The following is a 126,005-nucleotide window of genomic DNA, read 5'->3' as shown; positions in this document are numbered from 1 at the left end:
CCCACTGAAAGACTACAGAGAAGAAAATTTCATTGTGTGTAATATGCTTTAGTGTGAAAAATGCAGAATAAATGGATTTAGCTCCTTTTAAGAGGAATTGCAAGGCCAAATGAGTCCCTGGCCTAACTCTCTCTGGCTTTAGCAGAACAGCAGCAGAGCTGAAGGTGGCCCACAGTTCTTTTATGTCAGGAGTTCCCATGAAGACTCTTAGTACCTTATTAAGCAGCAGTTGGAGTCTGTTGAGTCACACTATTTTGGTTACTCTTCTGTTTTCATTGGTAAAAGATGGCTTTGTGCTGAAATCTTAACAAATACAGCTCTATTAGCTTCACACCAATTTAATATCAGATTGTTAAACGTTAATGTACTGCACCAAATAGCTTTAAATAGAATTAGATATGTTTACAGCTTTGGTTAAATGCACCTTGTTCTTCCACATTAAATTTTATTGCTAGAATCCTCCATCAGCAAACAGGAGTAAATCATATTAGTGTCGCAGGCTGTGTGGGGGTTGAATCTGCAGCCCAAGGAAAAGGTATTTTATTACTCTTTATTACAACTTTCTAATTGGAGGTGTGGTCAGCATGTCATTATCTCTGCAGTTGCAAGCAAATTATTTGTTTTAGTATAACTGCAACGTAATTGTGGGGTTCTCTTCATTAAAAGTTCAATAAACTTGTGCCCTTAGCCAAGGTTTGGCCAGGTGCTGCTGGTAAAGAAAGACTCAGACCAGAAAATATTGCATTTAATGTTTAATTTGTAGGTTAATTCTGCTTTTAGAGGGCTTCTCCAACACACCTTGGCTGAGTGATGTCTGGCTTCCAAGATCCTTTTTGGCTTCAGTCTAACCTGACAGGGTAAAAGATAAAATTCCAAAATTTTACTGCATAATAAGTGGTCATCTGCATTTTCTGCGCTGATGTGAAATGCACTCATTCCACGTGCTTTGTTTCACCAGCAGGTTTGATTCCATTTTGCTGCCTTGGCTGGGCTGATCAAAGACTGCATGTCAGTGGAGGGCTCTTGCCTAGCAATAGGCATTCCAGGAATCCTCCCTGTCTTGGCACTTGTTGTGTCTCTCTTGTTCCTTACCAGCATTGCTGGGCTGTTCCCAAACCCCACAAAGGGCTTTTCTGTCTTCCAGCACTATGGTCAGGAATGTTCTGGCAGCCCTGTGGGAGCCTCCTGCTGAGACCTGCTCAGGTTTTCATTTCAGTATGTAACAGGGACAGTAACTGCAGCTGTATTTCCCTGCTGTGAGGATCTAAGACCTGATCTGTGAGGATCTGCCCCTGCATCTTACACCAGGTAGTAGGAGGTCATGTCCACAGAGGCCCTAGGCAATCTCACCTGGGTCATGGCCCTGGCTAGGGAAAAACTTAGGGGAAAGGGACTGGTTTGGTCAAACACAAGCTTTCCCTCGTGGACTTAATTTGAGTTAAGCCTGTTAAAATCCTATCTATTTGTCTGTAGCAGCATTTTGCCATAAGGAAGTGAATGAGAGCACAAGAGTGATTTAAGGCTTTGTACATAGAGCTGTGACAAGACAGGATCACCTCTGGGGCTGACATCACCTTGGGCACAATTAACAGCAGTACATAACTACCCACAGCACCCCATCTTTCCTTGAGAAATTGCCATTGATACTTTTGGGTTATGCTGAGGAATGAAGAGGCCTGCAGGAACTTCTCTGACTGCTGAGACAAGCTCTCCTGAGACTGGGGACGATGGAGGAGGACAGCACAGAACAAAGACATCACATGAAATATACAGGACAGAAACCCACATAAGATGGGCAACAGCTGCCACTTTCAAACAGTAACTGGATGCATGTTCTCCTCTTTCCATAAAAGCAAGTAAGAAGTCACTGAATACTGCTCAGTGGTGCTGCACCATTTCCTCCACCTCTGATTCTGCCTGCTGTGCTTAGGAACTAGAATGAAAACTGCTCAGTGCTGCCTGTGAAGGGATTTTTCAGGCAATCATTAAGCAGCTTTAGACATCTCATTCCCCTGAACTAGTCCTGTGGGGCTGAAGCCAGAGAGTTAGGCCAGGGATTAATTTGGCCTTGCATGTCTTCTTAAAAGGAGCTAAATCCATTTATTCTGCACTTCTCACACTAAAGCATAATATACTTGGTGAAATTTTCTTCCCTGTAGTCTTGCAGTGGCTTGCTTTGATACTTATAGATGTGTAATTAATTACAAGATGATGTTCTTCTTTCTCCAATGATGTGACCTGACCTTATTGTATCAAAGTGGACATAGCAGAAGAAAAGTCAAGAATCATGGGCCAAGTGCTCAGGTCAGAGGAAGGTCAATAATTTTGCTATTCAGCTGCTATTTTCTACATGGCACCTCTTCATCTTAAATGGTCCTGCTTTGCAACTATACTCTGCTCTCATAGGAAAATATGCCCTTCAAATCCCTCAGACAAACATAGCTATGCTCACTTCTACCTCTATTTCCTCTTTGCTTGCTCTCAAAGAACAACCAAAGGATAGAAGAGGAACAAACACAGAAGCCAAAATTAGTAAATCACCATGCACAAGATTACAGCAAATGGCAAAGGCCTCTCCAATGCATCACTATAAAAAATAACACTAATTGGGATGCTTTGCAATTTCCTGTACAACCCATAATTAGGTTAGATAAGAAACTAGCAGTGTCTAAGTGCTATAAATGTCTAAATTAAGTTATTTTGAAAGTGCTTGGCACTTTGACATTTTAGAGTTCAGAGTAATTGGGGTATTGAAATAAAATTGCTTCTGTTATTTAAAAGGTCATTATCTTCTTCGGGTAGATATATAAGGACTATTTTCTACTCTACTGAGCTGGTCTATTTGGTTCAATTAGACCTGCTTCAGTAGATTTCTAGTGGGCCTCCTCCCACTTATCACAGCCCCAGCACTGGCACAGGGAAGGGCCTGTAAATATACAGCCCAGATATGGAGTATATATTCAGCTCATAATCAGGCCCTGAAGAGCCCCGAGCATCCCCCATGCACACCACAGGCTGCTACACAGCAAGGTGGCAAATGAGTCCTGACACAACCAAAGCCAACAAATGCTGGCTGAAGCCAGCCTGCCAGGCAGACAAAGGCTTTAGAACAAGTCAGGATTTCACCTTCCCAACCAAATAATCTCAGTCTGGCAGCAGCTCTGGTTATTTCCATAACTACTGGAATTCCTGGTTTTCAGCATCCACGGTCCCACTGTCACACAAAGATATGCCTTTTGCTTGCTTACAAGATCTGGTACTCTGCAACTGGGTCAGTCAAAGGTGGGAATTTAAATGACTGCACCTTGACTGCGTTGGATTTTAGTCTGTCCAGCAGCATCAGTAAAATAAGGAGTAAAAGACACTGACATTGGCTGAGGAGACTCAGCTTACCTCCACTTCTCCTGGAGATGCCACAGCCAGGAGATGGTAGGGAATGGACTGAGCACTGGAGGGGCCAAAGAGTGCTCTCACCCTGTGGCTTACTGCCCTCAGGAGAGCAGAGCATCCCATCAAAACTGGAGTAGATATGGAAACAGGAGAATTTGTTGTCTCTCTTGGCCAGAGAACATACGTGCAAGGGAGAAACAAAGTCCTGAGAGCCTCATGTCCAAACTGAAAAAAGAGACAATTTCTGACCTAAACAAGGAAAGTTCCCATGTTGCTGTTACCCCCATGACTGCTCTACACTAAAGTCTCCACATGCATAGAGTTGCAACACCTGAATATGAAACACATCAAGTGATTGTTGGACAGAGGCACCACTGTCCTCATCAGAAAGGCTACATTTGTGCAGTACTCATTACAGCAAATATCATGGTCACTAATATTCCAAGGTGCTGCTGAAGGCTGCCTGGTTCTGGGTACACATTTCCATAAGACACTTAATCCTAGCGAAGGGAATAAGGGTGAGCCCTTCCAGATGAGCCCTTTAAAAAATTTAACAGGGAAAATTTTCATGAGCCTCCTGATGCCTGGGAAGAGCTCTGATGACAAACTGTCTGTCAGAAAGAAAGTATAGAGAGGGTTGGCATACCTCCACAGGAATTACACCAGCCTGTACCCTCTCACACCCCCCCATCAGCCTGGCTGACTTCAATGACAATAATAAGAAGCATGCACACATTTCAACAGTGACACCCATAATGCAACAGCTGATCCCTGAGTTGGGAAGAGTAGCACATAGTGATAACTCAGGGAAAACTTCCCTGTGGGAATTAAGAATTGCCTTGCATATATTTCTCAAAAAAAGTAAATTCTCTTTTTTGAGGATGCAAAGGCCTTGCAGTGCAAATATTGCTTCATGAGTGTTAACTAGCCTGGAGAATGCTGGAGATCACACTCTACTTAATGCTCAGTGTAATACTTATAAGAGTTCTGTTGATGAAAAAGGAAGCAAGATAGCCTGTGGAATAACCAAATATGTGTAATTAAGGATTTTTTCTCATTTATGGTACTCAATTAGATTAAACTAGTTTTTAAAGTCACAAAGGTTTGGTTGTTCCACATTTCTCTTCTTCATTTCCCTGTAGGGCAGAGTTAAAACTTATTTCTGCATTTCTTATCCTAATGGCATTGGATTTCTTCTAATGATAATTCTCACCCTGAGCTATTTACCTCATGCAAAAGTGGATTCTGAGATAATATAACAGTCTGTTGATGTTCCACTTACATTAACAATGGAGTTGTGCTAAAAGTATTTGCTGTGGAATTGCTAGACTTCATTTTTCAAGCATATGCTAGATCTCCTACCACTACATCCCAAGCATGTGTCACATCAGGATATTCACAGTTCACAGAACTACTGCCCCTGCCCTAGCACCAAGCCTTTTCTATGTATCAGTTAAAGCCACCTCCACATCCAGAGCTGATGGAATTTCCTGGACATTTTCATGGACATTCACAATTTACTAAATACGGAGAAGACCAAAACAAATATTAAAACAAGTGGCTGCAAGGGGGTTGGTTTCAGGTGATCCTTCAACCACTAATTACAAATTTTAAGCAAAAACTTCCTGTCCCAGAGACTTACCTGTAGACAAATGTCACACACATAGGCTGTATCAGGCCAAGAAAATTTGATGACTGCAGCGTGCTGACATTTGTGCCCTAACTCTGGAATCTGATTCATGCTTTTGATGCTGACAGTATGTGTTTCTTCCCATGATTTACATCACTGGGGAAAAATTCTCTGGAGCTAGAGAAGAACCCAAAATTTTTTCAACCAAGCATTGTTGTACAGCAACTCATTCCTAATGAGAACTTTTACCAGGATGAAATTGCAACCCACTTCTATTCATCTGCCTTTTATATTCTCCCAAATTACAGCTCCTTGAAGATGGGGAGAAGCTTGACTTGGGAAAACATTTAACATGCTGACTTCTAGTCACACATGTACACTCTAGATCTGTTCTCTGTGATTCAAACAGATGTTGCTGAAGCAACTGGTGAATATTTAAGAGAACTGATGATAGGCACAAGGAGCTGAACCTGTAAAATCCATGCACAGCCAGCCTACAGCTGGCCTCTTATACCAAACAAAGCCAGGTTGATATTTAGAGTATTGGAGGCATTTGTGCAGCTGCCCAGGCTGCACAGTGAGTGCCACTGCCAGCTCTAGAACAGGGAGCATCTGCTCTTGGCAAACACAGGCTGCATGGAAAGGCTGAAGGAGGAGGCAATTTCAGAGCTATTCAAGATGCTTACCAGGTAAATGAAAACACAGGTAGTGACCTTTTTTCACAGATCCTAATCACCTTTACCATGGTAAAGCTATATTTGCAGTTGACATGAATCAAGTCTTGCTGTCCATGTATCCAAATTTCAGCTTATTTCTAAGGAATGTGCAGAAGGAAGAAGAAAGTAGTATAATTTTGCTGAAAATTGACCTTTACCCAGTCCTCAGGAGAAATACAGATAGGCACAGTTCACCCTTGCTCCATATTTTGATTTGAATATTGGTGTATCTTGGCTTGTGTTCAGTGTGTTTCCCTGAGCACAAAAAGACTAGTATTTGCCTCATCCAGTCATGCACGTGGTGGTCAGAAAGGAAGACCAGACAGGTTATCTGTGTAGACATCATGCAGACTTCCTTCTGTGCCTACATCATGGGTTTACATCTAATTGCTGCATGTTCCACAGGCAATTACCTCACTCACTGTGGAGATCAGGCCAGCCCAGGGCGGGCTGTGGTGGGGACATGTCTCAGCACTCTGTAGGGAAGGAGTCTGTTTGCTACAGGAGAATTTGCTCATTCAGCAACATAATTCAAAGGAAGAGTCATTAGCTAAGTAGTGTCCCCATAGGAAGAAGAAATTGATCATGTAATTAAAAGAAGACTGGTAGAAACCTGTTTTCTACTCCAGATTCTTCCTGATGGTGCTAGCAAGTCTCTAGCACCAAGATTTTGGCATGCAGCAGCTCCTCATCTGCAGCACACATGGGGCTTCATTCCTGCTGTGCTATCCAGTCCAGTGCACTGGAAATCGGGGAACTGTCTGCTCAAGGATGTGTTTGGTGCTATGAAAAAATGCCCAAAATGTCCTTGGTGTTCTTCCTGGCACATCTCTGACCCAGTCTGCATGCTCAGGACTCTGCTCTGCCTGTGTGGCTGCTCAGCCCTTCTGCATGTGAGGTAAGGTATTCAATCTCTCCACCAGGTCAAGGAGGAGCAGAAGGGAGAGGGAATTATCAATTTAGCTCCTTTCAATTATGCTAAAATGTTAAAGAGGCTGAATTTTCACTGTTTTTCCATCCCCACTAGGGACACAAATGGCGCTTGAATTTATTACACTCCAGTCTCAGCCTTCATTTACTACAAATACTTACTTTTACCAAAAGGGAGATTGTGCAGGTGAATCCTGAAGTATGTCTAACATACTGAACTTCCAGAGAGTATAAAGACAAGGTTAGAAAGAATACAGAAAAGAAGGAAAACCAATGAATATTTTGACCAGCCATGTCAGATCTTTCTCCTCACCGAGTCCATACATTTTGCCTGCCTTACTATATAGGAAAAGTCAGAGAGAGGAAACCTTGCACCAAAACACATGTTCACAGTGGGGCTGGATAAAGACACCAGCATCAGGCTGGGAATTCCCAACTACACTTTGCAAACAAAATAGCTTTTCAAAAGGCATACATACATTTTAATGCAAATTCAGGGGGAAGGGAAGAGTAAGAATAGGGATAATAATATACTTACATGTCAGTGAAGAACAAAAATATTGGGACATACTCATTTACCTGTTTGAAGCCTGAGTTTTTTTTATCTCATTATATTAAAAATGCAATATGTTATCATTAAGCTACACTGCTCTTTGGCATAATCAAGGCAGTTTTATTTGCTAAATCATATTTGTGAAATACAATGTATTATGTCAAATTCAGTATCTAAAATAACATTTTAAATACAAAAGTTTTCCCAAGACAAATACTACAAAAATCTCATTGTCTATGTGCATATCTGTCAGTTTCTCTCACAACTTTGGGTCCAGTGTCTAATTTAAATTATGCTTGACTGCAGGGTCAGTCCAACAACTCCCTTAAGATTCAGTCCCCAGCCAGAGGCTTCCAGTTTCTCTGCTTCTCCCATGCTCTGAAGGATAAATTTTCTCTGCAACCAAAGGGTTGAAAAACCAAGAAATCTTGACAGTTTCTTCCTACCCCTCCACAGACCAGCAGTAGAGCCTTCCCCAGTCATCACCAACTAGGAGCTTGGAGGAATTTCTTGAGAAAGAGAGAAAAAGACAAAGAAAACCATGTTTAAGAAGAAGACACAAACAGGATCAAGGTTTTTTCTGTATGTGCAGCAATAGGAGGATGCAATATTCAGGGGTGTACATTATCTTTAAAGTTAAAATTGAAAACCCATGTTAGAGAATATCTGGAGTTTAGTACTTCAAAGATTAAGCTTAGACTTGGATCCAAAATTTCCTAGAGTTCAGTGGGTGAGTTGGGGGCAACTTAACCAGAACAGAAGCTTTTACCCTTCTCTGAGATCTATGGATGTTAAATAATCTGCTGTCCAGATTCAGAATTCAGACTTGTTAGCAGCATGTTCTGGCTTCAGCCAATGAAATCTCTGCTGCATGCAGTGCCACCAACACTAATGAAAGTAACCCTCACCCTGAACGTTCTCCCTTTCAGTGCACATCAACATCACACTCACTGCTCTAAAGCTGAGCATGCAGAATGCAGGAACATTTTATCAACCGTCAAAATTGCAACACTTTCAGAGAAAGAGCTGGTAAGATTTTTTTCAGTACATCATAACATCCTGGAGTAGGAGATAACAACAAATATTACAGCCAGATGACTGCAGGAGGGGCTTGAGTAAACTAAAATACTGCTGGCTGTACAAACTGAGGGAGTTGAACAACAAAGTTGTTTTTTGGCCAGAAACTTCCTGTCCACATTTTAAGGAGGTAGTATCTCCAGCAACTCCTAAGATAGGAGTTATTTCCATGTTGCAGAGATGGTGTAGCAGCTACTAAGTTCTACAACTACTCTGGCCAAAACCTGCCATTGCTCCTGGCTTGTCTCCTACCTATCTAATGACTCCCCCAACATCATTCCCTAATGCACCTAGCCAGGCTAGCTTCTTGAGGAGCTGCTTTTGGCTACAAGAGGTCTGACTGAGCTCTCAAAAGCCCCAAGCTGAGCACACATCAGAATCCCAGCCCCAGGGCCCCTCTGCTGGGCAGTGTCCCCACCTGGACACGGCCAGCGCCGTCACCGCCGGGCTCGTCCTGCTCGCCTTGCCAGTCAGGGCAGCGCTGGGGTTCAGCTCCCGACAGAGAACAAGATGTTTTCCACACTTGTTACCTGTTGTGTGGTTTGAAAATAAATATTTAGAAAGCGTCTAGGGGGCAGCACGGATGAGATTGTTATTATTTACGGTCAGCAAGTTGTTAAGTTGAGAACAAATATATTTAATCTTGGCCTGTGCTGTTGCAAAATAGGCCCATCCCAATTTAATTTGTGGCTATGATAGTTACATGTGCTGACGTGCGGCGGTATCAATTGTGTGCTAAATTGGATTTGTGTATTATTGCTTTCTAAATTGCATGCCTAGTTCAGCAAAATTGTTCATCAGTTTTCACTGGCTCTGTGCTTAATAAGATGCCCCACAATACTTTGCTGCCAGGATATAATACAGCCTATAATTGCCTAGTAAAAAGAAATTACATAAAGCCCTGGTATTATCAACTTATCTAAATCTGCTCATAACAGAACCAATAATTAAAAGCTGTGGACATTTCACATACACACACTTACATACACACACCTAACAACATAATCACAGTTACTCTGGTCTTTCTAATGACTGTGTTTTGTATTAATTTTATTTTCTTTAATGCTCAGGATGAAATGTGGGAATATTTGGTCATTTAAAATAATCCCGTAGTCATCTGAATAGGTTAAGGGAGTATGACCCTGCTTTGATTACACCTTTCAACTCTTTAATAAAGAATGTTGTTCCTGTAGCCATCTGAAAACACACAGCCTTATGCTCATGTGCAAACAGGTGTTGTATTTACGCATCACTGGGTTCCTGGGGTGGGCACAAATCTTTTATATATATAAAAACACAAAAAACAATAATGTTCTGCTGTGCTCCCATAGATGGCTTTTAAGTCCTCATTTAGAAAACTGCTTAAGATATACATTTTAAAAATAGCTAAAATTTCAATGTGTTTAAAAACATGCATGTGCAATTATGCCTGGAAAGACCTGCCATGGGAAGTTATAGACAAGAACTTCAGAAATTCTTAAATGAGACTTTTCTATAGGTAAAGAAAATCCACAAAATGACTACAGAATACCACAGGGATTTTTGAAAGAAAGTTAAGTGTTTTGCTTTCACTTATTGACAAAACAATCTTCGATTAGAGAAGAGAACAAAAGCAAATATGAAGTTTCCACTGCCAGACTGTCTCACATCTGGCATCTCAGGTGTTCTTACAACTTTCCTAGAAGCATCTTGTTCTGGCTATTCTGAGGCATGACAAAAGGTTTGATAAGCATCTGGTTAGGCCATTAAACATACAGAAGCATATTAAAAATATTTTCACATAGCAATCTAAGCAATGCTGATGCCAAGTTCCATGAACAGCACTTCTGAAGATCTCTGTGGTAATGCCCAATTACTGTATAATATCTTTTTTTTTTTTTTTTGCAGATGTTACATCTATAGCTCTATATTTATGCAAATTGCATGCCTAAAATTGAAGTAATAGAAAATGTCTGTAATGAGGACCACAGCAAATAAGTGGAGTAAATTACACATAATAACACCACAATTCCTTTCTCATAGAAAAAGTGCTAGGAAGAGAAGAAAGCTGTGCTATTTAGGATGTGTCTTTAAAGCTTTCTGACAGGTTTCAGCTCCTGTATTTGTTAGAACAGAGAAGTGAGCTTGAGTTCCTTTTAGTTCCAGTCAGCACCATAGTCCCACCATCTCATTAACCTCAGCTCTGTGAGAACTCCATGGTATCAGCTTCAGCTGCACACAGCCTTGAATAAACAGCTCCAAGCACTCCAAGCCTGCTGCTGGCCTCCTACCAGTTTGAAGGACTTCTGACTTCTTTTAAGGTGGCAAAGACAGCAAACCTCTCTGTTCCATCCCAGAGCAGGATCTGGCACTGCCCACTCTGCTGTGATGCCAGGTTACTTTAGTACAGGCCATCAGCAGAGGTGCCAAGGCAGTGGAGTTTCTGGAGCCAGGACTATTTCCAGCCATTGGTGTATAGGTTCATGCAGAAAGGTGATCTTCTGAGACAGAACCCATGGGAGAGCCTGTGGAAAAGCCTTCAGCTTCATCCAGGTGTGCTGACTCAGTTGTGCTCTCTGTCTCCAAGTTGGGGCAGTTGCCGCCCACCACTGTTGCTGGTCACAGAAAGACTACAGCAGTTGCCCACACCATCTCCCCTTCACACCATGGTGCTCACATCCCCTCTTCCTCCTCCAACCAAGCAAGGCCTGCAGCACTGTGTCCCCCCAGTGCAGCTCCAGCCCACGCTGTGGTCATACCTGTGCCACCTGGCTCTTCCATCAGGCCGCTCGGCGCTCTCAGCCCAGCACCTTGCCCTGGGGTAGTGCTGTACTTCATCTTCCACAGCTGTGCCAGTGAGGGGGTAAACATGGAAAAAGCATGGATTGTAACAATTAGAGAGAGATTCAGCTCCTGCTTCCCAGCAAGGGAATTGGACTTCTAACACCAGGATTTCACAGCTGTCTCCCTGTCTGTCACTGTGCTGCAGGGTGTCATGCTGGAGGAACGTATGCAGGGAGCTGGTGGGGTTGCAAGGCTGACATACTATTGAAAATCCCAGTAACCCAGGAAGTACACCAACCATACTGGAGGCAGAATCAGCTGTGAATTCCTACTCATGAAAAAGAAGGTGTTAATATATTGAGATGTGAACTCTCAGAAACCATTTTCAAACATTTCTGAGGAGTGATAGAATTTTTTCTTTCAGAATCACCCCAGAACATTATCAAAATTCTCCCTGTATGGCAAGAAGTCCTCTTGTCAGGAGGATAAAAGTTGATAGGAAGACAATATTTTACTCTGACTTTCATTTTCTGCCCTCTGCTGCACTGTTAAGAACGTGGCAGGGGCTTTTAGTAGCTCTGTCCCTTCATTTAGAATAAAAATCTCAGCCTCTGGTCTACAATGAATCAGGATTCCTTTTCCTCTCTCCCATCCACCTACCCTCACCACTCCATCTGTGCTTCCTGTGATGATGATGCTGCGTGTGTCCCAGTCCATCACTTCAGCAAAGCAGCAGCAAGCGATGTGGCAGCTGGGGCTGCCGGCAGTGCTGGTGCTTGCCAGGAGCTGGCCATTGACTGTCCACAGGTACAGGTAAGATCCAGCACAAGAGACAATGTCACCCTGGAACAGAGCAAGAGGCAGTCTCTCAAAGTCCCACACTCATCCTGCTCATAACTTTTAAATGCTGGTTAGAAATTGCTGGTTAGAATTGCTCTGATGTAAATTCTGACCATAGTTTTTTCTACTGGGCAGAAGATATAAACCAGACAAAGTAAAAATGACTTTTTTTTTTTTTCATAAAAAATTCTGACACTTCCACATCACAGAAACATGAAACAACTGTCTCAGATTTAGCAAGATAATGCAGAAAAAGGGTTTTTTTCCCACACTTTTAAATGAAAACATTTAATGAAATGTTCCCTTTCTGTTTACCATAAAATCCAGGCTTTTAGTAATGAAAGCAGACTCACAGTCTGGCCCAGCTACCATCAGGGACAGGGGCTGTGCACAAGCAGTGCCTAGCACATGTTCTGGGCCAGAACTAGTGCTCTTATAAGTTTTACAAATAAGCATTCCCTGAAACGAGGACGTGGCGTTCACCTGCTTAGCTAGGAAGCCTTTGGTGATTTCACAATCCTCCTCTGCCCCTCACAGGGAGCTCACTGTCATCGCATTTCTACACTGTGTTCTGCATTTGACCAATGACCAGCTCTGCACCCAGTGACCTGCACTTGTGATGCAGAAAACATCCTTTGCACCTCTCCCCTCCATTCCATGCAGGTGCAGCCTCAGCAGAGACTATTTATAAGGAGCAAATACACAGGTTAGTCTTTAGGGAAACACAAAGAATCCAGAGCCAATGCTGCAACTGTAAATGATCTAATCAAAAGTGCATTTTGATCAAGTTATTAACATGACTTTTCTACTCTTGATCCATAGTAAAATCAGCTAAATAGAACCTCAACAGCAAAGTCATGTGATTCTGAGAAAGGACAGACATTTAAGTGTAGACACATTCAAGGACACATTTAAGTGTGCCCTTAAATTAGCAGCATGCATCTGGTTTAAGTCAACTAACACTTTACTTCACTCCTGCCTCATTTGGGGCCAGGGCACTTCACACTGCTGGGCAGAATTCTGGAGATAAAAAATGATAGATAGCATGTTCAAAACAGAGCTGCCAATAATTCAAGAGATTAAATTTCAGCTACCTTATCTGCATGAGAGTACATGATGTCCAGGCATTTGGCAATAATCTACAGTGTTTTTCAGGTCTGGATCAGGGATTTAAAACTAACTGAAATAATTACAGCCAGCTTTTACAATCCTCCTTAGTGTATGAACGTTTCGGGACAGTTCTTATTTTGAGTCTACACTACACAAATACCATGGGGTTTGGATCTATAGATGGAACTTCTAGATGTTCAAGCAACTCCCACAATCATATAATGAAGAGCTATATAGGGTTCTTGTTTCACTGTTTTTCGTTTTTGTTTTTTTTTTTCCAAACTTTGCTTTGAACCATTCTGAATTTTTCTGGAAAAAACCCAGGCTACCCATCATGTAATTTTGTGTCAATCAAAACACTGTAGCACAATGGAAGCACTTTGTTTCTATTTTCATGTAGCTTTATATAAATAGAGAAGAATTAAACAAAAATTACATTTGAGAATTAAGTGTTCTGTTTTGCTAACGTCAAAAAGAATTTTTTAATCCACAAGATAGGGACCTTTTTTTTCCCTTGAAGCTTCAGTCATACTTTTCTAAAGTTTTTCCTCTATTAAATGAACCTTTTGATATACTATTATCCAAAGAGCTTAACCCTTTGCCCTCCAATAGAGTGGAGATCATTCATTTGGATCAGTGAGCAGACTGTTCCTGGCACAGACAGTTTGGGACAGTTCCAGGAGAGCAGGTACCTGAAAAGGCTGCTGGACTGGCTGGTGCAGAATGCAGAGAACTCTGTCCCCCTGGGATCTCGAGCAGCTCTGTGCCAGCCCTCTCCTTCATTTCTGAGTGCTTGGCACTGCTTCAGCTCACTTCACAAGGGACCAGCAAGATATTCTGAACTGGCCTGCTGAGGCCACTGGCCACTTTACACTAACCAGGACTGCTAGGGCTGGGAGATGAGCTGGCACTGAACAGACACCCTAATTCCCAGCCTCAAATTGCTGGCCATCAGACTGCATGGTTAATAAAGCTCTGATAGGAGATGACTGTTTGGCACAGACCAAGTAGAGAATATCTGCCTGGTTTCTTACTGCTGTGAACTCAATTTTGGTTTTGTACAATACCCAGGACTGGATTCAACCTTGAATTGCTTGAGCAGCTGAAACTTTGTTCTACTATATTAACAGAGAGAAAAAAAAACCCCACCAAATGCGAAAGTAGCATTTTTGGGGGGTAAAAGGTTGGGACAATAAAAATCCCATCCAGTGTGTTTACAATAAGATCCAATACAGAATATTTTCCTGTTGACATGCATGAAATTGTGGCCAGGTCGAGACCTCAACAGATTTACACCCACTGCTATCAGGAGCTCTTCCTGCATCTGGGAGTGGAAAGGAAAGGAAAAAGCCAACAACATATCACTGCAAAGGTGTAAGGCAGTTGTCACCTGAGCTGGCAGACTGCAGTCTAATGTGTCTCAGCTGCATGAATGTCAGGAAAAATTAATGAAATAACAGGGGCAACAAGGTTGTGGGTGAGACAAATCCAGGAGGTACTAAGGTAATACTTCATGCTCCATAAACTAAAAGTTGTTTAATCCTGCTATCTGTCTATCCACAGAGGCTTCTTAGCTACTTAGCTACTCAGTCTGAGATGTTGCTTTTAGTGCTCCCCTCTCATCATTAAGAACACTATTAGCAATCTCAGTAGAAAGAAAAAAAAATCAATGTATCCGACTCTCAGGATGTTTTTATGTTGGGAAAAGCACCCATTACATTATCATGAAATGTTCATGGATGCATCAGAAGAAAGATGATAAATGAAGATCTTACTGTTGAATTGTTGATGGCAACAGAACGGAGGCTTTCCTGGTGGGCAGGAAGCTGGTTTATGAACGTCAGCTGGTTCAGGTCCCAGATGATGCACGTTCTGTCATCGGATCCACTCACAAAGATGCTGTAGGTTAGAGATGCAGCCAGGCAGGTCACTGCCTGAGTGTGTCCATACAAAGCCTGGTGGGGAAAACCAACCAATAAACCACAGCAGACGGTGGGTGGTTTACTAGGGAACCACGGTCCTACCTCGATTGCTTAGTAAAGAACAAGCAACGTAGTCATTCTTTGGAGGACTGAAGAGGGAATGAGGGGGAAATTCCAAAGGATATTACAGAGAATCATCCTTGTCCTCAACTCATAGTTGAAGAAAGCTGAGGGTCTAAGAGATTATATGACTTGCCCAAACTACACAGGGATTCAGTCCCCTTGGCCTACTCCTCGTACTCTAAGACAGTTCTTTGTGCCCAGAAAGAAAAAAAAAGTAATTTTTCACTTCAGTCCATGCAGTTGTAACTAACATTTATGCTTGGAAATTTTTCAATATTTAAACAACTTTTTGAAATACAATTTGTTAAGATGCAATTCAGTAACCTTCTGAGTCTTATGTTTCTGTGTATCTGAACAAGTGTTAATACATTTCTAATATTGGTTGAGGAGAAACAGCATTTATGGAGAATTCTTGCTTTAAAGCCATGTAGGAATGCCTTTCTCTTTCATCATTACACAATATTCTTTTGTTGATTTCATCTTATAGGTTCAGAGACATAAGGAGTGCCCAGTTAAACTTAGCTTTATTCAAACAGTTTCTTTAAAACAGAAACATGCTGTAGCCATGATATTTTCTGAAAAATCCTTTCCTTAGGATTTTTCCCTCCTGAGAAGCTGAGGCCTCAGGAACAAAATGTAAACAATTCTTACCTGCTGCTGTGGAATGCCACAGGTGGATCTGTTCTTGGTCTCATGTGGTTGTTTCTAATTAATGGCCAATCACAGTCCACATGTCCAGACTGTCTCGGTCAGAGACAAACCTTTGTTATCATTCTTTTTCTATTCTTAGCTTAGCCTTCTGATGAAATCCTTTCTTCTATTCTTTTAACATAGTTTTAATATAATATATATCATAAAATAATAAATCAAGCCTTCTGAAACATGGAGTCAGATCCTAGTCTCTTCCCTCATCCTGGGACCCCTGTGAACACTGCCACAAGATGTTTTAGGCAATTTAACAGCACAGATAGAAGGCATGGGTTGAAGTATGCTGCTAAAAATTGCGTTATGCAGCGTTCTCAAGTGACAGCAGTGTAGACTTCTGCTACATAGTGTCACCATGATATTTTATGAAAAATTCCTTTGCCAGGATTTCTTCTTCTGGGAAGATGGGAAGCTTCAGCTTCTCCCTGTTTTGCTGCTTTGGAATGTGGTTTGGAGAATTGTTTACCCAGCATGTGAATTGTTTTAATTTAATGACCAATCCCAGTCCAGCTACATCAGGACTCTGGTCAGTCACAGGTTTTTTATTATCATTCTTTTCTAGCCTTTGGTCTGTATCCTTTCCATATAGTTTGGTATAGTTTTAGTGTATAATTTCTTTTAATATACTACAATAAAATAAAATAATAAATCAGCCTTCTGAGAACTTGTAGTCAGATTCTCATCTCTCACTTCATTCTGGGACCCACAACACCACAACAACATAACCACAGGAAACGACTGTAAAACCTGTAGGACAGCAGAGAAAAAGTCCTTCACAACTTTCTTAAAAAGCCTTTCAGGGCTCGTGTTTTAGCTGCCTTACTGTGAAAAATCAGACCCACCAGTTTTATTTTTTGGTTTTCAAAGGAAATGCCTATTGCTTGCTGGCTTTCTTTTTATGACATTATTAGCACATTTCTAGATTCTATCTCAGTTCAGCACGAGGCAGGGGAGCCACATGTACCAGATGGCTTTTCTGGACACACCTTGCCCTCTTTCCCAGCACATGAGTGTGAGACTGAACTCTTGCTGGCTAACATGTGCTGCCACTTGCCAAGGTCATCAGGACAACAGCAATCAAACATCAATCCACCAGTGAAGAAGCTGAGCTGCAGCAGCTCTGTATTACTGAAGGTCTCCTGCAACTGTGAGGGATGACTTTCAGCTTGAGACTTACTCCATTCACAAGAACTGTCAACTATACATACTAGCACAAAATTAGCTCTCTAACTGTGGTTTTCAGAAGTCAGAAACACTCTCACCTAAGCACGGAAAAGAAGGCTCAGTGATAGCTTTGGGCTGGCTGTGGAACATGCTTTTACAAAGGACTGGGCATAATCAAATGCCTGCACTTGAGAACTGTGCAAGACTGCTGCAAAAAGGGCTGGGACAAGGCAGGTTGAAGGGCTCAAAATTTCCTCTCCTTTCTCCAAAGGATAAAAGAAAACATATCCAGTGTGAAAGCATCCAAACTGCCAAATCAAGCCAAGCTAAGCCCCTGCACAAGTTTCACTAAAACATTTTTTCTTTTTTATTATAACCCATCAAGATTCTACTTGGCAGTGAAACACTTTAAACACAAGCTGAGTGTGGAAGAGATGGAGAGACCTGCACACAATTACAGCATCAGCTTCAACCCAGCAGTCTCAATGCACATCCATGAAAAAAAGTCTCATGCCTTTGACTCCCCACATCTTTTCATTATCACTCTGCAAAGACTGACAGATTTTTCCTTAATGGGAAATATCCTGCAGCATATTCACATAAAGATCTCGAGGCCTATCTCCAAGGTATTTTAACAAATATCAAAAGACAAAAAAGAAAGCCAGCTTCACTGCAAGGATGTTTAGCCAAAGAAAACTTAAACCAAATTTGACCATTGAACTTAACTGGCTGACAAGGACACAGACATGCTCCACACCTTCCTGAGAGGTCTGTGAGGCAGAGAGGACACCTTGCTCCAGTGTTTTGCTTGGCCCAGAAGTTCTGGAGACTGGATTGCACAGATCCCTCTGCTAGTAAATTGCATGGATCAATACTGAGGCAATTATGCTCAATCTTTAGTGTTCCACAGAACTGTGGAAGCAGATCCCACTAGAGAGGCAAAAGCTACATTTTTCTGCAGAAATATAGTTTCTGTACTTTACTACATTCCAAACCAGAATGTGTCAGTCCCATGAGACAGCTGGTAAGTGAATAGCATCCACTTTATAGCACATAAGCTGTTCTTAAGCAAAGCTCACTCTCTCAGGAAATTTTTTGTTCAGCAGAAAAAGCAGCCACCATGAAACAGTGAATTACAGGAAAGCAGAGAGTAATTCACTGGAAGACATTTAGAACCATAGTTCAAGTTTACATCCAGTCCAGACAGTTATAAAAAGAAAAAAAAAAGTCTGCTGGCAAAGTAAAGGAAAAAATACAAAATTTGTAATTGCATGATCTCATCCCACCTTGTGGATTTTGGGTAATACCAAATTAATCACAGCAGAACACATCAGCAAAGCTGATTTGAGATTGTTAAAGATATTATAGTGCAGATGAAAGACAGCCTCTTTGGCTGCCTGAAACTCAGACTGACCCCCTAACTGGTATTGTTTATTTGCTGCTGAAAATTATTGCTTATCATTTTCTCTGCTGCTATTTCTTCCATTTCTATATTAATGTCCTCCTTTGAAACAATAACCAGCTGGATTAAAAGGTCATTAGATCTTGTCTCATATTTCTGTCTTCTACAGCATTTAACATCATAAACCTCAAAAGAGAGGCTGCTCTAAAACAGTTTCCCCTGCTAATTTCGACTCAAATTCCAACGGGAATTTCTGATAAATAAAGATCGAAATACTTCTCTGGCATTACAGCAGACAATGAAGTTTTCACTTCATTTAATGATAAATAAAATATGTTTTGGCTTAAGGTAGGAACGGCACTGAAATATCTGAATCCCCCTCCAGAACAAACAAACAGAAGAAGCTTCAAACACTTGGAGACCTTGGTGATCAATTAACCCTTTGTCTGCCTAAAAGTAGCAGACTTTTTAATCAAGAGTATCTTCATTTCTTTAGGGAAGAAGGGCCCCATGCTGTCTTCCAGATATGATAGTGGCATACTCTAGTTCTACTTGTAAAGCTGAGAACTCACCATAGCTGAACCACACAAATCTTGCATGAGAATTCAATTTTGTAAATGAAATAGCATGTATACAGGTGGTTGGTGACTATAGATGAGTAAAAATCAACAACCACTTCAAGGCTTTGGATAATGACAACAAAAACTATAGCTTTCCTATTGGATGCATCCCTCCCTCACAGAGTGACAGATAAACCTTTGATGTTCTGAATTCAGGCTGAGAAAAAAGAATCAAGAACTTTGCCTGGCTGGGGCTTCATGTCCACTAGCTAAGTTTGCAGGATATTTTAGAGATCCTGTCCATTGTTGTAGCAGCCCAGAACAAATTATGAACATCTCCAGGTGATACTTGTTTTTGAATATAACCCAAGGGCTGCACTTCAAGAGAGGAAAATATGCCTTATCTTCATTATTTCTTTTATCATTATAAACTTTGAAAATGCTACTAAAGGGAAAAAATCCACCAAGTGGCACTCATAGCTATGAGCTGTTGGTATAAGGCTTATTATCAGCTCCTGCCCTGATACAGGCTGTCACCTGCTTATTACTGCTTTTTTCCTGCCTTCTTATTCAACAAAGGTGCTTCTTCTGACAATCATCTGAAAGATAAAAACCTTATCTTCTGGGTTTCCTCAAGTTTCCATAGCAGAAAAGCCCCAGTACTTACCTGTCTCAGGTTTAGACATTTCACTTTGTCCTTGACCAGGGAGAATTCCCAGACACACACAACTGAGCTTGTTCCAGATGTGATGATGGTGGTTGCTGAAGGACACACTGCACAGAGGCACTTTCCCCAGTCTGCCATGCACTCAAATGTAGTCACATTCTGTACAAGAAAGCATCTTTAAGTCAAATTATCATTGGGTGATACTATGTATTTATTATTACCAAATGGCAGATTCAATTTTCAAAACTGACCCTCCATATTTTAAACATAAGAAAGAAAAGCTCATCATAACCAGTCTGTATGTGGGCACAGCTGTGAACCTGTGGACCTGCACAGGCTGTGGCTACATGCAGCTGTGCCATCTTCCAGGGACCAAAGAGGAATGCTGAACAAAGCTCAGTATCTCATGTCTTAGGAGATCTGGGTCCCAATTCCTTTTGGGCCACACTTCCTACACAACTTCAGGAAAGCTCATTCTGCCAACCATATTGTAACCAAAGGCAAACATTCCATGTAGATTGAAAAGAAGTCTCAGGCTGTGATGGCCACTGCCAACAGAGTTATTGCCAGGTCCTCAAACCCCCCCTTATTTGGATTGAAAAGCCAAAAGACAAAGCACTAAATTCCACTCTGTGCTCTGTTAGCAGCACCCAAATCAGTCTAAAGCAGTGTCAGGTCTGTTACACACTGCTACAATCATCCTCCTGCACATTCTGCATCAGCTCTCCCCCACACAACTGGGACAACAGTCTGGTGCCAATGATTCTGGTGGAGCTGGATGGCACAGCTACAAATCCCCCACCACAGACAGAACAAACCTTTACCTACTTAAAGCAAGGACTAAAGTTCTTTATAAGCCCATGTCCACCAGCACTGCTGACCCAGAGAAAATTCAAGCTGGACTCCTAACTATTACTCACAATGACTGTATAATCACATTCACTGTGCTCAGCATCACCCTGAGTTTTGAAGTGACAAACTGAATAATTGATGCCTGCAGCAACACTATGAACTGCTAAGCACTGATTTTATTAGACAGGGAGCAGAAATTAAAATATATCTCATGGCTTTTTCATTTCCATTGACTTTGGGTATGTCTGTAAAAACATAATGAATGCCACTTGCATAAATATCCAAGTCAGTATCTTGCTGAATTACATGTTATGCTATTCTGGTAACTAAGCTAATTCAGAATTCTTTGCATAGCATCATCCCAAATACATCCAAAAATCAGTGTATTTATGGCAGAGGAAGAAACTAGATCTGTCAAGTGCCCTAACAAGCAGTGGGATGATATAGACCATTTATTTTTAACAGCAAAGAATTAAGAGTATTAACTTCATTATTTTGAATGAATGCACTGGGCTATGCTAGAGCCCAAGGGGAATTGACAGATGGTTCTGCCTTAATTCCAGCAGAAATTTCTGCACAATGAAATTTCTAATCAGTGACCAGGAGACATTGTGTTGTCCTTATGACCTATGGACAACACAATCGCTAGATGGAAAACTTGAGATAATTTAGAGGCAAATGCCATGTTTTTGAGCAGTTTAAAATCATTTTACACTATCTTGGATATCCAGCTTGACATTCTTCAAGAAGGTTGACTGTGAGAAAGTTCTGTACAGCATCCTCTGAAATCAGCTCCCCAACAGCCTCTGAAATGGGTGCCCAAACCAGTCAAAGATGACAACATCTAACCAATTTCTTGAATTTTTAGAGTTTTTCTTATTTACCTTCTCAGATCCATAGGTGCCAAAGCAGCAGGTGAAGTCCTCAAATCCCCAGCAGAATGTTTTACTCCAAAGAGGAGGAATCAAAATTTTATTTCTTTCAACAGCCAGAATGCCTTTCTCTGTATGGACAATGTGCCCAATAGCTCCCTTGGGATAGTCTGGAAGACAGAGAAAATATTTAATTCTGTTAGGTTTAGAGCACTCATCTTTTCTCCTTGCATAGCTTGTGTGTTGAGGCTGGCAAGTCTCACATCTGGGCTCAGTGCTTTGCCCAGGCCCACAGACAGAAATCCACTCTGAAAGTGAAATTCCACACACAATAGTGGAAATACTGCTCTCCAGTGGACAGCATAAATGCATGTGGAGAGGGTGACTTGGAAGAAAAAATGTTCCAAACCCCACAAGAGAAGTTGCAAGAAATTTTCAGTGCTCACTCCTAATACAAGGATGGAAAAATCACAGTTGGCAGAAGGGATCTTGATTGAACCAGCTCGTGCAAAGCTGTGAGACTACTTTTGTGATCTTGAAAATCCAGATTCATCCTATCCAAAAGTTGTGTACTTGTTAGCTCAGAAAATGGAACACAGCCCTCGCTGCACCTTTTATGGTAACTGGTGAGAGCTTCAGATTTTGCAGACTGCTCACAAAAGGAGGAAGAATTCCACTTGAGTGAAGGAACAGCCCAGTCTCTCTTCCTGCTGAACCTTTCCCTTGAGCATTCCTAGATGGATGTGGTTTCGTGAAGAGCTAGAACAAAGGAATGTCATTGAAAAATGAATCTCTATTTGCAAGACCATGCAGGAGAAACAACTGTTTAAATCCTTAATCACAGACTCCAGGACCACCATACATAAACCTCTTCATTAAAATAAAACCTTACACCTACTACATTTTCATCAGACTACATCCCTCCATCCCTCAGAGAGACAGAAAGTTAATCCCAACAATTCTAGACAAGAAAGAAAACACAGGTGAGACTTTGAGCTGGGTTTTTGTTGACTGGACCCATTCCCAGACTAATGATTACTTGTGTGGCTGTACTGAAAGAGCAGAACCCAGAGCTGATGTTGCAGCTGTATGGGATACAACAGGAACAGCATGGTTGGAAAGTGGGGGTGCCTACTGATGTAGCTCACAGTCTGGAAAAGCCTACAGCTCATCTTTCAGCGGATTTACATCAGATGGTGTTTCTGATTTAAGTTCCTATTACTGGTTTGCAGTAAAAATACTGTAAGATAAAGACAGACTTTGTTCTCTACTCTCATGATAAAGTGGTACCTGCTTTGGTATCTGTCCAAAGTTGCTGATAAACCCCAGGATAGTGCCCTTAATCAGAGGATCTTTAATGTTGTTGAGGTCCGTCTTGTCTCCATAGAAGTAAGGGTGATAGGTGTTAACTGCCTCCACTGCAGCTGAGCCATGCTGCTTGTGGCCAAAAATGAGGTCTATCCAGCGATGAAGGTGGGCACTGACATAGTCACTTTCCAGTGCCTGGAACCAAAACAAAATGACTGAGTTCACCAGACTGTATCCATTACAAATGCATTACTGCTCTCCAATCCTTGCTGGAGACAAATTTTCTGCTAGTCAGTCATCACACTTTCAGTTTCTCCAGTACCACCATTCTCAGTACATCCTCTTAAAACACTGAGACTAAACTGGACCCCCAAAAGAAACAGAAGGACAGGGTGCCACATGTTTGACTTAACAGATACCAGGAGCAATATCCTCAGAGACAGCAAAGGTAGGTTCCACAAAGCAAAATGAAAACATTCCACAGATCTTGGCACCCACTGTGATTGGATTAATAGGACCAGAATGAACAATTACTACTGGAGAAGACTGGAAGAGGTGCTGCAAGGTAATATATACACCTAAATGTGAGCTCCATAGAAAGCTCAATGCAATCACAGAGGAAAACATGAACTTGGAAGAACCAGACAGCAAGTTCATAAGCAGGGGACATGAGTTCAAGATGAACCTGTGCCCACCACCAGGTTAGCCAATCTTACCCATGAGGCTTCACTAAATACTACTGGTCGTGCCAGCACCTGCCTCACCAAACTTTTGTGTTTTCCCAAACAACCTTGCCCAATGATTCAAGCAGCAGTGTCAAGCATTATTAAAAGCACTTTTCTATCTCTGAATCATTTGACTGAGTAATCCCTGATGTTCAGTGAAAGGTCTTCCAAGCAGACCAGCCCACCCAAAGCACAGCAGAAATAAACAAACTAATGGGATCCAGAACAATGGCTCATTTCACAGAGCAGGCAGTTGCCCAGTGCAGCTGGTGTAAATGACCATGCCCACAGCTATAATGATCACAGGGCAGCTCACAGAGCAAGCACAGTGTACAATCTGTCCCTGAACAGACTCAGAACTCATTAATAAAAGCAGTTAGTCCATGAATTACAAACTGTAAATTTTGACTGGCACTCCTGCCAAAGCAAAACAGAGCAACTAACAGAGCTGTAACTGTGCAGCCTCTCAGAATTTCACTGAGCACTACGGCAAGCCCAGCCAGGGAGAGAGAACTTGTGGTTTAGGGAGGAAGTAACTAAATTTATTCAGTGGACCTAAATTAATATTAGCAGATTCCTAACATATTAAGCATGAAACAGGAAGATTTTCAGAGTTTTATGTCAAGAGCAATTATTTGCTGTTATATTGCTGAAAGCAATAGTCAAACCTCAGAACAGTGTCAGCCTCCATGTTTTATGCACCAAACTCATTGTGAAGCCTCCTAAAAATGGCCACAATGCCAGTAATTAGTACCTCCAGCCTTGTGGATATCATCAGAGAAGACAGAAACCCTCATGTTTCAGAATTCAAGATCTCTGACTCTTCACTTCAGGGTTAGACAAAGTCTTCCAGACAGGTTAATTAAGATTTCTTGCACTCCCCTGTGTAGTACCTAGTATCAGCTGTGGTTGAAGAGACAATATTGCACTGACTGTACAGGAAATCTGATCAGGTCTGGCAAATTATTAAGAACATAAGTCTATAAACATGATTTTTCATTTGCTAAGTTGTTCCTATTTGAGATTCAAATTAATTTATCAGCTGTGCCAATGTTATTAAGTAGTACAGCCTAGTGGAAGCAGTTCTGTAAACAAATGGTAGAGAGCACCCAGTATCCACATTAAATGCACTCTGGGGGTTTTACTTCCAGCTAAATCCAGATTGTTCCTGCAGGCTGAATGCTACCAGCATCTGGAGCACACAACTGGAGTGCAGCTCTTCTTTCATTTCATCCAAAACAAATCTAGTTCACACAATCTGAGTTCATTCTACAGTGACACCAAACCCATGCTATGCAGTCATGACTGTAGTTTGATTTCCAAACTGCACCATTACTCTAAAGCACAAGGCAAAAGCAATTTCTCCATTGTATCCAAGTGACCTTGGAGTGTTCACCACTACACAAGCAGTAAGGAGCTCAGTAGTTTACACTTCAAACAACACAACAGAAGAGACAGGATGTCTCCCTATGTTTTTCTTTAAAAACATCAGTGTGAAATTGCAGCATCTTTCAGTCATACATGGCTTTTTTTCTGCAGTATAGCTGGTAGGGAAGGACAGTGTTGCCCTTCCCTTATTTGGAGAACTGGAGAAGAGAGATTGAGCACCTTGGAAGGACCACAAAACAGAGCAGCAACAGGAACCAGACAGCCCCAAAACCTCCATGCCTTCCATGGAGCCACTGAGGAATATGAGGGAGCTGTTGTATATTTGACCTCAATGGCCAAAGCCAAATTGCAATAGTAAGGAGATAGGGCATTCATTCACTGGACTCAATTCCTCCTTTTAGCAAGGACTGCACTTCCAGCAGCACGTCTGCAGTGCACACAAAACTTAGATGAGGATCTCCTTCCTCCTGGCAACTGTGGTTATGGGCACTGACAAAAGCTCAGATCTCTCTTCCCTTCTATCATCTTTCAGTGTGAACCAAGCTCTGAGCCCCTAAGTCACTCTCTACACAGCTTCAGAGATGTCTGAGTAATACCTATTGCTGTGTATGAACAGGAAATGAACCATTCTGAACGTGGCTTTTAATCTCCATTGCAGTTCTTTGGCAAAAAAACTCTGGTAGATAACTGCATTTTCAAAATGATTGAAGACAAAATTTTAGTAGGTTATCCATAACAAGAGTTATCAATTTCAAAATAGATAAAGCAGCAAAAGAGAAATTTAACTTCCTTTAAATATTTTTTAGCATTATTCTTCTGATACAGATTTAAAGTGAAGTGTTCTGGTCATAAATTCAAAACAGAAACTAAACAGAGCCTCTTAACCTCTTAAATGAAAAGATGAAATATTTCACTGTATAATCAACAGTCACATTATATAAGCAACAGCCATAAAAGAAAAAAAGAAAAAAATCAACAAAAAACAGAGGCAGGATTACTGCATGCAAAAATGTAGGCAAGTGCAGGCTCAGATCATATCCATGTCCACTCACTGGAGTAACCTGAGCATGTGTGAATGAAACCAGAGTTGAGCTGGCTCTCTCTCATACTCAGTCATTCACAAGCCAAAGAGATTGTGGCACCAGGAACCTTCCAGTACCTAAGGGGAGGCCTACAAGAAAGCCAGAGAGGAACTTTTTACAAGGGAATGTAGTGACAGGAAAAAGGAGAATGGCTTTAAACAGAGAGGGTAGATTTACATTAGATGTTAGGAAGGGATTGCCCACTGTGAGGGTGCTTAGAATTTAGAACAGGTTGCCCAGAGAAAGTTGGGGATGCCCCATTCCTGAAAATATTCAAGGTCAGGTTGGATGGGGCTTTGAGCAACCTCGTCTAGTGAAAGGAGTCCTTGCCAATGGCAGAGGGGTTGGAACTAGGGGATCTTTAAGATCCCCTCCAACCCAAACCATTTTATGATTCTCTGAAATTAATGGTAACTTAGTGGGAGCATTGTGGTTCCTGTTAATATTTCAGAGAATAATAAAGAAAAGTATTTACAAAATAAGAGTATGACCCTCATTTGTTGAAAAGAAGTAGTAGTCAGGGTAGTAAGGAGGTCAGAGGATTTAAGCCAGCATTTGGAGAGGTCCACGGAGGAAAGGCTTTTTTGGAGATACCAAAATAGAAAAGATGGTTGTATCCACAGGTTTGGATATAATAACATACAAAGTGATTATTGAGAGAAAAAGTTGAAATCCCAAGGGCAGGACCTGCAGAGCAGAGGTGAGAAGAACCCATGAGGCAAAAACTGAAGCACTGTGACAAACCAGAACAATGTAATGCCTTGAAAGTCATGGGCTGTTTGTTTAGCCCCACCAATGGTAACACAAATTCATCACAGCTGTACACAGCCCAGTCTGTGTGCACTCACACATGCAGCTCACCCTAAGAAATCTGATGGGGTAATGCAGGAGCACTAGAGAGACTTACACCAAGATATTATGCTGCAAAGTCTGAGTTCAATGCCACAATCTTCATACAGAATTGCACTTGCATTCACTTTTATGTAGCAGATGACATCACATGGAAGACTTTCTAACTATTAATAGATAGCACTAATTGCAGTAAGTCTCAGGACCTTGGAGCTATTTGCTTTCAAATTGCCAAGGCTGACTCCATTAAGGGCAGAGAATTTCATTAGGTTTCCCCCATCCCAACCCCCAAAAATAAAAAAGAACCTTTAGTTCTGGCGTGACTCAGAGATGGAAATAAATAATTTAAATAAACGCACAGATTGTTAGCAACAACACGGAACTGTATGCATTTAAATTCCTGTGCATTACATTATGTTCTCTCACACTTGTGGGCTGAGATATGTTCATGCCACAAACCTACACGTAATCCCCATCTGGCCTGGAAAGTTTGCCTTGATTGAAGGTGAATTGTTAGGCAGAGAAACAGTCATGCAAAGTTCAGAACCAACACAAACATCAGAAAGGCAGATGCATTTGGATCCAACATTTTCATTTTGACTCTGGCCTTCAAAGCTTTATTTTCAGTGGGATCCAGACAGCATTTTATCACATATCTTTATATTCACTGACCTGTCTGTGCAGAAAAATGAATTTATGGGGGTCCCCATCTGCCCAAGGAGGAAGCTGCACATCTCCCAGCACTGTTCCATCCTGCATGCAGCCTGCAGGAATTACAAAGGGAGAATCCAAAACAAAAATCAGACATGTTGAAAATAGGAACAACTTTACTAAAACACTAAAGTCAAAGGAAATTGTGGTGATTTTCCCACATGCAGTTTCAGGTTCATCAAATTTAGTGCCATAGAATACTGAAGAACCAGTGTTCTGGGATTTCTGATGCAGTGATAAAGCAGTGAGAAGATATTCTAGCAATTGTCACTAACACAGTAAAAATATGCATGTCCTCAGCACAAGCCATTTTAGTACAGAATGCAAAGGCAGACAAGACAAATGTGTTTGCACAACTTTCTTTTTATACATAATCCTGCAGGCCTGACTGCCAAATATTCTGACCAAAGCAGCCACTGAGAGGGATTTTGTTCTCAAGTCCTTTGCAACCTGATCCCTTTCAGAAGGTGAGCATATGTTCTTAATTCAGAGCACAGTGTTGTGCAACTGGATGAATTCAAATCTAAATTGAGGTTCAGCTCTGGGACCACAGGTTTCCATACAATTTAGCAGTGAACAGACTCAGGTTCTTGGCTTGGCCTATTTTAAAATCTTGCTGCATATTTGCTCTCTACTGGCAAGATTCTGGTGCCCTTTGGGTCCCTGCACTCAATTCAGTCTCTGTATCTTGATTTCAGCCAGGCTTTGTTTCTTGGCCTCCTCTCAGGAAGAAGATACCCTAATTGTTTCTTGTCTTACAACAAACTTTTAACAGATTTTTTCCCCTTATTCTTATATATAAATATAGAACTATAAAGATTACTACCTTTTAGCATGCCTCATTTCACTGATACCTTAAATCCAATTTTAGCTAGACTTGAATGGGTTAACTTGCCTTTGCTGTCACAAATTCAGGATGATTCTTCAGGTATTTTTCCTCTGCCTTAATTGTTAACCAATTAAAGAATTTTTTTTTCTATTAAAGAAAGCAGCTTTGCATTGCAAATGGTGTGAACATCCTGTAAAATGAAGTGAGTCAGAACTGCCATGCCTATTTCTGACTAGTGTTTTTTCTAGATTCTCTCTGAACCTTCATCAGGGATGCAGGAAGGTCTAGTGACAGTGTACATTCAAAGGGGGTTGTGATGCTGCTTGAGGACAGGGAAAATGTATGAAGTTCATGTGAGTTGTGCAGAACCTCTGAAGATGAGAATGAGGACATTTGGAAACTAATCACCTTGTGATCTCATGCAGAGTGAAAAAACAAAAACAAAACCACCTTTCACCAACACCATTTAGCAATTGACACATCTCCAAAAGAAGAATACATTTTCAGTAGTTACACAAATATGATAACATGGCCAAACTTTCAAAAGCAGTCAACTAGACTGGTTATATAAAACTCAACTTTTGTGTGACAAAACATGCAATTCTTTTGCCCAGAAATTAATAGGAACTACTTGCTGTTTTTCCTGGGCTGGAAACTTGGTTCTTCTGATATAATTTAGTTTCTGAAGCTTGCATTCTTGTAGTGTTATTTGAATAAAAATTGATCTCATGGTTAGAAAGACTCATCCACATAGTCCAGAGACCAACTCTCAACATATCATCTGGATCTCTCCTTTTGGTAGGATGCTGGAGGAACACTAATGTCCCTTCTAGAACTTACCAAATTCAAAGTGATTTGCATTGGTTAGGAACTCAGGCAAGTAAAAGAACTCAGGGGTGAGCTCCCTGACGTCACTCATGTTGTCCCTTGATGCTGATTCCCACGTGCTCTTGACACTGTGAAACATCCGGTCTGCAACATCAAAACTCCCACCCTGTGAAATGGAGACAGACCAGAGGACTTCAGTGTGAGTATTCTGCTACATTAAAGCATCTTAGCCAGTTTTGCAATGCCCCTTTTCACATGAGTGATAAGGGGATGTCTCAAGATCTGTCCCAGCTCCATACACTGTCATCTTGCCAGGAGCTCTCTTAGTCCTGATTTGTAGATATGTGTGTTGAGAGGCCATAAAGCCTGGAGTCTCAGCACAGCCTGCAACAGCAGAGGCAAGCAGGAGCCAAGATGGACAGCTTGAGAATATCCCCATGCCCATTTTTAATGCTTCTGAAAGCAATTAATTTATTTCATCCCAGAGTGGTTTGCAAGCAATAGACCACTTCGCTTGTGACCCAAACAGTTGTGAACAATCTCATGTGCAATTCTCCTGTGAAAAAACCCTTGGAGAAGAAGAGGTGACCACTGAAGTAACATTAATTAGATCCAGGAAAACAGGAAAGGCCCAGTGTGGAGAGACTGGTCATTCAGTATGGGAAGGAAGGACAGCATAAAGAGGGGAGAAAAAAAGAATTTCTGGGCCCTGAGCTGAACTGGTAAGCAATGAAAGAGATCACATCTTGAGAATATTCAAATAAGTCTGGATTAATGAGAGTCAAACACTAGACAAAAGTGGCCTTAGTATCCCAGGACATCATTCTGAAATAAGGCCTCTGGTGAAATGAAAATAAAAGTCACTTACTGAATGAAGAACTTATGCCTTCTAATGAAACCATTTTTCCTACTGAATTTCCTAATGGGATTTCAGATACTGTATGCATTTGTGAAAATTGAGGTTTACCTTTACGTATGGAACCCTACATGAAGTATGGAAGAATTTAATGTAACATAAAATTTCTACAATAATGGAAATAACCAAATAAAAATCAGTTTTTGGAGATCACCTGAATGAGTTTGTCAGAAACACCAAGATATTTTAGAGGAAAGCTGACTTTTTAACTGTACCAAACTGACAGAACTGAATTATTTCTCAGGTGCTGTTCAGGTGCTGACAGCAGAGCTCCCAGGCTAATACAGATATTTCTCATTGGGGTTAATTAATTTGGATCACATGTCATGGGACATAACTCTACAGCCCGTTGCCAGGCTCAAGAGGGATTGTCAGAGATAGAATGAATACTTTTAACTAGGTCTGCAGTGCAGTGAACGTGTGTGAATGATTGCTCACCCTCAACCATTCAATCCTCAAAGCTGCTTCCCTAGGCAAAAAGAATAAACCACTGGGATTGTACAATGAAGACACTAAAACAGAGATGAGGTGCAAGAGCCCATCTGTTTAAGATAGGAGATACAGTCAGGTTCTGTCTATGGCTGCCCTCTTGGGAAAACAAAACCTTCAGTTAGTTCATTCCCTGCCTGTAGACCATTGCATGTGCCAGATGAGGAGGATGCTGTTCTTCTGCACAGTAACAATCAGCTGAAGCTTTGCAATCTCTTTTATAGGCAAACAACATTTAAGTGTCCTTGCTGAGGATGGGATCCCACTCCCACAGATAGATGAACCCCAGCAGCAGTCCCCACATGGGTTTCTGGTGCCGAGAACCACTGCCCTTCTGGCTCCCCCTGAGTATTTGCACACTTAGGCTGCAGCTCCTTTAGATCTGCCCTGCTCAGTCTGGCAACTGCAAGTCAAGAAGTAATTTTTGCCAAATATTTTTTTGGGAGAAAATACTTTCATGGATAAGTTATCAGAAGACAATAGTCAATAAACCCCAAGTGCTGAAGCTCCATTCCTTGCTTGTCTTTTGAGATAGACTCACACCAAATCTTAACATATATTCCAGATGGAAAGATCTCACCCCTCATTCCCCTAAGGTGAATTCTGACCAGGCTTCTGGTCCAGCCTCATCTCTAAATGACAGCACAGTTCTGCTTTAGCTCCTTGTCCTTCTTCCTTATACCAGTGACAATTGTGAAGCCTTCCCACACCCATTCAAGGGACAGAGTGAAAAAGTGGCTAATCACATGAGCAAGCCTATCTGGAGTTAATCTGACGCACAAGGTCATCTTGCTCTTGATCATTATTAGGCAGGGACCCTTGGAGTCAAATTCAAATTGAAATTAAAACAGAGTAGAAGGAGGACTATAAATAAATCAACAGCTAACAAGTATCTCATTGAAGCATATTAAAGGGCTTTGTATATTTAATCTGCACACAGTGTGCTGTGTCTGGTGGTGATTGATGCTTTTTCATCTTTTTTTGCAGCTTTTATGAGAGCTGGTGGTAATCTCCTGAGAAACAATATGATTTGTAATAAAAAGATTACCTGTATTAAATAAAAATAATATATACATAGGAAATGCTGTTAGTGCGACAAATCTGGTTAAAGATATTACCACCACGAAAAAATATGATTTTTTCCCTGGCTGTCTAATTCATTTTAGGGAAAAGTAATATCTTTAAAACTTAAGCCTGTATTATTTATAAAGGAAGCAATAACTGATTTTCCCATTTCCTATATTAATAAATTTATTTGCATATATTTATATCAGAATTAATGAGTTTTCTCTCTCTATGAATGCAAAAACTGCACTGAAAGGGAAAAAGAGAATCAAGAATTACTTTATGCTTTTAGATTGCAAGACAACGAACTCTTATGACTTTTCTACAGCTAGACACAGTAAGTCTGTTTTCTTTCCTTTCAGTAGAGGCCTTACTGTCATCAAAAATACTGGAAAAATATGCTTTTTAAAGCTACAGTCCAGCAGGATATATGCAAAACAAGCTGGCAAAATGGTCTCTAGGGAGAAGCCAGGACTTCACGAATTTGTAACACTAAGCTTCCATCACCTTGGTGGTGATCGAGACCCAAAGAACCTCAGTGTTTCTAAGAGTTGCTTACAAAGGTGCAAAGACTTACAAGATGCCCAGAGATGCTAAGAAGTTGTTCCCTGCTGGTAGTGACTGCTTGAGGGTCAGTAACACCATGGAAGAGTAAAGACCCTGCTCTCTAGAAGTACTTTTGAGAGGGAAATGTCAGGAAAAGTCAACCTGACAGCTGAAATGCAAGAGTGGGATAAGAATAAAAAGGAATAAAAGAGCTGAGTTGATCAAAAGCAAATCTCAATATTGAGGGTAGGTCCTAGAATGCCTTTCCAATAAAGGGACTAAACATGGAAACCTTATTGATCTTTTGTGGTGCTGAGACCAATTCTTGAATAGAATCCCAGGAGGTACCAACCAATAACTGTTTGATAAACCAGTTTTTCCTTCATTCCAGTACAATATGCACAGCTCATACAAACTTTAATCCAGAGTCAGATTTCAATACACTTAAAAAAAAGTGAAATAAGGTTTCTCCTGTACAGGCCAACTACTGAAGGCAATGCTTCCTCACTTCAATGCTTCTGTGGTCAGCTGCAAATCAACTGTTTGACTTGAGAGACAAAATGTTATGCCAACATCAATTTTTCACAGAGAGTGCACCCAAGCTGTTGCATGTCCTTGTCATGTATTCAGACTGTCCATTTGCAGATAGAAATGTAGCTTTTTCACATCTTGAGATGCTGAAAAGCTTTCAGAGCTCCCAAAGGCAGCAGCAGCCTTCCAAGAGCTTAAGTGTGGGAGTTCTCTTTTTGCAACCAGACGTTGATTTGATCATACAGTTCTCTGATCTGCTGTTTGCCTGAAAGCATCTCACAGTTAGCAATTCCTAAGCTACCACAGGACCAGTCACCTGGGGGACATGACAACACTGAGCTCAGCTGAACACACACCAACATAAAAGCAAAAGAATAAGAACAGAAAGAGTTCAACAGTTTCTTTCAGCGGGTCCACACCCAGAACATTTTTTTGCGTGTTTGAGATCTCAGTAGCCTTTGAAGGTAATTATGCTCACAAAACTGCTGGTTACCTGCTGCTCACACAAACACAGCCACAAAGCACTCACTCAGACTGTGAACTCATTATGCATGAAAAGTGTGCCAGGGAGATCCAACAGCCTTTGTTGTTTACAACAAGAAATTACTGCTCCACAGTCATTCATGACTGCAGCTAACATATGGCTCACAGAGTGTGATGGCAACCATTGCCTCAGGTGGTTCCCTAACCCATCAGCTACTGCTGGTAACAGCCAATATCATAGGGCTTATTACTTAATTAACACAGCACTTTATTTGTATTACTTCACTGGAAAAAAACCCAAACCACAACAGCAAAGCACGTGGAAAGCTGCAGGAGACATGGCCATCCTGCACTATGCATACAGCACTCTCCAAGTGTGAAATACTCTGGCCAAGCTATCTTCCTGTATTTCTCCGCAAGGCTAGGTAGATTTCAGCAAGATACTCTTTAAAAAATACACCTTGGAGGACTGGTCCTCCTGATAGACTGCATTACAGCACAACACATTACAGAAAAGAGGGTAACAACTCTCTGCTACAGCCCAAGTGTTTTGCTTGAGCATTACCAACTGCTTGCTGAATAGGGCAATGGGGAAATTTGGTGCCCTATATGCTGGGCAGATGGGAAAGGTACACAACATTCAATTTCCATAAATTCAATTCCGTGGTGAAAGCCAGCTTGACACTGTATAAACAGTAACAAGTTCAGAACAAGATTACACAAAATATTCTGTCTGGAGCATTGGATGTAATCTCATCCCACTTCAGGAAGTTGATCCCACGATCCCTATCATTTCACAGCTACCAGAACTTCTATGTCCTCACCTGGCTCAGGATTGCTCTTTATGCCACCACAGCAAGCTCCTAGTATTTGCCAGTAGCTGCATGGCTGTACTTGGGCTTAGAAGGTGTCATCTTGTAGAATATCATACCCAGTCTCATCTGCCCCAAAGCCAGAAGCTTATGGTCAGACAGGCAATAAAATATTATCTATTTGTTCACATGCCTCAGCTGTCACAAAGCTAAATAATCCTTCTCCCTCATATCAACCATGGCATCCTTAAGCTCTTTTCACTGAATTCAACTTTCCTGGCATACATGTGGCCCCAAGTAAGCCCTGAGTCCACATATAGAGTACATCAAATGTCAGAAGAACTAATCCCCCTTCATTACATAGCCACAGTAACTCACTACATGCCTCATAACAAGGAGTAGGAGGGAAGTTATCTTGCCCCCTTACCTGCAGAGAACAGAAGGTCTGGGTGAACGGCTCCATTCGGACCAGGTAAGATGCCACTATAATTGCTGATGAGTAGTGAGTACAGTAATGGCACTGAGCTGACAAGTCACCTGGAAATTGCACACAAATCAGATTTCAGTAAAAAACCCCCACCATTTCAAGCCCATAGTATCCAGTTACCACAACTAAACAGGGAACAGGGATTTTAAGCAGATGTGTTCAAAGACCTGTGAGCTCCAGCACCCCTTGCACTGAATACATGCATTGTATGTGCAGTTAGTACTGAACTATGTTCTTTTTTTGCCTCCCACATTTCATTTGTTGAAGAATAAGGCCTTTAACTTTCAAGATCATCCCTTTCTCTAGTAATGCCAAAAAAGTTCTCAATCTTCAGAGGTCAACAGCCTCAACATTCTGTTTCCTTTTCTTAAGGTAGCTGTTAATCTGCATGCAGAAGCCTTCTACATGTAGCTTAGCTAACAAATAAGACCAATGTGTGCAGCTTTGCTAACAGCACAGCTTTTCCAGGGAACATTGCTTTCTGCTGTAGCTTTTTTTCCTGTCCAAGGGAAGAGAACTGAATGCAGCAGTACAAGGCACATAGGGAAGTACTTGCATTTCTTCCAAAGAGACATTTCTCTCTGAATTGTCAGTCAGTTTGTGTACAGCAGTGAGAGAGGCTCTCCCTTGGAATGGTGTTTCCCTTAGCCACAGATCTGCAAAGTTTTTGAGTGTTCTGAGGGGACTCAAGCCTCTGTTGTCTATTAGCCTCCTAAAACACTCACCCTCACTTTTTTCCACTTCATTGAAGCGCTGGATGAACTTTTTTTTCCTCTCCACAGTCTGTGCTCCCATGGGCTTTGACAGGTCTCGAAATGTATGAGGATCAGTGAGGTTTAGAGTCTGAAAAGAAACCAAGCAGAGATGCAGACTTTAAGATCTTAGACATCATTAACTATCCCAGCGGCACTGGGAGTGGCAAGGCTGTATTGGAAGTTTCACTCATACAAGAAGGTTACAGGTTTACCCTCCTCTGGAACTTCACAAACAAAGGACCTGGCAGGTTGCAAATTGCCTTCAAGGCTTTTCTGTCCAAAACTCCTCTGTGTTCACAGAAACCTGTCCATGCCTATCTGCTGAGCTGATGCAGCATGTCCTTAACTAGGTCTGTATTAAAGAGATGTTCATCCACAGAACATGATCCTCAGTCTGCTGACTTGAAAATATAGTTAATCTTACGGAATCAGTACAGTTCAAATTAATTACTTCAAATTTTAAACCCTTGGTCTAGACCTCTCTGTTTCAATGGCATCATTCACCAATCCTTAGTGCAGTTTCTACCATAGAAAGTATGGAATTCTGCAGCCAGCACTGACCTCAGAGTGGTAGTCAGCAAGGACCCATGGAAACACAGGATACTGCATGTAATCATTGTAGCTGCGGCCAGCCAGAGTGTTCAGGTACATCAGGTAATCAAAGTTGCTGATCTCCCTCTTCTGTAGGGAAAGGAAACAAGCATTAAAATCTCCAGACTCTGCCCCTTAAAAACCAGGCAAAGGCACCCTGAGAGGCCTGTGGCTCCCCAGTCCACCAGGACAAGAACTATGTAAATAGTGAAATCAATCATCCTTTGCCAATCAGATCAACACAATCCCTCTCATACCTCAATCCATTCCACAGAACCTGTCTTCATTCCGCCTCTTCTTTAGACAGGCCATTTGCATTTGTCTATAATCACACAGAGCTTTTATGCTGTATTTGCATAAGGGAGCACTTTTTCTTGGTTTAAAAGTGAGCCAAATGTATGCAGACTGGATATTGGAAAACCCTGGCCAACTGCCTATACAGAGAAGGCTGCACAAAGTGCTACATATAAGCAAGAATGTATGGATTTCTTCATTTGCCTTGAGTCACCAAGATCACGGCTACAGAAAAGCAAACATGTCTCCCAGCTCAGCAAAACATCTGTGCATTGATTTAGCTGTGTAGATGATCTGTGAACAGGCATTCAACTAGGTGGCTCTCTTTGGTCTCAATTTAAAAATGTGCATAAAATCACACTTAATCTGCCAGACAGTAGTACCATATGTTTCATAGCAGGAGTAGCAAAAACTCTGCAATAACCAGATGTAAATACTCTGCTCCTCCTGCCAACAACCTCACCTCCAGCAGTGAGAGAACAGCTTAGGCCTTGAGGTACATGTGTACACACACACATATCTGTGTGCAGACATATCTGTGTGGTGAAATTCTTTGCTTAATTACATGCAGACAAGATTTAGCTTACCTGCCACTTTTGGAGCATTGTCTTTTCCCCTCCTGAGTGCTTCCTGTATGGAACAAACATTTAATTGAAACAGCCTACTTCAGGACAATAAGAGAAATTCAGTGCATTATCATCTGTGCTCCCTGTGCCCCCTGCTCCCATCACATAGAAATGAGAGAACACCAACACTAGAAGGTTGAAGTTTCATTGCTGACCAAATAATTTCAAAAGCAGAGTGTCGTTGATTAGGTTAGTGCTGTTCTGAGTTAAGCCATACTGCTCAGTCTGTATTCCCAGTCTCATGCCATTGTAGAACTATAGCGTGCTAATGGCAGGTATCATTAAGCCTGTCTGATTCTATTTTGAAGCCTAATTCTCAAAAGCTCATGCTTTTCTGAAGCATTCAGAAAACACTGACCTAATTGAGAACTCAGTTTCCATATTAAAGACTTTTGTTGCACAATCCATTTTGAAACCAACATAGTTCTTAAAGAGTGGATCGCCTTTTTAAAGTAATAAACATGTCTTTTCCACATTTTTGCTCCTCAAAATACAACTTGATATTAAAACTTAAAAAAACCACCACAGATCAACAAAAAGCAGGGAATTCACTTGAAAATAAGAGTCAAAGGTTCTGAGGAAACAAGTTTCATTTCAACTGCATGAACCAGAATGTATGTCAGTATCCGAAGACCATGGACTTACTCTTGTCAACATCTAGAGACCAAACTGAGACAAGTAACAACTGGATTATCCAGTTTAGCCCCAGCTGGGGTAAAGGAGCCCAACTCAGTCACTTAGGCACTGTCCCTGCACAGGGATGAAGGAATTGCAGGAGGAAAAGTGACAAAACTTGTGGGTTAAGAAAGTTTAACAGATAAAGCATAGGACTTGCACGCAAGCAAAACAAAGCAAGGAATTCACTCACTACTTCCCGTTGGCAGGCCAGTATTGAGCCATCTCCATGGCTCCATCACATGTAACCATGACTTATGAAAACAAACATCATCACTAGGAACGTCCCTGCCCCTTACTCCCCCAGGCTTGTGTGCTGAGTGTGACACAGTTTGCTGGGGAACATGCCTTTGGCCACTGGGGATCAGCTGCCCGGGCTGTGTTCTCTCCCAACGTTTCATGCACCCCAAGCCTCCCCATGGTCATGGTGGAACAGTCGGAGAGATAGAAAAGGCCTTGACCCTGTGTAAGCACTGCTCAGCACTAAGACATCCCTGAATTATCAACACTGCTTCCAGCACAAATCCATAGGTGATTTTCTTCAACAATGCAGAAAATTTACTCTATACCAGCCAAAACCAGTACACAGATTGAAGAGACTTTTCATCTGCCAAAATAAACAGGCTGACTGATGTGATAGTGGTGGTAAGAGAGGCTCTTCCCTTCAAGACTAAAACAAATCTTCAAGTGCCAGCTCAGAGTCAGGACATTTCTTTTCATGAAGTGTAAGGAAATCAGTTCAGCCTAGATTATACAACTATTGCAGGAATAACTAACTGCTAGTAGTTTTTTTACTCCTGTGCTCTGTATTGGACCACACTAGAACTCCACAAAGCAAGGCTTAAAGTAGCTTCAAAGATCTAAATAAAACACCAGAATGGTCTATGATCATTACCATTTTATTGAATTGGCAGTAGTAATTTCTTGTCAACCACCTCTCATGCTTATGAATAATTTTACTGCTTATTCAATCATGGACCATTTAATGGTGTACATAAAGGAAAACCACTTTGGTTTACACATTATTTTATTCTTTGCTTAGAGAAAAGTGTGTGTCCGAGAGAAAGATTTTGAATGCATAAACATGAAAGCCAGGATGAATTCTAGCACATGGTCTACAATTCCTAAGCTTTGCTTAAGTCTCCTGCTAAGCATATGAAACCTAATAATGATAGGCTATGTTTCTGGAAACCAGTACACACAAAGGTGTAGAGTTCTTGTCCAGTACAGATAAATATGACCTTCACTCTTTGTCCAAAAAAAGACTAGCATAAACAATTTACACAGTGTAAATCAGAAGAAATTCTATTGAGTAGTTGTGTTGCACCCCCAGTCTGAGCAACCCACGGCTCCAGAATGTGGGAACTGAAAAGTACAAAAGCAGTATCATGAACACTTACCCTTTAAAATAAAGTCTTCTCACACTCTGTGTACATTTCACAGAGCGCTGCCCCAGCAGCCTTTGTAAGGCCTCCAAGACACATTTGGAACTCAGAGAGGGTATCTTAAAGGGATGTAACAGGATCAGGATTCCGGGCATTATTTGAAGTGTGGTTGGATTAGGCTGTGTGTTACAGAGTGATCAAGTTAGGTTCTTCCCTTTCCACAGGGGCATACTTGCTCACTAAAACCATCCAGGCTTATTTTGGATTTCTGATTGACTTAGAGAGCAGGGGAGGGCATTATAAAATGCTTCACACAGGACTAAACTGGGCCGGTCTTGTGTGGATGTTATACAAGGATACATATGTTGACCCACTAGTGAAACACTTGCTGTACTCATCACAAGCCTTAAACAGCTAATAAGACCATACAAGGGTCAAAATAATCTCTCTGCTGACTTTGAGAGCCACTCCATAACTCAAAGAGGTTGACAAGTTCACCATGTCATGAAAATAAGTCAGGCTAAATGTAGTCTCTCCCCTGTAAAATCCATCCTTCTGTGTCTCAGAGGATGCTCCCTGTAATTCCCCATAGATCTGAAATTCTCCATTCTCCTCTGTTGACTCAGGGTCTCGAAAGAAGAATTGCGTTACAGGCAGTTAAAGCCTATTCCAACCTTCTCCTTGATAGTCAATTAGCATTTTTCCAGCCAGCTCATCTCACAGCCCAGCAAAAGCTCAGAGTAGATGAAGGTCGGCTACCCAACTGCAGTAAGTGAATTTAAAAATAAATAAATAATCAAAGGCTGGTTGGTAAAAGAAACTGAAGTGCTTTATAAATATAAATAACTACAGTTCTAGAGGGAGTGAAATTATATAAACTCAAGAGAAGCACCCACAGATCTATCTATATCTTAATTTATAAGGTATTTGTAGGACACCAGCCATGGCAGAATGTAAACACAATGTGTACTAATGATGATCCACCTTGGGTTACTCTATATGTGATTTATTAATCCCTCTTCCATTAACATCAGACTATGATCTCACCCTTGTGATAGTGAGTGTGCCATTTGCTAGAGACAGGTGGACCTCAACCCATTTGGAGACTTATTGCAGATGAGATAATCTCAAAGGTTAAGATTTTGTCCTTACTAAAATTAATGTGAAAATTCCCATAAATTTAATAGATTCTTAGATCTCTACCTTAATTTTCTTTTTTTTTTTTCTTCCATCCCCCAGACTACGGTCTGAAAAACTGTGCCAAAGCTCTCCTAAACCAACTTTTCTTTAAAAATCTTGGCAATTACCAAAGATACTGTAAGGAAAATCTCCTTTTTGGTAAGCCACAATTTAGGTTTAAGTCATACTATTAACAGAGGAAAGAAGACTTTAAAAGAAATACCAGCTTTCCCTTATGAAATAATCTGTCTCAATCTTAGAAGAGTGCTAGGTTAGATTACTTGACTCTAAAGGTACAGCATCTTCCTTGTTTAACTGTATCAGTCCACCTTCTGGTTATGCTTAATCTGTGATAAAGAACTGAGATTAATTCAAAATAAAAAATAAACACCATATTCAAGTAGGGCTCCTTGAAGCAGGGTGTCTTGAAAGGGCTGGAGGGGGGAAGAAAGGAATCTCCCTCATTTATGGAACAATGCTTGCACCATGTGCATCCACAGTGCTTAAACCAAAGGGATAACATTTCCACTGTGGAGATGCTGCACTCAGGCATATTTCAGGTCATGAAGAAACATATCAAGTAAACCCAAAGCTTGAGCTTGATAACCTCAGTCATAGGGACAAATTTCAATAAATTCACATGCTCCAGATGGAAGCCATTACACCAAGTGCACTTTTGAAGGGTCACTGATAGATATGGCAGATAGATGTGACAGACCGATACAGATGAACAGATAAATTGCAGCTCAAGTACTCTCTGCTGCACCAGTGAATGAGCCTTCCCTCCTGTGTCCACATCTTTCCCACCCGGCACGTGGTAAGGATGATACCACAAACATCATGAGTTTTCACACACAGACAAGTATCTCTTACTCTGCTACAGCCAAGTAAAATTAAATAGTCAAGTGACTAAAATGGACAGTTAAGGCAATGTCAGAAGCTGACTAACACCATCTAATGAGCTCCAGATGCTTTTTCTTTTGGCATAATTTTAAATACAACATTTCCAGGCACTGCATGCCATTCAGTTCTTTTCCATCCAGCTCGATCTTGCATTCTGGAACCAACCATTATGCTAATGATCTCCAAGGGTGTAGCACTCCTGTTGCTTGGTAACACAAGTTTCATAAGCTGCAGAAGTTACACTGAATAGCAGGACCCTGGGGCGGGGGGAGCCCTTTAGCCACTCCTCACCGGTATGCTCACACAACCGTGAAGAGCTGCCATTTTCCATCAGGGAAGTCCCATTCGGAATCCACAGCACTGTGCAAAGGAAACTGTCCTGTGTTTCATGCTCATGGCTAAATTTACAGACTGAAAGACTAATTCATTCTTCAAAGAAGAGCAGACAGAGGACAACTACGCAGTATGAGCCCACACTACTGAGAACAACTGAGCAGCTTTTCACATCTGCACCTCACCCTCTGGGCTTTTGGAGCTACTTAGCCGGTAAGATCATATGCAGGGGGCAGCCTGGCAGAACTGCTAAGATGAAACAATGTTTTTTTTGCTTATTCTTGGTGGGCCTTGGTTTGGCAACTGACTTTGCACTGTGTGATAGTACGGCAGCCCTGAAGTCATCTGGAAAATAAGAATATTAAAAAAGGAATCTTTTCTCAGACTATTTACTGATGGTGGAATTTAGTCTAAACCTGCCTGTTTAAGACAGTCAATGAATCAATCTCTTCCACAACAGATCCCATCCAACAATGAGAAATGGTAACAGGCTTGTGAGCAGGGAAGTGGAACACTTTGGCTTCATGCGAAATCATTTACTGCACGAATGCAGGTTTTAAGCTCTGCACACAGGTGTTTCACTATAGATGGCAGTGTCCCCTGTTCCATGGGTGAATTAGCACATGCCACCTCACAGCCTTCCTGCCACGGAGAGGTGCAGGGAATGTGGAGCTCTGCTGGGCTTGCCAAGCCTGCTCTGCAGCATGCAGAATTCCAGGTGGAAATTTCTCACAGAATAGATCAAGATGGGCTCAAGATGGCTCTGGGCAGCTTTGGGTGCAGTGAACTAGGAAGCACCAACTTTGGAAGAAAATAACAGCAGAACCACAGAGAAGGAGGCCCTTGAAGCACCAAGTAGTTCTGCTCCTACATGGGCTGGAAAAGGAAAAGGAGATGTTCAGGGTCCAAATATGCAGTCTTTTAGGATCAGATCTTCTTCTTCTTAGGGCAGGTTTAAGATACAATGGGTCATGACTGACCCCTGTGCAAGTGCTGAAGTGAAGAAAAGGAATAATCCCCAATCCTTCCTTGCCTCAGAGAGACACTGACAGTCTTAGTACTGATGCTCAGGTCTGTTCTGTTCCTGCAGGTTCCAGTAAAACTGAGCACCACGGACAGCATGTTGTCCTTGACACACATTTTCTATTAATTTCTGTATCAGATCAACCTTTAAACTCTGAGCCTGTAAAACACTCCTAAAGCTCTGGGCATTCAAAAGCCCATCCAGGCCAAAGATTCTCACAAGTGTGGATAGAAAGGGAAAGGGTTTTCTAGTCAAGATCCATTTTAGTGAGACCTTATCACAGAAAATACAGCACCCTCCACCAGAGGAAAAGGCTTGCCAACAACTCAGAGGGTGAACCCGGCAGTGGGATGCAGGTTTAGAGAAAACAGGTGGAAAGTCTTATCACCATTTATTAGGTGGTAGGGCAGCACATGTACCTCTCCCTCTGCCATTCCAGGAGATGCACTGTGAGTGCAAGATTGAACAGGCATAATTAACATTTAAGCAAGGAGGACTCCTGTGATTCCTGAATTTTTAATATCAGTGGCTACAGGACTAGGGCCCTCTTACATAGAACCAAAGATAATGAGACATGGCTAAGTAAGCTCCATTATCTCCAGCTGCAGCCCTGTAAAACACTCATAATTAGTTTACAAGCATGCAGAGGCAGGAGAGTTATTCATCCTCTTCAAGTGCTCAAGCACACTAAAATATTTCTGCAGTCTACTAGTACTAATCCCTAATTTTGGAATTGCAAATCGTATTTTTCTAAGTTTGAAATATGGCTCCAACTTTTAACCAGAACTAAATAGCACTTAGAGTGAGCACTCCTCAGGGACTTGATCAGTGCATCTGAGAGGTTCACAGATGGATGTAAAAAGAATCTGGCTAAAGTAGGCTGTGGGAAGAAACTCTTTGGAGTCTGCCCTTTATGCAGTGCATCATACAAAGAGATCTGTCTTGAGAAAAATCACACTGATCTGTTTGTTTGGACTTCTTTAAGGCCCGGGTTCAGAGTTTGTAACAGCTTAGAAAGGGTTATTGACAGAGAAATACTCAAACGCAGCAGACTGAACTGCAGCGTTCGTTCTGCCGGGGCTGCAGCGCTCAGCCTTGTACGCCAGGCTCCCTCTAGTGCTGCCGGGCACGCACAGCGCAGGGGGACCCCGGCACCGCCACCCGGGTACCAGAGCCGGGACACAACTGCATGATTCTTTGCCTAGATGGTATTTTGTAAAATAGGAAAAGAAAATATTTTGGCTCAGTGTCCCCCCTCTTGGATTTTAAATGAAAAGTAATAGAAAAAATTTTTAGGAACAGAATACAGTGTTTTCTGAGATTTAAACATGTTTTTAAAAAGTATTTTAAAAGAAATTATAATTTTGAAATTAGGAAAAAAATTTACATGCTTTTTCTTGAGGCCCACATTCATTTTATAAAAACATACTTGTTTGAGAAGCTTCATTTATCAAAAAACACTCAATGTCTTGGTCAACTCATCCAACACAAAATTCAAACAAAGAAAAAGTCAGACCCAAAGGTCACCTGGTTCATGTCAGTTACAGGAAGCAGAAAGTCTCTTTCCATTCTGCCAGCACATAAGAAAGCTCCCCTACAGATCTTGTCCTGAAGCATGGTAGTCACCCCACCTCTGTGCCCAGGAAAGGACTCGCCTGCTGGTACAGGGGTCCTGTATCAGCAGTAGGGCCCTGGCATTCCCCATACTGCTCAACTTTATCTTCACAGAATTGCCAACAAGAATATTGTGATTAGAAAACCCTGCTGCTTTGATCCCCAGAACTTTCTACACACTCCTGGGGAAATTATTTACTCTAACATCAACAAAGGTGAAAAGAGTACTTATTGACACCATAGAGTACTTTGCTTTAGTTACCAGCCAACATATAGATAGACCAGCATTGACATTGCCCCCTGGTAGTATGGTTCTGTAAGTACTCAGGAGAGACAGAAACATGGGAGTGACACACTGAAACATTTAACTGTAAATATTTTCATATAAAATAACAAAAAACCTATTTTGGAGCTCACCCTCAGGGCAAGACTGAATCCACTGTGCTGCTTCCAATATTTTCTGAAGCATCTGCCTCATTTCAGAGCTCTTGGGAGAGTGGGTGGTAGCTGGGTTAATGCTTTTACATTATTTGGGCTATGGCATGTAATTGAAAAGAAGCTGAAATGCCTTAGTTATAGCTTGATCTTCTCCTTCATGTATTCACACATGATTAATGAGTAGCCAAAAAAGCCTGAAGGGTTTGTAGTGCAGTGTCTCTAATAGGGACATGGATTGTCGACAAATCTATATTTTGTCCTAAACAATCATTCATCAAAGCTGCAATTTGACTCTTCAAAATTAAATGCCAGAGCACCCAGACCCGAGATTACTCAGCTGTAACCTGTGCTCCTCTCTAAACTCACTGGGAGGGACATTGTCATCCAATTCCAGGGAATCACCCTATTTCCTTTGCCACTAGCCATAATTAGCAGCTGTATTTGATGACCTTTGATTAGAAAGAGTTCACCAAACCTGAGAGTAAGGGGACTATACTCTTCCAGGCCTCATTCCAGGAAGCATGTAACACATGCTGAGCATCAGTAGGAGTCAAAAGTCTGACTCCTACACCTCCTATATGCATTTTTCTGTGGGCAAGGCACCTTTGCAGTGGGAGACCCTCTATCCCACAGCATCAACAAAACAACAAGGTCAGAGTAACCAGAGGAGGAGACACTTAGCAAGGCCTGCTTTACCATGGCATTAAGCAGCACTGACATCAATCCTTGTTGCAGTTTGCCCTGTAGGTGATGTATGAATTGCCAGCTGTTCTGGTAAGTCTGGGAGCCCACCATGTTCCTAAGTTCTGGTCAAAACAAAATTCTTAATAATTTCCTTTAGACTTTTAATCTTTCAATAACATCCAGAGGCAAAATCTCAAGTCCATTACACAAGAAATTTAACCAACCTGTTAGCAAATGCCAGGCCTGTTGATCTGGTGGAATGAGACAATTTTGGATAGCTTCTTTTAATGCAGTCTCTAAGGACTGTGTTGAGACCCACATTATATTTTTCTCCAGTCCTCAACTGGCTGATGGATAATAACATATTTCATTCAGTTTCATTATATCCTAAGCTCAAACCAGTTTTTAGGAATGAAAGACAGCAAATGGGTCCCACTTGTAATTCCATCCTGTAATGTAACATAGTTGTCACATTGCAATGAAATAATATTATAAATTATTAGAATTTCACCTACTGAAAATACTTGGAAGAACAATTTTCAGAGTTGCAGATTTTCAGTTGAAAAGTTCTGACCTCAGAGAAAACCAACTTCAGGAAAGTCTAGCAGTAATATTAACATATAACTGTGTGATTAACAGCCATGGCTTTCAAAGGCTTTATTGGAGTTCTCACATTTTATCCACAGGGCCTGGTGTGTCTGTTTGTCAGCAGAGAGATGCCCAAGGGAAAAGGACCACAAGGGAAAAGGATCACCTTGAAAGTGGCCAAAAATTCAATGCGGGTACTTTTTAATGGAAGGCGCCGTATTGAGTTAAGCAAAATGGGCATTGCCGTCTTCCCCAAGTGCCTTCTGGAGCTGGCTGATGTGGAGGAAATTGACTTGAGCAGAAACATGTTAAAAAAGATTCCAAACACCATTGAGAAGTTCCAGAATCTGATGTGGCTGGACCTGCACAGTAACCAGATTGATGAGCTGCCTGCAGCTATAGGCACACTTCGCAACCTTACTTACCTGAATTTATGCAACAACAAGCTGACCACAAAAGGCCTACCAGAAGAGCTGACCCTTCTCAGGAACCTGCGTACCCTCAACCTTGGCTTAAACTGTCTTGAGAGTATTCCCACCACTCTTGGGTCCCTGAAGGAACTTATTGAGCTAGGTCTCTTTGACAACTCCTTGACCATCATCCCGAAGAGTGTGAAAAAGCTCCCCAAGATTGAGAGAATGAATGTAAAAAGAAACCCTTTACCAGAGTTTGCGAAGGAAGAAGAGCCAATTGACACCATTAAACGCATAGAATCGCTTTACTTAGTAGAAAAGAAAGACCTGTGCAATTCCTGCCTGCTGACCTGTCAGGGTGAGAGGGACGAGCTGCACAAGTTAGAGAACATGACGCCTGGCCCCTCAGAGAAGCCAGATTTCACTTCACTCACTACACCCAATTCTACTGCAATAGATAACCAAGAAGAATGGAGAGTAAAAGATGACAATCCTGAAAATATACCAAGGCAATCTACAGACCATGCTCCATGAAGTCCAGCCCAAGCAAATAAAAAGCTGACTTCCCTCCTCCTCCATTTTCCTGTAGTTCTGCTCTTTAAAGATCAGCTTGGTTTTAAAAGCAGATATCTGTGGTCTCTAGAATGAAAACCAGAACAACTAAACCAGATGCATATTTGGAAAAGGCTATTTACATCTGGGCCTGTCCCTACATCTTGTTCTCCGTGTTTGGGCTTTTTGGGGTCCTTTGTGTGTGCAGTGTCCAGTGAAGGGATCTTTTAAACAATAGGTTTTTCTAGTAAATCCATTCCCACCATTAAGACCCAAATACTATTTCTGCTCATTTTCATAGGGTGAGACACAGTTGAACTTAGTCTCAGTAAATACCATCTGGAGGAAAAGGAAAAGACCTGAGAAATTTCTGCTGCTGGTGGCTGCCACCAAGCTCTCAGAGTCTCAAATAGGCACTGTCAGTGTAGGAACTGCGAGCCTGTTCCAATTCAGCAGAGGCAGCAAACACAAGTGTTATGCCCAGGAGTAACTAAGCAGTACAAATCAACGCTTAGAGATAGACAGCCAGTGATCCTGGTTGCCATCAAGGGGCCAGATTCTGCAAGTTCTTTGGGATTTTGAGTGCTATAGCTAGGTGCAGCAAGCTCCAACTTGTACAACACAATCAGCATGACTGCCTGCACTCATAGCACTTTGCCCGCTGCTGAGTCTCTCTCCAAGGAGATGTAGAAGGGGTAGGAAAAATATTTATCTTTTTAAGGATCCCAGGCTTATCACTTAAGCAGTGACTAAAGTGATTAAGAGTCACTGTCTTCCATGATCCAAGAGTCAGATTCTGCATTGACAAAATCAAGTCTGGTACCCCCACAGCACTTCTAGCTTTCTGTTGACACGTACATCTGGACATGCACCCCTGAGCACACACATTCACTTGCTGAAATCACATCTGTAGGGCAGAGTGCTGACATCCTGCAAACAGCAAAACAGTCAGCTTTTTGACACTCATCTTCAGACTGTGATGAAGTATGCTAGAATGGTTTTTGAAGTCCTAGTAACACCTTTGAATCTTTAAAAGGATGGATACAAATAAGTATGTTTCTATATGCTTTTTAAAGGTTCAACTTAATCACATAATTGCACTTAATATAATTATCCAATGTTTCCTATGTTTTACCTTATATTTAGGGATTCTTCTGTTATCCCCTTCGACTTCAGAGCAGGTTGGAAAGAACAGAATCTATAGGAGATATGAAAGGTCACATTACAGTTATGGAAATGGTTATTAGAACACTTTTCATATCTGTATAAATGCTTTGTCCTCACAACTCTTCAGGAAGCCACAGCATAGCCCTGAGACTCTAATCTAGGACAAAGCTATAAGACAACAGGCAAAAGCATACATCTAATATTAAGGAATTGCTATGGGCTGGATAAAAGGGGTTGCTTTCCCCAATAGGACTTTGAACTTCCATACACGGTTATGGATTTTTTGGTTTAAGATGCTTTTAAAGTCAGAGAATAAGAACTCATTCAGACATTAATTTAGCAGAAATGGCAGAAAGAGGCACCAACCCTCATCTCAGCCATTAATGTTTACATTTGCTGTGGTTTATGATATCAGACAAACTATTCCCTTGAAATACACAGTTTGGTGATCTTCAGCTGAGGATCTAAACCTTATCTTGAACTTTGAAAGATTCCCCCAAGAGATTCTTGTCAGAACTCAAGGACAGCAAAGATAAGGGCTGGCTCTGGGGCAGATCCTGGTGATTCTAAGTGGCCTCACTATGCAGCCTGTTTGGAAAGGAAGAACAGATAAATCTGCACCAACTTTTTAATGCAATACTGCATTAGGGGTTGTTCAGAGATGTCAGGAGCAGAAGAATTCCTATGATTCTTTAGAAATTAACAGTACCAATGCTCAGTTTGGACTGCAGAATTTAGTACAGGAAGCACTAGTACTGAAGTGGATTTTCCTGTGTAGAGGCCAGTGAATGCAACCCTGATCTGATGGCCAGAACTGCAGTAGACAATAACATACAAGAAAACAAAGTGCAAATGATCACTTCATAGCCTCACATTGAAGTTCCATTAAACAAGACAAGCACATAAGAAGAATTTTTTTAAAACATGCCATTATTAAAAGTTAACTCTAGAAAGATAAAGTTGGAAAGACAAACATATTATTACAAATATATTCCAAAGAATCTAGTGATACTGTGAGGGTTGAAGAAACCTTCTTTCCCCAGTACCGTGAGGTGAGGTAGAGGTGCCTCGCATCTCAGTGAGAGGAAAGAAAACAGCTACAGTCAGAATTTCCTGGGATGAAGGGACACACAACACCACTGGGAGCTAGAAAAGTCCTACATATTAGATCCCTTGATAAGTCAATAGGTAGATAATGCTCCAAACAGTCCACAGGTCAGCAAAAGGAAAATTTCACAGCTGAAGTGTAACCCATTAAAATGCAAGGAAAAACTGGAAAACTGCAGCAACACGACACAGGCACCTGACACCAGGATAAATAAGAGTGGTATACCAAGCATCACCTGGAGCATTCCCACATGATTGTCATTACCTTTTAAATATCTTATTTCGGTCACTGTCATGGAAGACAAGAAATCTGGAGTAGCCATTTTTGAAGAATATTTCCAAGGCAATTTCCTGGAAAGGTAAATAATTTAGTGTGAGGAGCTGCAGAGCAAAGCCTAGTGCTGCAGAGTCCATCATGGCCTGTCCAATTCTTCAGAGCTTTAAAAAAAAAAGACCTTGACTTTTTTGACAAATGTGCAGAACTAAAACAAAATATGTCTAATATTCTAAATTTCTTCCACTGTAGGGATGGTCCTAGAAGGTGACTAGCAGTTCAAACACTTCTTTGAAGCAAAACCAAACTCCAGATATTAGTTCCATCACTCACTTTTTCCTTTTACTTCTTAAACATTTTCATTGTGAAATCTCAGTGTGATTAATAAGACAATAGCAGCATTAAGTTCCAGCTAGGTGATAAAGATAACATGGAGGGGATTCTAAATAGGAGTTTATTTTAGAAAGCAACTGCTTGTTAAATTATGACAGAGCTGCCAAATAGTTTCTCCTGACTAGAAGCACCAAAGGAGAAAGAGGAGTTTATGATATTTTGCGCCAAAACTTTGAGGAACTGAAGTTGAAAGAAAACTTCACTCCCTTTTCCCCATCCACAAAATGTCTCTACACTTTGTTTTGCTGGGCATTTGAAAATAATCCTTTTATTTACTTAGTGAGAGGTCCTTTTTCCCCCAAAGTCATTCAAGTAAAACTATAAATAACATGTAGTGTCTGGGAACCCAGACATGAGCTTCAATCCAAATGTGGCAGGTGCAACACAAACCTAGAGAAACACTCTGATGGCAGGTGGCCCATCCATGATTCACAAAATAAAATATAAAGCAGAAAAGTAATATGAGAGCAGCTATGACAATAAACAGCTTGCAGCATTTGCTCTGGAGCTCAGCTTTCCAAACCAGGTCTGCTCAAGTGTTGCCATTACAGAATTGGGCCAGTGCTTTGCTCTGGGCTGGACTATGTGCATGGACAAGAGGAGACCAGCTGAGGCACAGTCACTGCCTAAACAGCAGATCTACCTGTCCTGCAGGAAAGCACTAGGAATCAGCTTTCCTCTTTTCCTGCAATGTTTTTTCAAATAAGTTTTTGGCATAGAGTCCCAGCACAAGCCTGATACAGATACCTGACTTTTCATTTCATTAACTGAACAAAACAACCCTGGAACAAAAAGACCATGGAACAACAATAAAAAACCCTAACCCACAAAACCCCTCAAACCAACAAGCTCAGCCTTTGCCCCAGTCCCATTCAAAGACTGTTTCTACTCAACTCCACTTTTTGCTTTGAGTCACACCTAAAATTTCCATTTTGTATGGTTAAAAAAATCCTTGCATACAGAAATGTGAATATATGAGTAGTTGGAAGTCTTCTGCTGGCAACTTTGATACTATCCGCAAACAGAAGGGGTGACAGTTCTGCTCAGGTTGATCAGCAGTGATCTTAGTAAGCTTCACACTTGAGTTACCACTCCTGTACGTGCTTGGTGAGTGACCTAACCACTGCAATATACACTGTATCCTGAAGCAAGTGTCACCTACCAAAATTGCCTACTTTGCATACATAATTAAATATAAAATAAAACAGGGCTGACTTATGGATGAGTATCATACTACGTTACATAAGATAATTATCAACCTCATTTTCTCCAGCTTCTGAATTTTCTAAAGGATTCAGCAATTACCTGCTGAATCTCAGCCTTCCAAAAATGGATTCAAAATAACAAGTAACTAGTTATAGCTGCTTCAGAACTTCATATTTTGGTCAAATCTGTGAATTATTCCTTGGACAGTACTAAAACCCTCTCAAGAAAGTACAGGCTCTGATGTTGCAAGAAGCTCTAGTTACAACTCTTCTGTGATTCTCCTCACAGGTTTACCTAAACAAGACAAAAACCAAAAGGGTACCGAGGCCCCTGGTGATGAGCAGCTCTTGGGTGTTACAGCTGCAGGAACAGAATCCTCTTCTTTGGCTTATGTTCTCCTACTGAACCACAAACACAACTTGAAAGTTACTCCAAGAGGCCCAGGATCAGGGTGTTAGTAACCCATAGTACACTGATGCCATGACTACTGAAGTGTTTGGAATCTGATTACTGGAAGTCAGCCGCTTACTGGTAGCTTCCATAAAAATAAAGAGCATTAACTTCAAGTACAATTTTCAAACACTTTGTGTGAACAACACTGCTATCCCAACAATTAATAAGCCAACCACTCCACTCAGGTTGTTCAAACACTGTGGTATGTATAGAAAGGAGTTTGTATTAGCAAAGGCTAATGAAGCAGCGATGTGACAAAAAGCATTTTGATACTCAAGCAAAAAAGAATCAGCAGTCTTAGTGGAAACTGAGCAGGTGGTTATCAGTCACTTGTCATTACTGCTGTTGCAGCTTTCCCTCAAATGACTGAGGGTGTTAATTCCTACCTGCAGGAGAAAGCGCATCAGATGGATCTCTTTGATATCATGGTACGAATAACGGGAACACGTCTGGTCTCCCATTGCATGATCTTTATGACATAGGTTGAAAATAAATGGATCACTGATTCTGGAGGAGAAAAACAAACAAAAAAATTTGAAAAAAAAAAAAATTGGAGAACCCTCTTGAACCTTTAAGTCCTCCCCTAAAGAAAAAATAACAATACCAAGAGATATCAAGATCAACTGGGACATACATGAACTGAAAACAAAGCTAAATAAAGCTCAACACTAACGACAGATTTTGTATTGGTTACCCAAATAAAGAGCCTGTGGAGGCTAAGGGTAGGTTTGGAGTTATTTTAGTATATACAAGTAAGCAGACAGCAATGTTTTGTACACATTGGATTCTGAGAATCAGCAAGGGAAGAAACTTGTTGGGAGAACCTGAAAGCCCAAGTCAAGGGTAAACATCATATGGACACACAGCTATTGTAAACAGCAATTACTTGGAATTAATATTTAAGCAAATAATTAATTATTATTTTGGTAGTGTATATGTATTAGAATTGCAAGCAACAGCCTAGCCCACAGAAAATCCCTTAGAAAAACAACCCAAGCTTTTATTAGATCCAGTCCAATCGATCCTTGAGTCACCTGATCAGATTGACTGATATTAGACTTGGTAAGATTTGGATGCAGAGCAGACAGGCAGTAAAATGCTGAGCTACTCACTGTCCCACTGGGCTTTGCACATGAGCTCACAGTATGCACAAAGAGCTTGGTCTAACAGACTCATTTGCAATATTGATCACTTTCAATAAATCATGAGTCAAGAGATTATAGCAATGTGCCAAATATTAATTACAATTCTGTCTTGGAGAAACAAACAAAAAAACTTATGAGACAATGAAGCTAAAGGCTCCTGTCCTAACTGTTCCATATGAATAAAAGATGTGAATTACTCAGAAAGAAACTTTAACATTATAACATAACTGAAAACCAGCAATGTAGGTGTGAGACTGGCCACCATCTGTTGAAGATGAGTGTTCTCACGGCACCTCCAAAGCCTGTGAACAGGCACCTCTGTCAGTTATGTTAAACAGTTTTTGTAACAAATGGAAGAATGGAAAACTTCTTGTTGCGCAATTATTCTGCTTGAAATCTCCAAAATATCTGTGCAAATTCAAGGTATCCATGTGCCAGTACTGAAGCTGATCAAGCAGATCTCTGGAAGGGAGGAAAGAGTGACTCACCTGGACAAGCAGTGATGAGTACAATAGACTTCCTCCTGAAGGGATAACACAAAGCACTCACAGATGTAAAAGTGCTCTTGGCCAAAGAGCAGCACCCCTTCCAGTGCTGTGTGACCCTGCACAACTGCCACGGAGCACTTGAACGTCACCTAGAAGGAAGGCAAGCATAATAAGGCCAGGAGCTGCTAACACAGGAGACAGAGGCAGCAGGGAGCCAGAGCCAGTGATGCAGAAGAGCACAAGTTTGTACCAAAAACCTGCCATGTTGATTCTTGGGTTCACAGCGACAAAGTCATGAAATCACCATATGACTGATGGAAGTCCAATCAGAATATAGGAATCTATCAATCTAATTGTCTTTAGGATTTAGATAAGCATTCTGGAATATTTTTTTAATTTCCCCTGATATGCTAAGACTCAGTCCCTTGTTTTTACTCCCAAGTCTACTAATTTGGCCCTTACAAGAGAGGAATTTCTAAAACACAATTTAAAAACATGGGGAATTTTTACAAAGTATTTTGTTTATTATATATACACCAGTTGATAGAAAGTGTTCTTGGGAATTGACCAGTTTTGATAAAGAAAAGAAAGCCTTTTTTTCTGGAACATTTTCTATGGCTGAGAGATGGTGCAGAAAATAAACAAATCAATTAAGAGATCAGAAAATTGTGTGGCCTGCAGAAAATTTAAAAGTTCTCATTTTAAATCAAGCAGTAGTTCATTGCAAAGAACTTCCCTTACATTTAGAAGCATGGAGTTCCTTATTTTTGTCTGCTCATAAAATATTCTATATACACTCTGCTCCAAAAGCAAAGTCCACTGGTTAGTACAGTCAACTGGGATGATCAAGGTCAACTCAGTGTTGTGCCCAGTTTCAACCAGAACTTTTAACCAGTACCTCCTCTGTTCCTAGGAAGGGGGCAGTAGCTAGTCATCCGTTAGCCCAGCCTCAAAAATATTGCTCCCAAAATTTTAAAACACTAATACTACCTTACCTACTAAGAAAACAGCTCACTGCTGAGCTCCTCCTCTAAATTAGCACAATCCTGAATTGCACAGGATCCAGAAATGAGTGTAGAATTTTGCAAGCTGAGTCCATCTCAAGCTGCAAGGACCAGCGGGCTACATACAAATGGATTAGAGAGGTATTTACTTTCCTGTTTCAGAACTGAACTTTCCTGGTTCAGAAATGTAATGCAGTGTTCCTAAGAGAACAGACTGATAAGTATGAGAAGTATCACAAAATTTGTTTTTCTCTTAAGCTCTCAATGATCTTATCTCTACTAAACTTCATAAGAACTAGGGAGGTATTATTTCATGGGGCATGAAAAATTGACCCAGAAACAGAATTAGTTTTACTAGATCATGTAAAATCTACATGATAATAGGTAGAGTAAGTATGGTTCTACTTCACTCTTTGCTTTTGTTCCTAAATTCACAATTTCTGGAGTCAAATCTACAACCTTCCTTGCTGTCCCAAGCTACAAATGATCTAGCTAAAGTCAGCTGAAGCAGACTGTTTCACAAGCTTTTAGTCTTTGATGTTAGGATAACATAAATATCAAATTCATAAGTAAATAAAATAAAATCTTGTTTCCACACTTACATACTTTACTGAAAAGCCATTATTTTAGCAACAAATGGGGCGCTTAATTTTGAAATCACTTAGTGGGCACAGGAGGTTGTTTCCCTCATTCTGTGTTTAAGGGGAAAAATCAGCCTTGGGAGGTTTCTGTGGGTAATTTTTCATGAAAATCTCTTCAGTCTCTCTCCCCTCTAAAGGATTTCTAAGAGGAAGGTAGCATTTTTCCATCACCTCTCCCACAGGAATGCCTGTCTCTGCAGGGATATGCCAACCACAGAACTCTGGACTGGAGTGCCTGCCATTAGGTGGTTAGAGACATGTATGCTTGCACTGAGAATACTGGGGAATTCTGCTCACATTAGCAAACCACATGGTTTCCTGAAGTAATTAAATAGGAAAAAGATTGCTTCTTCCCAAAAGGAAGGTAACTGAATATTCAAACATCAGGCAGTTGCATAAAGCAGCTCCACAGGCACAAAGTTGAAATCCAGACTTGCAAGAAATGCACCTCACCAAACCCAGAGGTCATGGGTGTGGGTATAGAGGCACATGAAGGAGGATCATGAAGGAGGCCTAGGATCACTAATATGGTCTGGCAAAAAAACCCCACTGTGCTGTTCTGCCTAAGGCAGGACCAGGGCATGTTAGTAGACCTTGTTGAGGGGGAAGACCATGTAACCTCTCCTCCACAAACCTTAAACTCTAAGCCTAAGTATTGTGTACTACCCAACCAGAAACAGTCAACAGTAACAATACCTTTCTTCAATTCTATATTATTTCTTCAAACTTACATTATTAAATAAATATGCATTATTTGAAATACAAGTGCCTTTGAGCAGAGTAAATTTTTTTCATTTGGGGAATGTGACTTATATTATTGCTGATGAATAACGAAGATCCGACTGAGCTGTACCACACAATCTCCACCAGGACAGAGCTGTACCTGCAAGTCTTGTACCTTCAGTCTCACATTGAAACACCAAGCAGCTTGATATTATCATAAATTAAACAAAAACTTTCATTTTCTGTCAAAACAGATCAAAACCCAGTTCACAAGCTACTAGAATCATTAATCAATGAAGCAAACATGACATAAAATAATTGAATAATTACCTTCTAAGGTATTGCCCAAAGCCCTGCATCTCTTGATTGCTCTGTTCATTCAGATGTACAAGAGAACACATTCACTCAAACTCAGACACACTGACACACACTCTCAATGACTTTTCTAGCAGTCCATGAAATAAAATGGCTCCAGTTGCCTGCTTAGAGTGCAAACAGCTCAGGAGGCAGCCAGTGACAAGGCAGGACCTCTGTGCTCTAAGTGAGCACAGGACAGCTAATGTCACCCCCCGCTGCTTTTGTTAATACTTCTGTCAGCTCGGCGAGGCAGTGACGGCTGCTGGAAAAAAACATGCCTGGCATTTCTGATGGCTTCCTGCAGAGTTACATGGAGAAGAGACAGACAGCCTGAAGGCTCAAAATGAGATCAGTGCATGGAAATCATGCCTCACATTTTCATGCCTGTCTCCTTCTGCTGGGGAGAGGTATGGGGAGGAAGGGGCAAAAGGAAGAGGGGCAGAGAAATTAATTCTGTAACAGAAACCCACTGCATCAAGAACTCTCAGAAAGTCATATTAGAGAGCACAAGTGTGACCCCTCAGCCAGTAGCAAGGCATCAAGAAAATCTGGTGATGGTATTGAGATATTTTATTAAAATAGCTATTTCTATATCTGTGAACAACTATCACAGCACTGAGGTCTGAGTTTACATACAAGTATTTGGCTTCCACCATGGGATGCTAACTCCTGGGATACTGGGGGAATGATGCCACTGAAAAAAAACAGGTACACTGCAAAAGATCAGGGAATGAGGCCAGGTTGTCAATTTCATTGATGTTGTCTCAATTAAATTGACAACATCAAAGGTACCATCATGCTAAGAGTCATCTTTATTTACTCCACAATTCATGTACTCTCCCAGTGTTCCTGAATGTTAAGCCTCTTCCTTGTTTTGGGAAGAAACCTTGGTGAAGGACATCCAGTCCAATACAAGAGCAAAAAAGGAACAGAACTGTTGTGAATAGATAACACATGATGGAAGCATCAGGGAGGAAGCATGGAAAATTTATATGGCCTTAGAGGAAAGAATCTTCCAGTATTCATGGGGAGACAGAAAGAAAGTCATGTAAAAGGAGGAAGGAAACATTTTCTGGTGTTCTTCAGGAAGACATGTAAACATCACTGAACTAGCAACCTATACAAAACTGGCATACTCTTCCAGAGGTTATAAATAAATTTGATGTAGGCACTGCTCTGAGCATGAGTAAAGGTTTGAGAATTCCTGTGCTGCTCTACGAGTCTCAGAATTTGCCATGTCTTAGGCAAATTCAGACAATGTCTCATAAGAGAATACCTTGCTTGCCATGCCCAAATTTTTTTCTTTTAATTAAAGGAATTAATGTTAATTGCTCTTCAAGAAGAGTCTGGAAAACTGTATTTGCTCTAAGGAAACAGAGTAATGATATCTTCTGTAGCCTGAATCCACCTGAACTCTGAACTGAAAGGAACAGATAGGCCTCCATATCCAATTCACCCTCTAAAATGCCATGCCCCCAGGGAATTCTCTAGTTGGTCTTTCTTACCTTTTCACTCTCTGCAAACTCCTGCAATATAATTTGTCTCTCCATGCATAGTTCCAAGAAGTCTTCTGAATGGAAACTTTCATGTAGAGCTGGGAAGAACGTTAGCTGGTTACAATCCAATCCCTTCTGATCCATCTCTCTCTCTGCTCCATTTAACATCAGCTCTCCTATATGAGTATATAAAAGATTGTGGTTTTAGTGGCAGCCGGATGACACCAAAAGCATTTGCAATTTAGTCTTTCACTCAATCTATTCTACCTTGGGAAATAGCATCATTTATCTGCAAAACACAGGCAAGAGAATTAAAATCTGTGACTGCTGAAGAAGGATGCTTTTTTCAGGGTACCAAAGACAGATACATGCAGTCAGTCGTAATTCAAAGAAAATCCCTATATTCACAGAAGATTAGGCAATTAAGAAAAACTATGAATGGTAGTCCTTTAGGGACATGGACTGAGCAGGATCTTAAGAAAACCCAGAGAGAGACAACCCACTTATATCTTGCCCAAGCTGTGTCCCAGGTTTTGCAAGCTCATGCAATGCATGCAGAGAGAAAAGGCACAATCAGCCTTCTCATTAAGGCTTCGTGCAGAAGCTACATGGTGCTTCCATCTTGCTTGAAGTCTAAAACAATGAGCTCCACTCACTTATTTGCTAGGCCCTATCACAGTAAAAAGTATACAATACTGAATATTTCCAACAGCACTTCTTCCAGGTTTAAGCAATTAGGAGCTTTGCAGGTGCCCAAAAGTGCCCAAAGCTTACACTTCAAAATAGCTTTCTTTCTTTCAGGTGGCAACAAGAGAGCAGCAAATTCTGAAGATAGTTGATATATCACCTATGAAATTTGCATCAGTTTTTTCACAGATGTTACAGTGACATTTTTACCCACAGCACCAACAGTAAGGGTTTTTGGTTTTTTTTCTGGATTAAATTGTGTGACCTAGAAACTAATACCCTAATTCCAATTATCTTTGACTATTTATGTCTACTGTCTTGATGATGCAATGTAGCCCTAAAAGGTTACCTGGATTCACTTCAGTAGGGGAAGTTGTTTCCCTTCTGTTTCCTAGGAGAACCTGTAAAGAGACTAGGTGTGACTAGAGTAGAACCTGCAGATAGGTAAACATAAGTCAGAACCTTGCTGGTAGAGAAAAACACAGATTTAGAACTATGTTGCAAATAAATGCCTAGGTAGTTCAAATAAATTCATTGGAAAGAAACAAATAAACATCACTGAAAAGGAACCTAAAGGAACAAACATAAACAATTAAAGAAAAGAACTATTGTCTTTCCAAACATGATTGTACATTGGGCCAGTTATAGGATACAAAACCATACTACTCAGTATACAGAAAACTGCCAGAATCCAAGCAGCACAAAAAATGCCTTAGGTATGGGAACCTTATATTAAAGTGCTTCAGCCTTTCATTGATGGGATTTGGCATTTTGACATTAGAGAAAGAGGCAGTAGTAAATACCCCACATTCACAGTTCAGTCTTAGCTTAAACCACCCTTATTTCTCCCTTGTGGCCATTCACCACTTTTAGCACCCTAGTAACAGGACAGTGCAGCCTTCTAGCTGGACTCTGCTGCATACATTGGGAAGCACTATATCATTGAAATACTACTAGCAGAAAAGTATGGACAGCTTATACTGTCACCTGTCTGAAGTGATTTTATACAAGAAAAGAGAAAAAAAATAATTCTGTTGCTGTTAAATACATTGCAGCCTTTCTTAACCCCAAAACCAGATCCCTTCAGTGGGTTCTCTATACATGGAGCTGCATATTCAGGAGCTGAGTGATGAGAACCAAAGGAAAGAGGTGCAAATATTTGTCAAAGGTTGGACTCTGCTTTTGAAGGACTTTTCTAGCCTTAATGTTTCTCTAATTCTGTAAAGTCACCAGCAACTGTTACAGACATTGTGCACTTCCTGCAAAAGCTTTCTACCTCACTCTTCCTTTGCATCATTGCCACTTGGCTGTTCATGTGCTGAATCCTCCTCCTCATTCGTGAGGGTCCCTCGTAACAATCAAGAATCCAGCGTGGCTCTGATGATGGTGAAGCATCTCTCCATGGGCCCCCTCTGTAGAAAAGCTGCTCCTCGAGCATCATCCAGTCCTTGGCTGCTTTGCTGTAAGCACACTGCTGCATCTGTGGGACAGAAACACTTTGTGGTGGCTTTGGGACACTTCCCTCCTCCCAGCCACCAGTGGCACTACCCCAGAGGTTCAGAGGGATCTACCCAGCCTACCAGATGGGACCTCTGCAGGGGAGTGCTGCTGGCCTAACAAACACAAGTCCAACTGGTCACTGGAAGTGTGCTGCAGGAGCTGTTACTGGTGATAAAATAGTGATAGTCTGACTAGACAATACAGTGACAAATAAAAGCATGTCACAAACTTGAAAATGGCTTCTTTCATAAAATTTCCAACCCAAAAGCAGTGAGCCAGGAGAATTACATCACAGCGGTTTTCCTTCACTCCATTTTTTTCTTGCAAACGTGTGACAAGTGGCAACAACAGGATTCACTGAAAACAGTCTGAATGATTCAGTTGTAAGGGTACTATGCTCCCTCTGAGCAAGGCATAAACTTAATTCTTTCTACTTTGGTGCTGTGTGCAAGCAGTTAGGGAGCACTAACATATAAATTTAAAGGAGAGAAGAGGTGAGAATGCAAAAAGACAAGTTTGTTGGTCCTTGATGGCCAAACCTGAAACAGAAACATACCTGCGATGTTTTACTGTCTATGAGCTTGAGATCTATTTAAAAAGTTTTTCTGGCTACTAAATCAAATAAAATAAAAAAAAAAAAGTCAAAGTTCTCACTTTCATTTCTGCCATTGGAAGAGTTGAATAATTCATTTAAACAAGGGGAAAAAAAAAGGGTCCTGAAAATAAAGTGGGGAGTCTGATTGCTGGGTGATGCTGTATCACACTTCTGCAACAATGTCAGGAAAGGAGGGTGGACTCATCAACTCTCAGCAATTCTTTAGGCACAACATTCATCTCACTTCTAAAATGCTCAGTTTCTCAGGGCAGTCCAAGAGTAACCTTTCAACAACAGAAAGCTGTTGCCCAGCATTCCTGTCCTTTACCTGTACGTGGTCCTTGTACAGAGAAGCATAGAGCTCCTGCCCAACTCTTCGGTACCGTTCCATACATGACACAAATCCCTAGAAGAAACATCAGAGCACATTATGCCAAGGTGCTGCAGGTGTAAACCCTGTCAGGGGCAGAAGCAGGCATTAGTTGCTCTGTCTTTTACTAGAAAAATTAAGGAATGGCCTGTGTCTGCAAGTTTGATGGCTCTTCAGGCAATGTAGAGATGAATCAACCACCTGAGAGCAAGTTGCACACTTACACCAGGAATATAAACATAGACATCATCTTAACAAGGGTCATTAGTGGAACTACTCAGAACTTTCTCAGAAGGAGAAAGAAAGCATCAAATACAACATAAGGTTCCTCTTTGTGCAGCTGAATTAGTGCTGCAAAGAGCAAAAATTATAATCATCTGTTATAGAGACTCCAACTGAGGAAAGGATCTGTAGTGAGATTATAGGAGAGGTGAGCGCCCCCAGTTCCATATGAAGGCTGTCACATCCAGCTGAACTTCCCTGACAAATGTGAGATTCTGTGAGTGACAGCATGAGGCTAAACTTGCTGTCAAGTCCCAGCCTTGTACTACCTAAAGCCATGGGTCAGGTAGGTAACTTTTAAATGCAGGAACTCTGTGCCATGCTGGCAGTAGTCCCTCCCAGCAAACTTCTGGCTGCTGCTTGCACTGGGCTCTGATTAAGTTAACATACAGGGTCTGGGTGTTGTGCTGATTACTGCTGGCTGCCAGCCAGGTCTGCAGCCCTGCTGTGAAGTCACATTTATTGGTGTTTCCCTGCAGGAAGCTCCTGTTTTACACTGATGAAAGTCATTATATTTTTGTTTGTTTAAAGCATCATTAAACCTGTAATCACAGTTGTGGCCTCACAAAACTATTTCATAATTCATATAAAACTCCCATAAAGGCTGACCTAGAAAGCAACAGCATCTCTGTGGTCTTAAACCAGTCCTGGTATAGGAGGAGAGCTGAGATCCTGGCTCTATGTGGGCTTGGGGCAAAACCATTCAGTGCAGAAAAATCAATTCCTGCATTTGAGATATTCACAGGCTATTCAAGCCATGTCAGTGCTCTACTGACAGCTCTTTCAAAGTTGCTCATAGTCTGTATTTCACTCATGGTCATCAGTGAGACCCCTAAGGTCAAAGTCCATGTTGCAGATTCTCACTGACCCAGCTCCTAGCCCTTGAAACATATGTAGGGTCCTAAGAAGGAAAACTTCTGCTACCCACATCTGGTCAACTGAAGATTAACCACTTTGGCTTCCAAATGAGCTAGAGCTAGCCAGCTTCAACCAGATGAACATGTCTCTACTGACCTCACAGGAAAACCATCTGGTTGTAAAGTGAAAAGAACAGTTAACAAAATTGGAGATGACTATGATTGAAGGAAATAAAAAGCCCTATACAAGCCAGACCAACACACAAAAACAAAACCTGGAAGAGATAACCAATAAACATGGAGAATATAGACCAGGATATTATTTACCAATTGTTCAGTCAAAACATTTTTACTGTAATGCCTAATGAATAACTAAGGCAAACAAATTTCCAACAAATAAACAGATTCCTACAATTAAATATTGTAGGTGCTTATCTTTTAAAAGAACAACTCTTTATGGAGAAGATTAAAAACAGCAGTGTCACAGTAAAGTCTATCTTAAATAAGAACATGCCAGCTTTGATACTTGCTAATGTAGTGTAACACAAGGTTTGAGTTTCATATGCAGAAAAGCAGGTGTAAATGTAAGAGCTGCAATGCACATTTTTGGGAAGGGCATACTAAAGGGCCTTATTGAGCAATCCTTTCCTAAAAATCTAGGAAAACATAGTAGGAAATAGTAGGAAACCATGCTTTAAAGTCTCTTAAAATACAGATTTCTCTACTTTTCAGCCTTAGGCAATCACATTGTAAGTAGAATCAGATCATTTTGCTGCCACATATTCCCCAGTCAATATTTAGAGCTTGAAAAGGTGATAGAATTTACAAATTATTTTCCTATTGGAAAACGAAAATAAATCACAGACTCGAAAACTCCTTCTTGTCTTGCTGCATGGAGTCCTCAAATGAGAGAGAAAATTATCAGCAATGAGGAAACCCAGGGTGTGAATTTTCTCTAATTTCTTTCAAATAAAGCAATTGAAACACTGTTTGTAATGAGAAAGAGTTGAAAAGAAAAAAAGATTGAGGTGTGACTTATAAGTTAACAAAACTCTACTGAGCTTTGAATGCTTTATGTCTCTATCTTTTTTCAATATATATAGATCACTTAACACTCCTGCACCTCATAAATATTCAGGCATGCCATAATATACTTGAATTTTATGATACAGACAGCACAGATACCAGAGTTCTTTCCTAAAGAAACATTATGTCACTGGGGCTCTGCACTTGGAGGCTTTCTTTGTATGTGTTGTGTTACAGAACACGCATGCACACAAAAGTGTGTGCCAAAACTGTTAATAAATAAAAATAAACATCAAGACAAACTAATTTTGGATTTGTAAGAGACACAAGGAAGACCCAAATGTTCAAATCCCTTGCTGTGCCAAGTGGATTATTCCACAGATGATAGTGACAATACCCACATACTTGCTTTGAAGCATGTGTTTTAAGTCATCTGTGGGTAAGGGCTAAAACTAGTGATATTAGTCTACTACTTTAGCTCTTCTGAGCAAAATATTGTAGGTATATAAACATCCATAGTAAGAACATTGATGTAGCATCACAGCTATAACCCTTGTGCAGTAGTTCTGCCCAGTTCATCTTAGAGATATTTATGAGAGAAGGCAAAGTCTTTAGTTTACAGATGGGGAAACAAAGTGAGTTTCTGGAACATCACAGAATCATTGAATGGTTTGGGTTGGACAGGAACTTAAAGATCATCCAGTTCCAACACCCCTGCCACAGGCAGAAGCATCATCCACTAGGACAGGGTACTCAGAGCCCCATCCAGACTGGTCTTGAACAGCTCCTGGGATGGAGAGTCCACAACCTCCTGTCACTAGGACATGGTTGCAGGGAAAGGGGGTATGATGGGGCAAACCCAACCTGAATTATTTCAAACAGCCTGATTAACCCACAAAGAAGAGGCATATGGTGAGAGCATGGAGTAGTGGGAGGGGGAACCCTGTTGATGAACCAGATTGGAAGTCCCATCCACTCTTATGTTCCCAGTGGCAGAGAGTACTGTAACACAGCTGACGTACCAGATATCAGACCATACCCCAGGAAGAGTTCATGTACTTAATTCCTCTAACTTGAGCTTTCACAACTCTACAAGGAAGGTTTTTAAATCTAATTATGAATATGCAAGTAATCACTAGGTTTTTAGATAGTATTTCATGGGCATAGAAAAACAGAACACCAGGTAGTGAACTCCTAGGGATGCCCGAAACTGCATGTGAATAGCATATGTGACAGTAGAAAAGAATTTGTGTATGGCAGAAAGAGATCTGAGGACTCTGATTCAAGATATCACTGTGTTTAGGGGTGTCCTTATGCATCCATTTTACAACTCTATGTACAGATTGTCTGCTAGTGAAGGGGGGCAGCCTTTCCTTTAAACCAAGCATTAAAGATATCATCTCACAGATAATATATATGAACTTTAAAAGTGACAGTTAAAAATACTTAAAATCTCTAGGTATCATAACACCAGAAGAAGAAAATAGGAAATGAGCATCATTAGAATGAGAAAAATTACATTATACCAGTGTAGAAAAACTTCACATCTTGAATCAAACAGAAAAGGAGATGAAATAACACTAAGGAAATGCCATTTTATAAAGGGCAAATTGGTCCTTTTTTCTTTAGTATGTATTTCCCAGCAGCTCAACATTAAATGGCATCTGCTTGTGGTGCATTACTGCTCTTCCTGGCAGCCCCATGTGCCACCTCTGTCTGCTGGACTGCATGCCCTAACCAGTGTGGATGAGGATGTGACCTAGTCAGGAAGGAGAGAGTTTCTTACAAAAGCAAATGATTTTCACAGCCATCATCTAGTGCCAAAATTTTTTTCATAGCACATTCCTGAACCACTGTGACTTTCACAGGCACAGAGCCAGATTGTCAGTAAAGTTTTGAGTCTAAATTCTTTGGAGATTGAAAACTGTCTTCTTGTATTCATGGCAGTTCTCATGCTCCTTCTTTTTCCACACATCTACCCATCATGTGCAATTAAAGCTCAATACTTCTGGTCCTTTCTTGCTAGATCAATCAATCCCTTCCTCATCAGGCTTGCTACAGAGGACAGGATTACAGCTACCACGGCAGCTTTACAGAGAAGCACCTGAGTGCTACAGTAAACTACTAGAGCTGGGTGAGCTCTCCAGTGCACTAACCCTGCTCTATTCAGATAGAGACAAAGTGTGTAAAATCTCCAAATCTGCTCCTGCTGCTGAATCTGACACAGTGACCAGGTACACTGCTACCTGTGAAAACAACAGGCCACCCATCTTGAGACCAGATTATTTTCCAAGTAAGTGGCTTATGCACTAGGCAGCAAATAGGTTCATTTCAGAAGAGGCAAAATTGTTCCATTGCTCCCCAGGTAACAATCATCAAGCTAAGGCAGATGATGTTTTCCTTAGCAGACTAAAGAGCAGCTTATCCTAGTCCTTCACATACACTCTCCACACTGAGGGTTGTTTGCAGGCTCTTTTCAATCACAAAATTGTTATTGCTGTGTGGATTTTGTTGTTGCTTTGCCAAAATCCATTTAGCTTTCCAACAGCCTGAGTTCCAGCAGTGAAGTGTTGCATGGAAGCTCCGTGCCTCAGCCCGCTAGGAGGCTAATGCAGTGTGCCAACTGCTCCTAAGGATCATGGATGGATTCCTGGCATTGCCAGTTGGCTGGGGAATAGCAGGCCTAATGAGAAACTCCTCCATATTTCAGTGCATCATAAATGTACCCACACACAGGGGTGGGTTTCAAAGGGTAAACCTAAAGTGTGGTGTGCACATGGGATGAGACTTCCACACTGTATTTATCAGCTGAGGACAGGCAGTACAGAAGCCAGTCTACTTCTGTAGCAACCATAGGTCTGTATGTGTGTGTGCACACACTCAGCCCTCCAACAGATGACACTCCTGAACAGAAATTTCCTGGGAGAACAGATAACTTTCCTCCTAATAGCAAAAAAGCACAATGAGAGTCAAGGTTTGTTGTCTAATCCTGTCTCTGAGAATGGCTTCTGTGACTTTGGGACAGTTCATTCAACCCCTTGAAGACTCAGTTCCCATCCTGTTACAGAAGCATTTGCCTTGGAAGTGAAAGGTAAAGGTCAGACTTTGGCATTATGAGGAATAGCAGGGGAGACTCTTACCTTCACTTGCTCTTACTCACTGTTTTCCTATTTCTATTTAAAATGTGGAAATCCTACAGGTGTATGTAACTTAGGGCTTTATTACACACTATTATCTAAATGCATTTGTCCAACAGCCTCCTGTGCTGGCATTTTCTGATTACATGTGAGTCATGGCTTTTATTTAGGAAAATTTGCCCTTCTAGTCCTTTAGCTGATGAAAAAATTCTGTAAACATCAGTATATGCTATGGGGCCAGAGCAGAGAAAAAAAGAAACATCTCTCTCCTGACCCTTAAAAATAACAGTTTTCCTAAAATGACTTAAATTTAAAGGTTTAAAGACTGCTTCTGGGTTTTTTAGTGCATGTAGTTCAAGCTGCTCTGCAGCAGAAAGTATAAATAGAACACAGATAGACACAAGCAAATTTTAATTTGGCTAGCAAAGATGAAAGCAACAAGAAATTAATGGTCACAGACTTCAGCAGTTAGCAACCTACACCCTGACCTAGAAGAAACATTTAAGTCAATCTTGCAGAGATTTCTAGCACCTCACTCGATTTTGTTCTTTACTTTTCATTTTAAATTGACATTTCAGTCTTTCAAATTCAAACAATTTCTTCCTGAAGTTATTCTAAATAAAATGTTGAATGAAAAAAGTAGAAGAAACAGACATATTTTAATCAAGAAATATGAAAATATTATTTGTCTGTGTATTTAGCAAAGAAAAGAATAACCTGTTTCAGTGGTTAGCACATGATTTTGGGTTTTCTGCAACCAAATAAAACTCCTATTTCACATTAACATCATTCAACTCATTTGGCATCAGCTCTGTTTATGAAAACAAAACTCTGCAACCAGCAGCTTTTAAAAGATGAGACTTTAGTGCTAACAGCTTTAAACATTAAATTCTGCTTGCTGAAATCCAATATCCAAACTCAAGCCTGACCAGACAAAATCTCTAGCTTGAAAGGCAAATGGATATTTTAAAACAATATGCAGGAGAAATAGCAGGGAACATTTTCATACAATGTGTAATTCAATGAAGGGAATTCACTCCCACAGAAGACCACTGAGTTTAAAAACACAGGAAAGCTCCCTCTGAAGAACTACCCACAAAAAATTTGTAAGTGATGTCTCTTGTGTTTCAGGTTTAAGATGAAACTGATACCAATCAAGAAAGAAACAATTGTGCTAGGATAGGTTTCCTACTGTGCACTGGGCTGTCCCCCACCACATCCTGTAGCAGCCTCTAATGAATTTTTATGGGATAGACAGAGGAGCCTGTGAATCTGAGTCAGCCTGAGGACTTGTATTCATCATACAACACTTATATTCCAATTCTCAGCTAAACACTTGCCTTCAATGAATGGAGAATTGATCCCCACGTTTCAGAAAATTCAGTGATTTCTATCACATAATATGAAATAACTCTATATTTTTTATGTTTTCATGCATTTCTTATTTAACATTGACCTGTTGAATGATTTCTTTATGATCTTGTGAACAATCTGAAAATGATAAATGAGCAGTGTCAGATATGTGTGTAGGAGGACATGAAAATTTCTGTGTTCGAAGTTAAAGAAACTTTTTTCAGCTTGCTACAGCTGTAATTTAGCTTTGAGCCAGTTATTAAACAAGACAATAATATTATAATGGAAATTGTTTAATATACATCATTAATAGTAAAGTGCCTGCTTTCATTGAAGTAAAAAAAATGCGTGCCATGAGCAGTTTTGAAATGAATATTTGATTCCAAAGTTCCCTTGTGCATTTAATGACATGCTAATTTACATTTTAATTACTTCCTAAGAAATCAAAGCGTTTGTTGACAGAAGAACATAATGTCAACTTCACGGTGCACTGTTGGTGGATAGTTAATGAACTTAATTAGATAATTAGTGATGTTAATTATCCTTCTATTATGAAGATAAACATGTTACACAAATGATGCTCTTTTCACAGAAATATCATTAAATGTTTGCTTGTTTTAACTCAGTTAACTTGAAAAGCTGATCAAAGACCAACTGAGCGATTGGTAAGAAAAAGATTTAAGGAACATTTCTGGCTTTGCAATTACAAGTTAGGAAGCCTCTTAACCTCTTCATTCTGAAGAATGGGATTAAAAGGGGAATTAAAAAGACCTTATCTATTTCAAGTTATATGGGTCTTTGTCACAGAGGAATGCAATTAATCAACAAAAACTGGAGAGGACAGGCACGATCTGGCCTCCTGTAAAACTGAGAAGGTTCTGCAGTTCTTAAAAGAGTAACAGCTGTATCTACAGTTCTGAGGCAGTGTGTCTTACAGGAGTTAGATGTGTAGTGCTTGTAACCTTGCTCAGGCACTCATCCTAAAGAACCTCAGGTCAGGGCATGGTGAAGCTCTGACTGATTTACAGTTGACTGAAACGCAATTGCTGCAGTAGTCCTTTGCTGCTTCTGTAGCTTTTTATGATATCAAAACCAGTCACAGTCATTGTTAAACTAAAAATTAAATACCTGTAGTAGATTTTGACAGCAAAACTGTGTGGGAGGGGGAAAGGAGGAAAACAAGGAAGAGATCAAAAGGCTCACTTTGAAACAGGAAAGTCAGTGATTTGAAACCTTTGGCACTGTATTCAATCTTACAGACCTTCCTGCCAGCAAATTTACCCAAGTCACCTGTAAGCATCAAAAAATCCAACTTTGTGCAATGCTCCTCATGCTCCTGCATGACTACTGAGACTTCCAAGAAGATACAATCACCACAGCAGATCACTGCCATTCTACTACCAGAAATGTAATTACACTCTCTTTTCTACATGATCACACCTCCCAGACAAAGCCACAAGCAAAGCATGAGATAGCACAGTGTATTCAGAAATATGCAGAAAACACAGCTGCATTTGATGGCTAATTCTCACTCTTGCTACCAAAGAGCAGGAAATTGGCTTTGCTGATGATGGAGAGCATGAGCAAAAGTCCAGCAGAAATGTGCCCTCTGTGCTTTCACTGGAGTGAATAGTTTGAATTGTGCTGCTTCTTCCAGATTGAGGACTGGGTCTCAAAAGCACTCTTCCTATCTTGTAAATAATCACAGGGAGAAACTAAAGAGGAGTGTTTTGCTGCTTGTTTTTTGTTTGTTTTACTTTGCAGCAAATACCACTACTGCTTCAATGTCTTTGTTTATTTTTCAGTCGATAAAGGAATCAAGGTAATGACCCAGTAAAAAAACAATTTCTTCTTTCTACTGGGCACATCTCTGAAATCCTGGGTGAATTTCTGCACTTCTTTCAGTAAACTTTGCTCAGTTAGGAGCAAATACTCTTATTTTACTGTGGGGTTTAAATTCTTTGTTCCTCACTATGTCATGCATACTGTTATTTTTCCAGTAATCTCCATGTTTCAACCAAACATAGAGATTTCCTGTTGCATTAGGACATGAGTCCATAAGTGGAAGAAATGAAGACAGAGGCCAGTAGTGAACACAGAAGTCACTTGACACAGAAAATGGCCCAAAATTACATTACACCACTTTTTAAAGTGATTACCAAAGTCGTTAAAATACAAATATCATTTACTTTTAATGTAACCTTTCTAATGTAAGTAAGTGTACGAAGGAAGAGGGCTGTTGAGAGGCAACTACACATTTTCTTCCTCTTAGATTTCTCTTCTCTAAAAAGTACATCGAACTCTGAAAGACAGGCTGGAGGGAGAAAGGGGGAGAGGGAGAAAGAAGAACATTTGGAACTGTAGCTTCATATCTCATTGAGAAGAACAATTTATCAGAGGTATGGAGCTGTCAGTGCTTGACATGATAAGGAATAACACCAAGTGAGTAATGTTTCTTCCAAACCCAGCTCCTTTAATTACAAGCAGTTTCCTTGCAGAAGAGAGACAGAAGATGTAGAAACACCAATTTCATGCACTTGTGCCTGAATAATGTCTCCGAGCTGCCTTTTCCAGATGGCAACCTTTTCACTGGAGGAACTAATGATGTGGGCATATTTAGGGAAAAACCAATAACAGAGTCTTTAACCTTCAACAGCAAAAAGCATGTTGTACAAAATGTTCCTTGGGATACATTTACAAATATCAATTACATTGCTCACTGAGGTGTAATCAGCTGTAATAATCAAAATTAATTTTAAAAAATAATTAAACAGACCCCAGGGCAAATAGTCAACACTCTTGCAGTATGACATCACAGCATGCATATGTACCTGGGAAGAGCTTGTTCACTCTGTAGGCAGCAGTGTGATTTTAAGGAGTGAGAAGGATTCTGCAGCACACCGAAAAGCCTTGCAGCTCAGTGAGGTACTGTCAGACATGTTAGCTGGGTGTCACAGTCTGCCTGGTCACTGCAAGTGAACCTGGCATCCCCAGACATAGCTGCAGTCTCCTATGGCTTGAGCTGGAGGGTTAAGGCTCCATAAAGTGAGGCTAAGAACAGGCTCATTGTCTCCTCAGGAGGAAAAAAAAAGACCTTAATATGTTGAGCATCACAGTAACTAACACAAGCTTGGTTTAAAGCTCTGAATGTTCTGTCAATGCACTTCTGCCCTACCCTATAGCTACCTACTCTACCCCTAGTACACTCAAAAAGTAACATCTGTCTGGTGCTTCTTATGTCTATTTTTGACAATGCTAAGCAAAAACATGGAAATGGCCCTCTCTTTTAGCAAAGGAGGAGCTCACACACAGAAAAGATAGTTCACATCTTCATTGCTGACAGGAGGAATTATGCATACCCTCCAAACCCAACCCCGGAGTTTTCCTGTCTCTAGGCGTGAAATTAAAATTTGGACCTTTAATACTTCATATTGAGTAGAAAATGTAAGGACAGCACTATGATAACATCTAAGCCTCCCTACTAATTCAGAGACTGGAGGACAGGGTTGACATAGGGATGCAAGCCAACAGCAGCAGCAAAGCTGGCATCTCCTCACCTTGCTCCTCCCCAAGCAGAGACCTGTAAGCACAAACACATCTGGGCTGCTTAGGTTTTTCAAGTGCCATAATTGGCCCTATGCAGAAAATATGCATTATTAGATTATATGAACAGCCTGCCAAGAGAAGTCTTTCAGGTCACTGTTTCTTTGTGATTATTTCTAGCAGCCTAGAAAAGGAACCTCAGCTGCAATATCTGTCTAGTTTGCAGTGGAACATGCAACAGACACACTCAGGAGCCTCCCAAGTCCAGATCCAGAGCTATATACAAGGCAGACCCAGAAAAGACCAAGAGTAAAATTTACCTCTGACTTGCATGAGGTTTCCTTTGTGTTTCGGCCAGGTATGAACCTAATAGCTGAAGAGAGGCTTTCACTCCAGGAATGGTGCTTGCTCTGGGACAGGCTTGGCCCTGCTTTATTCTGGAGAAGCTTCTTTTCAGATGCTGCAAAGAAAATCAGAGAAAAAAGCTTTTAAGATGAGGTTGAGCCTGTCAGAAAATAGAGGGGTTCTATCCCCATTGCACAAGAGAAGACAGCATGGCAGTGTGTCACTCCAGATGAATAATGTTGCATTTTTATGAGAAGTGAATTAACACATACTTCTCAAGGTTTTATTTAAAAGCCTCACAGAGGTCTGCCACTGATCAGTTTCATTACAAAGACATGAACTTTGAATCACTGCAGCACTACACACACTGCAATGACCTTCTTTCAACCCTATATCCTCCCTTTTAAATCTTCCTATGGGTTCCAATAATCCAAGGTGATTTCTCTTTCTTGCAGTACAACATGAGCCCTGTGGCCCCACCAGGTGATTACAGAAGGGCTGGGTTATGGCACAATAAGTAATCACAGTCCCAAATGAGAGAAACTGAGAATCTGCTTTCTCCACAGGTGAGGAAAGGCATAACCAAGGAACAGCAGCTTTCCACCAGGCACCCCATTTACCACAATGGTTTTTGCTTACTACAGTGAGTGTTCCATAAAAGAACAGAGACCTAGCAAGTGCTGCCAAGCTTTTGTCATAATTTCTTCCCATAAAGGAGTGATCTCTGTTATCTTCATGTCCCTTTCTTTGTCATTTCCTTTTACAGAAAGATCCATCTTGTAAATGTCCTCCAGAGCCTGCCGCCTCTGAGAAATGAGCTGCTTCCAGATGATTTCCACTGTTCTCAGAATCTCCTGGCGGACTAGGAAACAAAAGTAACACAAAAACATAAATGAAAGACTTTTTTTGAAGTCAATCAACAGGTAAAGCAAAACCATCTCGTTTGGAAAAGCACTGGTTCAGAGTGACTGCCAGAGTCAGTGGAGTTGTTCCTTTTTGTCCACTGCCTCCATAGGTTCTAAGCTAGACTAGTTAATCTAATACAGAAAACAGCAGGACATTTCTTTTATGATATTTAAACTCCTTGAAAGAAACAAGTAGGAGTGACACATGATTTTAACTGGTTTCTGCTTTGGAAAACCATTTAATCGGAATTTTGATGACCTTATTGTTGTGCATAGAGCACAATGTTGTGCTAAAGCACATAAAGGACATTCCTTTATGTTGCCAAACATCACTGGAGATGGAGGGCCAAAGGTAACCAAGCTGTGAAACAATTTGACACAGCAGGAGGATAGGATACAAGGAAGTGCTGAGTTGCTTTACTCTATTTCCCTGCAAACCAGACTGATTTGGTTGCATCTTAACCAAGCATATATACATTTAAAAATAAAAATTAAAAAAAACCAAAACACTGCTCTGCTGCAGGGTTCAGCTGACCACACTGAATCCAACACAAATTTTTTTCTGTGTTTCTCTGAATTGTTCCAACACTTCTTTCTGCATATAACAGACAAACCTTGTATGTGCTTCGAAAAAAGAAATAGAGCAACAAACTGTGTATGTATCTCATGACCATAACATGGAGGAGAGATCTCCAAACTGATACCCACTACTCCTGAGGATGCTGGGTGCAACTTTTGAATAAAGAGGCTTGATGCAAACACAAGTGATTTTTAGCACAACTCTCCTTTCTCTGTGCTGTGCCTGCAGAGTCTGTACACAAAAGAGGAAATAAGTGGCACTTGCACAAGCCACTCTGAAAACTACTTAAGACAGGTGTTCTTTTTCTCTCTAAGCCACAGGCAACATGTACCGTAAATTACCATCATCTGGAGTAGGCAGGCTGCCCTTTTCCTCTTCACTAGGTGCAAGGAAAATTTGGTGATAAGAAGCCAGCTTTGGTTTTGCATCCACCCCAAAACCTTCTGAACAGCTGTGACAAAGGGGAGAAAAAGGGAAAAAAAAAGGAGGGCAGGTAAGGAAACCAGATTGAAAACAAATTTAGAACAGTGAAAGAATTACAGCTGTTTCTGCACATCCAGTCCTACTTGATTCATTTAGCAGATGAGTATTTTCAGGTTTGGAGCTTTTACCAGTCATGGAATACCACAAAATTTTCTGCAAATGGGAACTTTACAACTACCAGTCTGGTTTCAAGGGCAAGGAGCAGTCATCATGACCTGTAATCACTCTCTTGTATGTGGCTTATCCCTGCACTTTACTGCACTTATATCACCATTCACCCTACTTAAACAGAGCACAGGGCTGTCCTGATGTAGCCACTCTGCCTGCATCAGCCTTCTTGCACCTCCCCTGGGCTTCTGGTACTGTGTCTCTTTACTCTGAAATCCTTTGCTAGAGGTATCTGCCACTATGTGGAAAGCACTATGTGTCTTGCTGTACCCTATACTTGAACTGCTTAGTGAGTTTTTTGTGTCACTGATGATTCACTCAGTTTCTAAAGTGCTCAACACAAAAAGCTACAAACTCAGCTCCATGGATACTATTAGCATGTAGGTGTGATTATTGAGAACATCACCATGGCCCTACTATCTGGGAGAATCAAATCCTTGGCTATGAAAAGCTGCCATTTTTATGTCTGATTTTCTTTAAAATACCACATTTCTGATTCCCTGGATTGATTATCTTTTGGATAACATAAACCCTTCTATACTTTAGGTCTTTTTAAAATAGTTTGTGCTCTTACTCCATAAAAGCAATCCTCATCCCCATCTCAATGGGTTTGGCCTGGAAATTATTATCTAACTGGAATAAGAATATCCAGAAAAATTGTAGGAAGTGCAGCTCATTTCTGATGTGATAGTATATTAATGGATTCCATTCAAATCATCAAAGCAGTACAGAAGGTTATCACTGAAGCAAGAAACATTAAAGTGAAAAATGCACTTGCCAATATTTGCTTTTTTTCACAAAACTAAGCTTCCAAGGTAACTCCCCAGCTTGCATTTGCAAGAGTACATCTGTAAGAGCAGCAAACAGTGGGTATGGAGGTTCTAGCCCTACCCAATGGCAGAAGGCAAAACTCCCAATGCCAGAACAACTAAAATATTGCAGCTCAGATCCAAGAAACAAAAACACAAAAATCACAAGATCCATTCACACTTCTGTGTATGCTTTAAATGTACCCACACACAAATGTCTGCTGGATCAGAACAAACCTCTCACTAAATTACCTCATGCAGATGTCTCAGAGAATGGCCATCTACATGATTTGGGAGTGATCCTAGCCCACATCCCAGGAAGATTTCCAGATGCTCATTTTCCTGATGGGCTTGTGAGCCAGCTCCACTGAAATCAGTTTAAGCTTGTTAACTGCAGTTGCCCCTCTGAAGTGAGTAGCTGCTGGAAATGCTGGATCCAGCTCAATCTCAGCTTCTAGTGATTCCCCAGACTGGATATTGCCTGTTATGTGACATCCCCCCCTCTGCACCCACTCCCATAGGTACAGCACAAATACAAAGAAACATAAGATGAACACTTGTACCTGCCCGAGTTCAGCTGGCAAAGGCAGTACATCAGGCAGATGACAAAATTACTGTTTGAGTTGTAAGTGGCAAAAATCATGTCCCACTGCTCTTGCAGAACAATGAGAGTATTCAGGACATTAAACTGTTCAGGCAGTGATTGTTGAGGTCTGGATAAGCAGTATAGGATGGCTCTGTTTAAGCAGCTGTACAGGGCACTGAGGAAAACTTCCTTTTGAGAAACAGAGCTTTCTAAGACCTGTGAAAACACAAAACAGCAGTTTGCTTGGCTTGCTCAAAGAACTTTCTCCCCAAGGATCCACTCCTCCCACTTCATTTAAACTGCTGGAAATTTATTTCAGCAAAATTCCCCTGAACTACCTGTAGCATAAAAATTCTTTTTTTCCTGTATTTCTGCTCAAGTCTCCATAACTGTGGAAGAGATTAATTTATCCCAATTCAGCAATCTCTACATAACCAACAGTCAGTGTCACAAAAGAGTTAACTATCCTTTCTTTATGCTGCACCATCTCTCTCTAATTATATTTTACAGCTGTTATGTTCTCATGCAAAAAAACAGGAATAAAAACAATCACCACAATCGCCAAATGGATTACAGCCATCTTCTTCAGAATTGCAGTATCATGATCTCACTGTAAAAAAGCAGCATGTCACAGCATGTTGATAAAAGTTGGGGAGAAAAAAAGTGACTCACACACATAATCTGTTTGACAATAAAGATCAGGATTTGCTTGGGGTCAGCCACAAACATTCTGCTGTTCAGTTTCTCAACCAGCTTCTGAATAAAATAAGCAATATTCATCATGGATAGGGGTGCAGCTGATTCTGAAGTGCCATGAGGATCAGTGTTTGCTGTAGAGGATACAAAAAGGTTGATTATTGCAGAACAAGAGGAAATGAAAAAAAACCCATGAAATGTGAGAAGAGCTGAGAAGGAGCAGTCTCATGCCATAATATCTCAGAGATGGGACATGTCTAAGTAGACTCTAGGTATGGCAGACAAACCTTACTCAGACTGGAAATGACAGCTCCATCTTAAGGATGGAACCAATCTCATTAAATGCTGTAATTAAGAACTGGTTTAACTAACAACTCAGAAAGGAGAGCAGTAACAACGAAGTTAATGGGACAGTTTCCAGAAGTATTCAAGGATGAACCTAAGTTTCTTTCTACATACTCCCTTTCTAATATTCAGAATCTATTCTCAAAAAGAGAAAAGGAAGATGGTCTCAAAAAAAATTTATAAAATTACAATAACTTATGTAAACTGGCTTGCAGTAAGACAGGATGGACAGTGGAGCCTGCTGAGCTGGACTGTCATTCTAGCTATTGTTTCCAAACCTTTCTAACAATGGCACCTACATGCTAAATATCAATTAGCATAATATTCAAACAAGAGCTAAACAATCTGATTCTCACCACTCACCTCTTGGTCTTGTTTTCCCCTCGCCTTGGCTGGTAACTTGAAAGACATCCATAGCAGACAGCAGAACTTTTGTCTGGAAAAGTCTCCTCTGCTCACTGGTGGCATCTTCTGGAGAAGCCTAGACAGTGATGGCACACATATTAGTACAGCAGGAAAACAGGAAACCTGGCTCAGCTTCACTTTCAGCAAGAGTGCATATGTGGACAGCTACTGGACAACAGATGAGATGGCAGAACTTCATTCCCAGCTGGAAAACAAGGAACTCTTACACAGGACTACACCACCTAGCTGACAGCCAGCACAGTCACCCTCTGCACACTGAACAGAAACAAGGTTTTGTAAAGGGCCAGAGTTTGGCTCACAGGTGGTTCCCAAGAGGTCTTGTGCTCAGGGACATGGAGCTCCACTAGCAGGCCCAAGATTCAGACAACCAGAAACCCAAACTCTATTCTAACTGTACCAAACCTCAGGATAGTCTGTGTAAACATTTAGGGAGCTGGTGCTCCACAAGAGGATTTAAGTCATTACAATTGCAGCCAAGCTTATTCTATGAACTTAGTAATTACTATTTGTATTACTAAGCTAAGTCTGCATCAGAATTCACACCTGGGACACCTTGACTACTGACAATTTGGAGCTGAATCCTAATTTTTTCATTTTCCCCTTTCTTCAGACTACTCTGATTCTCTAGAGTGCTTTGAGTAGTTGAAATCTATAATCAGACTCAGCTGCTACAGCTTGTATTAATCTGTACCTACAGCAGAGATGATGATTCTTTGTTTATTTGAGAACCAAGATTTTTTAATCTCAAAAATCAGTACACAGGATGCTCCATGTGACATTTTCTGTTCTCAACAAATTCAAGGGGTGCCCTAATGACAAGCAGGTATTATGAAGGAAAAGGATTTTTTTCCCCACACTTTTCTTCAATATTAAACATTGCCTGAAAAATGTCTTTCCTGTTTTCCAGGGTCAATATTTTCTTAGTTCACATTAATGCAGAGGAATTAGAGAAGTCCTTTCCCTTAGTCACTGTCAGCACTTTTGTTACTAGGTCACTACAAGGATACGTCCTGTCCTTCCACTCCCAGTGCAAGGCAGAACAGCAAAGCCTGCAGATGAGATGAACCTCAAGAAGCAGCTCAAGGGGATGTCCTTGTTTGCTTGCTGGGATGTTGAGAAGACTGTCCATCAGGAGGACTCGCACAAAATCCCACACTTGTTTCTTGGCAGGGTGTGGTAGGAGTGGGAGAGAGGAGGGATCAGCACAGCCTTTCCCTTCAGCAATGGCAGGTCCATCAGGAGTCAGGAGGCCCTCAGACCCACCCTGTGAAAGCAGATAGCAATACATTTTCACTCAGTCTACTGTACAGTGATTTTTTTCTCCCATGTCTGGTCTGAAAGGCTTATGCTGGCTCCTGTGCACATACCTTGGGTGGTTCTGAATGAAAAGCAATCATAGCCAAAGTTTTCAAGAAGTCAGGACAGTGCCACACGGGGTCCTGTGTATAACTGTGATAGATCAAGCACAGAAACTCGATAACATTCCCTGGATAGGCAATGGCCCAGGAGGCTTCTGCTTCTGCAACAGGCTGAACAGACAAATGTGCATCTGGTCAAGGCAGCTTTCCTCTTATTCATAAAAGCTTAACTTTGTTCCTCCATAGGTATTCTTAAGCAAGCATGACACAAACACAAATTCAGACAAGGCACCAGTAGCCAATCCCCCATTGCAGACTGAAGACACACCCAACCAGAAAGGTGACACACCATCATCAAGAATGAAAAAACTGAGTACTGTTGTGGGCAAGATCTGTCTCTGGTCTCTCTCCACCATGAGCCCATCACATCCTGTGCTACATAACCAGAGCAGTAGCTGTTGTGCCCCTTGGCAGTCCCTGCTCAGTATGGCTCTCTGAGGGCAGAGCAGGATCAGGGATTACAGACAAAGGCTGCCACCAGCATCTGTCCCACCCGGGCTCCTTATTCAGACATTCACACTGCACTGTCCTTGCAACAAAGCACTTACCTTGTCCACAGTGAATCTAACCATTTCCAGCAGTAACACAGCTGCCTCTGCACACAGCCCAGATCTGAGGACATTCTCTCTATGGTGGTGCTGCAAGATCCACTGCAACATAGACTCAAGATCTTTCTACACAGGAGGAAAGATATTTCTTTGAGAGATGGGAATTGTACATGACACATCAAGAACAATGCCTGCTCTCTCTACATCAGAACGAAACCAACATGTGTCTACCTCCAGCAGCTCCTTCCTCTCCTTTTAAATTTGTAACATTTAACACCGGCATGAACAAGGTTCTCCTGAACATAAACTTGCTTAAATAAAAGTTAATTAACTTAATTTTAAAAAGATGAATAATTTTTATAATTACAAAAGCCACGTAGTGTTAACCTGCCTAAGAATTATCTCATGGAAAAGGACATAAAATGTGAAAACAGTAATGCAATAGCAGCTTCAGGTGCTTGTCTGCTTTTGCTTTTTTTTTCATACCTTGACTGTTTCAGGTGGTTCAGACTGTGGAGTTGCCAGAAAGAGCCCTGCCACAACCAAGTAGATCTCAGGGATGTGAACATGATCAGTCAGACATCTTTGCAATACAGAAAATCCAAAAATCAAGAAGTAGCCATTGTCAGGCACTGGAGGATGACTTTTTAAATTATCTTTAAAGGAAAAGAAAATGAAAATATCTAAAAATAAATGTCATATCAGCAGAAGGATTACTGACACAGCTTTATCCTCATTTGTCTCTGTCCCAGAACACAGTAGTCTACTAGGCTGCAGTATGAACAGTTTAAAAGACACTCCCAGAGTAACAGATAATTTTTACCACTATCAATTTGTTAAAGGGCTTTCTCCCTGAATTATTCTTTTTCCTTTCTCCTCCCTTTCTCAGAGCCCCAGGTCTAATTATCAAAAAGCAAGCTGAACAAATCTTTAAAAACCAAAAGGTTTCATAGCACAAGTTGACATCTGAACACCTTACAGGTTTATCAAGTAGCCTGATTTTGTGCAACACAAAAAGGCCCATCTAATCAGAATTGCTAACTATCTGCAAGGGAGAAGTACTACTTTCCACTTTCAGCATGGAAATTCTGAAGTACCAGGACAAGTTTGCCCTAGAAAGCAATTTAAACTCTTGGTCTACTGAGATCAGTGGGAACTCTCCTATGATGTACACAGGGATTTTCTGTCACTGAGCTGGATCAAGGCAGTGCTTTGGGAATGTTAAACCAACCCTCACCCATTAGAATGTTCAACCCTGCAGAGCTGTTTTCCAGCCAACGCCCAGCCACTATCCCTTCCTTGAATTTGTTCAGCAGCAGACGATTGTGGAGGAAGCACAGAAGCAGTTTGATCCCCAGGACAACTGTGCTGAAGTGCAGGTAGCTCTGTGTGAACAGCAGAAACCAGTCTGGCCCCAGTGCCAAAAATGTCTTTTCTTTTTCCCTAGGAAAGACAGGTAAATGAAAGCACATGGAAGGAAACACGATGGAAGACAGAAATGAGATATTATATAAAATGATCTTGAAGTGATTTAGAACCTCATGTTCCTCTAGAAAAAAAATCTCATTAAAGGTGTACCTTTAGAGAATCACAAAGATGTAACAACAGGCTCCTCCACACAGCTGAAGTCATTCAATTCCTGCTACATCTAACCTTGTATTACCATCAGGCAAAACATTTCATTAATATGAAGCCCCTTCTGAGAGTGTGTGTCAATAACTGAGGCAAGCTACATCACAGACCAGATATTTCAAGCTGTGAAATTCAAAATTCTTGTTTAAATTTTCGAGTCCAAGATGTGCTATCTAATAAAAATGCACAATTACAGCTTCCAGCACTATGAAATCTGCCTTTCAGTTATGAAAGGTAGAATTATAATAATGGCATTCTCATGGTTCTGATAGACCAGTGCAAGTAATCCCACATTAGACTGACTTGATTTTCAGAGACAGACAGGATTTCTTCAACCCCTGATATGCAGCAGAAACATCAAAATCCAAGCTCCCCCTTCACTGTATTTTCTGAAAACATTAGACTTTTTCCAAAATGGATATCAGATGTGTGATCAGACCACACAGCTCTCTGAATGCCAGATAAATCACCGACAAAATGTCTTTCTGAATCCAGTCTGCTCTTACTTAGTATTGGCTGAAATTCAAATATTATCAGTGTGTTTAGTCCTGGTTAAGCACCAGGACAATTAAAAATCTGGGAGACAGAGACACTTAACCTCCTAAAGGTTTCTACTTACTCAGAGGACAGCTGAAGTTTGTCTGAGCGTATTACATCTAACAGCATCTTCAGCAGCTGGTTTCGGAGACAGATTGTCTTTCCAGATGTTTGGTTTAAGGCTACACATATCAGAAAGCAATAAAGAGTAAAGAAGAGACCAAAGATGTTCCATTTCTTTGATGAACAATTTTGCTTGCACCCAATTGGCCTGGTAGAAGTATTTCTATCTGGTTTTTGCGGAGTAAAAAGATGCAGACATCAAATTTTAAACAAAAAGATTCCTGCTAAGAAACAACCAGTGCTTACATTGCCCAAGTCCCGTCTTTAGAGTTGTTTAAAACTCATTCACACTGCATGTTGAACAGCATCTCAGATTAACTACAGAGAGAAATGTAACCAGGCAATCTGACTTGTATTGCCTAGCTGAGATGCCTATATACAAACTGCAGTTACCACTGTCACCTTAATGGGATCTGTTATTTAGAGGTGCAGTAGCAATAAAGCCTCCACTGAAAGATCCCAGTGAAAGGGCCAATGACTGGATGTTCCTCCACGTGAACCTGGCAAATACACAGCTACTTTAAGAGGTGCAGAGCATTAATATTTGCTACAACTGTAAGTGTAGTAAAGGCTCCACAGAAAATCCAGGATGCCCATTCAAATTTTATTCCTTGTAACAGCCCAGTAGGTTGGTTTGGGGGAATTTCCATTTAATGTCCTTCCTCTCTGTATGTATCTGAAATCCAGCATTGTGTTGGCTCTGGATGATGCAGCAAAAGTACTGCTGGTTTATTGCCAGAGAGAGATCAAAGGGTCACCTCAGTGCAGCCTGTCCCTTTCCATATGAAGAAATTTGAATTTTGCCTCTTCCTGCCACAGAAGGCAGAAGCACTAATGTTGCAATTAGGGTTGATCAGGTCCTGGGAAAGGAGGGAAATACTGTGGTTAAACTATCACAACACATACCCCAAGGCAGCCCCTCACCTTCAGTGGGCCTCTCAGCCACACTATCCAAGTAAATCTGATTTTCATCCACAGAAGAAGGTTTCAAGGTGTAAACGAGGAACAATCCAATCCTTGCAGAGAAAGAGTGAAGCAGTTGTGGTCAACAGAAAGATATTGATTTACTTACTTGGAGATTATATGCAAAGCCACATACTGTTTAACAGTGACTTAAAAACCACCATTAAAAATCCTAGCCACTTCAGAAATAGGATGAAAATTTACTTCCTAGTTTATAAAGTTAAAAGGTCACAGACTGTGCTGAGTTGAAAAGTACCCACAAGGATCAAAGCCCAACTCCTGGCCCTCAGCAGGACAATCTAAGAGTCACACTTGTGCCTGAGAATATTCTTCAAACACTTCTTGATCTCTGTCAGCCATCACCACTTCCCTGGGGACCCTGTTCCAGTGCCTGACCACCCTCTGGGGAAGAGCCTTTTTCTAATATCCAGTCTAAACCTCCCCTGACAACTTCAGGCCATTCTCTTGTGTCCTGTCACTGTCACCCCAGAGAATTGGATCAGTGCCTGCCCCTCCTCTTCCCGTCAGAGGAAGCTGTGACTGCAGTGAGGTCTGTCCTCCAGTCCCCTCTTGCCCAGGCTGAACAGACCAAGTGAACTCAGATCTCCCCATCTGGCTTCCCCTCAAAGCTCTTCATCTTCATGGCCCTTCTCTGGATGCTCTCTAACAGCTTATCTTTCTTATCCTGTGATTATCTACAAATCAAAGTAAAATATATTCTGCTATGGAAATATTTTCTCTAGCTGTTTTAAAGGTCTTTCACCAAGAGGAAAGGAATATTGAGGAAAGCACTCAGGTTCTATGAAAGATTCTGAGCAGCCTGTGGCTGCTGATTTCACTGTTATTACCACCTGCTTTCCAGGCATATAGAGGAGAACAGAGAAACCATAGCAGGCCCACTGTGAGGAGGACTGGCATCTTTTTTTCACCTGTAATTTTCTTTGACACATTACCTGGTTCTAAAGATAGAAAGATTAATGTGATATATACACATTTAGTGAAAATGCACTATCTCCTCCTGCCCACAAGAAGGATATTTCTTAAGGGACAGAACACCAGTTGTTCTGCAGGAATAGCCCATGCAGCAATTCCCTCTGGAAGTCCAAATCTGGGACCAGCAGAAGCTCCAGCCCCTCTCGATGCTGCTGAGATCCTGTCACAGTCTCTACTCTCCTGGGGCTAGAAGGACAGGGACAGAGTCCTGTCTCTGTCCACTCTCAGCATCCATGGGCCTGACAAATAATCACATTACCATGAAATAATAAATCATGATTATTTAAGAAAAAAATGCTCATTCACACTCCTTACAACGTGGCAAATTTGATACATTAAAATCTACTAAAACTCTCACCTGTCTCACCGCCCATATGAAAAAATAACAGATTAATTCCCAAAAGCCCAGGGTAGGACTATACATATGGATAACATATACCCAGGAGCATACAGTCACAAAAGAGCTGGAGAACACCAAGTTCATGTATTAGCTTACTCCACAGTTCACTATTAGAGGTGCTTATACTCTCCAGCAGAGCAAAAGGCAGAGTCCACAGATTTGACATGCAACTCTGTTCTTAAGTTTTATTAAAAACAGAGCTTTAGAAATAGAGCTTCCATCTGTGTGCAGTGCATTTCCCTGGGAATTAGGTGGCTGCAGACAGCACTGTGTGGACCTCCCTCAGTTGATACAATGCAGGTTGATACAATTAGGCTGGGAACATAAAATGAAGCAGTGTTTACATTCTGTGAAGAGCAAACAAGGATTTAAACGCTATGCTTCATGAACTCCTGACTAACATAACTGATTGAAATTCAGGAACAAAAAGGATTGTTACTGGGATATAAGCCAAACCAACAGGATTAGGTACACTGTTCTTTGGGGCCAAATTGTAATGCTGTAATGATACTTTAGGGACAAGGCTTTCATGAAACCAAATATTAAGTACATATTTGGGTAAACCCAGTCATACCTACAGAACTGTCTGTGCCACCATTAGAACAGGAATCACCTTCATGCAAATATAAGGATGGAGTGAATGAAAAAAGTTATTCTTCAGTTTTTCACCAGGGGATCCTGCAGTTGCCAAAGATCTGGTGTTTTACCAAAGAAAAGGTGAGGGAAGCTCTACTGTCAAGGTCCCTCCAACACTAGCAAAGTATAGCTCATCTGCAGCCTGAGGAAAAGCTATAGACCTTGAGGGTTACCTGAGAACATCCCTGGTATTAAAGTATCCTTGCAAGAGATGGGACAGGATAGTGCAGGCCACAGCGATCTTGGAGCTGCTGATTTCAGGATCATTGAAAAGGAAAACAAGCTTGGGCACCATTTGCACCTGGTAGGCAATTGCAATATTCTGACAGGCATCTCTGTAAAAAAGCACAGGGGCTATTAAAAGTTTCTACTGGAAATGACCAAATTTGCAAAGTTTCAGCTAAAAGGGTTCTCAGGTTGCACTGGTACATTGCACTTTTGGCTTATAATACCATCTCTAACATTTCAAACATGGTCAGACAAATTGAACATGTGTCATCAGACTACCTTGTGTGTTCTCCTCTGCCCTCTTCCCCAGAAACTGCTGCATTCCAACAAGTTCAAAGAAAACATTATTGCATTTTCAAGCTACGAGGTGGTGGCAAAAAATGCTATTCCTGTAAAACTTAGCAAAGGGAACCAGACAGCTCTGCAAAAAAGCAGGAATCTAGCTTTAATCAGTCCCTCTGCCATGCCTTGTCTCTTTAGATACATTTAGCTCCAGTCCAGATGATTAAGAATATTGATAAAAGGGTTGTGTTTTGATTTTAAACACAACTTCAATAATATATTTTAAAAATTATTTTATAGTCAATTCAAACATTAATATTTCCCTTCCCCAGCAGATATTTAAACTTGCATTGTACTGCAGTGGTTCCACATCAACCAGGTAACCAGATATCTTTTCCCAGACTGGCCCCAAAGTCCTCTCAGGGGCTGATGAAATCACCAACTCCAGGCTTGAAAGAGCAATACGTGAATGATTCACTCCCAGAATCTTCTGATCCAACTGGGATTAGACCCTTCATATCCACCTCAGAGTTCCAGCCTCAGGTTACAGATGAGTTTGTCCCACAGGTTTCTGATTCAAACACAAGTTTATACCTGGAAGACTGCAAGATCTCCACAAGATGGGAAAGAAGAACAAGGTCAAGATTTTCTGGTGCTTTCATCCAAAGCTGAAAGACAAAGGGAAGCAGAGGTTTTACTGCTCTGCTGAGCTGTGAGAACAGCAGCTGCATCAGAGAAACAGTTAAAACTAGTTTGGGGAGGAGAGCATCATAAACTTTGAGTGTTTCTCTAGTGAAGCCTGCAGGAACTGGGAAGTCCCTGCTAGTGCAGGGAGCTGTAGCTCCAGTCCTAGCCCTGAGGAGCAGACCCTCTGGGAGTGTTCCTGCAGACCTGGGGGCCCCACAGTGTGAAAAAGCACAGCACACATGTATTGGATCCAGGAGATGCTTTGAACAAACCAAATCTTGTACTATAAAGCCATCTTTAATACAGCCAAACCCACACAGTAATGAACAGTTTTACCTCAAAGTTGCAGAGAACATACTGGAATGCACTGCAATTCTTGATGACAGAAGACTCTAAGCCCAGCTCAGCTGTGCCCACTAGGGAGAATATTAACTGCAAAATCCTGTTGTTTAGCAGCTGAGTTTTCCTCTTCAAAAGGTAGCTCAGCAACTGAAAAGAGAAGACTGACTAAGTATCTGCCGTGTATAAATCTGTATTTAATTCAAGACCAACATACAGTTTAATCACATGTAGCAGTCATGCATGCATGCATTTTGCATAAGCATCATGAAGAAAATGAAGATTTCAGTCCAGACATAAAGTTTCATGCAGAAAGTATAAGGATAAATTATTGAAGGAGCTTGGCAACTCTGTGGCATTGAACATGAGGAAAATATGTGCCATATTATGTTGAATGCAATTTCAACAAAGCAACAGACAAACATAACTCTAAATACCCACAATAGGTGTTCTATGCTATTCTTCATGGATGTATTCTTAATTGCTTACAAATGGTGTTAATTTAAAAAATACTAATTTTGACCTCCCCAAATGAAAAACATTGGTGAAACATTGCCAGTTTCTCAGGTGAGCCTACCTTTGATTATCCAACAACTTCTCCATACTGTGAGAAGAATGTTCAGAAAGCCATTACATTTTTTGAGCAGGTTGGGAAGAATAGAAATTCATTTGAAATACATATCAAGACACATATATTACTTGGCTGCTAAAAAAAAGCTTTACTCCATTGCAATATAATGATAACTTGGAGAGAACACAATTTAGCAAAAATTCAAAAGGAATAGCTCATACACAATACAAAGACAGGCATTGACCTACAGGAAAGGATCGGGCAAACAATATCTAAGTAGGATAAGCATATTCATATAAATTGCAATCAATTAATGATCAATTTGCATGTTGGGGAAATGGAAGGTTTTTAATAAATGATTAATGAAATCCTGATGTTGAGGGTCTTTTTTGGAACCTTTTATATTAAAGAGTCTTCTCTGTTCCTTCAGAGTTCTCTGCTTTACCAACGCAGCACAAAGTAAATGATACTAAACTGAAACTTCATACTTGAGCCTCAATCCATCCAATATTTAGACTTTACATGCAGCCAAAATCTTCAGTCTGCATAGCTTTCAGGTATAAAGATTAATTTGGGACATCCCTGATCAATGCAATTCAGGTAGCACTTCTTTATATCAGCACAATTCCTCATACACAGCGAGGACTGAATCTTAGGAATTCATTGTCAGCCCTACACTGGGCAGTCTGTAAAGAGGAATATTAGGCTGGATGAGCCAAGGGGAGGGAGAAAAGCTGCCTGAGAAGTCGTCTTTTGTGTGTTGGATCAAATGTGTTGGTAAAAGGTGAAGAGTGGGTCCGTCAGAAATCTGCTGCTCTGGCTTTTTAGTTTATTAAATCATGTCTGACCAAGAGGCATCTGTCCTCACATTTTCTTCAGCAGAAAACTCTTACAGAGGTTCCCAGGGACTGTAAGCACAGGATGTAGAGCACCATCTCATTTCCCCCTCCTAACTTGCTAAGTTCCAACCACAAGTGGCTCTAGTCAGGATACGTTTGGTTCATTCCTGTTGATAGATTTGGGGATAAATATCTACAAAGGAAAAACTATATTAATGAGCACAGGTGTGTCTACCTGGTATCCATGGATGTGCTTCATCAGTTTTCCACTCAAGGGGCTGCTGTTGAGGATGGAGTTCAGGACTTTGACAGCTGCATACATGGTGTGGTCATCGCGGGCCTTAGCAATGAGACCCAGGAGAATGGCAGGGCCTCCAATAAAGTTCAGGCTGGTGGCTGCTGGGGAGGACTGGAACACTCTTACCCCTAGGAAATTGCAGTGTTACTCTAGCAGGAAGTTACACAGACAATCTACTATTGGACAGAATAAACCTCTGCTCTTAAAAGAATATTAACCATTAGGACAAGTGCATTTACCATATTGGCCCACAGCAACTGACCCAATGGTCCTCGAGGAACCTGAGAGGTGTCCAGCAATGTTCTTAGCTAGGAACATGGGAGTTGAACTGTCCCGAGAATTAATCCCAATCTGAAACAGATAAAAGGCACTTTAGGAAAAACTTTGGGAGTATCAGGGACACTAAAAATGCATGCTTTAATACTATAGATTATTTAAATAACTTTAGACTATGAAAACCATATTTTTTTTCATAAAAAAGTTGATTGTAAGGACAAATATTCACCCACCAACAACATCACGCAATGCCACTACTGTCACATATCAATAGACCGGGTATTAGAAAGAATGATAGAATAGCATGTGAAAAGTCCCTGTGAAGGCATTAATAAAACACAAACTGAAATTATGCTAAAACCTGAAAATTATGGCTTCTGCTCCTGTTTCAAAAAATTCTTTTAATAGGTGAAAATTAACCTAAGAGCAAAAGTTAAGGAATGTAAAAAGAAATAAAAAAAAAAAAAAAAATGTCTGAAGGTACACAGGCAAGACAAAGTCAGAAATTTGGCTCTAGAAAACTGATTAGAAGCCAGAGAAAATCTCTTGTTTAAGAAAGGGAAATTTGTGACCTCTTTGGCAATCAGCCGACCATCAACTTCATTGTAAGAGCTCTTTATATCTTGGACTGTAGTGAGAGATGAGCACACGGCATTGATTCCAAAAGAAATCTTATCTTCTGCCACCAGAGGTGCCATGATACAATCACTGCCCTGGTCCTCTCCTAAAACAAGAAAGACTGTGAATGTCTGAAGGAGCTTCACTGTTCAATATGCAAGACAGGAGAGAGGCAGGTGAAAAATAAGGAAGCTGATGCTTAGGAAATAATTTTACTTTGTCTTAACTATAACCAGGAAAAAGCATTCATCCTTTGCAACACAGGCCATGGCAGCTTGCATCACCAGTGCATGGCTGTGTCCTCTGGTAAGAGCTTTGCCTTGATTCTGTAGCCTCTCATAACATCTCATGATGCTCAGAAATGTCCATAATAAACCTCTCTCTCTGTCCACACAGAATAAACAAACTTTCTGGGCATAGAAGACATTTCAGAGGCCTTCTGTTTCTGAGAACTTTACCGGGGTACTCAAAGCAAAGATTTGTGTGGAAGGAGAGCAGAGGCAGAAGTTCAGAGCTGCCAACTCACAACATTCAGGAAACCTCAATAGTGCCAAGTTCAGCAGTTTAGTATGAAATTCATTCATGCGTTTCTTTGAAGAATTTTCTATTCATTCTCACACTTGGAAAAACTATATGTAGGTTTATTTTTAAAAAATGTCAAGTTGTATTTTTGACAGTTTTACAGATTGGGAAAACAGTTGACTTACAAAACTGTTTACTAGTGCTGGTAACATATCCCTTTAGGCAAAAAAATAGTTCACACACCACACGAAGATTAACTATAAATAAAATGCCTCAAGACTGTGTCACCATTTCCCTTCCAGCAGGACTTGGTCTGCAGACTAAGCCTCTGTCCAACTGCAGCTGATTAGCAAGAAGCAATGAGATAGTGGGGAGACAGAACACACCACTGCCAAAAATTCCCACTGTTGTTTGCAACAAGGTCATAAACCCATTTGAAGGGAAAAAAAAAAACCTCACTGTAGTATTTGGAAGGATTGTGTAAAACATTTTTTAAGTCGAACTTTCCATTTGCCCGAGTTCCTTTGGATGTTTTGATGGAAACAGGGAGAGTGAGATCATTTCACTATTAGGAGATCACATCTTATATGTTGCTCAGTGATCTCCCTAAACAGGGCATCCCTGGAGTCACTTGGCCACAACCGATGAAAAAAAGCCCCCCCAGACTTCATAAAGACTCAAGTGATTCAAAAAATCAAATCCTTCTGACTTCTACAGGTAATGTTTTTACTTTCAGAGCTGTACTTTTGACACCAATCCCACAATTGCAGCTTTTTTGTGTAGATTGACAGCATTCTGTCGGAAGGAGTTCTCTCAGCCAGTGTTTTTACATTCTTTTAGGCTGGAGCATGACCAAGAAAGATTATTTTGCTGTTTTCAATGAGAAATGACCATCCCATTTCATCCCAAGCTCTAGCATGGAGGGGAATGCACTACTTGTTGAACAAACAGTAATCAATAATTGAAATGTTTTGTCTGTCTGTTTAATAATTGAAGCTAACAGCATACTTCAGTTAAAAAGCCTCTTCATTAAATTGAATGTAACTTACTCCCCTGTCCCTCTCTCCTATTCTGCAGGCATTTGCAGTTCAACTCCAGACTCCTCTTTCTGCCTTTTTTTCCCCTCCTGTTAGCACTGTTAATGCAGAATGCCTCAGGTAAAGTTTCTGCTTTAATATTTGCCCCCCCAAAAAATCACAATCTTGCAACTCAGGACGTGCTGTCCCTCTTTACTCTTCGTCTCTCTCTGCTGCTTGATTTCTACCCTTCTTTCCAATCCACAGGATGTTACAAGATCCTCATGTATCTCACTACAATCTTGTACAACATTCAGTAATGCAGTTTTCCAGACTTTCAGAGTCATCTCTAGACACAGTGAAACAGTAATAGAAGATTAAAATAATAAAAAGAACAGTGGCCTGACAAACAAACAGTGGCAGATATGAGAATTATCACATACCTTGAAGCTGTACTGCTTGGAAGTTGCTACAATACTGAGGGCCAAGCTTAATAATAACTTCTATGGTTTCCACAGAAATGGCTTCTTCAAAGAAGTATGTAGGACCAAGGCGCCAGGTCAAGGAGGACTTCTGTCTCCAGATCCGAGGAGTAGCTATGTACCCATAGACATCAATAAAGGAAGAGGGCTCCATGGAAATGCAGCTTCCTGGTAAAGGCTGGAGATACTGCATCTGCAACAGAGGAGGAATTCACTGAGAGGATCCAGTGCACTCAGGGTGCCCCGGGGTCTTGTCCCTGTAAGGTCCTGCCTGCCACCTCTTTGCTCATGGATGTCTCAGCTGTGCAACACAATGATACTGGGCCTGGCTCAGCTGGAGCTCCTTTCCCACAGCAGCCCTCACAGTGCTGTGCTCTGCACTGGGAACTATAAAGGGGATGATAACATGCCAGAGTTCTGGCTGTTACTGAGCAGAGATGGCAGCATCAGCACCAGCTCTCCAACATTGCCCTCATCAAGGGGCTGGGGGTGGGCCAGATCCTGGGAGGGCACGCAACTAGGCCAGCTGACCCAAATTAACATCAGAGATATTCCATACCATGTAATGTCAATGAAAACATAAAAGCTAAGGAAAGGAGGAGGAAGGGAGGGAATTCATTATTTATAATGCTTGTTTCCTACAGCAACTGCTCCATGTGCTGAAGCTCTTGTTTCCCAGGAAGTGGCTCAACAGCACTCACAGATGGGAAGTAGAGAATAAACCTTATTTTTTTTTCCTCTTTGCTTTTCCACATGAATACTCACTTCTGCTTTCATAAACTCAACATACAAGTCATTTTCTATCTATCTTTCCCTCCTCTGTCCAGCTAGGAAGGGGAGTGATACAGCTGCTTGGTGGGCACCTGGCATCTGGCCAAGGTCAACCCACCACAATTATCAGCTACTGTTCAGAAATTGGGCTTTGAGAAGTACTGTAAACATAAGCATTTTGAATGTTTAAGCCTAATTTTTGTTCTAAAAACACAGTCAAAATAATTTCAAGTATTGGCAAAGAAAAACCCTGTCTTGACTTCAGACATATTTTTGCTTTCCTAACTTCATAACCCTGACTGTGACATTCAACACGGAAAGAAAAGTTATAGCTTCTTTGTACTGGCATAAATGGAGAAAAATCAGTTTTTGAAGAGTGTAGTTTGTCCAATTGCATCAGTAAGCTTCAGTAGAGCTAACATTGTTTAGGAAACAGGGCCATTTATTTTTGGTACCAAAATAATGATTTGGCCTCCTAAAGTGAGCCTATTATTTTATTTAGCTGTAGAGAGCTCTAACAGGAAGTAGTTGGAATTTTTTGGTAGAGAGAAACTGTATTGTACTTTGGGGCTTAGCCCTGTCTTTAACGATTTGTTACTAGGATGGGAGATTCCAGGCATTTACTGATCTCTGACTACTGAGATTTGGAAAACAGGGATGATCAATATTAAGAGGCAGGAGTTGACACTTCTGTGAATAAATATCAGACTTGATGCAGCACAGTAACACATACCCACTCCAGCTCCACCAACTAAAAATAGCCTTTGGTATTGTCAACAACCTTCATCCATTTCTAACTTCTTAGGCCATCTTTTCTTCACTGTACATATCAAAATGAAGATTTACATTAATCAGTGAGCCCAACACTGGGACAGTCTTTCATTTACTAAAGGATTATTTTATTTATATGAGCTGTTTCATTGAATGTTAAACACACTTGTTGTGAATTCTTTCATCAATTGCAATGTTTAGGCCTGTTTTATTGATGACTTTCAGTCTCATTTGAAGGAAGTCAAATTAAATTAAATTTTCATTCTTCAAATGGATATAGGTCCCAAAAGGCATTTATAAGACAGATGATTTTTCTCAAGTATGGGAAAGAGAATACTTGGAATTAAACAGGTTGTGTTTACAACAGTGAGCTTTGCACGTGCTGAGATTGAATTGAAATATGGGAACAAAAGAAGGTTACAAGTTTCAATTCATAAAAAGATTCTACTCAAAACCCAAAAATCCACCACACCAACCAGAGATATATTAGAAAGAACAGGCTGCATTTTCTACACTGTATTCAAAGTCCAAAAAGCAGATCTCTGAAATAGTATGAGATTAACTGCAAAACCAAGAGCCTGATGATATTAATAATAGAAACCAGGGGCTATTCTCATTTATCTTGTAGATTATGAACCCTTCGGGTGCATTTGGATTACTTTTGCCTGCTATTTCATCCAACCTGAGAACTGACTGCTGTGTGACAAAAATCACAAGAAATAGAATATTAGGGGAAATGCCAGTACACCAATATTAGCAATGGACTCATGAATTGATATCACCTCACACACTGAACAGCTAACCCAGAGGAACACCTTTCTGTTCCTGAGTGTTTAGTGTGCTAGTGAGGAAAAAGACTGATTGTTCAAAGGGTGTAAGAGAAAGAGGACAGCTTGACCACATAAGACATAAGATAATACATGACCAAATAAGGTTCTTGAGGGAATTCCTCTAGCCTTTGGATTCTTTCAAAGAGCTGACCAGTCACAGCAGCTTATTTTTCTTGACCTTCCATTTTTCAAGAGCTTTCTTGAAAAGAAGGGGTGGGGACTGTCTGTGTAACTCATCGCCTTGGCAGGTTTCAGCCTAAATCCAAGTCATCCTTGATTTAGGGCTCTCTGGCCACACTTATACTTTTCATAGCTGACAACCTCTGCAGCTCTTGGGCTGAAACTGATAAATCCTCTGAATCTCTAGTAAACTCAGAAAATGTTGACCTAAGGGTATAACTGAATTTCAGGAAATTAACCCTGAGTTATCTGCAAGCTAGGTGTCCCCGACTCTGGAGGAGCATCACCACACAAATTGTCCTGGTTATCTACATGCTGAAGGGGGAGAGGAGAGCTATCTCAAAGCATCAGTATAAGCTGAGAATACAGTTCTGAAGAGCAGCACAAGTACACTCTATTTAGTACAGATTTCTGACTCCACTCACACCCAGCACAGTGGCAAGTGTCACATGAGTAAACCACCGTGCTTTGGGTTTCTCAGATAATTACTGAAAAGTCATGGTAGGTGCATTGGGAGATGGAAATGAAAAGCAACACAAGGCAAAAGCCAGGCACAAGACCTATGCAGAGAGCCTTTACCTTTGCAGAGCCAAGCATCTGACCATTTATATAAGCTGACACAATGCAGTTCTTCTTTGCTTCCTTAGCAACTGTCACTGTGAGATGATGCCACTGGCCAGTGACCAGAAGTTTACCACAGCCAAACTTGACTTGCCTTGGAAATGGGGAGGGATTTAGGACCTCAGCCTCAGGTTCCATCATATCTGTAACAGCAAAAAAAGGGCTAAGTCAACAGAAAGTTTCTCATCTTCTCCTGCCTCTGGAACACAACTTTCAAATGGGACAGGAAGAACATGACATTCTGTGGGTAAAGTGTGATTTGATGTTATTATGTCTAAAGTCTTTAAAGCACTGCCCAAGGTCAGTTTCAGGACCTACAACTTGCACAGCTCTCAAGATCCCTCCAGTATACAACATGTCACCCTCCCAAATAACACCTGCTATCTGCCTTGCTACTGAAAACCTGCCCTGAACTAGGACAAACACAACATATTCACTAAGAGGAGAACCCCTCTGTGTATTTACAGAGTTAGCTGGTGCAGAGAACAAAATTCCAAATAGATCCATGAGATGATAAAAGTCTCCATATTAATTTGTAGCTTTTATGAAAAAAGGCAAGCTGGAATTTTTATCATTATCTAAGGCAATCAGAGCACTCACACAATGTCAGCTGTTCATGAAAGTCCCAGCTACTATTCCCACTTCATTCCCAACCTCCTGTGGAATATTCAATCACATTTCTATTTGAAGTACCTACACTACTCAGCAAGGAAAAGGGGATGAATATCAACACAGAACAATATTAACAGACTGGCATAATAGAAAACATTCTGAAAGTAAGGAGAGGAAATGAGTTGCTCCATTAGGAAGCTAGATCACTCCCCAAATCCTCTGTCCTACTCTCCAAACCTGCTTAGTGTCACACAAAACTGAATGGTTCATGCCCAATCTGCACACCACAATATAAGTGACACTCAAAAATTTTCCACTGAATATTGCAGTAATTCACAATGCCTACAGCAAACTTAAAAATTAAACGTGGGCAACAATTACAAGCATGACTGGATTCAAGCAGAAAACTGAAGAGAAATCTCATTAATATCCTGGGTACTTCAAAGAAGAGGATATTTATTAATGAAAAATTCCAGATGACAAGAGGACACAGCTCTGCAACTTGATGGAAAAGAGCCTTACCAAGTGGCTGGAATTCCACTTCTTCTGTAGAAATGACCAAAGAAAGGTCCTGTGGCAAGAAGCTTACAGAAAAGCAAACAAATTCTTGCTCTGCTCTTGACATGTGCCTCACAAGGGTAAGGAAGCGGAGTGGGTGGCTGCTGTGCACCAAACCAAACTTGCTAACCAGGAACCAGCAAGACAGGGTCAGGCCACTTGAGGGAGGGAACATTCTGCTGCCTGCAGACAGGAACAAAAAAGCATTAAGGAAATTGCTTTCCTTGTGCAGCCATTAGCAAACTGCTTTCTGTTAAGTTCTTCCATACCAGGGAAGAACCAACATTAGATTATGGGGTTTAATTTCTATTCTGTTGGACGTCATTGCCTGTATTCAATATCACAGAGATTGCACATATGACTCTGTGCACATGCATAAATGGCCTAAAGCTGACTGATGAGAAATGAGCACTAGATCTCCATGCTGTGGAGCAGATGAATGAGCAACTTCTGAGCCAGAAACAAGTTCTCAAATTTCACAAAAACTCAGGAAGCAAAAGGTTCAGCCATTTCCCAGTCCACCCAATAGAGGACTTTGTTGTACAGGAGAATCCCATTAAGTGACAGTTCCTATTCCTTCCATAGGAGATTACCCTAAAATCTGGTGGCTCTTACTGGTTAAGACTGTTTCCTTAGAAGCCTGCTTTAAATTTGCATGGCTAATATTAATTCATCACACTAGGAAGCTGCACCCAATTCCCCATTTTGCTGAGCAGTACAAATTTTACAGTTCAGAGTTGGTCTGAGGCAGAACACAGAGACAGAAGGGTTTTGGAACACACAGCTTTATGTGCTGCCCTTTCTTGCAGCTGCTGAATGTTTTCACTGGGGCAGAGAAGTCAGTGCTCCCAGAAGCTGTAGGTGAGTCACAGTGCTTACCCATGCCAGTCCCTCCCGAGACAGATTGGTCTGCACTGGATCCCAAGACAGTGGCCAAGGTAGGGAGGTATAAACACCTGTACAAAAGCAAGCAAGAACCCGTCATCAGAAACAAAATCATCCCTGAGGGGCACCAGTAACTTCTGGTATTGCAGGATCATGGTAGCAAGGCAGAGAGGAGGCTGCCAGCAATGAGACAGTAACAAAATATGTTGTCAACATTGCTGCATGGAAGGCAGCCACAGGTTACACAGATTAAGATGAAGAGAGAAGTGAATAGCTACTGTGCTCAGAGTAAGGGTTTGCAGACCCCAGAGCAGCTAAAGTGAACGCAGCAATACCCATAGCCTTCCATGGACATGTCAAACTCCACAAACGATGGAGCTAAAGCAGCGCTGTGCAGCTGGAAGTTCCGAGGGGATGTCATGGAGATGAGGCTCATGGCAGTCTGGAGTGCCAGTGCAGATCCCTTAGACAGCCAAGAAGAGTTCCTGACAGGCACAACGGTCTGAGGATCAGATTTACTGCCCACCACACTCTCTTCTGAACCTGAAAGATGAACACAGTGCCTAACCAGATCAATGTCTGCAAGTCATTTTCCAGCCACAGGTACTGCCCGTATTCTAGGCATCCCTGCTCAGAACAGCACTTCATGCTCTTGAGATAAACATCCTCAGCAGCCCACAGAAATCCTACAGCAATACAAAAAAATATTGCACAGAAGAAATTTCAAAATGGGAGGTTGTCAGGAGAGCCATAGCCATATTTTAACCATAATTTTTTCCTGCAAATCTTCAGGCAGCTCCAGAACTCACCTTACTAAAAGTGTCCCAAACCCATTGGTTTCATTTTTTCCTGTGCAAAGACCATTCATTCAACTGTGCTGTAACAGAATAGTCACAAGCAACACGTGGGAGAGGATTTGAAGAATGACTGCAAAGAACATAAGACTCAAATACAGACCATGCTGCATCAGGTGTCTCAGGCATGACACTAGTTTAAGCACCAAATACTACTATGCTGTAGCCTCTCATCTATAAAATACATTAGAGCAGAGAAACGACTCAGATGGAAAACAGACTACATAAGCAAGGTAGACTACTAGGATATCCTAGGGACTACAAAAAGCAGTGCTCTTTATTCCCATCCTTATTCTATTTCTGTCTATAAATCACAGGAAAAATATGCTGCAAAACAATGGAGACACTCCCCTTGGTTTGTAGAATATGAGTATTTTTATAAACCATATCCATGTCTTATCAGCAAAATCTGAGTATATACTCAGCATCTAACTTGAGCAAAGACTTAATTTGATCTCTGCTAGTCATTAGATCAGCTCTTAGTTGTGGTCAAGTACCTCCCAATCTGGGGAATAGCCAGTGAAAATCTTCTAGGCATACTAAACTTTCACAGTGTCTGTCTTGGAGCAACCTACTCAGCAGCAGTTTCCTGTCACTTCAGAGACATCTCTAACTCAGGCCCTGTTCATGGTGTGCTTACCTGCATTAGCTGAATCACTCCCCTGACAGGAAAGGACCTTGGTCTTGTTTGTGCTGGGCCTAGAAGGTACTAATGGAGAACCTCCCAGCCACAAAAATTGCCTAACATGGGAAAAAAAAAAAATCCATTTTAAAAAAGGAAAACAAGACAGTCACTTGGGGTAACAGCAACCATGCAACTAGAGCTTAGACTTCTGGAAAACAATTTTTTTATTGAACACCAAATTTTAAAGACATCCCAAATAGAACAGAAGAAATGTTTTCTGCTGTAGTGACACAAATATTTTGCTTGCTTTACATTTCCTTTCAAGATTTTCCTGTTGAAGAAAAATATCAAAGATTGCTTTTCTTAATCAATATTTTAGAATAGCCCTAATTTTTAAGGGAAAAAAAAAACTGAGCTGGAGTTTTTTATTGGGTTCTTTTTTCAAAATCCTATTCCCTATTTGAATGAAAGAAATACAGTCTTCCACTGAATATTTAAATTCTGCACTCTGGTAGCTGTTAGGTACTGTAATGTCTAGCACTTGTTAGCATTAATGAAGGAAGTGCAACCTCAAACTGGAAACACCAACTGAGGAAGAAGACTGCACTTTTTATCTTTGAATCTGTCATTGACATGGATCTGAGACATCAGAAAGTCATTTTTACTCTGCAGAAAACAGCTTCTCCATATAAATACCAGGAGAGAATAACCCTGTTTGTTTTGCAATGATTTAATTAGTTCATTCATAAGTGGCTTTATAACCCCTGCAGAGATGATGCAGAACACTACAGGCTCATACCATCTTCAGGAGTGATTTAAGCATATATCCTGCAATCAATGAGAAAGGAGGATTAACTGGGACTTGAAAGAAAAGGCTGAGTCTTGCCGAATTAGAGCACTACGTGAAGCATCTAATTATTTTCTAAACTTTGCAAAAAAAAAATGGCACCATGAAAGCAAATTGCTTCCATTAGATACAATCTTATACCTTAACACATGTGGCTCCACAGCCTGTGATGCAAGCTTCTCAAACACCCTAGTGAGGGGCAGGTGCAGGGGGTGACTGTCACTGCAGAAAGCATCTTGGCAGGAGGTTAAGACTGCACTCAGCAGCCCAGATTCACACATCACCTGACGACTCTTCTCTGACTTCACCAAGGACTGGATATGATCAACCAGAGCACACTGGATTTCCTGGGAAAGCTGAAATGGACGCGGAAGTAAAGTCAGAGAGCTGGAACTAAACTGCATTGGACAACTGATTTATTCTGTTTTAATTTGTTTTTCAATTGTCAAATCCCTGAGTGTAAACATCTGGTCCAGAAAAGAAGCCCCTTAGGCAAGAGGCTCAAGCAGAACTGCATGGCTGTTCTATCAAGCTCTGCAGTAAAACAATGTGCATTTATTCATCTGAGCAGCTGCCTGGCCATCTACAGCTCAGCTTTCCTTCTTTGTCTCTATGGCAGTGAAGGAAAAAAACAATCAGCTGTCATTCAAAAACAAGACACCACCACCAAGGACAGGTTATTAAGCATAAACTCCAAGACCAACACAGGAATTCAGAATATGCATAACAATAAGTCTGTGGAGAGCCACATTGACATGATCTACTCTTTATTCTAAAAGCACTGTTCTTAAAGAAAACTGTATAAAGTAGTGACATTTTAAACACTTCTCTATATGTTTTGCTTTATTGAAGCTTTACTTCATTATTGCTTCTTAATGATCTTTAAGTCTCTCAATTCTCATAAATTATCCTTAGAGCAATTTGTTTCCAGGTAGGAATGCATTGTACCCCATTGACCTAACTAGATTTCATGTAAAAGTAACTGGACCATATATTTAAACACAAATCTTACAAAGATTAATTATTCCCTATTTCAAAGAGCTTTCAAGCTTTCTCACATGCTCTTCTAGGAAATAAATATTCAATCTTTTAAAGAAAAGGACAACAGTGGTGACAGGCACACAAATAAAGGCAATGGGATTTGATTTTATAACATGAATGAGAAGCAACTGGATTCAGAATAAGCTTATTAAGTGTAAAGAGGAATTGAGATCTTTTGCATTCAACCAAACAAAGCCAGTACAGGACAATTTCAAAGCCAACAAACAATTTCTTTTCAAAGTGTCCCTAACTGCAACACTTAGAAAACAATACATCCATTGCAACATATGTACTGTTTTTGCAAACTCAGCTTCCATTTGTCAAATCTGAAGGGTGTGTTCTTTGTATAACATTTCCTAAGGGTGAGTTCTTTGGATAACATTTTCTTCTCTCTGAAGGACTACTCATTGCCAGGGACATACCTTTTACTGTGCATTGCCTTATACACAGAGAGGGTCCACCAGACTAAACTACATTATTACAGAGTGTTTCAAAGCCCCACAACTTTAATTCTTTTAATTAACATTTTACTCCATTCCTGACTATATGCAGGATAGTATGTGTAAACAACACTAAACAGAGAATGCTACAGGTCTTGACTAAGTGAAGCAACTGGTTTATTCCAAAATAAATCCAATAAAAGCGTAATGGTGTACAAAAAGATTGATTGTTTTCATTAGCCTAGCAGCTCTGTCAATAGCAATATTGCTTTGTTTGAATAAAATGAGCTGTTTTCATGGATTTTTGTTCCAGTAAAATGAGATTGTAGTGGAAATATTAAAGGTGGCCAAGAAACCATGCTGTGTATTTCTGTACGCATGGATTGATTTTCTTAACACTTATTACTTGCACCATGAATCAGGATATTGAAGGTGCAGTTAGAATGCAGCTGAGCTCTGCCCCAGATTAGAGTTTTAAGGGCAAATGTCACCCAGCAATTTGCCAAATCTTCTTAAGTAGTTCCCAGATCCTTTCTCCTAACAGCCCATAGTTTCAAAACTTAGTAGCTGAATTTAATTCACTGCTATCCATCTTCAAGGTTGTTATGTTATATCAAGAGAAGCAAAAATTATGAACTTTTGTCACTGTGCATTAACTTCAAAAGGATGCAATTTCTTTAGACTGAAGAACAAAATAACAACAATTATGTGCGCAGAAATACCAGAAAAATTTTACTTTTTTAACATCTAAAGGGAGAACAATTAATTTATCCTAAATTTAAAGCAGGGATAAGTGTTTTTTTAAAAGGTGCAAAATTCTTATTGATGTTGATTTCACAACAGTGACTATGACAGCAGCTCATTATACAAGAGACATGGATGAAAACAAAGAGGAAAAATCCAGCTGTGGAATAAATAGTATTACTTAGCAAAAGTGTAAATAATTTACATGATGAATTGTAAGAGGATTAATTTTTATCTGTATTCAGAAGAAACCTGCCAGGATGATGAGACAGAACTGAAACAAGCTTTTATTCTCTTCTCAAAAATTCTTTCCTTTCCCTTACCCACCTTTGTCAGATCTAGATGATCTCTGTATCTGACATTACAAATGGGAAAGATTTGTCATGACACTGTGGAATCTTAAAATTTCAGCCAAGGATGACATGTGTCTGAGAGGAAACTTCTTTCTTCAGAAGGCAGAAAATAGGCTGTGAATATCCTGGCCATGTATCTGAAGTGGATGCAAACCTGTCTCAATTTGCTGAGTGTTTGAAACATGTGCAAGGCTATCTTTCATCACTGAACATACAACATATTAATGAAGGGAAAATCTATCTTGTTATGTCAGACAACACGGAGTCTGATGGAAACTGGCTTAGTTCCAGTCATAGGCACAAACCTGAGCAATGTCTTCTAAATACAATTTACTGACTCTAAGACTGCTTACTGGCTCACACCTCTTGGTCAGATTAAAAGTTTTAAGCAAGTTTTTGTAGCCCTGACATTCAAATGATTTTTTTCTCATGCCTATCAATGGTGGGAGTATACATCCACAAATCTATTCTCCTCAGCTCTTAACTGTCATTCCAGAAAGTGTAAGAAATAGATGAAGTACAAAAATCACCTGCTTTACTGCCTGCTACTGGGTTTTCTACACTGACAGGGCTCAACATTGCTTCAGCCCATCATTTCTTGGGTCTGGCAAAGGTCACTGAGAAGTTGCAAAATTGGCAGGAAATTGATATTATTTCTGAGGGTCAGAATTGAAAGTACATTAATTTGATTGAGTTCCATTAATGTTTCTGTAAAAGCAGTGCTTTCTCATTGCTAATTCTGTGAAAGCAAAGGAATCACACATGACCTGAACTGATTCTAAGATTTTTTCCAGATTACTCTCAGATACTTGGACCTAAAATACCTATCATGGCACTAAAACAAGCAGAAAGAGATGAGTTATTGTCTCTTCTTCTCCCAGTTTGCCCCTAAAAAAGGTACTTTTTGATTCAGTCTTAAATTCAGAGCAAGAAGCCCCTTAAGATTTTTTTTTATGAAAGTCTGCAGTACATCCACAAAGCCATTATTTCACCTCATCTAGCTGTTCAATACTGTAGCACTAGAAAAAAAAAATAGTAACCTGTTTGGGACAGAATATATCTACCCAAAGAGTAATTCCTTCAGTTATTTTCCTTCTAGCATGTGGCTCCCCTTCACTAGCCACTGAGGTTAAACCTTTGCATCAGATCTTACCTGACTCTTGTGTTCCAAGCAGAATCTCCTGGCACAAGGATTCATGCAGTGATATGTTATGATTAAAGCTAATAAAGTCCAGCCTTTTATGTCTCTACTTGGCAGCATCATGAGCTCCCCAAGCTCTGAAATATTCCATTCATTCTCTCTCTCATTAAATGATTTTTTCAATAGAAATAGCCAGGAAAATTCTGTTTTTCCTTTACGCTTTTTGCAGGTTATTTTATGAGGACTCCTCAAGACATTTGTTAACTCCTAGGTAGGGTTTGACTCAGGATTTTGCCTAATAGTGGTCCAATTTTACCTGAGGCAATTATATTCACAACAGAAATACTAAAACACTACCAGTAATAATTTCTTATTGACTAAAAAAAAGGAGTGTGAGAAAAAAAGAAAATATGATCATACTTAAATACCTAACTGGAATTTGTGCTCTAGTCCATACTTTTAAGAACACTGCCATCTACTGAGGATCTCAGAGGCTTTCCTTCTTACAGAGCTCAAGTCCTGGAGCCAATTCCACTTTCTTGATGACACTCTCATCCAATTAACCCTTCTACTTGTTTTTCAGAAATTGATGGCTGTAATTAACAAAATTTCACTAGCTGGTGGCTTGATTCCAATAAACAAGGGTTGGAATGCGCCAACAGTTCTTTGTTCCTTTCAGAGCTCTGGATGAACACCCTGATTTTATTTCAGTCCCTTCAGATGTACTTTGACTGCATTCAAGTATGTTAGACCAAACAGCCAATATAATAGAGGCAGTCTCTTTATTCAGAGTGAGTGTGTGTATCTATCTGGAAGGTTTGACAAGGAAAACACATTCTAAGCTGCATTAATAGTTTATGCACCATTAGGTCTGAAGGTCTGAATCAGACTGTTCTGGTTGCTAGGCCTCTTGGCTATACTTAAAACAGTTTTCAAGGCACTTCTACATTATGCCTTTGCAATAAGTATTCTGGGACCAAAGTCCATATCCTGCATCAGGCAGGTACAGAAATGCTTTGGCAAACTGACAGCCAAAAGTCTTTGTTGTTCTTACATCTACTGACTCAGTGAAATTCATGCTGTTCCTCCTGACAGTGTTCTAGGTAAATTTTAGTACTGCCACATTTGCAAAGACTAAGCAATTCCTGGAAATGAAGCTACAGAGAAGTAGAAGAAACTGTTATTATGGCATTTTGAATATGTTCAGACTCACCTGAGCATATCCTTCTTTGTACAGCTTTGGCAACAACCTCACCATGACACAGACAGCACCTGGATGTACAATGGTGCAGTCTCTCATTTCCAACCTGCAGTAAGAAGACACATCATAATTATCATTAGAACAGCAAAGAGGTTCTAACCCTGTTCCAGCAGAGCACAGCAATAAATCCTCCCTGTAGCAACCAACTCAGAATTGGAAACTAAGCAAACAACACAAGTTACCCAGAAGTAATTTGTTACTCCTGAGAGTAACAAAGACAGGACATCACCTGCTCATGAGCTGACATTTCCAGGACCTGCACATTCAGAGATATGAGGCAGCCTCTTCAAGCAAATTTTGCCTTTGAAGGTATTTGCAGAACAGAAAACAGACAACCAGAGGAATCACTGATACATCAGTCCACAACTAATGTTATCCTTTTATTTTCTAGAAGTTTATAACTTGGGTTATACAGTAACCTTAGTACTTTAAAATAAAATGGAAATAAGCAAAGGTGAGACAGTCTTGATGAAATCAGTAAGCCATCCTCCCCTTCCAACACCAGAATTTGCCTAAACTAGTAAAGTAAAATTAAATATCTGCTTTCCCACCAGTTTTCATTTTTGCCACTTATGACCTTTATATGTTCAGGCACAGGAAGGATTTGAGGAATCAGAAACATCACAGAGAAGATTTACTAATGCCATGATGCAGGCTAGAGGTCAGATATGTCTCAAAGATGAACCCACAGCACAGCAAAACTCTAGTTTAGGCACTACAGGCTCATTCTGTTTAGAGTACCATCAGCATTTCTGGGTGCACCTCTGAACTGGAGTTGTGATGTACACAGTCAGAAACATCTGTCCCAGGCAGATCTCACAAGAAAAGCAAAGGCAACATCTAATGGCTGTAATTAGACTGACAAAATAAAAGCACAATATGCTTTATGAACTGTATAAAACATAATGTACAAGGAGAAGCATTAAAAAAAAAAAAAAAAAAAAAAAAAAAAAAAAAAAGCTTTACAAGGGATGTAAAGGAGCATGAAAAGGCTGCAATTAAACATGTTTGTTAGCCACTCCCTAAAAGGCTCATCTGATACAGCAGAACAGGGAGTAGTGTGTAGGACACTGCCACACAGTGACAAATAATTTTTACTGCATCCTCCAGAAGGATAATTTCAAATTAATTGCTCATTTGCAATATTTTCTGTGCAACAAATCAAAATCAGGCCTGGTATAAAGAGTTGCTGCTGCAGTGGTTTCAGAGTGGATACACACACCTGCACTTGACATGAATGTGGGCAAGATTTTAAATATCACAGAAAAAGGTACACTGAAAATACACTCTCCTCCCATCTCCCTGGGAAAACCCACACTATTTTAAGAGAGAAAAATCCTGGCTCCATAAAATCAATAGGGATGAAATCATGGTTGGAAAGCTGCCTGGCTGGAAAAAAGCTTGGCATGCTGGCCCATGCCCAGGTGAGCCAGTGTGCCCAGGTGATCAACAAAGCCAATGGAATCCTGGCCTGCATCAGCAACAGTGTGGCCAGCAGGAGCAGGGCAGGGATTCTTCCCCAGTACCTCAGCCTGGCACTGCTGAGGCTACACCTGTCCAGTCCTGGGCCTCTCACTGTAAGGACATTGGGTGCTGGAGTGTGGGCAGAGAAGAGCAACAAGGCTCAAGAAGGGTTTTTAAGAATATTCTTAATAACAGGAGTTCTCTGTGGTCCTTGTTTTATGGCCTGGCTTAGTACAAAAGCTGTGCTCCTGTTCCAACTCCTCACCTCTGCAAATAGCCCATCTCTCACACTCCTGCCCCAGGGCTATCCAATCAGCCCCATGATTCCACTCCATCTATCTCACCAGCTTCATGGTGCGAATTGCAAATCTGCTCTGCATTGGTGCTACTTAAATAAGATAAATAAGAGGTTTTGGTTACAAAATGAGATGTCACAAAGACCCTGAAGAGCCATTAGCACAGTGAGCTGTCTGTGGCAACAGCAGCTGCAGCAGCCATGCTGCTTGGGTGGGCACAAAGAAGGGCTTCCCTCCCAACGAGATCAGCCTCGGTTAACACAGCTAGCAGCAGGCTATGTCTAATCACCAGGAACAAAAGGATAACCAGAGACTCCATCTACCCCATCTGCCACAAAAGGGGTTTCAAACATTACTGCAGGAGCAGGAACACAGAGGGCTGGTTTTGAGATGGGAAGGACAGAGTCAATTCCCCTGTGTCCCAGAAGCTTGCAGCATCATTGGCCACAGGACAGTGGAAGGGGCTAGAATAATATCCAGCATTAAAATGCTGGATATGTGGCTATGTATTTGTCACAGGCCCCTGCAGGATCACCTCTTTTCCCTGCCCCCTTGGGTATATTAAATATGTGTTGCAAGATGGGGCATCACAGGCCACCTACACTGACTGCATTCCAGTTCCTCCTTTCAAGCAGCATAGTGGCTGCCTGAAACCTTTCAGGGGGAAGTGTGAGTGTGGATTACAGCTAAGAGGAAGCTGCACTAGGGGAACAACAGGCTTGCAGAAACTATGGGATTTCTTATTTCAATTTTCATAAAATTCACTGGTGGAAAAGGATACAGGCTGTATAGCTTGAAGATTGTCAGCTTTCCAGTACATGTTCCTCTTTTGTATTTGCATACACTTGTCATGGATAGTCTCCAACCACCCCTAGCTGATCTGGCCTCCTTTTGTGCCTTCACATCCCAAAACCAAGACAAACAATCTCAAGTCTGACACTGTGAACTGAAAGGGTCCCAGTTTACAGGATTAATATCTCCACAGGCAGTATTCAGTTACCTCACAGCATCACATCTCAGCAGGAAAAAGAACACAGGGAGATAGGAAGCCTTGCTCATTTCTTCATTTCAGACCTAGTAACTTCAGAAACAAAGACAGAGCCACACCCCTCCCAGCATTGCCCCAACCTACTCTTTCTCCCTCAACATCACATACAACAGACAGTGTACTTCTCACACCTACCACCATCTATGTACTCTGTGCACAGGGACACATGTTCTCCCAAATCAGGCTAGGAAGATCTGCTTGGAAAAGAGCATTTATTCCTCCTGAGCTACCAAGTCCTCTCCCCAGCACTGAGTACTAATCAGAAACATCCAGTGAAATTTAAAGAGTAAACATGGAGCAAACATCTCCATAACTGCTTTAAAATCTGCTGCACAGGGAACAAAGGGATCCACCACATGTTCCTTTACTTGCTTCAAACAGGTATAAATATAACCAGAAATGCTTATTCAGCCTGATTCAGTTCTCAGGGAAGAGAGTTCTGCTGACTTCAGTGACTGCTGCTATGAGTGGCAGACATCATGTCTTGGTCTTTAACTTGGAAGATGACTTAGCAATAATCCACAGTAAGGGTTGAAGAAATCTCACACTTATCAACTTAGCCTTTTTAAGCATAACTCCAACCAGAAACAAATTTGATAAAAGGATTGAGATTCAAGATAAAGTTAGAGAAAAAAAAAATGGACAGAAAAATCTCATGAGCTACAAAATGCAAGTGATTCAGAACTGATTCACAGCTGACAGCTATGCTGATTTCTGGTATAGTCTTCCCTTCCTACCAAGGATATATGTTTCAACATAAACCTTTATTCAATGAGGTAGGCAGCATGACTGTTCCTTTTCCAATTTTCTCTATTTCAGCATGAATAAATGAAAGTGTCTGCACATGCACTTGGATACTCATGCATAAGGGAGCATTTAAAATACCTTAGTGTAACTTTTGTTTTCAACGTATCAAGTGACTGGAAGCAGCTTTCCACATAATTGAAAAAGTCAAAAATTGATCAGAGCAAGTTCAAGCAGTGACTAAGCACAAGATTTAAGTCCCAGCAACCTTCTTCTAAGACTCCATTCCTGCTCCCAGTTTGCAGGTGTCAGAATCTGCAACATAAAGTCTGCAGCTCTTGGGGCTGTGTGTCCCACTGCTGCACTAAATCCTTATACCCCAAATTTTTCACCATTTACCTTTCCAAAAGCATTGATTTCTGCTGCCTGGAGGCCTGGCACTTGGGATTGAACTGATTTGTTTACCCTTGGCAGGTTATGTCACACCTTACCTCAGTTTACTACCATATAAAATGCACATATCAGCCTTAGTTCTCTATTTCCTAGAGTAAATAAAGGCTTACTTTTCTTCAGGATGCCCCCATAGCACATAGGCAGAGGCAGGTAATTTGTTGCCTGGTCTTTTGAAAGCAACAAGATGTTCTTCTTGAGCTTGGGGTGCCTCCTGATCATCTCTTGCTTCTTCTCCCATCTCTGGCTTCCTCTCCTTAAAGTAGCTTTCCTGATGGAGGGTTCCTTTGACCATATGATCAAGAAAACTCAGAATCCAAATGCAGTTTTTTAGCCATTCTGGGAGAGGTTCTGAAGAACAGAATGCTGCATCCAAGAATTCTGCGAATGTCCTTGTCTTCTCAAGGTGCACAGAAATTTGTCTTTTCCCTTCTGACCAGAAGCATCCAAGTGATCCAAGATCCTCTGCCATCTTTTCAAAGAGACCACTCCTCTGGAAGAAGGTGCTGTTGACAGGGTCTAGGTGCAGGGCTGCAGTTATGCCCTGAAGAGCATAGAAAACCAGCTCCAAGATGGAATTCTGTCCAACTGCTGCCCACTGCCCAGATGGAGGGTCCTGCAGTGCACCTTCCATGTCTGAGAGGAGGGACAGGAGCCCATTGAATCCACTGCAGGTTCTGAAAGCTGAATGGCTCTTGGGACTCTCCAGTATCCTCAAGAGTGACTACAAATGTTGGGAAGAAAAAAAACAAAATAAGCACTTAAAGGGGAAAGAATCTTTAGAATACTTTTCAATTACAAGTTTGCACAAAAATTCTTTCACCCAAATTTCGCTCTTTGAGGGGGAAGGTGGTAAAAATAAAGGCCATCACTGCACAGCTTCTCCTCCCTTTCCCCATATACCCAATGAATCCTACAACCAGTCCTTGAATGCACCTTAGGAGCCACTAGAGCATTCAGCCTAACAGGTACAGAACAGTGCTCACAGGAGGAAGCAAAGAAATCAAATTTCCTGCTTTACAAGTCCTAGTCAGTTTGGCCAGAGGTAGTTTCATATCTTTGGCTGTTCTTTTACCAGTCTTCTCAGACTCTCTCAATAAACCTGCCTTTGCCCCAGATAAATGGAAGTAAAGATTAAATTGCAAATACCCTCACATGGAAGCTGGCAGGAAGGGACAGCTCTCTACAGACAAGTCTTCCTGCAGCCCTGAATGCACGAGAACCCACACTGAACTTTTGCTCATATGACTGAGAAGGCCCTTTTCAAAAAAACCACAGTGACATGGGATGGCACAGAGAATATTGCAAGCAGCAGGCTCTCCTCATTAAGAAAGACAAGAATACCCTTTCTCAGCTAAGGTATTTTTAAAGTTTGCACAACACTTTAGGGGAAAAAAGCCATAAAAAGTAAGATCTCAAGACAATGAAGTAATTAGATTTTATCTAACTTCAGTAGGCTTAAAGCAGGTTATAAGTGAATGCCCCTTGACAATATAGCACACATATAAAAACAACTTAAACTATTTTCCAGTTTTGAATGTTACGGGCTTGCCATTTTAAAACAAATCTGGAAAAGTTATTATGAACTGAGGAAGTAAAATTGGTTACAAAAAGGAGCTTGCAAAGAAACCTTCTACTGCATTTGAATACAATTGATCCCAAGTTTTTGAGGTGTTGCACAATTCATTTTGTGCAGGGACTGTTCAAATTCAATGCTGTACCTTTGCACATTGGAAAGGGTTAATTTCACATACAGATCTCCCCGAGAGATATCCAATGAAAAAGCTTTACTTCCCAACCTCCTGAGGAGAAACAGTTTTTAACAGAAGTATATCTGCCCATAACAGGACCTAGCACTGTGAGAAAGGGCTGTGAGGACTGAAGGGGGAGGGAGCACTCTATTACTGTCATTCAATTTTGTATGATAATGTATCAAACCAGGCAGAGGCTTCTGAACAGGGAGTAAATTTAATAACTTAGAGTTGAAGTTATCAGGATGGCTTTAACACATTCCAGAGTAGGTCAAGAGTAAACACATTTCCTCCAGCTTTAACTCAGTTAGAATTTAATCACCTATGAGTTAGTATTCCTCTGTCTTGAATCTATAAAACTGATGTCTGCTGGAAACCCCCTAACTCAGTTACTGCTAACAGAATTTATTTTGCACATTCCATTATTTGTTATTCCTCATAATTGTCCACGTGCCACACTGGAATACGGCAGTGCTAATTGCATTTGGGCTCAGGCTTTAACAGCTAAATATACATTAGCAAATCAATCTGAATTTGTGTGTAACACAATCACAGTCCCAGTGGATAAAGAAAATAAATTCATTTGCTTACATTATACTTTAATACAGTTATCATTTGTCAAAATTTAGACACTGAAGTTGCATTTATTTTTATATTAGTTTGGACACCATACTCAACTTTTCCTCAGGTATTGTTAAGACTTCATCCTTTTAATTTTTTTTTAGTAACATGGTTCTTTTGTCATAGAAGGAGTTGTTATATTGTACAGAAAGTGGTTTCCATTCACACTTGACAGAGAAGGTAGAAAAAAATTTTTAAATCAGTGTTTACAACAGTGCTGCTTTTCAACTGGATGCCTGTGACCTAAACCAAAATAAAGCACCGTGATTCTTGCCTCTGTTTCATTGCTTAGGGATCAGACACTCTGGGGTCAATAGAGGCTATGACTAATTCTAGTTTCTTCCTTCAAACTTTCATAAAATTCTTCCTTTCCTCATCTCTTTTTATTTGTGTTACATGTGTTTACACTTGTGTTTGTGAAAAATGACAAAATTAGGGACAGCAAAGTTTCAATCTTGGAAACTTATTAGAATGAAGCTGTTTATGTCATGCCTTTCCTGGCTGTTCCAATCTTGTTGCTTCACATCTTACATCCTCTCTCTACAAATCCACTTTCATTCACATTTGTTTCTCCTTTCTCTGTCACATTACAAAGAACTGCTCATACAATTGTGCCTTCAGCATTTCCATATTTCCCTCTTGCATTACTATTTAAGTCTTCAAAATACTTTGTAATCTGATACTGAGTGAAGGTATTGACCACAAAGGCATTGCTAAAAATCAAAGTGCCCAATTAACCATAATCTAGAGCTGGCCTATGGCTCTTTCTTCTGCTCTTACATCTTGAAAACAGATAGTTCCCAAGAAAACAATGGCCAAGTGAGAGCCACATTAGTTACCTTCAGAAGATCTAGTTTCAGGTGCAGTTCCCATTGAGTGGAAGAACAGAGGGCCCCAATAATAATGCTCATATATTCTTCATAATTGATGACTGATAACTGCTCCAAGATGCTGAGAGTAGCACTCCTGTAGCACTCATCATCCAAAAATATCTTGATATATGGCACCATTCCATAGTCCTTCAGAACAACTAGGGACAAACACATTATCGTTTTTGAGTTAAACTGCTTGTAGGTTTTAAAGGCATATTTTCAGTGTTGGTGTGAAGTGCCACATTTCTACAAATACAGCAGGACAGGTAAAAATAGCAGCTGGTTAAACCAAAGATGACACAAACTGAATGGCACAAGAACAACTAGGGATAAAAAGACTGGATGACCATGATTTCCAATCATCAGAGATGACAGGTTCCCAACACAATAATGAATGAAAAGGAAAACACACCTTAGTTTCAGCTTAAGCATCCCTTTCATTTAGGAAGGGAACTTTTTGATAGTTTCTGAAAATATCTTTACACCATGCAAGATGCTGCAAACATGATGATTCTAGGGTTCCAGAGTGGATTCCTGTATTCAGTAGCTTTCACTCCTGTGCTACTGTGTTCCACAAGATTCCCTACGAACAGGTATAAATTCTTAGGTATAACACAAATACAGGAGTGTTCCTCAGCATGCACCTGATCCAATCAAGATTTCAAATATAATGGAGAAAATCTGGATGAGCAAATGATACACAAGAGTCAAGTACACACAGTTTTTTTCCACAAGCTAAGTTTGAGCATCCTATATAAACACCTCAGGACTATGCACATGGATAAAGGAAACAAGCTGACTACTGGGACAAAGCTTAATATGCAGGAGGAGAATACCTTTGTCACATTTCTTCCTAGTGTAACAGTTATCCCTACACTTCTTGTTTTTTCCTTCATTTCTGACTGAAGCAAAAAAGTCAGAAAATTTGTTGGTGCTCCGTAAGACCATGGCCACTTACCACCAAATATCATGAGGGTAACACAGTCATGTGTTTTTCCTTACCCGTGTTCCTCACAGACCTTGCTGTAAGGGCAGCCACCATTTTCAGCATCACAATATTTAATTCCTTCTCAGTGCCTTCTTTTGGGTTAGGCAGATGAGTTCCAGCTGTCAGCATATTAAAAGTTATGTTATGATATACAAGAAATGGAAGGAAGGATTTTTCTTGCTCCAATCTTGAGCTTGCATTCTAGAGATCCCCCCATTAAGACCTGTTTAAAAGTGAGGGCTGAAGGGTACCACCCAGAAAAATTCAACACACACTAGCACAGAAAATCCCAGAGCTGTTTAGGCTAGTGAGCAGAAAAATAAACAGCAAAGATTTCAGAGAGGACCCAGCTCGTGTGTCAAATTTAGGCCAATTGGCTTGAAGACAATAGTATAAAAAAATACATATAAATTTACTGTAGAAAAAGATTATTTATTCCTATCGATCTGCCTGCTTCAATGGTCATTGTGAGTGGCATTGAGTTGTACCTGATTTCCTCAAGATCTTGGCCTCCCTCCTCAAAAGTGCCAGCAGTAGTCCTAAGAGCCCAGAGTCACGGAAAATGTCACTAAATAACAGGTCCTTCTGGGTCATGCTGAGAAGGCACTGGAGAGCTGTTAAGGTGCAGAATGGCACTATGTTTTCCTTTATCAAATACTGAACCTTCTTCAGAATCTCATGGGGAACATAGGACAGGTCCAGGACTATGGACTCCACCAGTCTGAAGAACTGGACTTGGACTGGGCGTGGTTTGAAATGAATGATGTCAGTGAATTGGTTGATAGGTTGCAGCGTCCATTCCAGTAGAAAGAAGTTCACTCTGTCCCAAGCCCATATGGTACCAATTGCTGACAATATTCTTTCACACAAGTGCTGATCATTACTTCTCTGGAAAATGGATTGCAGCACCTGGAAAGGCTGGAGGTTTTTCACTGTCATTCCTGTGCGGGAAAAACCCAGGAGAGATAATTTTTACATGAGTGTCATTCAGGTCTGCAAGCACCCTAACTGCAATGCTAGATCATCTGAAAGTGGAAATGAGAGCAAAAGACATGAGGGGTGTGATTAGGAGGCATATTCTTGAGCTTTGATGAGATGCTAGAGTTAACATGGTCATTTCAGTTTGATGTAGGTGGCACTCAGGCTCCTGCAGCACTGACACAATTCTGAAGATGCCACATCCATACTCTTTTCTTCCATATTAAGACAGAAAATGAATAAAGTTTCATTTTCCTATGACCCCCCCTCCCACCCAGCCACATGTGTGTATATATATATATATATATATATATATATAGACACACACACACTCACTCACATATACACCGTACCAGAAGACTGCGTCCGTTCAAAATCAAAGTGTGGCAGTTGTGGGTGCACAATATTGCCAGAAACTTTCAGTTCAGTTTTTCCACAGGTTGTAAGGCAAGTCAGCATATCCAAGATCTCATCCAGATAGGGGTCTCCTTCATTTTGCTGCAAACCCTCACATCTAGGAACAAAACTCAGGACAGTCATATGTTCATGCCTGAATTACGAAACACTTTGGATACATCATCAGGCATGAAGCACATAGGAGCTACACAGAACAATCCACCCATGGTGACACACTGAATCAGAACAAAACCTACAAGCTGAAGGAAACTGAAATCTCATCCCTGAGGAACAGAAAAATATTATATAGCCTGAGCTTTGTGACTCAAACATAAGGATGGCAGGTCTCTCCTAAGTAAGGAAATAGTTTGAAATGTAACTCCAGATTTGCCATGCTTCATAGACTGAAGTGACAGTCTGTCAAAGGACAGAGAGCTGTTTAGCACATCATCTTATTCTGTAATTCTAAAATGGGATCAATTCTTAAGGAAAACTGCATAAACTGGGCATGGGTTAGTGGCAGAAAAATAGACTGATACAGTTAGGTTAGAAAAATCTCTGAAGAAAACAACAAAATGTCCTGGTTTCACCTCAACATGAAAAAGAACAAAAGAGAGCAAATGCTCTGTTTCAAAGAATGCTATTAGCAAATTCTTTTTATCTGAAGAAAAAGTTCTAACTATCAGAGAAGGGGGTACCTGCTCACATGAAACATTCTGGAAAGAACTTTCCATCTATCCCTTTATGCCAGCATATGCTGGGAATGAAGACTAATCTGAAGCCTTGAGCATCTGTTATTTCAGTCTCTTCAGCTTAGTTACATCAGTTGAAAAGGATGGGGACAGTCATAGCCCTTACAGAAAAGGATTCCATGTTTCCTGCCCTACATGGCTAGAATTTAATCAGAAATATGCATCTCAATGCAGTTTATTTACAAGGCAAATCTAGACAGTCTCTGTTAACTAAAGAAAACACTGCCAGAAAACAATTTTTTCCCAATCATAAATTAATAATTTTAATTTATATCATTAATAATTTTAACTATGCCATTCAAAAATCATGAACTGGCATAGTCCCTCACAGATATCTTTGACTTCATGATTCAATTTACAATCCTCTAGATCCAAATTACAAAATACCCTCCCCACCCCAGTCATTGTTCAGGGACCAAAGTTTTCACAAGATAAAATAAATACTACAAGAATAAGCAAATCCAGAATGGAAACAAAAACATCTGGAAATGCTCTCTTCAGATGATGTTAAAGGAACTCAGCCTGGTGCAACAACACAAGGTGACAAGGAGAGCAACAGATTCTGCTTTTCACTCTGGACTGGGATAACAAGTGGGGATTTTTCCTGATGTGTTTATGCTCATCTGGGTTCTGAAGAATGTAAATATCTCAGATTTAACTTTGGGTGGGGGTTTTTTGCTTGTTTTTGCTCAGCAAAGAGAGAGTGTTTCCCTCCCTAGCTGACTGTGTTCCTGGATTAAAAGCTCACCTTAACTGAGACAAATGTCTCTGACCTACATCCTCTGTAACACTAATTGATGAAGAACCTTTGTCTTGTGTTCAAAAAGTCCCCATCCCACCTGCAAGCTAACTTCCCCTACACTGTTCTCCTTCTGTTATGGCTAAAGTAGTAAGGGTTATGTACTGCTTCCCTTCCTAATATAGCAATGCTTTGCATCCACACAGAGTTACCTATATGATTCATATTTTGAGACCACTATGCATTTTGAAAATTAAGCTTTACCATGCTCTAGAAGCCTACTAGAAACCTCTCTTACCTGAGTAAAATTTTTAGCAGGAGTTGGTAGCCATCGTTATTTTCAAACTCTGTTAGTAAAGCTGACGATACAGGATAAGAATCTTTCACAAAGCACAACACGATGCTGGCAGCTTCACACACATCACAGGCAGGTAGAGTGTCAGCCAGTGTAAAGAGATTCTGAACAGCTATTTTAATGCAGTCAACAGCTGAAGAAAAACAATACAGCAGGTATTTATGAACTGACAGTCAAACAAATTTACAGCTACTAACAAAAATTAAACAAATTTGAAGATATTTCCCAGTAAAATAGGAGTAAGGTAACTGTTTTTCTACAAAAAAGGAGGATATAAGAATATCATACTCATTTCAGAAGCATTGCTGGATTTAAAATAGGCATGCATTTTTTTGCTTTACTACCAGAAACTGATTTAATCTCAGGAGTATAAGCTTTCAACCCCCCAACTCACCAAAATTCATATATACTGAATCCAGCTGTCTGAGCACAAGGTAGGCAAAGACTAACAGATTTAATTGTCTCGTACTAAGTCAATCACACATTCTGTGCAGAGTTCACAGATTCATTCTTTGCTCAATGAGGCATAAGCAATGGGGTACACACATTTTGCTTTGAGTAATGAAGCCTAGTTTTCTTGTCTAATCTCATGGCCAGTCCTTCCAGGGCAGCTTCAAAAGTCCAAATAGCTCTTTCCATCTCACTCAGGAAGCCAAGTTTTTCATTTAAAAGAATAAAAATATCTATATGCATTTACTCCATGGCATGGAATACAGATGGTATTCCATGGTATTTTGTGCATTATAAAACTACTTTTTCACTTCTAAGAAATTGAGACTTGTGGCCTTTGCACTTCTTAATAAGAAAAAAATTGAACTAATAAAGCCTAGAAAGAAGACAAGGCTTAACCAACCATGTTGTTGTCCCAAAAGATACCATTATTCTGACCCCAGTCTTGTATTTAGTGTTCATGGGGCTCAGACCCACAGACTGAGTCACACAATTTAAGAAAAAACATAATGCATCTTCCTCTTGCCCATGTCAGTGTCATTAGGTGGAATTGGCTCTTGCCTGTAATTTGGAGGGGTTTTTTATGTTAAAAATCCTTCAGTTCCCAGATGACTATCAGTACTAAATAAAGCTTCTCTCTCCTAAGTCACAAGCCCACGCTTTGTAGCTGACTACTGGATGATGTAAGGGAGATCACAGATGATGTAATTTATCCTGGGGAGACTCTTTTTGGTAATTCATTCTCAGGGGAGCTATGGGGAAAGAAGAAGCCAAACCTTGTAGATACACAATGCTGTTTTTTGTCTGAGCCTTTGAAATTGTTCTTAGCACACAGCCTGTAGGTACTTTCCATGAGTGGCTGCACTGGTCCCACAGAGAAGAAGTTGCTATAATTAATGACTGAAGCTTATCAGCTGCCAGCAGTTCCTCTATGCCTTGTTCCTCTTTGTACATGTTAAGCATTATCTGAAAAACAAACAAATATCAGATACAATGAACACCTCTGGAGATACCTAAGAGATGAAGAAAAATCCTCTGGGGAAGGAGATTATTAGTTTGACACTAATGCTAGGAGAAAGAATGCAGCGAAATGAACAAGTAAAACTACCACTGGAATATTCTTAATGGATTTTTCCCAGTTAAAGTCACATTGTTTTGTTTAGTAAAAAACATGAGATAGTTTTTATATGGCTCCTGATGTTTATTCAATATTTTGCAGTCCAAGCTTACAGATTTTTTGGCAGTTTGAATCAAATGAACAACTAAGAGCCCAAGTGAACATCTGAGTACCCAGGACAAATAAACCCCCCAAATGCACATCTCACCTTAACAAGCATTTCCTGAGTTTGGACATCACTTGTCTGCCTGTCATCACTGGTTTTCTTCAGAGGGACAGTAAAGAAAAGGTACAGGCACTGCATCAGAGCAGCTGGGAGTCCAGATCCAATAATGTTCCACATAGTCCTCTAAGAAGAAAAATACAATCAGCTCCTCTAGAAGCTCACTACAGTTTCCTTGTGTTCCTACACACTGAGAATAGTGATGGCAGATCAAAGACCCACTTGAGCATTTTACCCTGATGGGTGCCCTAGGGCACACAAGACTGGCAGTCACATAGCATGGCTGTAAAATCCACTTGGCAGAATTAAATACACTTTGTGTTGCTGTAGCTGCTCCCAAGACTTCTTGCTCCAGCTGCACTACAGCTTTGGCAGTGCTCTGTCCTGCATATGGAGACCTGCAGCCAGTGAAGCACACAGCCTGCAAAGCCACTAGCAGCTGAACCAGCAGCAAGGCCAGGGACAGACAGTGTCTCCTTTAGCATTACTTTCCAGGACACTGCAGCTGGAGAGGCCTGGTATGCTGAAAGCATGAATTCTCCTCTCCCTCCTCACTCAGGATGGCAGCAGTTTACCTATAATGCCTTCACTTTTTTAACATATTGAATAACTGCATTCACGCACTTCTAATTACAGGTTTTATAACTGCAAGTGTCAGTTTCTTCACAGTGTTTCTCCTACTTAGTTTCCTCTCATCTTCACTATGGCTGCAGAGAACTTCCAGAGAAGTCCCAGTGTTTGTGCTTGGCACACAGCAGTCATAACAAAAATCAGCACCAAACTAACAGAAGAATAAGGTTTGTGAAATGAAGTTTTGTGAGTATGTGAACTACAAAAAATGACAACGTCTTAAATCTGTGAAAAACATCTCATCAGAAACGTCATGTTGTGACTAGCTATATACATAATTTTATAGAGCTCCTTATGATAAAAAACATATCCACTATAATCTGACAGTAAGATCTGATTTTTGTGTGTCTTTGAACAAGAAAGACTAACACAAACTGTTTAACCAAATGTCATGGATAAACACACCACAGATGCCCACCAGCAGGCTGTACTCCTGATGCCAGTCTGCATTTGGGATGGCTGTACAGTGAAACACTTCAAAGTGAGAGACTATCAGGATTGAAAAGTCAATCACTCTATTACCAGACAGATTCTTACTATTAATCTTTTTGATAAGTAAACTAGAATGATAAAGAATACACAAAAAATGTACAATGGGTGGGGGGGAACACTAGAAAAACCAGCTGTCTGATAACCAAAACTAAAAAGGTATCAGAAAGCACAAAATGGTTACTTCTATCTTTTAGAAAACCTGGTGGTGCATCCTTTAACTGCAAACCTTGGGCATGCTCAAGCTCAAAATATTAGGGGTAATGCAAATACAGAGACTGGGGTGTTCCACTGTACCTACACAGCTCCTCTGAAATAAAAGGAAAACATGCTTTGTGGTATTTTCTCTTACCAAGTCAGTCTGTGAGAGCAGATACACTGATTTCAGGAGCAAATGGCCATCTCCTGCTTCTCCTTTCTGCTTCAGCAATTGCTCCAAAGCCAGACAAGCTTCTTCTGTTATCACAAAAATATTAAAGTTTAATTCCTTAGCGAAAGATGAAAATACTGCATTTATACTTTCTTCTTCTTAATTTTGTTAACTTTGTTAGATCTATCACAGATCTGACAAATTTAACAAAATTACAGTAGCAGGAGTCCACTAAAGTAAACAGAAAAACATAAAACAATTTTGATTCAGCATCAAGCTCAGTTCATGCAAACTACATGTTTCAAACTGACAAATTTCACCAAGAATTGCAGCTCAGTTCATAAAACCTGGCAGCTGATAGCAGAAAGAATGTACAACAGCCACCAGGAAATCCATATGTGGCTAGCAATGTTGTTCTCATTTAAGAAAGCTGCCCAGAATAGTGTGTAACCTACTCTTGCACTCTTACCTGCTTCATACGTTACACACTTCCAGCTATAGAAATTCCAGACTAAAGATCAGCATGGCATACAAGGCCAAATGTTCAGAGCAACCACCTCAAATCGCTGCTAGCTCATACCTACCAAAATATCTGGCTTGCTACACAGCATTTTCCTGGTCCCCCTTTGTTTCCAGCAAAGAACACAACTGAAAGACACACATTTCCAGAATAACTGGATCCAATGGATATGGTAGGGCATCTTTACCTGCAGGTTTCCCATTGAGGTTCCTCTTAATTTCTTTAGTCAGAAGCTTGGAAACCTCACTGGCTAACAGCTGAATGTTGGGGAATACGATTACTCCAGCAGACTGCTCCCAGGCCTGAAATCCAAGGGCAACTGTTAAGTCTCTGACACATCATGTCTTTGGTAGATTGAAAAAACTAATCAACATTAAAAAAGCAGCATAAGGCTAACATTCCTCTATAAAATTCAGTAGTCAGGGTAACCCATTAAGCAGTGTTTCTCAGACAGGCAGGAATACAACACTATGGATACAGAAGTCAAACTGGAATTATTTTTTGAATCATGTAATGCACCTACTAGAGAGCTTTTACAGTATTTTCTACACTGAATACCATCCAAACAATGTAAAAGTTGTTCATCCCCTGTGTCACTAATTATTTGTATCAAAAATTATATGCTGGCCCCTTTAAAAATATGACAAACAGCCATACAACAGTTGTGAATAAACACAAAATTAGAGACGTGCTTATAAACAATTTATAAATAGGTTTATAACAACTCCCTTGTTCGAGAATGGACAAGCAATTAAGTACAAGACTTACTAGATAAATAACAGGAATACTTGTTGATTCCCTGAGTCTGACAAACAAACCCTTCTTATGTTTCTTAGCCCTACCTTTGGGGAAAAAATTCAATATCAATAAAGAAAATATTCCAGCAGACTAATACTATTGCACCCAACCAGCCTCCAAGAACCAGGTTCCAATTCTTTTATATAAAATCTTTGATGATACACATATTTATGTATTAGCAACAGTTCATCATTCACCTCTGAAGGCCAGTCTGAGACATCTCTGTCCTCAGTAACCTTGAAAAATTTTCTTTACAAAAGTCTCTTCCTTTTAGATGCTCTGAAATACCACACTGTAAGCCCCAATGATTAAAGGAAGAAAAATTACATATGTCTTCCTAAAAAAATAGGATCAGACATCCCATAGTACTTTCTGCCAAGAAATCAGTGCAACTCTTTGTAAATGAAGATCCTCCACAAATATTATTCCCTTCCCTACCATGGCTTTCAATTTCTTTTCTTTCATCACAGATGGCAGCTTGTGGACGAAGTGTCAGTCACCTCTCAGTAATCAGGCAAGCATCAACTTTTTACTTCATTTTACTACAGTCAATAAGTAAAATGCACCCAAATATTCTTTCTGTGCTATAAGAGTGAAATGCAATTGCACATTGTGCCTATTATTAATTTTCATCAATCAGTCAATAATATTAAAAGCAAACTATTTTTTTCAGATTTTGACCCTAAGTTACTTTCAGAGACACTCAGTTGCAGAAGCAAGATCCACCAATTCATCTACCTCTCATGCAGAAGGGAGGGAAGATCTGTAAAGAGCAGAAGGAAGCTGGGCAAACACAATGAGAAGAAACCTACAGTCACTCAAAAATACACAATGTTTGTCATTAAGCTATGCCCTTTTTCAGAAGAAAGCAGTGTGAGATTTCTGTCCCTCTTTCTCAAAGAGGAACATCCTCTTTACACTTCAGAAAGGCCTTGCTATACTCACTCTTCTGCTCTCAGAATGAGCAGGATAAGTTTTAGAAGCTCAGACCATACACAGCAGAGAGCAGTAATCAAATGTTCATAGCAATGCTGCTAGTCCATCTCCCTACAAAACAGGCCACTAATGCTCTGATTTGGTTTTGTCAGTGCTCCTCCTGAGGGTCAGACACCAGTCTTTAGAATACACTGTCCTTTAGGAACAGAATTAATTTCATATTCATGTCTGAGCCTATCAACCTGACTCCATTGTAGGATGTCTACATTTAGGGGAAACTCAAATAAGATGGTATCAAAGTAATCTGATTTTCTTTCTTCCTCTTAAACCTGTTTCTACATATTTGAGGTTCTGCCACAAGTTCCCTGTGTCTGCTGTTACCATCTGCCCTTCCTATTCCATGGTTCATGGAGAGATGCTAGCTCGAACCAGCCATGTAATAGAACGTTCTGATACTTTCTGAGGCACCAAGGGGGAAGATGCAGAAGGCACATTAAAATGACTCCCAGCCCAGGCCTGAATCACAAGCAGATGGCTGACATTTCCCTCCCACACCTTCTCCTTCTACGTCAAGGAGCAGCAGTGTGTAACGAGCCCCCGCACCCCAGGTGTCTCCTGCCTGGTGACCCCTCTCTCCACCCAACTAAGAGATAAAGCACTAAAACAAAAAGGCAGAGATGCACTGACATCTCTGGATCAGAACAGGAAAGTAAAAGCAAGAGAAAAATCCTCCAAGGAGGGAGAGGACTCACACAGAGCCCACTGTTAAACAGGGTAGCTTCTGTTAGAACTTCACAACTTGTACCACTCAGACTGAGATGCATTCCCCCAAGCCAGCAGAAGGCTGGAATATGAAGGGAGTAAAAGTCATGTGGGGAAGGACATGATAACTAAAAGCTAAAGGGCAAGATCTTCCAGAATGTACTCCTAAATGAATGATGCAAAGCTAAAATGCTAGTCACACTTCTGGACCTAAATGCCTACAAAGCAATGCAAGCTCCACTAGCTTATCTAAGAGAAGTGGAGAGGAAGACTCTCACGCCTAGGGAATAAAATCAAGTGTTAAGCTAATGAAAAATTCACTTCTCCCTTATGAATATATTCAGTAGCAAAGTTTCCTTTGAGAATTTAAAAGCCCCTTTTTTCAAGCATTACTGAAATTCAGGAAATCAGTTTTTACAGTCCTAACGCTTGTGGAGTTCAGCCCTACAGAAAGGAAACTCTTGATGGATATGCAAATGTACAACATTGCCAGTCCCTCAGCAATACTCGTCTTGCCTCCTGGGAACAACTGTCTTTTGACACTAAAGTACTGGTATTAAAATTTATTTGCTTATTTATATTGACATGTGAGAATTTTCTGCTATGCTGTCCAATTTTTAATTCCTAAGACTTCAAGATTTTATAACTTTAATCACCCTTGTTCAGCTTTCTCAATTCTTTGAAAATTTCATTCCAAAAATTATCAGCACATTAAAAGCATTCTTGCTTTTCATACTTATTTAAGTATCAGTAAATCTAAAGATGTTGGGTATAATCTCATCTCACTACAACTTGTTTATTTCATGCTCATGATACATGATATTCAAAAACTAAAGCTCTAATGGAACTCAGAAACTTTGAGATCTAAGAATTTCAATGTAATTGTAAATTTGAGGCAGGAAAAGCTCAATGGAAGAATTTCACATAAAGCCTGCAAGACATTGCTTATGAAGACAGGAGGAAGCAGTTTAGAGACAAACTTCTATAGCAAGGCCTGTTTGTTGGGATGAGTTAATAGCCTGGAAGCATTAAGGATGTGTTTTCCATGGACCTTCAAGAGAAAGTGTGCTGGTTTGGTCTGGGGTAGAGGCTGGTCTAGCTTCAATGAGGCTGTTTTGGGCTTGTGCTGCACACAGGGCTGATAATAGAGATATTGCTGTCCTTGCTGAGCAGGGCTCACACAGACCCAAAGCCTTTTTGTGCTGCCATGCTGGAGAGGAGGCTCCCAATGGAGTAAAAATTGATCACCTAAAGGGATCCTGCTCCAATTAACAACACTGGCTGTTTAGGTGACCACAGAATAGGTCAGGCAAAATAAATGCAAATTGTCATCTGCACCAAAGGCAAAAAAAAGAACAAACCTTTAAGAAGAGGGGAAGAAATTCTAGCAGCCTTCTCTGTTGCTCCTCTGGGGTGAGAAATGGAGCCAATTGTTCATATTCTACAAACTGTTTGCCCAGAGTCTCCCACAGGGGGGTATGGCTCTGGGGTAGCTCATCCTTGCTGTGTGCAGGCTGCTCCAGCCCTTCTGCTGGGTCTCCATCATCAGGGCTCTGCTCCTGCTGTCCTGCATTGTCAGGTGACTCCTCCAGCTGCCACGTGAGTTCAGCTGCTCTGTCCATGCTGAGATGAGACAAGATAAATATACTGTGTTATTTGCACCTCTTACCAGTCAACTCTCCCAAGAAATTAGACACTGACAGTTTTAACTCTTGGAGTTAGAATTTAGAAATACGTTCTCAAGTCACTGAAACTTATCCAATTTTAATGGCAAATCAACCTGCTCCTGGACAAGAACATTGAACCCTGCAGCTGCATGAACAAGCTCTCCTCTATGAGATGTATGTACATGCTACACCACTCATCTGGGCTTTGGCAAAACAAACCAGTAAACCATACAGCAAATCTGGATTCCAGCCCCAGCTTTGCCACTGAGGCAGGTCCTCTCCCTTATACCTCAGCCACCCCAACTAAAAAAGAAGTTCTAACTATTACTATCAGCAGATCTGCAACAGAAGAGCCCTAGCTAAGAGCCAGGTTACAGATTTCATTGAGTATGGATGCTAAATCTAGCTGCACATCACTGATATATTCCCCACCTAGAGTGGGGCTGGAGCCCATCTGGAATAGCAGCTGTGTGGAAAAGCCAAAGATTCCTTGTAGAGTTGATCTGGCTCCAAGAGCAGCAACATTCAGCTCTTTGTAGAAGATGTACAGCTCTGTACAATAGGTATTTCCACAACAACACTGCTTGCTTTGCTGATCCTATAAACTGAAGTGGATATGCTGGAATGAAGGAGCATGGTGCTTCTGGCACTCTCATTCCCATCAAATTTAAAACTTGATTTTAATTTCATCTTACACTACACATCGAGGAATCCTTCTGGTACCCTCATCTCAACCCCAAGACCTCTCATCTACTTTACAGCCATTTTTTCATCCATGCTGTTCTGGGGGCTCACTCAGCCCTTCTTTGCCACAGCCTCTGTGAGCTCACCCTGCTATGCTGAGCCTACATCATGACAACACTTACACCAATGGAGATCAGGCTTCTCCAGCTTCCACAGTCATCCATATGCTTACTGGAGTCTAGGTCATTGTCTGACCACTCCTGAGACTATGACAGGACAAATTAGGACAGTGTGGGTGGGCAGATGGGAGTTGTCACCAAGATGAATGTAGCTCACTTTGCTTACCATATATATCATTTTTTAAGAGCTCAAAAGAGTCTTTACAAATCATTACCTCTCAAAGAAAAACACTAATCTACCTTCCTTTCTGGGAAATAAGTTCTTTCTCTACAGTGTCTCTTGGATTGCCATTCCACCATTTCAGTAAAAATGCCAAAAAAGCAAACATGACTAAAATCTAAGTCAGATCTGCACTACCAATACATACATATATTAAAATAAATTTTAAAAGACAGTATTATGTATTATTCTAAGCCAGGTGGCTTAGAATTATGAGCCAACACTGAAACAGCATTAGGGATTCTCTTCCTTCACCATCCATCAGTTACACAGCTAGCTTAGTGCTTGCATTCTGCCCACTCTTTGCCAGATGAACCAGTCTCACTTCCACACTCCTGCAGTACACAGGGATGAAGGGCAGGGCATTTATCTTGTCACTGTGCACCACACCAGCTGCAGCAAGATGATGGTCCCAGCAGACATCTGTGCTTCAATGCTGGTCCTCCACTCTGCACCACAGGCTAGCTTATTTTACCACAGCCCACACTCTGTCCTTTGCTAGCAGGTAGAGGCCTATATAATTTTGATCAGTCCCCAAAGAACAGTCAGCCTAGAACTTCCTATCTCCCCAACATTTTCTGTTTTGCTGCTGTTGTTTTCCTTAATTATCTGTATTAAGACAACAAGCCCTATGAGAAGAAAAAGTGTGGTGACTGCCCAGAGTAAACAGGAAGCCTCTGTTCCTCATGACTGTGTGGGAGTCACATTTGTCATATGTTATACTTAACTCTGGTGTGGGATTTTGACCCACTTGAGTCATCTTGAAGCTGTGAGTGTGTTGGTTGAGAAAGCCTGGGTGCGGTTCTAGCAGTGCGCATGGTTCAGTGATGTTTTCAGTGAGGCTCAACTTGCACCCCAAATAGCAAAGCCATTCTCTTCCTCAAGGAGATCTCTCACCCTGGAAGCTACTCTGCTGAGCCTAAATCAATGTTTATGAGTAACTCACTGCAGTGCCTACATTCACTGTGGTCTTCTGCACAAGAAGCCCAAAGTGCTTTACAGAGGGACTCTATAAATGGTGAAACTTAGTCACAAAGAGGTGAAATGAAGTGCTTCCACTGGCCTCAAAAGAAGGTCAGTGCCTGGTGAGTCAGCTCCCTGAGCTGCACTGCATGGCCCTGGAAACTGTGGTTACCAGTTTTCTCTTTCTATTTATACTTGACTCAGAAGGCCTTTCTTGTTGGTGGCACAGTTAAAGCAAGCAGGGATACCCTCAAAGTGCTCACTCTATGAACTCATGTAATGAAAGAGTTCATCCCAGCTCCACAAAACTCCTACAACCAGTTACTCACAAACAACTTCCTTAGGGAAGATCAACTTGCAACAGGCTATGTGAGACGTTCAAAGTGTATGTGAAACACTTTAATCTCCAAAATTACATCAAAGCAAAAGGAAGATTATGATATTCCTTGGTATTTATTCCAATTATCTAGACTACAAAAGCCATATCAGACTAAAAATCAGCACTCCAGTATTAGTCTGTTGACATTACTTGCATGCTATGCTTAGTATTATTTCTGCTAGAAGCTTTTTCTTGCATCTACAATTTGATTAGGACTTTTAAATCCTTTCAGTTTTCTATTCATCTGGGAGGACAATTGCTCTTCAAGTCCAAACACAAAGTCACATAGTTAGTCATTCAAATATTTTTGGTATTGAGGATAACTTAGATATTTTGAAAAGGTCTTATATGTACCACCACTTGTTCTGATCCTCAGAAAAAGTTAATAGCTCATTTCAGTTTTGATAAGTTTTTTGTTTGTTTCTTGATTAGTTTTGACAAGATACTTTTTGGTAAATATCACAATGATACAATAAGTTAACTAAATATATAACTACTTTAAAAGATATAAAAGTGAAGACTAATCAAATAAATCTGATAGAATCATTCAGAATGCAGTGTCAGGTTACAGAGAGAAAATGGAACTTAATCATGTGTTTTCCCTTTTTCTCTAAATAAAGCTTGTGTGAAATCACACAGAAATGTTGCTACATCTTTCCAGACTGAAAAGCCAGAAGGGAAGAAAGGCCTGACCAAAACTGGCAGAAGGACTAGCAGAATACTGCTACTAACAGCTTACTAGTTGAACAAACACGATTTTTTAATGACATTTAATTATATTTATCTGTGATTACCCGCTTCAGCTGCTCATAGAAGGATCCCATTCAGGTATAAATAATCCAAATTTGCACCAAGACCAAAAGAGAATCAAGTCTCATACCAAAATTCAGGCCAAAATTGGTCCCCTTTTTGCATTAAGTATCTCAAAAGATGTTAGTTGAGTGTACATGGCAATCTTTAATCTCCAAAAGTACATGAGCACAAAATAAAGACTACAATTGGCTTCCTTATTTACTCCAACTGTTCAGATAACAAGAGATATACTGGACAAAATATCAGACCCCTAGTTCTAGGACTACCAGCTTTAGATATTCTTTCTCTAATGTACATTTCTTGACTATTAAACCCCAGGATTCTGTGGGCTATCAGAAACACACAACTCAGATCATCCCAAAAATCCAGTGTGATACTCTTTTATACTTCCTTCCTCTCATTGGCAGCCAGCATGACTCTTGAATAAACACAGTTATGACAGCCAATAATTGTAAATGCTAAAACCAGAAATTCCACTACTTCCTGAGGAAAACTGTCTTTACACTGCAATTTAGGGTGAACTTTGACTAAATCCTTCACTAATTCAAAGTAATTCTCTCATAATATACCGGCTGCAACCAATATTGCAGGCTGTTCTGTCTGCTTTCACAGACAATCTCTTGACATACCTGGGCTCTAGACCTGGTAGCTCCTATTGCAGTCAATAACCACATGCAGAGAAATGAGTGTGGCTGCTTCTGTCCTTCTAGGCATGTTGGTGTATGCAGCAGCTCCCACTCTGCTCTTTAAACTTTCCACTGTGAATCACCTGATTAGCTGCTGCACTTACTTCCTGAGGAAAGCAGAAGTGAAAAGCAAATGAGCCACAGCTCAGGAGCCATCAAGCCCCCAAAGCAATTCAGAACAGCTCAGCTAACACACAAACCTGGAAGGCACAGCATTCTTCTCCCTGCATCAAGAGTAACCAGGTAATTCCCTCTCTGTACCATATTCACAAGGGGGAAGGGATTTGTTTCATTTTGGTTTTCAATTCAAGGCTTACAAAACTACTGCTGGAATACAGCACCACAAATCTCATGCTCTCTGTGCAACAATCTATGGCCAAAGTCAGGCAACTATTGTAGTGCTTCCTCAAATGCTGCACCCTCAAAATAAACACATTTGAATGACAAGGGGAACTCTGTGTCCCTGACCTCTTTAATGAAATGGTCAAGGCAGCTGCTCAGATCAAGATGCTAACAAGCACTATAAGCTCACTGACAACATAAATGAAACTTGATTAGATAGGGGCCTGGGGGAAGATTACTTCTCCATTGTCTAGTTGCTTCTTTGTTCTCCCTAATAACACATCTGAAAGGCTTTATAATGTTTTTTCAGGGGAGGTGGAGTTTAAAGATTTTTACATGGGAAATTCAAGTTTTTCCAACTGCTTCTCCCCAGAAATTTTACGGTGATCTTGAGAACCAACAGGATCATGACCTTAGAGTGACTGAAACCTGAGGGGACTCTATCCTAGGTGGTTAAAGCCACCTGTTTTCTGTTAACATCTGCTTTATTCAAATGCTTGAAAGAGCATTCAGAAGGAAAACTAACCAACTTCCTCTTCCAAACAAGCTGCAACTTTGCTGTTAATCCAGGCTGAAGACTCCTTGTAAGTCATAAGCCAGGATAACAATTGCTCATATTCCACAGAGACCTCTGTTGATGCAGTGGTGTTCCTGGCACAGAGCAATCCCTGAGGACAGTTTCTCCTTTATGGGGAATGTCTTGTATGGGAATGCAGGCATCAGCAAAATCATGGGTTAAGTTCATCCCTTTACACATTATACCAGGATTTAAACAGAACTGTAGCTTTGCAGCAAAAAGTAATATTCCTTAGATCCCAAGGAAAAGACTCTGCACCAGTCTATACATACAGTAG

General features: G+C 40.7%; 2 protein-coding genes across 3 annotated transcripts; one reads left to right on the top strand and one right to left on the bottom strand.

The window, feature by feature from the left end:
- Positions 1-7,164: 7,164 nt before the first annotated feature.
- On the bottom strand, positions 7,165-124,887 carry WDFY4 (WDFY family member 4). 2 transcript variants are annotated; one of them, XM_018910821.3, is made up of 62 exons: positions 124,753-124,887; positions 120,580-120,841; positions 116,910-117,024; positions 116,185-116,288; positions 114,699-114,839; positions 114,150-114,339; positions 112,867-113,056; positions 111,035-111,195; positions 110,192-110,644; positions 109,718-109,822; positions 108,683-108,873; positions 105,585-106,195; positions 101,422-101,515; positions 96,631-96,845; positions 95,658-95,758; positions 94,499-94,706; positions 94,158-94,234; positions 93,243-93,461; positions 92,067-92,251; positions 88,897-89,128; positions 86,870-87,021; positions 86,261-86,372; positions 85,959-86,149; positions 84,311-84,463; positions 83,882-83,955; positions 82,951-83,112; positions 80,710-80,801; positions 79,745-79,844; positions 78,731-78,936; positions 77,980-78,149; positions 77,494-77,619; positions 76,895-77,056; positions 76,594-76,791; positions 75,465-75,582; positions 74,733-74,890; positions 74,038-74,276; positions 72,356-72,465; positions 71,200-71,391; positions 70,505-70,644; positions 59,945-60,022; positions 58,798-59,001; positions 57,871-57,922; positions 56,844-57,010; positions 52,614-52,762; positions 51,367-51,487; positions 48,920-49,005; positions 47,516-47,578; positions 36,554-36,596; positions 35,643-35,762; positions 35,052-35,169; positions 34,267-34,376; positions 29,010-29,163; positions 27,302-27,393; positions 22,567-22,779; positions 21,888-22,035; positions 21,289-21,446; positions 19,553-19,711; positions 14,785-14,964; positions 11,720-11,902; positions 11,035-11,122; positions 8,715-8,826; positions 7,165-7,728 (listed from the first exon to the last, which is right to left on the bottom strand). In XM_018910821.3, exons 2-62 carry the CDS (start codon positions 120,838-120,840, stop codon positions 7,662-7,664), a joined length of 9,573 nt encoding a protein of 3,190 aa, XP_018766366.3. In that variant the 5' UTR covers position 120,841; positions 124,753-124,887; the 3' UTR covers positions 7,165-7,661. The 2 variants fall into 2 exon arrangements, with proteins under 2 accessions (XP_018766366.3, XP_050832325.1); XM_050976368.1 differs by lacking the exons at positions 7,165-7,728; positions 8,715-8,826; positions 11,035-11,122; ... (24 more) ...; positions 74,733-74,890; positions 75,465-75,582 and having other exon boundaries at positions 76,644-76,791; positions 76,895-76,976.
- Positions 45,544-46,362, top strand: LRRC18 (leucine rich repeat containing 18). Its single transcript, XM_009087583.1, has one exon. The coding sequence runs from the start codon at positions 45,544-45,546 to the stop codon at positions 46,360-46,362; it is 819 nt and encodes a 272-aa protein (XP_009085831.1).
- Positions 124,888-126,005: the final 1,118 nt, after the last annotated feature.

This window comes from Serinus canaria, chromosome 6 (assembly GCF_022539315.1).
Source record: "Serinus canaria isolate serCan28SL12 chromosome 6, serCan2020, whole genome shotgun sequence".
NCBI lineage: Eukaryota > Metazoa > Chordata > Aves > Passeriformes > Fringillidae > Serinus > Serinus canaria.
The sequence above is the reverse complement of the archived record's forward strand: the minus strand, read 5'-3'. Positions and strand labels throughout refer to the sequence as shown.

Coding starts and splice junctions, on each gene's coding strand:
- WDFY4 (XM_018910821.3), bottom strand. CDS start 120,840: ATGGACAGAGCAGCTGAACTCACGTGGCAGCTGGAGGAGTCACCTGAC. Junction 111,196..112,866: donor CTGCTAAAAATTTTACTCAG/GTAAGAGAGGTT, acceptor TTTTGTTCCTAG/ATGTGAGGGTTTGCAGCAAA. Junction 110,645..111,034: donor TGAACGGACGCAGTCTTCTG/GTACGGTGTATA, acceptor TTTCCCGCACAG/GAATGACAGTGAAAAACCTC.
- LRRC18 (XM_009087583.1), top strand. CDS start 45,544: ATGCCCAAGGGAAAAGGACCACAAGGGAAAAGGATCACCTTGAAAGTG.